Source organism: Vanellus vanellus (genome assembly GCF_965231255.1).
Source record: "Vanellus vanellus genome assembly, chromosome: 1".
NCBI classification, from domain to species: Eukaryota; Metazoa; Chordata; class Aves; order Charadriiformes; family Charadriidae; genus Vanellus; species Vanellus vanellus.
The window spans coordinates 56904137-57029700 of record NC_138905.1 but is presented as its reverse complement, the minus strand read 5'-3'; the positions used below and the strand labels follow the sequence as shown (position 1 = coordinate 57029700).

At 44.0% G+C, this 125564-nt stretch overlaps 3 protein-coding genes across 5 annotated transcripts; 2 read left to right on the top strand and 1 right to left on the bottom strand.

Annotated features, from left to right (window-relative positions):
- The first annotated feature begins 6768 nt into the window (after nt 1-6768).
- Nucleotides 6769-26712, top strand: ADSL (adenylosuccinate lyase). 3 transcript variants are annotated; one of them, XM_082494810.1, is made up of 13 exons: nt 6769-8448; nt 13360-13563; nt 14674-14718; nt 15487-15566; nt 18077-18248; nt 18541-18587; nt 18994-19084; nt 19919-19988; nt 21024-21171; nt 23172-23262; nt 23810-23899; nt 26081-26257; nt 26569-26712. In XM_082494810.1, exons 1-13 carry the CDS (start codon nt 8293-8295, stop codon nt 26653-26655), a joined length of 1458 nt encoding a protein of 485 aa, XP_082350936.1. In that variant the 5' UTR covers nt 6769-8292; the 3' UTR covers nt 26656-26712. The 3 variants fall into 3 exon arrangements, with proteins under 3 accessions (XP_082350936.1, XP_082350937.1, XP_082350938.1); XM_082494811.1 differs by lacking the exon at nt 6769-8448 and adding an exon at nt 12304-12894; XM_082494812.1 differs by lacking the exon at nt 6769-8448 and adding an exon at nt 12926-13190.
- A 2163-nt stretch (nt 26713-28875) lies between these two features.
- On the top strand, nt 28876-59639 carry SGSM3 (small G protein signaling modulator 3). The gene is made up of 23 exons (XM_082498187.1): nt 28876-28960; nt 29883-29929; nt 39329-39412; nt 40692-40777; nt 41992-42058; nt 43445-43653; nt 43808-43915; nt 44868-45011; nt 45368-45563; nt 45790-45935; nt 46870-47097; nt 48059-48113; nt 51696-51823; nt 52120-52275; nt 52817-52871; nt 53365-53414; nt 54727-54879; nt 54983-55053; nt 55404-55452; nt 55790-55875; nt 56250-56372; nt 57861-57921; nt 58295-59639. Exons 3-23 carry the CDS (start codon nt 39406-39408, stop codon nt 58376-58378), a joined length of 2262 nt encoding a protein of 753 aa, XP_082354313.1. The 5' UTR covers nt 28876-28960; nt 29883-29929; nt 39329-39405; the 3' UTR covers nt 58379-59639.
- A 604-nt stretch (nt 59640-60243) lies between these two features.
- On the bottom strand, nt 60244-109817 carry MRTFA (myocardin related transcription factor A; the record flags this gene model as incomplete). The annotated part of the gene is made up of 14 exons (XM_082488263.1): nt 60244-64485; nt 64925-64985; nt 65394-65567; nt 67759-67932; nt 69105-70220; nt 70491-70662; nt 71013-71266; nt 71799-71954; nt 72425-72600; nt 74024-74185; nt 74866-74941; nt 76498-76553; nt 91613-91678; nt 109691-109817. The coding sequence occupies 14 exons, from the start codon at nt 109815-109817 to the stop codon at nt 63986-63988; spliced, it is 3270 nt and encodes a 1089-aa protein (XP_082344389.1). The 3' UTR covers nt 60244-63985.
- Between the last annotated feature and the right edge of the window lie 15747 nt (nt 109818-125564).

Sequence of the window (125564 nt, the reverse complement as noted above, 5' to 3'; positions counted from 1 at the left end):
GTCTTGAGAGTGGGTTTTTTGTTGCTTTGGGGATTTTTGGGTGTCAGGTTTTTCCTACAAGTTTTTTATTTTGCTTCACATAAGTGGCTTGTGTAATGAGCAAGAATATTAAACTAAGTGTGGTTTTCTTCCACAACATAAACAGGATGTTTTCAACAGACTGACTGGGATAACCACCTCAAAAATTAAATAACAATTGAACCTTTATATTAAGTTGACTTTTTTTTGGCCATAAGATTTCTAAACATTTATTCCTTAGAACTTTTCCTCTATTCTTTCTTCTTTAAAATGCTGCCACATCTTCCACTGTGTCTTAGTTATGCATCCAAACAGTATTGTAGGGTTTTTTTTTTTTTGTTTGGTTGGTTTTTTTGCTTCATTCTTTATTACATTTACCTGTCAGGCTTCTAATTTTCTTTGTGCATATTGCTTTCTGTTGACTTTAAGAGGAGTACTGTTTGTGTATCTGAGATACCCAAATTCAGCTAAGTCTGGTCCAGGAAATCAGGAGTGATCTTCATGTGAATTAGTCCCACTGACCTTAAATGAGTGAATACTGCTCAGGAAAAGGCTCTTTGTGTAAGTAAACCTTACCTGGATCAGGGCCAAGGTAGCAGATGAGGACCTGTTGTAATTCCAGTGCAGCAAATACGTGTTGCATATATCACATTCACTGTAAATTATCCAGGTTTCTCAAGTGGATTGAAATGCTGGTTTTGTGGTGGATGGTTAGCATCTCAGCGTATGAGGCCTGATTGAGTAAAAGGTAGTTTTTTCTCTCTAAAGAGGTAAGGTTCCCTTAGCAGAAGCAGCTTTCTTAATTGTAAATATGCATGTGTGTATTTGTGGGCAGGGAAGTAATGCCAAGAAAACTAAGTTGAAATTAAAAAAAAAAAAATACACCAAACAAATGCTGTTGAAGTGCAACTTTGGTCCTGAGTCTGAAACAACATATGCAGAATCTGTTGGTTTGTCTAAATTGATTTTGCACAAAATACTATTTCAGTTCTCTAGTTTATTTTCTACTATTTTGTAATGTTAGGGACTGATACTGTTAGTTAGATCATATCAGTCATTCCCTCAGTAATAAAAATACAAATGTCTAAAACCTGAACTCTCTTCCTTTTCCTTCACCTTCAGTACTAGGCTTCCACCTGTGGCAGAAGGGTGTTAACAGTAATAGGGAGAAATATGTAAAGTTTCCCTATGTAGCCAGAGCCAGTTTCCCCTGATGTCCTGAATTCACATCCAAACCTAAAACACAAAGCAAAAATTATGCTGGAGCAGAGTTGCTGGTTGGGCTAAATGACAGGAGCCTAGCTGGAAATTTTTAGCAGCCTTGCTAGTTTGTGTCCCTCGCAATGTTTTGCTTAAATGTCCCATCAGTGTAAATACCAGTGTTGCTGAATTTTACCAAAGTTCCCCCGCAGTAGATAATAGGAAACAGGTCCATTTTGTAGTGACTCATCAAGCAGAGCTTTGTCTACAGTAGAATTCAAGGGTCTGTCTACATTGCTGTTAAAACTGAGTCAGGGTCCTGTTTAAAATATAGCTCTCTATTTTGTGGTGTTATGTGAGACTTTAAACTTTGTGATGTAGTAACTATAGCTTCTAATCCTTACGTGAAAAGTGATTTAAGGTTTCATCTGTGCTACAAAAAGCGCCACAGCTCCTGATGGTTTGGAGCCTATTTTTAAAACTATTGTCAGGCCAAGATAGATGCAGCTTCGTCTGTGGCACGCAGCAGACAATGTCTTTTTGCATCCACTGTTTGCGCGCGTGTTGCTTTTCATCGAGCTATGCAGGAAAGTTTTTCTCTAAAAGTCTCCCAGAACCCTGTGCTGTATAAGCAATCTTCTAATAAATCAAGTGCCCACTGCAAAGAGCCATTTTCTCCCTGTGTGTGTGACAGCTGGGATTGGTGATATTCAGCAGTGTTAGGGCTCCTGTTAACTTTGTAGTGAGAAAGGGATTTTTTTTGACTTGATTCTGACAGCCTTTCTGTAAATGAATACCGAGCACTCCAGGGAAAAAGGAAATTTAAAAAAAAAAAAAAAAAAAAAAGGAAAAGGGAAGAATGCATTGTGCCAGCCAGCGTTAAGTATTTTTGCAGCAAACATTCTTGGCTGCAGTGGGCAGAGGGGAAGAGAAGAGACTGGAGAAGTTTGCATGGGTGCACAATACAAGGAGGCAGTGCTTAGCCAGAAACGTTTCCCTGAGCAGTAAATGCCTCTTGGGTATTAGTGTGTGTTGTTGCATTCACAGAATTAACTTCCTCTTTTTTTTTTTTAAATCTGTTTGTTTTTTTTTTTAAATTGAGACAAAGTGGAAGCTTCTCCTGTTTCAGATGAAACACAACCATAAGTAAACATTTATTTTCATCATTTACTGTTGAGCAGTAAGAGCAGGTTGCACAGCTCGTTAGAATAGCTATTTTAGTGACATGGTTATGATATTATGTGCTTTCTTTCCCCTCCCTCTCCCTGCCAGATATGGCTTACCCTTTCTATATAAGGCGCTGTGTGGGGGTTTTTGTTTTGTTTTGGGGACGTGTGGACAAGAAGCAAAATGAAGTGAAAATGCAAGCCAAGATAGAACAGCCTTACTTTAGGGGGTAGCCTTACAACAGAGCTTTATAGTGAGTGTGCTGTATTCCAAAATATGTAAGCCAAAAACAAAAAAAAAAGCATTAATTTATGCAAAAAAAAAATTAAAAAGACGTGTTGGAAGACTTCTTTAATATGTACCTTCTAAAGGTAGAGTAAGGTCTCACCAAGTGATACGTTATTGTGATACTTCTTGCTGGGTCAGTAGGGATGGGTTGGGGTGTAAGCGCTTAACGTTTTCCTCCTTCTATGTTTTTACAAGCAGTAAGCTAAATGTGGTATTTATGAATGTGCCTTTGTGAGTATACTGACTGTTTAATTGAGGAGGCCGCTTGGGCTGGAGGGGAGACAATGGTCAATTAATTCTTTCAAGAGGTCAGACATAGAGATTGCAGCCCACTGGTCCCTTTTGACAAGCAGCATCTTTGGGCTGGTCTCTACACTGCACAATACGTATTCATATGTGGTAGAGATCGGGGTGGGGGGGTGCAAAGGGATGTCATGTGATGCACAGAAGCTGTTGATAGTTTTAGGTTAGTCTGCCGTTGCAGGTTGAGTTTGTATATGTATTATGTGGCTTCTCTTTATGTTTGTGTGCATGAGTGTGAGTGTGTGTGGCTTTATTTTTTGTAAGCACTGGAGAATTGAAACACAGTGATGTTTGAGACAAATTTATACACGTAGAGAAGATGATGTTTTGTAGCTTCTGTTAAATAGTGGGTGCAGGCACACTTTTACCCTCTCTGTCCGTGTCCTGATAAGAGAAACAGGAAAATTTATTTTTTTCAACCCTTCAACTTCCAGCACACTTAATGTTGCCATTTAAATGAACAGGGTATTACACAAGAAGAAAAAAAGTTTTTGAAATGGTGAGGTAGAAGTGTTTAAAAGAAAAAAAAATCTGAAGTAATTTTTTGTTTCTTCGAAGCTGTTTGTAGCTAAACATGGGAATCTGCAGTGTCTCCTTCCATTTGTTTTTTTTTTTTCCTTAATAATTCACCTCTTCGTCCCACCCAAAACATGAGGTGTACAAGATCAAGAGCTGTTGCTGTAGCCCTTTGTAATTCCCACCCTGAAAAGAAACTCCAGTGGGATCCCTCAGCTCTATTCAGGAAGACAAAGAGAGGAGAGACTCTGCAGTTTTCTTTGCTTCGCTCTCATTCCTCTCTAATGGCCTTGAAATGTATTATTATGCAAATGTGAATTTTGATACTGAACTTAAGAAGAGGTTGTTTGTTCTTTTTTCAAAAAAAAGGTCCCATATGTGGTCAGCATTGCTTCTTTATTTTGTAAGTGAATTGTAAACTATGCATTCTGCAAAGGGGGTTTAGGGGACAAAGATGCTTTGCTAAACTGTTTAGGAGTTTCTGTGTCCATGGTATATCCATTATAGTTTGGGGAGGTGGGGAGGTGATGACTTTGAAATAAAAAGGAGTTGATAAGAACCTCTCTTTTTCAGAAGTTGGCCAACAGGTAACGGGGCAGAGATTTGGAAAACTAACGTTGACTGCAAAACAAAATCAGCTCTAAACTTTGCGCAGGATTGTGAATTCTAGCCGTGCAGTGTTAACCCAGGGCCAATAGGGTGAATGAGACACCAGCTTTACCTGGGGAACTATCTACCGCCTCCTGTGTTCTGGCCCTTGTCAAGCTCAGGAAACACAGTGCCATAGGCACTGTCTTTTTTGGATTTACTACTCGTTTTCCATTACAGCAGTCCTTGCGCTCTTCCAGGAGAATCGGAACAGAGCTGATCTTTGATGTCTACACTTTCTTCTCCCTAAATTTTTCTTTGCTGCTGTTTCTGGCACAGCTTATACAGTGACAGCACAGCTATGGACAAGATGGTGGAGGTGGTACTTTCTAGGGCTGATCAAAGCACGACTGTGAGGACTGCAGGTTTTTTCAACATCAGCAGCTACCAGTGCTTTGTTGTCTTGTGTTACTGCCAGTGACTTAGCATTAATGTTGGCAGTGTGTGAAATTTTAGAGAATGTAGACTGATGTGTAGACAAGGCACTCTATTTAAGAGAAATGATCCTTTTTTACTCTAAGGTGGTATCATAATGGTCATAGAAAAGGATTCACTTCCTCACATCTCCAGATTGCAGTCATTGTGAATTATGTGTGTTCCCTCGAAGCTTGCTGAGCTTCCAGGAGCAATCTCCTCAGAAAAATGTAGATCTCACTGCCCACTTAGTCATCTTAATAGGGACCCTTTGACTTGACTTTTTCCTTTGTCCATGGTGTACCATGGTACCTGCATTATCCTTGGCATTATCTTAGATGTAATATCATAAACTGAGAGATTATCCTGCCTGTATTCAGTGTTTTCATGCAGCAGTTTTATTTTTGTTGACGTTCACAGTACTGTAATAAGTAATAGACTTGATGATCACTCTCGCATCTGTGCGTGCCTTGCAGATGTGATCTTATCAGGGTTCCACTCTGTCAGATTGCCTTTAAATAAAAAAAAAAAAAGAAAAGGAAAAAAAAAAAAAAAGAAAAATCTGAAGTTTAAACTCTCTCACAAAAATACCTCGTGGTACATTTCCCCTTCCAATGTAACCTTTTAAATCTTACCTTTTCTTCTAAACTTAATGGGCTTTTATTTCCATCTGTTGTCTCCTTTCTAAAAGGATGTTTGAACCTAGTGGTTTTGAGCACAGGACCAGAAGCCTGGAACTCCTGATTTTTAACATTGGCCCTTACTCTTCCCTTGCCTTAGGCAAGTCGTTTAATTTCTTTGCCTTTGTTTTTTCATCTGTAAAGCGGGGGTGATAATAATACATACCTACCTCACAGGGGTTTTGTGAGGATCAATTAGTAAATGTTTGTAAAGTGCTTTAAAGATAAAAAGCATGATAGAAGTATTAGGAGGTTTTTACAGGAAGGTCGCTCATTCTTTTTACATTGTTTGCTTGTGTGGAGGGAGATAACTTTTTTTTAATGATTAAAGCCATCAGACACTCAGATCCACTCAGATCCTAAATAACAGAAGTCGATGGAGATTCAGTTACTCATACTCCTCCTCTATCTTTATGCCAGTTTCCTTCTCATGCTCTTCCTTAAGAGTTATGCCAGTGTTGCTACAGGTCACATGTCTCTAGTTGTACTTTTAGATAAGCTTCAAATTTGATTGAAGTACTTCGAGCTTGCTGCTTCTTTCATCAGATCACCAAATTGGAATCAGTTTGTGTACTTTTCCCTGCCTTTAAATAGTTTTTGGTAATGTCATCCTTCAAGTGGACACATCTTTTCCTGCCATCAGGAAGGGGAGGTGGTGGTGTGTAGTTCCAGAGAGGGGACAGTAATATGAAGAACCTTGCCACTTTATGCTGCTGCTCCAGGGATGAAGGGCAGAGTAGCTTTCTGTTTCCTTCCCTGAATTAATTTGTGTGTTACCAGTGACACTTCAAATGCAGTGTCTCTTCTTGTCCACGATATACAGAAGCCATCACCTGCCAATAAAACGTAGGAACAGAGGGAATGATAGTAGATGCTGCTTGTGTATATGCCTTACAGCTCTCCCAGAATGTCTCTGGGAGGGTGGTGGGGGAAGAGGTCTTCATTGGGTAGATCCCACAGCTGTCAGGGAACCTCCACTACTTTCTCCCCTCTCCAATCGCATGGTTGCCGTTTCTTCTTTCTTGGATGTGTGTCTCAGGGATGTGCATATGAGCCCATGCCTTTTGGAATTTGGCCTTTGAAATATCAAGACAATGGTTTCTGCACCTGAAACCTTCCTATCTGACACTCCCTGGTCCTCTCTGTCCTGCATTGCTCCCCGTGGCCTTAGGAGCATCTCTCCACTGTTGCCATATGCCACCCTCTCCATCTCCGCCAGTACTCAAGGTGAAACGTATGCAGTGCTTCTGCAGAGAAAGAAGCTGATAAGGATGCATGTGCACCTGTAGGATTTACACACATACGTATCTTGGATTTCTGCCGCACCCTGTCTAAAACATGCAGAATATGCTTTTTCTTTCTCATCTAGAAAGCAGAACAAACAGCAGTATGATTCTGCTGACAGTAAATTCTGTAATGTTTACTTTGAATTAAATGCTAAGTATTTTCCCCAAAGAACCCAGAAACTCCACCTTCTAACAAAAGTAACCAAATGTAATCTTTCTGGGGGCGGGGAGGGGGGGGGGAGGAAGAGCAGTGACGGGGGAGCGTTCTGATCTATTCTAATCTCCACCACTTGGATGGAGATACGAAATGCTGCTTTGAGTTCCACAAACATAAGGGATTATGTTTACAAAGGTAAATGCCTTCTACCTGTTCAGGAAACTGGCTTATGGTGGGCATCAGATGTTTGGCAGGTTTCTCTTCGTTGCAAACAAGTAATGGGAGAAGGGTGTGTCAGAAAGAGGAATGGAGAAATAGATTCATTTCATCTGGTCTTCTTGGTAAAAATCACGTCACCTTCCTCTCTCCTTACAAAACAGAGGGAGGAGGTTGCAGAACAGAAAATCAGCGATGTCCAAAACCGGCTGGATTAGAAAAGGCAGCTTTTCTACTTTGCACATAAATAGGTAACAGGAAGGTACAGCTGAAGTCCTCTTGCCTGAAACACTGTCCCCCAGAAGCAGACATTGTAATAATAAAAATAGTGGCTGTGTGTATATTGATGCTATTTGCAAGTTACCTATAAGTGTTTATTATTTTTTTTCTTATACTTGAAATGGCTTCCTTTACTAAGCTCTTACCGTAGCTCTGGTTTCTCCCCGCCTCCTCTGGTGTGCAGTAAAGAAAAATACAGGACAAACTGGGGGGGGAGGATGTAGAGGAGATGACACAATGTCCTGCCTATCCAGGATTCATCCCCGTTTCCATCCCGTACGCACTCAGATGTTTGAACTCACTAAGGGTTTTCCATGGACACAGAAACTCGGCACTTGAGAAGGTGCTCTTGTATGGCTGGCTGCCACCCCCCCCCCCTTCTCCTCCTTTTCTATATTTTTATTTTACTTTTAGTATAGTGGTACTTAAAATCACTGGTTCACTTAAGAAAAAAACCAACAATAAAATGTTTAAACTCTACTAATGTACAAATAAGCTGAAATGTTGCATTTTATGTGTATTTTTGCCATAGCAGGTACTGTATTTCTCATGCTGGATTTAGAGAAAAAAAAAAAAAAAGAAAAAGAAAAAAAGAAAAAAAAAACAAACAAAAGGGTGATGTTTTATTGGAGTGTGACAAGTTAAGAGTAATAAGGAATTAAGTCGTCGTCATTTCATTGAAACTGAGAGATGGTGTAATACTTATATAAGTTTTCTGAAGGTTTTTTTGGGCTTTTAAACAGCTTTTTTTGTTTTTATTTTTATTTTTTGAAAGATATGATTGTATTATGTGCAACTCAGTTGCTTACATTATAACTACAAAATATTTTTGGGTTCCTGGAAAAAAAAAAAAAGAAAAAAAAAGAAAAAGACTAATAAATGTGTTTGGCTGCTAAGCATTTAACGCTCGTGTTTCCTGCACGTTTGTTCCCGCCGCTCTGCCCCAGCCGCCATCTTGGGTCCCGCCTCCCCTTGCGCGCGGCGCCGTATTCCGCGCCGGGGGGGCGGGGCCTCCTCGCGACAGCGGGGCGGGGCCGCCGCCCGCCCTTATCCCCGGGTGCCGGCGGGCGCCCTGCCCCAGGCGGACACTATCGCGCCGCCGCTTCGCCCCGCCGCTGCCATGGCGACCCCCGGCGCCGAGGAGGACGTGCTGTCGCGCTACCGCTCTCCGCTGGTGTCGCGATACGCCAGCCCCGAGATGGGCTTCAACTTCAGCGAGAGGAAGAAGTTCGGCACCTGGCGCCGCCTCTGGCTCTACCTCGCCCAGGCTGAGAAGGTAACGGCGGGACGAGGCCGCTGAGGGGAGGGCGGCCCGGAGCCGCCTCCCTGCCCTGGCGAGGGACGAGGGCTGGGCCTGGGGCAGGGGCAACTGCCGCGGCGGAGCGCCTTCACGCCCCCGTCCCGCTTCCCTTCGGTGACCCCTCGGGGCTCCGGCGGGGCAGGGCGGGTACCGGCGGGTGCCGGGGCAGCTGTTGGGTGCCTGAGGCGCGGGAACCAGCGGGAACCGCCCGCCCTGCCTTCCCGGAGCTGCCCGCGGGAAGACGGGACGGAGCAGCGGCCCGGGGCCGCCCGGGGCGAGCGGGAGAAGCTGAGCCCAGCAACCTTCAGGCGTGGTTCGGGGGCAAAGGGGAGGGGGGGAGCGTGCAAGCCCAATGTTACACAACCCTGCGTACATAATGCCCTGCGTACCTGTCATCCCCCAGCAAATCACCTCTTCTCGTCTCATACCCTCCCTCTTTGCACTTTTGTCACCTTTGTGAAATTAGTTTTGTAAAAGCTTTGCTAAGCAGTTGTGGAGTGTTTGTGGTTTTTTTTGGGGGGGTGCTGTTGCCTTCTGAGCAAACATCAGTGTCCTTCTCCTGTGCTTGGCTGTTTGCTTTGCAGGAGGTGTGACTGATGAGACGTGCTCTCTTGTTCAATCGGATTGCTGTCACTCTGTGCCAACTGGACCACCCCATGCATCTGCAGCCAGCTGTTTGTAGATAGCCCTACTCTCTGAGATAAGTTTACTTTGGGCCGAAGTGAGCAGAACAGTTACGTCAGAAAGGCTTATGACGTTTCTAACAGGCCAAGTGCCACAAAAAAAAAAAAAAACCCTGATAGCACAAAACATGGGTGTCAATTCAGCTATTAGGAAGCAGCAACTGAGAGTATGTCCATATGATTGCGAGCTGCTGTGTTGGCAGTATCTATGGAGTTAACATTTTTAAAATGTAGTTTAAGCTAAACCTTCTTACTTTAACTGTGATCCCACTTAGGGGTATGTGTACAGCCCGTTATTACTTCTTAGTTGAGAGGCAGTCAATATTTAAGATGCACTAACTTGATTCCTTATGACTGAGAGGAAGATTCGTATCAGGTTTTTGACAGTGAAAAAGCTGTAATATGTTCCCCAAAAAACTACACAAGACCACCATGCCTTCTGACAGGTTAGCTTTAGCTTTCAGACTCAATAGTTGCCCATTCATTTTGTACAGAGTCCTTCAGTTTCCATTTTTGAAGTCCTGGGCTTGTTAAGAAGCAATCCCAGCACTAGGTCTGGCTGTTACTATTAGCGTAAGGGCAGAGAAGCACCGTGCTGGACAACGAACAAGCAGCGCACGGTGTCATTAATGTGTTCCTTCTCTGTCCAGGGATCATACCACTACAGTGGCCTCATCAATAGTATGCTGCAACCAAACGTGATGTTTTAACAGCTGAAGATGTAACTGTACAGCTGTGTTAAATAGGAGTCATCTTCTGAAATACCTTGTGCTAGGTATTGTCACAGTTGAGATCTACAGCCTGCTCCCTCTAGCATCTCATCTAGTATAGGAAGTGTCATTACCAAGAACGCATGCTTAAGGAGCTTTGCATGTTCAAAGCATGATAATTTAAACACTGTCATATCAATTCCAGCAGATAATCATCACTTTTTCTTCTGTTCAAGAACAAAATACTTTACATGACTTGCCCAATAGGAGAAAGCAAGCTGCAGAAAGAACCAGTGTGAGACTTCTGTGTTTCCACTCCCAAGCCCTGAACTTGGGGTTCCCCTGTCTTTTGATCCTTCTTGCTTTCCCTCCCATTGCCTCACTAGAGTTTTGTTCCCAGAAAGCAGAGAAAGATCTTGCAGTTTCTTGAGCACCCTTTTTGTCGTGGGAAGAGGGAGACTACTATTTTTATCCATCTCCTCATTCCAGAGGAGTTTGTCTTCTGATGTCAGCTCTGGACCGAAGGAGAAAGAGTCAGCTACTCTCAGCACCTGTTAGCTCTGTCAGTGATCAGATAGATACAGAGATAAGCAGTCCCTAGACTCCTTGTATAAGATACGTAGTATTTCCTTTTGGGTACATTAAAAAAAAAGGAATAATTTTTTTTATTAGGCAATAATTTTATTAATTTTTTATTTAATTATATATATATAAATATAATATATTTATTAAATAAATAGGCGATATTTACTCCAGGAGTTATCCTCACTTTCAAGACACTTATATGTTGCTTCTCCAGTCATGCTTGTTGAAGATACATAATATTTCTTTTTGGGTACATTTTAAAAAAAGAAAAGTAATGAATGAACTATAGGCATTACATTTGTTTTGTAGTAAATCAGAATATTAGGAAGAGGTGACATGCAGTTTACTGATAAAGTTTTGGGCCAGGCAAATGGTTTCAATATTCACCCTACTTATGCGAGAAATTTTCAAGTAGTCCACTTGGAATATGTGAAATAACAACTGAAAAATTATTTAACTGAAAACTGGATTAGACAGAAAATCTTTGCAGTTGTTATTTTGTTCCTTACAGTGGACAATACCAGGGATTTGAAAGAGGAGAATCAGCAAAGTGTGTGATTAATAAGAGAGAGGTCCTTAAACTAATCTGTTCCAAACTGACAGTGGTTAAAGTTTGGGTTAAGAGCTGAAGCGTGTGAGTTTATACCCATGCCAAAAATATATGTTGTGTTTTTTTAGTGCAAATGCATTTGTATTATAATGCTTCCATCAAAACCTCATTCTATTTTTTGAATCTTGAGCTCTTGACCTAAACAATATGTTATTTGAAAGTCAAGTACACATTTCCTGGAGCTCTTCCTCCTTGTAGAAGTAGCTTTGACATCCTGCAGCATCAAACTGACTAATAAAATGTTTTGCACATGTGAAATCTGAATATTTTTTCTTATAAGAGCCTATTGTACCCCTTGATCTATTTTTTTTTTTTTTGTCCAGTATAAGTTTCACTATTTTTCTGTCACAAATTCTTAATTAGATGAGCAGCCCGGTGTTCTCTTTCTGTTTGTGGGAGATGTTCCATGTCATCTGCCTGCTCTGCTCTGCCCTGCCCTTTAAGAATAGGGACGAATGAACCATCATAGTTGTTACGGTGGCACATCAAAGCATTGGAACAGCCTCGAAGGAATGATACCTTAAAAGCACAATCCAGAGAGCACATCACTGAATCACAGAATCATAGAATGGTTTGGGTTGGAAGGGACCTTAAAGATCATCTAGTTCCAACCCCCCTGCCATGGGCAGGGACACCTCCCACTAGAGCAGGTTGCTCAAAGCCCCATCCAACCTGTTGTTAAACACTTCTAGGGATGGGGCCTCCACAACTTCCCTGGGCAATTTGTTCCAGTGCCTCACCATCCTCATAGTGAAACATTTCTTCCTAATATCTGTTCTAAGTCTCCCCTCTTCCAGTTTGAAGCCGTTCCCCCTCGTCCTATTGCTTTGGGGAAAACCCTGTGTTCTCCCTTGGGTAGTTTTCCTACTTAGTTTTCCTACTTAGTTTTCTAAGGTAGATAGGTAGGTTTGAAGGACATTTGATTGCTTTCTTCCTAAGGTACTGTCAATATTAGCAAAAACTCATAGGGAAGAGGCCTCACGTGATGTTTGTGGATGCACGAGAACAGCATTTGCCTTGGCGCTACCCTACCTTGCATGTATTCCTGTGACAAGTAGTCCCTTTTCTTGGGCATTATTTCTTTCCTCTCTGTATGGCTGTCAATGACTGCATACTGTGGTCAGCTTTTCCCACCAGATCATGGATGTGTGAACAAGGCATGAGATTTTAGTCTTGGCACAAGAGTATATTGCCTGCTGAATTGCCATGTGCTTTCAGGCAGTTACAGTCTCTATCGGTACACCTCAAAGACAGCAGTGTGGGACCAGGTACTTTTCCTCTTTTATCTCAAGACTCATGGTTGTGTATGCACTTGCAGCATCATATTTTAAGTTGTGTGGGTACTAATTATCTGATGAGGATCTTGAAGACGCATCTGCCTCACTTGCTGTCTTGTCTAGTTCCAGGTTCCACATCTGCAAAATGTTTTTTTCAGTCAGTTTGATTCTGAACAGAACCAGCTTTTGAGATGTTTTGTATCCTTGAAGCTTCCTGGCTGGTGACTTCTAATTACTAATACACAAGACAATAACATTTTAATTTGGAAAAGGCAGTAACACCAAGTTCATTGTGAGACTTCTAAACTCACAGTATCAGGAAGAGACACTTTTCTCAGCTTAGTTAGGTTGTGCAAGTATAGAGCTGTGCAAGACTTATACCAGTGTATAATTCTGTGGTTTGATATCTTACTCTGTTTTACGTCAGTTTGCTGAAAAGTTCTAGCAACTATTTTTGAACATGAACTAGGACCATTATCTCCTGCTTCCAGATCAAGTAACTGATTTTCCCAGCTTCCAGATTCAGATGGAGATGAAGTACTTTAGGACTTTGAAAGGTACAAATGTTTGTACCTTTCACTATGTTCTAAGCCTGTTGTTTACAGTTGCGTAGGTCTAGTTGTAGTCCCAAGAGTTCTCCCTGACACAAGCTTTCTTGTTACATAGTAGCTGGATTGTTCATTACCTAAAGGGTAAATTTCAATAGAAGAAATTAAAACTTTACTATTTTTATATCACTTTTGCCCATGCATCTGATTTTTGTAGTTGTCACAGGGATGTTACATGGTTGAGGAAAGTATGAAGCCCAAGAGGAACTTCTAAGCATGAACACCGTCCTATCCTATTGGAAAAGGTTGGAGAACCCTAGAATGAAAGTGCTTGCTGTTACAGCTCTTGATTATGACATATTGCTGTGCTTCCATGAGATGTCATATGGGAGTAAATTATCTAAACAGCTTCTGTCTCAATTTGGGTTGTGTCTTAAAGACAAAAATAAATAGAAAGTTCTTTCCCCCTTGCAGTCACTTGGGCTTCCTATCACAGATGAGCAGATACAGGAGATGGAAGCAAATCTGGACAACATTGACTTCAAGATGGCAGCGGAGGAAGAGAAAAAGCTGCGTCACGATGTGATGGCCCACGTTCACACCTTTGCCCACTGCTGTCCAAAAGCTGCAGCCATCATTCACCTTGGAGCAACTTCCTGTTACGTAGGGGATAATACGGTAATATAATATTTTCAGTTTCCTGCCTGCAGAGCTGGGCAAATCAGAGCTACAATTGCTTACTTGATAGCTCTTTATAAACTTTTCTCTATAAAATAATATTAAATAGATTTTTCAAACATTTTTATTAGATTTACTGTTGAAGTTAATTCCCCTTTATTGTAGCTAACCTGGGAAGGCAAGCTCCTCTTTCCTTCTTTCCTTTGATATGAAGCAAGATCTGCCTGGAAACTAACTGTTCCCTAAGCTCTGCTTGCATATTAAATATTCAAGGAGATAAGAGATTGTGAGTTGCAAACGCATGCAGAAATGTGTGAACTGTCAGTTATGCCAACAGGACAAGAGTTCACTGACTTACAAAACAAGGCCACTTTTGATATACGCAGCCCATGAGCTTTCAACTGCTGCTTGGAATTATTAATTCAGGGTAAATAAAGCTTTTCAGTGGCCAAGAGAACAGATAAGTGTGTTAAGTGAAAAAGGAAGTACCACCATTCTATAGAACTGTAAAATGTTTGTGAAAAACCTGTCTGAAACTGAGTGCAAACTAAAGCCTGATCTGCATCCAAGTCATTGCGACTTCACAACTGCTTTTGTCGTACAAGAAGCTGCTGCAGGATTATTTTTACCCTACTCCTTTGCAAGCCTGTTTGGCTTTTAGGTAATACTACCTTCCTTGTGACGCTTGCCAGCTCAGTCTCAAAAGAAGGAGTAAAGATGACTGCTGCTTGATCAGTCCACTTACTTTCCTGCTGTCTTTAACCTACAGTGTCTGCATTTTCCACTTGTGATTAATGATTTAGTCTGTCATTCCATGGGCGTCCTGAGCATCTCAAATTAATCATTCATACCCAGTCAGTGGAAATGGGTCTTCTACTGCCCAGTATGACTTTCTGTGGGTAGTATAGAAGGAGCAATGATGGATCCCACATTTTGTTACAAGCAAGTTCACTGCGAGTTCTGGTATGAGAAGGAAAGCAGAGCTTTCATTTTAAGAAGATACTTTTGAGTGGACAAAGCACGTTTTAATTATCTGTCTCCTTTCTGAGAGAAGCTGTTATGTCTGGTCCTTCATAAATGGCCCAAACTTCCTTTCTTTGCTTCTTTCAGGATCTGATTGTCCTCCGTGATGGGTTTAACCTGCTGCTACCCAAGGTGAGAAGGCGGTTGTGCACAGTGTCCCAGAAGAGGGCAGTGCTGTTGTCCTGTGAATAGGACATTAATTTGGGTTTTCCAAAGCCTTGCTGGGAAGCTAGGAGGAACTGTCTGTTTGGGTTATTCCCAAGAAACTAAACGGTTATCTTCCTTTCCTTTCTCAAGTCTTTCCCCAAAGCTTCTTTCCTCACTGCGGGAATTATAAGACACTCCTTGTTTATCTGTACCACAGGTACTAGTTTCAGAAAACAACTGTATTGCTTTCAGGGTCAGCTTAGGCATCTCCTTAATTATATTCCTAGAAGTGTGTCAGTATTCAAGGAGCTATATAATACAATTTTCTGAGATCAAATATAGTGGGATTACAGTGCAGTGTTTTGTATCTGACCTGAATGTCTTGGCACCCAATTTGCCCTGGGCTGTACATGTGTCAATTATACCCAAAGCAGCTGTATTTCTGACTAGTTCCAGGAATAAAGAAAATACCCAGGGATAAACCAACTGCAGGATTGGGTTGGGCACAAGGACTAGACTCATTTAAGCTGATTTCCAACCACTAGTGTCATCTCTTGAGTTTTCTAGCAACCAGAAATTATGCGCATGCCCTGAAAAAATGAAACACACCATATTCTTCAACGAGAGGGGGGTATTCAAGAATTGCATAGTTGTTTCCCTCCTCTTTTTCTCACAATGTTGTGGTGCTTAAGCGTGCTAGCTTCTGCTGTGGGGTGTGTTTTTTGTCTTTTCTATCCTTCCTACATCCACCAGCTCGCAAGGGTGATCAGCCGGCTGTCCGACTTTGCTGAGAAGTATGCTGACCTGCCTACTTTGGGGTTCACTCACTACCAGTAAGTAGCCATCAGCCTTTGCTTTCATTTTGTCAGCTGTGCTTTGGTTGAATTGACCTGCTACTACTTTCTTTTATCCTTCTTTTTCCAATCTGACCGGTGGCAGTTGGTACTGCTGGACATTATTAAGATGGTGGTGGTGGCTCAGAAATGGAGTATGTGCCTGACTCCAACCTTGTCTCAGGAAATTGAACTGTTGCTTTGACTGGCTGTCAGCAGTTGCATTAACACAGCTTCATAAGGAACAACTTCCTGGCGAACATAGATGTGCATGTTCTGGGCTGTTTCAAAAAGCATGACTGGGAATTGTAGTAAGCCTGTCTTGCAGACACATTTTCTTTATGTTTGTTTTTGTCAGTTAAGTTAGTTTGAACTGCAGCTTAGAAAGGTTTGTTACTGGCTACTTGTTACTACAGCTGAAGCTTTCTTCTAAAGTGATGATTCAGAATCCATCAGTTTTCATACATCACTATATGGATTCCTGGGAAGAGTCAGGAAGAATTTCTTCTGTTTAACGGGACGATACTGTTTCCTGTCTCTCGGGAAACTTATGCTTCTTGTGTAGCACTTCTGATATTGACTGTTTGTAGAGTAGAGCAGAATAGAATAGAATAGAATAGAATAGAATAGAATAGAATAGAATAGAATAGAATAGAATAGAATAGAATAGAATAGAATATTTTTAGGCAGACTACTGAGTCAAAGGACAACGAGATCCGGATAGATTAATCTGCTGCTTCATGAAAACGGTTTGCTTTCAGAGGCGTTAAACTGCACACCTTGAGGTAAGCCTGGATCTTCTGCCCCAGTGATATGAACTGGGGAAGCAGGGAAATTAAGCACAGGTTGTGTGAGACTCAGTGCCTGGCACTTTAAAATTTCTCCCAAAGGAGAGTGGGAGCATCAGGTCAGGTCTCTGATTAACTGTCTTCTTGTATATGCCATGTCAGTTCAGTCAGCTCTAGTCCTAGGTCCCTTTTCGTCTACAGCTTTTTGGAGGAGTATTCTCTGGCTCAGTTTTATCTTGGCTTTTGCAAAGAGTACAACAGAGTATTCAAGAAATGCATGCAAGATGAAGTCCTAAAATCTAAGGTGACGAAGGCATTGATACCTCGGCCTTTTCTGTGTCCTTTGTCAGCAGGGCCTCTGCCCCATCTATGAACAGGTTCATGTTTTCCCTAGCCTTCCTTTTACTCCTTATGTACTTGCAGAGGCCTTTCTTGTCACCTTTCACATCCCACATCAGATTAAACTGCCAAAGTGTGGGCTTTGGCTTTCCCAACCCCATCCCTGCAGTGTTGTACAGTTTCTTTGTATTACTCCTGGATCGCCCGTCCCTGCTTCCACATCTTCTATGCTTCCTGTTAGGTCTGAGCTTAATCAGGAGCACTTTGTTCACGTGCGCATGTTTTTTTGAAACAGTATAGAGGTTGTCTTTGGAGTTCATGTGGATAATTTGAAATATTTCAACTTCTAGGTTCTGCGTAATACCCCCATTTTCTCCTCAAAGCATTTGCAGGGGGACAGTGTGGTTGAAGCTTACAGATATTTATTTCAAGGCGGAGGTCTTACAAAAAAACGTTGACTAACAGGATTGTTAATTACTGCATGCTTGCCCGGAGACTGAGGAATGCCTTCTTATAAAGAACAAGCAACATTCCCTTAGAGGAATAACTTAAAATCACGTGTACGCAGGTGTTTCTGCAGTCAGAAATTCACACCAGTGAGCTACACGTTAGCCAGGGTGCCCTCTCTGCCCTGGGCGAGTAGAATCGGGGATGAGGCTGGTAGATGCACCCCCCGGTTTCTCCCAGCCTGTCCCGGCTTCCCTCCGCTGCGGGCACAGCCCCGGGTGCGGCCGGCAGGGGGCGCCCTCCGCCAGCGGCAGCCGCGGCGGCCGGCGCGGGGCCGGGGAGTCGCCTTAATTGCGCTGAGGGAGACAGACTTTTCCGCATGACAGAGTGCTGGGAAACCCTTTTTAGATATTCTGAACTCGTAGGCCTCCGGTCACTTTACTTTATGAAACTCTGAAAAGCTGTAGTTGTGAAACACCTTCAGATAGAATCATAGAATGGTTTAGTTTGGAAGGGACCTTGAAGATCCTCGAGTTCCAACCCTCCTGCCATAGACAGGGACACCTCCCACTAGACCAGGTTGCCCAAGGCCATGTCCAGCTTGGCCTTGAACACCTCCAAGAAAGATACCCTTTCTTGTTTATTTCTTAATCCCCTAACACACACAGAGAAACTACAATTACTGTTTTCTCTTGATGTAGTTACATCTAATTCCTGAAAAGAATGATGCTATCTTCAGTACCATTTACTGGTGATAGATGTGTGTTGTTACATCTTCCTGCGTGAGCCAGATGTTTATAATTTCTGCTCAGAAGAGCCAGAGAGACCAACCTGCAAGGAGAGCTTAACAGTAGACTCGGCAGCAAAGTGTGGTCCTTGTGGAGTTACTGTGCAAATTCTTGATGAGTTGTTGATTCTGTTCTTGGTTGTTTTCAGGCCTGCACAGCTCACCACTGTGGGGAAACGCTGCTGCTTGTGGATTCAGGACTTGTGCATGGACCTGCAGAACCTGGAGCGGGCTCGGGATGACCTGCGCTTTCGAGGTGTAAAAGGCACCACTGGCACTCAAGCCAGCTTCTTGCAGCTCTTTGAGGGGGACCACAGTAAAGTAAGTCAGACAGACTTGCAGTCTTGGCAATTTTGCCCTCTGGAATGCTGTTCTCTTTGGGGGACGTGGAGATTCTGGCATCAGATTCACAAGGGCGCTGTGATCCCTCTGGGGTCTGCTGAGAAGGCCCTGTGTGAAAGTGAGCAGAATTTGGGGAGGGGCTGCTTCCCAGCAAGTGAAACATTTGTTGGCAGTAAACTGGGAAAAGCAAATGATCCTTTTTGCTGTTGCTGACCTTCCTGAGTTGTTGCATTCTGAGCTCTGTTTGTTTTGTTTTTTTCTTCATCCTGAGGTTGAAGAGCTGGACAGATTAGTGACTGCAAAGGCAGGATTTAAGCGGTATGTAAAAAGCGTGCTTACTCACCCAAATTTGGTGTTAGCAAAGTGTGACTCCTGATGTTTGTGTTGGCCCAGATTCCCCTAGCTGCCAAACTAGCATCTGTGCTGCTGTTGACTTATCTCCCTTTGCCGTCTTCCATTCTCAGTTGCAGCTTCCCACAGGAAACTTTACCTGCTAAATAGGCCACTTCTATTTGTCTCCTTGTCAAAGCACGGCTGTCCATTTTTCCTCTGATTTTCTCTCTCCCATCTGCACACTGTCCAGAATTGACAGCCTGAATCTAAAGTTGTGCTCATCAGGGCAGAATGACATCCCTCCACTTTAAAAGCCACGTCATTCCTTGCTCAAAGTCTTGCAGTACCGTTGTATCTGTCTGGAGCACTCAACTTCTGTACTTATTTCTAGGTCCTATATGGTCACAGGGCAGACCTATAGCCGCAAAGTGGATATTGAAGTCCTGTCTGTGCTGGCCAGTCTTGGGGCATCTATACACAAGGTGAGCACACTGTTTGTATACATCGGGAAGAAGGGGGAACATTTTAGATCTTGAAGTGAAGGTGCTCATGGTGCAGAATGCCTTTCTCAAGAAATATTAATTGGTGTTCCTTGTTCAGCTGTTCTCTTTGTAATCATGTAAATTCACCGCTGGGTACATGCCTAGTAATCAAACCTCAAAGATCTTAAGACCAGTGGCAAATAAAGCAAGTTTACTGAGCAGATTCTAAGATAGGTTAACAAATCCCACACCAGATATTAGTCTACTCTATGCTAAATTGAGCCAATTATAGTAAATGTCTTTCCTAGTGGTGTACGAGTTTTTAAATTTCACCATTTACTTCTAGTTAATTGCTTCTCTGATAATGGTGTTATTTTCTCTGTCCTTGTGGATTCTTTTTATTGATTTATCTCTGTTCCCTCCCTACTCCTTCTCTTGGGCTAAAGTGATCTGTGGTATTTTTTTCTGTTTTAGTTTTGTAGGCTGTCTGGTTCAGTGAGCACACATTATCTGTGTTTGCAAATCACTCTAATTTTGTTACGCATTTTCAGTGTTCCCTCCCAGTCTGTCTTGCATTCCCTGCAAACATTGGCCCTTCTCAAAGTCCTGTTCTGTTCTAATACAGTGGACGTGCTTTTTTCCTTATGTTTTCTTGACTGAGATTTTTAGGCCAGGAAGTATGATTGCAGTGTCAATTTTTTGTCACATTTTTCACTGTTCCCCACTTTACTTCTTGGACACAGATGCAAACACATCTCCAAGAATACTAACAGGAGTATATATTGATGTGTATTTGTTTGGTTCAGTTTGTTAATTTCTTGGGCTTTTTTCTAGATTTGTACTGACATTCGTCTTTTGGCCAACCTGAAGGAGATAGAGGAGCCTTTTGAGAAAGACCAGATTGGTAAGGGATGGGAGACATTTCTTGGACCGGTGTATGCATCTTTTCATTTATGTTGGTGCAGCCTTTTAAACAAACTTAGAAATGTCACTGATAGAAGTTGCTTTAAATTAATTGGGGTTTGACGTTAGTATTTTGGCTCCTTTTTAAAGAAAAAGAAGGGGGGAGGGGAGCACTTTACCCAAAGGTTTCTGGATATTAAGTAATTAAAATGAGATTTGTATTTGTGCACTTCCTGGGTTTGTGGGGAGAGCAGCAGCAGTCATGTATGACCCATTCACCACAGAGGAAGGCTTGGCTCTGAGGAGTACTTAGTGTTTTCCATTTGTCATGAAGCTTAGTGGAGCTGCATGTTTTCAGCTTGACTCAGCATTTTGGTCTTTATAAACAGACAAATTTGGAACAATTAAATTAGGCTGGACCCTTGCCAGAAGAATACCAGTGATGTAATTCTGCCATTGGTGTAAGGGAAGAAGGAAAGTAGAGTTTTGGATCTTGGCTGGAAGAAAGTTCAGGCCCCCTAAATAGTTGCATAGGATGGAATAGTCAAATTAAGCCTTAGTCGTATCTGTTACTCAAACCATTCTACATTCTATGGACAGTTTTTATATCCATTCACCAGAGCAACAGGCAGCAGTATAATTATCTGACTCTGAAGGAGAGTGTTATTGAGCAGATGGGGTCTTGAACACTGCTAAGGTTGCCATGGGTAGCCTCAAGATGGTGCTAAATACAGCATTAAAAATTAAGTCCATTTGTTCTTTTTATGTGGTAGTACTTGTTCTATTTTGCAGAAGTGCAAAATGTCTTCTCGCTTTTTTTTCTCTTCACATTTGGATGTTTCTATTCTGAAGGGGAAGTGTGGTGGTGTCGTTTTCTTTATTCCATTTTGTCCTTAGAAAATCATCATGTTTTGAGGCTTTAGTCAAAAACATGATTCCTGACACATTTTTCTTATCTGGGGGAGGACCTTCATCTCATCTTTCTGAATGCACTATTTTTGTTGCCCTGTTTCCATCGCTTGCTCTCCTTGCACAGGTTCAAGTGCTATGCCTTACAAGAGGAATCCAATGCGTTCAGAACGCTGCTGCAGCCTGGCTCGACACCTGATGACTCTGGTGCTGGATCCCCTCCAGACAGCCTCTGTGCAGTGGTTTGAGCGAACGTTGGACGACAGTGCCAACAGGTTTGTTTAGATCGTGCAATGCAGCAATTTCAGAAGGTGTTGTGCAGGAAGGTCCTTTGATGTATTTAGAAAATACTGTTTTTAAACTAAAACCACAAGTTACCTTGATGAGAAGCAGTCTCAGTAGAATCTAGACACTACAAACTGGTTTCCTCTATAAGATCAGGTGAAAACTGTTAGGTTTTTTCAATGTCAAGATCCTCTGCAAAGTGAACCAGCAGAGAGAGGGAGGGATGCAGAAGCCATGGTAATAAATTGCTCTCATAGTCTTTCTGTTTCAACAGCATAAGTATAGCAGTTCTTACATTTCTCAAATTTTCCTCCCTGTCTGTTTTGAATGAGGTTTTTGACCCTGCTTTTCACCACTTCTCAAAGAATAATTCAACATTTTATATGTAATCCCTTAACCCTCCAAATAATCTAAAGAAACTTATTTTCATCTCTTTGTAAAGTATTGTTCTTTACGAGAGTAGTTCAGATCCTAAAGAAAGAGCGCAAACTTTTTTTTTTCTTAAGTAATGTTTCATGAAAACATGTATAGGTCTTTTAGATATTCCTCAGCAAACTTTGCTTTGTTTTCTGATTCTTCATTATGGCTATTTTGAGATGAGCAAAAGTTATCTATAATTATCAAGTAAATTATAGCAATTAAATTCAATGCTTCCATCTTCCAGTTAGTACTAAATTTGCATAAAGCTCATGTTTACCTTTGAAACATTTTAGTTTCAAAGTAGTCTTCTGTTGGAGAATTTGATCTCCTAGTATCTTAGAAATCTTTATAATTTTATATTTCTAAGATACAGGGCTTGTGGAACAATGAACAACTGCAGTTTTGGCTATAGACTAGTGTTAAGATTGTTGATGGGAATGTTATTTTAAAAATGTCTCCACAAACATAAAATTTAATGAAAGCATAGAAGATCTTTTATCAAAAGGACTTGGCTCCGCAGCTGCTAGTCTTGTTAAGAAAAGAGCTGCATAGGCAGCAGAAAACAATGTAAATTTAAGAAATTGGATACTGGTTGATATGGTGCCTTTATTTCACCAAACCTACCAAGTGTTGAGAGATGTGCGGGAGGTTTCGGATTTTATTTTCACCTCATCTAATAGAAAGGGTCATTTGTCCATAATCCAACTAAAAAATTCTGTGCCTTGGATTTTTTTTGTCAAAGCTGAAGTGTTCTGAAAGGAGAGCAAGCCAGAAAAAACGCAAACAACCTACAAAACAGCCAAGTCTTTTTGAAGACAATGTGGTAGAATTGAGGGCCTTAAATATAGCACAGGATTCAAGTACTAGTATATTTTAAAAGATCACAGTTTAGAATGGGCCAGGCACTGCTGTCACAGATGCATGATACTGTAATTGCTGCACTGTGATGCAGAGCCTTTTGCCTGATACAGCTCAGTCCCTACAACTCCTCTCCTTTCTCTCCTTTTCTTTTTGTCATTCCTTTCTGTCAGGAGCCTCTTTTGTGACCAGGAGCTGGTCTCTTGGAGGAAGCCCCCACTAAATGCATGGATCACTTTGGAAATTCCCTACTAAGCACAGCATGCGCGTGCAGCATGTCCTCATCCTGGAGGGTAGGATCAGTAGACAGGGCAACACAGAACACAGGGGAAGGTAGTCTCACGTGTTTGCTAGCCCTGTAAATTGCTGCCTTCTTTCCTGGCTGTGTAATCATTGAATTATCTTGGAGCTTTCCATGTGTGCCCTCACACTTTTTCTTCCTCTCTCCCCCTCTCGCTACTGACCAAAAAAAAACAAACCCAACCCCAAAACCCCTCCTTTCTCCTCATCTTGAGAGCTACTGCTGTAGGATGTTCTTTAGTTTTCCTGGTTGTGACATTTAAGCAACAAGAAGCACCCATAAGGAGAACAGTTCCAGGGCCACAGTAATGCTATTTACAGAATTATTAACTAAACTAAAGAGGTGGATCTGAGGTAGACTGGAACACGGCCTTTATCGCTAACTGGGGCCCTGGGTATGTGTGTTTCATAGGCGCGTGTGCCTTGCTGAGGCTTTCCTCACAGCTGACATCATTCTGACTACACTGCAGAATATCTCCGAGGGACTTGTGGTATATCCAAAGGTAAAGCAGGAGATAATGTGTGCAGTGTTGCATCCTTGATAATGCTGCAACTATGCCAAAGTGTATAAAAATCCTCTCAAAGGATTACATTTTTATCTGTTTAAACAGTTTCTGAATTTTGCTCTCCATTCTCACTATATTCTCACTGTTTGTGAGACAGACATGAAGGGTACTTGTTGAAGCCAAAAGGTAGTAAATTAAAAATTTCTCAAAAAGGATATTTTTCCCCAAACTACACGACAGATCTGTAGAACTTAGTGCCAAAAGATACTGTCAAGGAAGATCTCATACAGTCCTGTAATTTACCTAGAGGTTAAAAGAAATAATTCGTTGTGCATCTTATACACAGTAATGTCCCTTACAAGATACAGCTTCTAAGTATTATCAGCTTCAGTACCTGGATTTCTACAGCTAAGTTCAAAAAGAGAAATTATTTTTGCATCATTGTCCAGTCCTAGAGGTTCAAAGGGGAAGGAAAGCTTCACCTGGAGTCCCAGTTGTCTACAGAATTGCTATAATGCTGTTCTTTTTTTCTCTTTTGCTTAAGGTGATTGAGAGGAGAATCCGGCAGGAGCTGCCATTCATGGCCACAGAGAATATAATCATGGCAATGGTGAAAGCAGGAGGCAATCGTCAGGTACAAATGCAGTCAAAAATACCTTTGTTCACTGCTTGGCATTTGACTCCTGAGAAACAAAAGTACTTGGGCTCTTGTCCTGACCATCTCACATTTCTTTGTTCTCCACCTACTCCCACAGAGTTATTAATATTCCACTGGTGCTGCAAAGCCAGACTCTGCTCTCTGAGGAGAGAGCGTTTGTGGAGATCTGTATTTTCTGTTGGGAACACCGTGTGTTTGAGCTAATCCGGCTGTCTGTGCTGGAAAAGAGGGAGATCTATTTTTATATTAGATACTAGTAGGCGTTTTCCTTTTGTAAATGTTTGAAGGAACTTGGAACATAGGCCAGCCTTCTTTAAATGGAACATGTTGGCAGTTGGCTACCTTATAATTTGTAAGAATGAATCAGTGCTGTTAATGAAAAAGCAAGTAAGACCATTCTGAACCATTCATTCATGTGTCACTCTTCCCTAATTCAGTATAGTGCTTTTTATTATTAACTTTGTTTATGGTCCCTCATTCAGTTTTCTGTGTTCAAGCAAATTGAAATTAAATGTTTTCCTTAGTAAATAATTCCAAACACAATTCGATTACGTTTCCTTATCATTTAATTTCACAATTCAGTTTAAACTGATAATCAAATTTACATCTTAATAAACCAACTTATTTTCACTTACCTTTAGATAGTAATTTTTCCTTCTATGATTATTTCTGCATGAGGGACAGAAGTTAAACTTGCAAGATAGTAATAGCAGAAGGGCTTGTTAGAAGCTTTGAGTAGGATATGTGGTTCTAGTTCTCTGAAACACTTGTGGCAACTGACCCATGATGTTAGTCAGGAAACATCCCCGCGCTTTGTGTCTCTGATGTTTGTCACTGGGTCAGTCAGTAAGCTTCCTAACTAAACTTATTACGGGTCACATCATGTGGATAAGTTTCAATATCTTTTCAGCTGGTTCTCTTTCTAAAGTACCCCGTGCTTACTTAAATAGTCCTCTCAATTTTTATTAGATTGAAGAGTGAATTTAATTTGTGTTTGTTATTGGCCTACCTTCTGTCTGGTGCTGTTTAATTACAAATCTATAGAGTTTAGTACATTTATATAAGATGTTCATATTAGCATTCATGTGTTCTGTTTTCATGTGCTGGGAACTCTGGAACAGCATATTGTCTATGCTTTCCCACCTCATAGCAGAGAAACTCACTTCCTTTCCCCACTACTAAACAGCTCCCTCCCCTAAACATCCAGAAGACAGATCTGTTCACCTGAGGCAGGTCAGTGCTGGAGCAAGATGGTGTTTGGCTGGAGGAAACAAGGAACGGGAGATCATTTTCCTCCCAACTGAGGATAAATCAAGGATAATACATTTGAGGAGAAGATTCTTACGTGGGTCTAAATGCAACATGACTGTACTTTAGGGCCAGCGTGGCAGCACCTGATTTTGCAGGTGGTCCCTGACTACAGTTGGGTTCCCTTGATTTTACAGATTGATTCCTCAGGAAGTCAAGTTATTGAGAAGTCTTTTAGAAAAACTGTTATAAGGGTTTTGCCAGTCTTAGTGCCATGTGAGGGTTCTTTGGGTGAGAATGTCTTAAGGCCCTCAGGCTTGTGAGGTTTTTTTCCCTTCAGTCTGTCCTTATGTAAACCATGGTTTACATAGCCTCACTGCTCATTAAGTTAGACAGGTTCTTTTCCCTTTTCCAAACCTGTAGAGGTTTTACATTGTTATGCTCCCAAGACGTTCCATACAGGGGTTGACTAGTGGTGAAAAAGGAATTCCTGTATTTCAGTTCATAGAATATGTTGTGAATAACTACTATAGTCTGTCTTTGGAAAAATCACACAAGTAGGGAATAGAACAACTGAAAAAAAAATCCTCTAGTAACTCCTGAGAGTATTTGGGGAGTTTGAGGAAGTGTAAAGATTCCAGTGTTGTAAGTCTGTGGTATAACAGGGAACACGTGTGTCATTTGGACTGGTTTAGCCTCAAAGGGCAGACGTGGAAGGATGAATAAAATCTTGTTTTAATACAGTGGTATGAGACATTGCAGTCCAAACTGTGTCTCATTTGTATGCTGTCCAGTGCAGTAAGCTTTGACATTTCTCCCTCCTGTGCAAGTTAGCAGCATGAACGTGTGCCGTCCGTAGCAATGGAATGACTTTTTTCTTTTCCCCTCCTCTTCCCCCTGCTCCTGCAGGATTGCCATGAGAAGATCCGTGTTCTTTCCCAGCAAGCAGCTGCTGTTGTGAAACAGGAAGGGGGTGATAATGACTTCATTGCCCGTGTCCGCGCTGATCCTTACTTCAGCCCTATCCATAAACAACTTGAAAGCCTGTTGGATCCCTCCTCCTTCACCGGCCGTGCTCCTCAACAGGTAAAGTAGTGGAAAGAGGCTACAGGTGTTACAGGTTGTAATGCAACGTGTTGTTTAATCCTGCATCCTCTTGTGTGCCAGAGAGTGTACATATTACATACCTCTGCCAATACTAGTAAGGCAGACACATTTCTCTCTTTTGTTTTCCTTGGCTTCCTTGTCTTTCCTTGTGGGCTTCACATTTTTGATCCTGGATGTATCAGGCTGCTAGGTGTCTCTGTGAAACCCCAGTGAGACAAGCAGGTCTGAATGGGGAGGAGAAGGGAACCCTTTCTTTTGCTAATTTTCTCTTTCCCATCTTTCTTGAACAGGTGGCAAAGTTCTTGAAAGAGGAGGTTCGACCAGCACTGATTCCATACCAAAGCAAGATGGGTGGGAAAATCGAGCTGGCACTTTAGGTATATTCGGCAAAGGTGTGTGGGTACAGGAAGATAATAAAAGCCTTATTGAACCAGGTCTGTTTATTGTGTCATGTTATTTTGGTTCTCTACAGTACGTTTAACCCCCAGAGCTTACAGCCACCTTGATTCCAGATGGGCTTTTCATTCTTTGCTGTTTAATCAAGCCTCCATCTATTGTGTGCTGAGTTACTGAGAAATGGTTGATTGTGACAAGGTAACTTCATCACAGTACCTTTCATTGGCCCCTTATAGAGCACTACCACCTGTTTAAAGAGCAATGCCAGGTGCTGCCTGACACTCATGTATGACTGACTTGTTGAAGAGCAACAACTTGTTGAAGAGCTTCTCTCACTTCCATCTTATTCATCTGCTCTTAAACTTTCCCCACAAGTGTCTCAAAAGATGATAAAATGTTGTCCTGGCTTTCAGACTACTGTGATTTGGGGAGCAAATGGGCCAAAAAATTAGGAATAATGAAAGGGAGAGGCTGTGGAACTTATTGGTTCATCAAACTGGTGGTCCTTCAGTGCTCCCTTCCTGGTTTAATACTGTACCTGTAGCTCTGTAGCTTCTGAAAATCATATTTACAGGTGTGAGTTAGGAACCAGCCATTGTGATTTCCTTTTCCAGATCCTTGGCTGTAGGTGTCTTGATACTGAATGGCAGGTGGACTCTGGCATGTGAAAGTCGTTCTCTACTGCAAGTAAGTTTTGTGTGATAAGGAGAGGAAAAAGATGTTGGAATTCATTGGATACCAGAGAAGTTCAAGAGCTCTGGTCTTATTTCTGACCCTGAATGTTCCATTTTGTAATGTCTGTGCTTTATGGGACATTCAGTATTGGACCAAACTCTTCTCCCTTTGACTTAAACTGGAATGATCCCCTTACCTCTTCTTCCAGTGTTGTTACATCACAACACGTTGCTTTTGCTTCAATGCAATAAAAGGTTCCCGTCTTACCTCTGTTATTTATTCAGACTCTCAGAGATGACATGATCAGAATTATTCGATTCTTTTTGAAGTGTGGTTGCTGGAGAGAATTAAGAAAAGCAAAACTAATTGAAAGAAGCTACCTGCTCTCCTTGAGGCCACCAGTGTTTAGAGAGGATTTCAAAATAGGGTATGTTTTAACGAGGCTTGTCTATATTAAGTAGTCAGAGAAGTGAGAAGCTTCAGGCTATGATCTCCTCTCATCTAGTTGGATGGCTCTGGCTTTACCTTGCCTCTAGACTGTGGCATTCAAAATGTCACAAATGTTTGTGAGTTTTTTGGTGTTTAAAACATTTTGCCTGCTCGTGCTATTAATGTTTAATTAGCCATTTGTTTGAAAAGGAAAACTCTAATTGAACACTGGTAATTTTCAAACTATTACTCAAATGGATAGCCAAGGAAGAAGACAGATAGACGTGGAAGTCCTCTTCTTTTGGTCCTCTTTCCTCCTTTGTGGATTAAAAAAAAACAACCAACCCTGTGCAGAGAAGAGGAACAGATAATATATCTTTCCTCATCATCTGGAAGTAAGTCTTCGTGCTAGGTAGAGGCTGCCAGCTGTGAGGCATTGGCCTTGTTTTCCCGGAAAGTTTAAAAAGAATAACAATGACACAGGGAAAACGTCACCCTTCTAGAAAACTGTGGCGTGATACACACAAATCCCTTGGGAGGGAGGCTCCTACTCCTCGTTAGAAGAGCTCAGCTTGGGACCTCGCTTCCTGTTTCCCAGCAGAGGTGGCAGAGGCACCAGCCAGAGACGGAGTTCCCCCCTCGCCTTGGTTGTTGGGAGTCGGTCACCAAGATGTGACCCTGGCTAATTAACCAGGCCAGATCACTCTGACAGTTGACACTGGTACCTGTAGCGTCTGTGAGACATGCCACCAGTAAAGCGGCAGTGGGTCCGTGCCCTGCTCGGAGGAGAAATTAATCTAGACCTGAACGATGGAGAAGCACCGAGCAGCTTCTCCCACCGCCGCTGGTACGGGGGCTCAGTGCCGCCTTGCCCAGCGCTTGCTCCCTGCCACCCCGCAGCTTCGCGCCGCTGGAGGAGCCACTGATACCGCTCAGCGCGTTGTCGCCGTGGCCGAGCGACCCCCTTTACGGGGGTCCCCGTGCTCTCTCTTGGGTGTACCCTCTGCCAGCGGCGCCGCGGCCTACAGCCCCCACAGCGCCCCGCGCCGCCGCCCGGATGCCGCGCATGCGCGCCGCGCCGCCCTCCGGAGCGGCGTGTGGGGCCGCCGGGTCGGGGTCGGGCGCCCGCCTTCTGGGGACAGCGCGGCGGGCGGGCGGTGGAGGCGACGCCGCTGAGGAGAGGTGAGTGCCGGCGGGGCTGCCGCGGCCGAGCCGGGGGGCGGCGGGCAGCGCTGGGCGGGGGAACTGGAGTGGGGGGGGGGGTCCTGCCCTCGGCCGCCGGGGGCTGTCAGCCCTGCTCTCCCGGTAACGGTCGCGCCACCTGTGAGGCGCCCCCACACAGAGCTCACACACACCACCGTCACCCCCAATCCCTTCCCGGCCCCCCTGCGGTGCCCCTCGACTAAAGCCGCTGGGGCGGCCCTGCTGATGGGGCTGGGGGGGGCCGTATCTCCGCTTCCCGGCCCCTTCCCGGGCAGGGCCGGGGCGGGTGGTGTGGGGGGGGGTGGAATGGAGGAAGCCCCCCCGGCCCGGCCCGGCCCAGCCCCCGGGCAGGCTGCCGCTCACCTGCTGCGCTGACGCAGGGTTTGGGCTCCGGCGAGTGACTCATGTCGTGCACGGCTTCATCGCCGGGCTCCCCCCGGGTTGGTTGGGGCACGGTTCGCCCCGTGGGCGGGCTCTGCCTGCTCCCCGCTTCCCCAGGCTTTGCTTCCCCCGCCATCCCTCCGTCCCTGTTCTCTGGGATATGCCTCTCCCGTAACCTGCCTCTTCTCTCCGTGGCTGTGACTCTCGGGTGGTCTCGTCCCTCCAGCTCTGCCATCCTCGTTTGCCCTCCACGCCTGCATCTTTTCGGAGGTGCCCCGGAGGAAAGACAGCCTGTCTCCTGTCTGGCTGGGGGGAGGGAGGAATAATCACGAAACAGAGATGGAAATATGGCAGTATCCTCTAGGCAGTGGGCATAAATAGACACGCTGCGGGCCCTGTGATCGTCAGCTGTAATAAATGTTAGAAGGAAGTCAGGAGACACGCGTAATTCCTCGTACCTGCTGATGTAAATTCAAGGGAGTGAAGAACCGCCGTGACACGGTTTTAAATCTCTTTGCAGGCAGTGGCTGTGGGCTCCGGGACAGCTGGTGTCTCCTCACAGCGCTGGTAAGGGTGGGACAGGAAAAATTTATTCTCAGTGTCTGCTTTGCTTCCCTCCTAATTTTTTGAGACATTTCTGAATTTAAGCAGGTACTTTCCTTCTAAATGAGTAGATTTCAGTGTTGGTGTGTGGGGTTTTTATGTGATGTCATAGCTTCCTACTTCACAATGTCCCAGCTTTGCTCTGCCTGGCTTGCTATGATGTTGGGGTAGGGGGAGTGGTGGGAATAAAATAGTAAAAGTGCCTTGAGGAAATGGAGGATCCCTTAGTGCCAATAGATGGGAGAGAGAAGCAGTCTGGCTGAACTTACGAATAGTAGATGTTCAGTGGTGAGAGGCTGAATCTTAAAACCGCTCAAGAAGGAACTACCAGCCTAGCAGGAGTGGGGCACTGCTGTGCTTTTGCCAAGATATTGATCGGAATACAGTTGCTTGCTGGATAATCTGAATTCTAGAGTAGTTTTAAAGCTGCTACAAAGTCTGGAGTGGTGTCCTGGAAAAAAACAGTCACTGGAACAAAGATCTTTATGTATTTCTGGATCCATATGTTCTGTGTGTGGCTTTCCCTATGCAGAAACAAAGGTTGGATTCCTACCCTGGAGAATTCACGAAGGAAGGATGTGAGAAGAGGCATGACATGTAAAGAGGTCAGGGTGGGGACTGGTTGTGTCATGCTAACATAAAGTTATGTTAATTTTGTATTTAACAGATTAAAATGACAGGTGCCACCTTTCTTAATTCCTGTTTAGGGTGGTGTTTTGATAATGTGTCTTGGTAATTTCAGGGAGATGTCATTTATAGTGACACTTCCTTGGAAGAAGGACCAAGGGAATCCATGAGGGGCAGCAGAGAGGAGGGGCATATTTCTGGAGGAAGTGCCCTAGTCAGAGGATGGTAGAGTTAACAGCAGCTAATGAGGTGATGGAAGTACTGCACACTTGCTCAGGACTGAAATGGTTCTCCAATTTTGGGGACTCTGATTAATGTCATTTAGGTTTTTCTTCTTTGCTGTGCTTTTAACCTGTTGCTTGCTTTCCTGCAAGATAGTATCTTTTGCAAATATCAGTGTTTGAAAGGACCTTGGCAATCTTAAAAGATAGGCAATGATCAAAATATTTAGCTTTTCAAAATCAATGTCTCTTACCTGAGCTGGCATGGTAACAGTAGAGATTATTGGTTAAGGGTTCTGTATGAAATGAGCTGCCAGCCTTAGTCCCATTCTTAGTGAATTGGTTTGTGTGTTGCAAAATTGCTTACCGTGTTTGGTATTTGGGATGCTTTAACAAAGGAATCAGTGAGTTCGTCCCTTCCAAGTGATACCACATTTGAGATTGTAACTTTTTTGGAAATGATTGGGATGATGTCTGTCTTCCCGGCTGTTATTTGCAAACTTCTCACCAAAACATGAGAAGGAATAAAGCTTAAACAAAATAAATCCTAAGGCGTATTGCAACTTTATCTTCAGTGATAGAGGTAAGATGCCTTATATTTTGGTCTATGTGGTCCTATGGGTCTTTTAGCTAAATCAGTGGTGATCCTAGTTGGTGATCTGTATCACACTGGTTATCCTAGATCCTGTCCTAGGTCAAATGGATAGGATGTAGAGATTTTGTAATCGTCAAGTAGGATGACATAGACAAAATAGGTTCATTGTATATCATAAGTGCAGTGTCCCAAATATCCCTCAAAAGATGGAGAGGTGTTGGTACTTCAGGTTTGTATCCTCAGCAATACAAAAGACTTGTTTAAACTTCTTTCTATGCTGCCTTTCATCACACAGTTGGGATTTTAGATACAGAAAGCTTACACAGGGTATCTGGGAGCATTGGGGAAAATCTCACTTGTCAGCTGTGTTACTGTTGTCACCAGGTAGGGAAGAGGAGGATGTTGTCCTGCCACATCTGTTTTGTCTCTGAGGAAGTCTCAGCTTTTTTTAAACTTGAGTGCAACAAGTTACATTGGTAACAGAACAACTCTGTTTCTGGCTTCAGAAAAAAAAAAAAACAAACTTAGGAGAAATGAAAACACGCTTGTTTTATGAGATAAGAGAAAAGAAGATAGTATATTAGTATTAGTATGACTACGAGAACTGTTGTCGCTGCCCAGTCAGTGCAGTAGTTCTTGGCTGGGAAGTACCTGATGATTCAGACATGAGAGAAAATGTCCATAACCCAACAGCCCTTTTGTTCTGGAGAAGAAATTTTCCTGATCCTCAGAAACAGGAAATATTGGGGGGCTTGTCTTGTTTTGCTATAAATGTTAATGATCATTGTATGTTTTGCCTTTTTTCTGAGTTATGTGTGCCTATAAATTTCTTCAGGAGCAAGATCTAAGTAGTCTAACGTTACATGCTAGATGAGAGCTTTGCAAACAGTCCTGAGAGGTGTTTTGGGTGTTACTAGCCTCTTCAGAAAGTTGGGTTCTGGAAAGACAGAGCCCCGAAGGAGAAAAATCTTGAGTGCTGTTGGATATACTTTCCTTAAAAAGCCATTTTCTGGAGCCAAATGAAGTGAGACCTGCTTAGAGTCCTGCTAGGTGAATCTGATGGTTTTTTTTCGCTAATACTAGAGCAAATAGTAATACAACAGAGCCACAGGAGTCTGACCTGAACCTTACCTTTCTTGCACCTCACCAAGAGAATGGCAAACCCTGACAGCTAAAGCTTTGCAGATCTGACAGAGGCCATATCAAGGAAGAGCCATTCTTCAGGCTGTTATTCCTTTGTCACTGGAAACAGTAGGATAAGACCAGCTTGAGAATCAAACTTTCACCTGGAGCGTACCTGCAGGGCTGGCGCTGGTGGTGATGGAGAGAGCCTCGGATGGCACTGCCTGTCACTGCTCAGTGTAGGAGTGTCATATAAAAGATGGTGTAATATCTGTCTTTAAATAACTGTCAGTAGTGTCTTTCAACCTTTCTTTGGTTGGTATAACCCTGAATCTCTAACAGAAATATTTCCTTTCAAACTTCTGTATAGTAGATGAAACTGGACGGTTGCCATTGTCTTCCACAGACATCTTATAAATAGTTTGCAGACTTGCAGAAGTTCATGGACCAGAAGGTAAAAATCACTTCTGGACAGTTTTTTGGAAAATGAGTTTATGCAGAGTTCTGCAGAAGTGCCCTGGTCCTGCACCATGCTTATTTGGGTGACAGTATCCATTTATTGTGCAGAAATTGATGGCCACGGAAAGAGATGTTTTGGGGCCCACATAGAAGTCAGAAACCTTTGGATTATATTTGCATAGCAGTATTTAATGTGGAATCACCTGTACCCTAAGCCTTGAAGACTAGGGCGATTGCAGACCTACTTTTTGGCATGCATGGGTTTTCTTCCCTCTGTGTTGGAAGCAAGGAGAATTTTGCTGTGCAGTGAGAGTGGACACCTTGCTAGTTTGTGTCCTGGCCTTTTTTTTACCATCCTCATTCAATGCAGATTAAAGAAAACAACAACTGTTGTTCCATTGCTCCATCTATTGTAATCCGCTTGTGTGACATGGCAGGAGCACTCTATATTCCCATCACATATCCTCTCACCGGTCAAATAATGGGAGCACCGGGAAAGGGGAAACCTCTGATCCCAAGGGTCTAGGCAAACAAGAGGTTCTCTACAGCAGTCCAGTTCACACTTAGCACCAAGTGTCTGCTGTGCAAGGATAGACACCCTGTGCTTTCCAGGGCTAAAAGTGTGGTAGCTTGTGCTAGCAACACAGGGAATCAGCAGAGCCATAAGAAAATTTGGTTCTGGTTTTTGTTTTTTTGGTTTTTTTTTTTTTTTTGTCGTGAGCCACGTGGGGGAATGGGGGAAGCCTTTATCTCCTCCAGATTTTAGAAGTAAGAGCTTCAGCCTTTTTCTGCGTAAAGCATCAGCTGTCTGCTTTGGAGCCAGATAAATAAAGGGCAGTTCTGCTCTGAAAAGAAAATACATGTTGATATGTAGGATATCTGCATGTATATAAGTAGGTGTTATGTAGGTTTTTTTTGAGAGGCAAGCTTGACATGTTGAACTTCGATCAGGAAGTTCAGCTGTGGTTTGTCTGTCCAATGTGTAAGTGGTAGGAACCAAGATTCTGCTTTTTCACATGTTTATTTTCAAAATGGAGATGAAATGGATATGAAACTGGAAATTACTTGTTCTGTTCCTTTTGTATAAACTGGAAATGGCTCAGCACCTTCAGCTGCAGTGGGCCTTCTCTGTCATTACAGCAGGCAGACTTGCTGGACACCAATCAGTGTAGGCAGCAGATCTGTTGCATGGAAGTACCTTTTATGAAGGCTACCGCCTCAGCACCTCCCTCCTGCATTTGTAGTGTGTTGGTCAACACCCAAAGCTGTGTGAGGCTGGTTGTAGTTTGTAAGCCTTAAACAGATAGTTCTTGGAGTGACCCAGGTTCCCCAATGCCATATTGACTCCTTAACCACGAGCTGGTGTGTGTCGGTGCGTGTGTGGGATTCTGCATCGCTTAAAAAGCCAGGATGTCAGGGTGCGAGGGACAGTAATTACTTGCATTTTGTCTGCCCCATGGTCAGGTGTGTGGCTGTGCTTTGTTCACTTATGTACTTGTTTGTGAAGCTGAAGTTTTCTTCTGACTGTATACCTGCAAAGCAAATATTGACTCGTGGGACTAATGGCATTTGCAGCTCCAGGATATGCCTTTGCCTGACCTGAAGGAGAAACCTATGGGGGAAGGGAAGGCAAAGGGCTTCCTGATGAGAGCTCCCCTTAAGCATTTCATCGGGCAAGTCAGGATTTTAATTAGGAAAACAAAGCTTTCCAGGTGTGAGAGGACAGAAATGAACTGGCTGATTCAGTGCCGGGTTTGATTTTTGTCTGATTTCTGTGAGAGGAAGAGTTGGTCTAAATGTTAAATTGGATGCAATCTGCATGGGATTTTAAAAGCTGAGCTGGAAGAGACTTCTAGAACTACACCTAAGCGCGTGGCCTCTGGATGAGTACTGTGGCTTTGCAATCACTTTTCTCTCTTCCAAAATATTTTATTTTTCCAATAAAGGATGGGAATAGAGAGCAGTGGAAACCAGCTGACAGTTCAGAGGTGGCAGTAGGATTTACTGCATGCAGTGTTGTTTTACTTTCAAATTAAGCAATATGGAAAGCAGAGGTTAGCTGCTAGCTTACTGTCAGAGGAAGTGTTGTATATGCTGTTCCTATGACAGTGGATGAAAATCATGCTAGAAAGAATTGTTATGCTTGTTCTGGTCCTTCTGATGATGCTCACTGACAGTTCCTGCATCATAGTTACTAGTTGTAATATTTTCAGCATACAAAAACATTGCTTTGTAAAAGGTTTGTCTTTTGCAGAGTCTGTCTGCTAGAGGTGTGTTGGTTTTTTGGTGGCTTTTTGGTGGATTCTTTTTTGTTGTTGTTGCTAAAATCGGCAGGGGAACAACACTCCTGGGAAGGTGTTTCTGTCCCAAAATAAAGATCCTACTGAAAGGCTCCTGACAGTGTCATTTCATGCCTAGCGCATCCAGGCACTACCACAGCAGGCTTAAGTGGAGATCACGTGGCAAAAGAGGCCAAACAAGTAAAACATAGGCAGCAGGAGATTGTTATCTGGTGTTTGCAGGAAGGCAGGTAATTGAAATCTCTCATATCACAGCTGTGTGGGAGAGCAGGTGTGTCCAGAGGAGGCTCGATATTGCCAAGTGGAAGTAAATTTGCAGGTCTCCTTTGCAAACATCATTTTCGAAAAGACACCTACACTGGAAAAGAAACTAATTGGATATATTCCTGTGTGGGGTGGATTTGCACCTCTGACAAAGGTGTTGCATCTGGGTTGCTTCAAACAGCTGTACCTGATGCTGTGTGCTTCCCTTGCAGCCTTCTTTTTCAGGTACACATGCTGTCATTATAGCTGTCTTCTAGCAGGCTGGAATCAGTGGTGGTGTGATGTGTTTTACAGTCTGAACTCAAAAAGTAAAGCTGCAAATGACAGGCACCATTTGCATTTTAACAAAAAATACATTTCTTTCAAAGTGGGAAGACTACCAGTTGTGTGACCAAAATTGCTTTGTATAGGAAACTTAAATTGCCTTTAAACATGGGAGATGTCCCTTAATGCATGGATGAAAACTAGTTTTAATTATAGAGTCCTGAGGATTTGTGAGTTGCCGTTAATATTTGTTGGATCTGATGTGCTTTTTGCTTTGTATACCTTACTGTTTCTTGTTTTCAAAAGTATGTACTGTGCAAGTAACAGCTAAGTTAGCTGTAGCAATTTTGTGTATGCAATTTCACGGGCTTCATGGGAGCCCCTTTTGTTACTTGCTGTCTCCTGGCTAGGGGAGTTTGAGAGTTGCTTTAGGTTTATATCCCTCAGCCAAAGGAAAGAACTTACTATACCAATCCCACATGCCAGATACCATCCTCCTCCTCCTGGCTTGCACTGGGTGGTACCTGGCTGTGTTAGGGAACCTTCCTCCCAATTCCTGTGATGCTTTACTGGAGGCAGAGTGGGAGGGGGCAGAAAGCAGGGTGGTGAAGACCTACAGGACTGACATAGTAGCCTTAGCACCTTCTCTTGGAGACACCTGGCTCTGTGTGCCCCCTTGTGCCACAGCAGGAGCCATCTCTTGGTGTGATTTACACTCCCCATCCTGCCCTTCTGCACACCCTGGTGCCAGCAGCAAGGTGAGCTTCTGGTGCTCTCTCTGGGCTCTGTCCCAGATGAGTGCTTGCAGGAAGGTTTCTATTGGAACCAGGGGCAGGAAAAACCTGCCCACCAAGTTCAGTGCTCTAGTGTCAGGGACAAGAGGGCAGGCAGGGGAGCTATCTCTGGCAAGGCGCAGGCCAGCGTGCGATGACGTGGACAAGGGAAGGTGTTCCCCTCTGCTACATCTGTACGAGGAGGGACTTTCTGCCTCAGCGCTCTCCTGCCCAGCTTCTAGAGCACTGTGGTTAATTCCCTTGTTACGGGGTGTTTTCTCATCTATGTGCTTAACACGCTGGCCCAGCTCCTCTGTAGCAGTGTGGTTCAGCAGTGATTGTGCATGCAATGAAGGTCAATAATGACCAAGAGGGATCCCTACTCACAGGCTTGCACTGAGCACGGGTTCAGGGCACAGGTAATGAGAAGCATGGCAGATGTGTCACGTGGCTGAAACAGTGACTGCATTCCTAATAAAAGACACTGGAAACAGGGTTAACTGGGCTGAGAGAAGGCAGGGGAGAAGGACATATTGCAGGCTCAGGAGCAGAGCAGCTGCGGTCACAGGGCAGTGATAAGCCTGAAAAAAAAAGCATCAAAATACATTCACCATGATGTTGAAAGGGGAATTAGTATTGTCAGCAAATTTACCTGCATGTTGTGCATGCTGTGTGTGTTCCCATGTAAAATGAGCATGCAGGTGCTTATTTTGTAATTCTTGTTATAACATCTTCAGCTGCTGAGAAAAAAGTTGGTGCTAAGAGAACAGGTGGGGCTAGAGTGATGGGAAGGGTAGGAGAGCATTTACAGAACTCATGGGTAAGTGACTGGCCATTGTGTAGACAATGTTACTTCTCAGAAACAAAAGCTGAATTTTTTCTTGCGTTTTGTTTTGTTTTTCTTTTTGCCCTGAGAGTTGGTGTCAGAAGATCAGAGTGTCTGTTCATCCGTGCCAGCTTTTCTCATGCAGAGAACTGTTTAAGTCTGGGAGGAAGAAGCCTTATCATTTGTGTTCTCAGACACAGATGCTTTTTATGCTTTTGCTGTGTTTTACAGCTGCCTATTTTTGAGTGCTGTAGCAAGCCACTTCCAGGCTGCAAGTGCTCACTGGAAAGCTCACTGAGATGAGCACTATAAACATCTTGGGCAGGGCCTGCTGGATGAATCCCTGGGGTTCCTTCTTTTAGCAGTTTGCAGTCATAAGTAGCTTTACTGAAAAGGGGAAGCTGGAAAGCCCATCCCAGATGTGCAAATGTTAGTTTCTCCCAGGTTCTTTCCCAAGTAAGTGCAAGTGACTGATATATCCTAGTACTGGCTTTATCTGCTTGGTACAAGTGGCCCTTGCTGCCTCCCACACACAGTTAAGGTTGATCTTAAAGTCCAAAATATCTCTCTGTGATTACTGAACTATTCCATTGTTGTCCTCGAAAACCCCTACAAAAATCTGCTGTGAGCTGGTATCAGGAAAATAAGCTCTCTTGTAGGCCCCCTTTAGATACTGGAAGGCTGCTATAATGTGTACCCAGAGCCTTCTCTTTGCCAGGGTGAACAACCCCAACTCTCTCAGCCTGTCCTCATAGCAGAGGTGCTCCACTCTTCATGGCCCTCCTCTGGACCTGCTCTAACAGGTCCATGTCCTACTTGTGCTGAGAAATCCAGAGCTGGATGCAATACTCAAGGTGGGATCTCACCAGAGTGGAGTAGAGGGGTAGAATCACCTCCCTTGACCTGCTGGCCACGTTTCTTTTGATGCAGCCCAGGATGCAGTTTGCTTTCTGGACTGCGAGTGCACATTGCCAGCTCATATTGAGCTTCTCATCCACCAAACCCGCCAAGTCCTTCTCCTCACAGCTGTTCTCAATCCATTCTCCACCGAGCCTATATTTGTGCTTGGGATTGCCACAACCCAGGTGCAGGACTTTGCATTTGGCCTGGTTGAACCTCATGAGATTTGCATGAGCCTACCTCTCAAGCCTGTTCAGGTCCCTCTGGATGGCATCTCTTCCCTCCAGCCTGTCAACCGCGTCACACAGCTTGGTGTCATCAGCAAACTTGCTGAGGGTGCACTCAATCCTACTGTCCATGTCACCAACAAAGATGTTAAACAGCACCGGTCCCGGTACTGGCCCCTGAGGAATGATGATGTATGGTGTTGTTCTTTTAGTATTCATAATTAAACATAGGAACATAGGAAGTTCCATCTAAACATGAGGAGGAACTTCTTTACTTTGAGGGTGGCAGAGCACTGGAACAGGCTGCCCAGAGAGGTTGTGGAGTCTCCCACTCTGGGAGACATTCAAAACCCATCTGGACACTATCCTGTGCAATGTGCTCTAGGTGAACCTGCTCTGGCAGGGGGGTTGGACTATATAATCTTCAGAGGTCCCTTCCAACCCTGACCATTCTGTGATTCTGTAAATACAGGACTCACAATATGTGATGGAGAAAATGATGAAAGTTGACTTGATTTTTGACATTTTTTCAATCAGCAATGCTGTTGCTGTCACAAGGAATTTGGTAAATGACAGTGTGCTCTTTCTAGCTGATGGGTAGGTATGAAACCAAGAGGAAATTCCAGTCTCTGGAATTTAGTTTTCCTATGGGGAATTTAAATACTAAGGGAGTTAAATACTACGGGAAGTTGTGCATGAGGGGTCTGTTTGTCCCCCAACGTGTTCTTAGATGCTAATTGAATTATCTCATCACCATTTTTTTTTTTTTTTCCTTTTTGTAACAGGATAGTGATTTCTCACCTCTGAGAATAGCATTTCTGGACCTGCTGACAGCCTCTGCTACTCGGCCTTACCTAGCACAATGTCAGGTGAGCACACAATAATGGACACAGTATCTTCTTGTTTGGTTGCTTGTTCTTTCTTCAGCTGCAACTTAGTAAAATAAAGTTACTGGTTCCAAGAGCCATTCTTTACATTAACATACTGTCTGGTCAAACGGGGGGAGAGGAAACCGCCGTAGTCTTTGTGACCCAAATGCCTTTTCACTCAGAGTGGACTCAGTTCCTTCTTTTACCCTGTGCTGAAGCCTGCAGAAGCTGCTTCAGCCATTGAACACAGAGGAGGAAGGAGGTTGAAATGTAGTCTGCCTTCCCCATTTTTCATAAGATTTGCTTGGTTCTGTTTTCCCAAGTTTTGCCCCAAAGTGTGTGGCTCACTTTATGATCTGAGAGATTTTTGCTGTACAATGGTATCTCTAGGGCAGGAAGAAGGCTGAAGAATTACTGGAGTTCAGCTGTGGACCACTGAGATACAGGCTTTACTGAAACTAGATCTCCTTCTTCTAACAGTGGCCAACTCTCCCATCCCTTATTTTTGTGTAAACCTTTCTTCCTGATCCAGCTCGTTATTTGAGGCCATATAACCCTTAGGGAGACTATATTTCAAAGCCAAGTTGACCTTTTTCTTGGTGATGTGTACAGTGGAAGACCTGGGACATGCTTATCTGCTTCAAATGTAAAACTTGATGTCTGCTTTTATTCCAGGAGAAGCTGTTCAGTGGGGCACTGCCCGAGACGGGAAAGGTGTTTATCTTGAACACAAAAGACCAAGATGATAGGCATACTTTCATTGCTACAGCTTTTTATACGTGGCCTGGCAATATCCCAGCTCTGGAGCAAAGGGAGCAGTTGAGCATCTTGCTGAGGGCTCTGATTTCCCAAATTGGTGCCTGGGTGACAAAGTTTCAGGGAACTCTTGGGTGGTCAGTGCCTCCGTAGGAGGCATTTACTTCTCCATAATAATTTTTTTTTGGTAATTGTTCCCCTGGCTTGGCAATGACTGCACAGCTTTTCCAAGCAGAAGAAAGATCATATGATGCTATGGAACTATTTCTCTTCCCAGAAGTTTCTTTCTTACAGGGAACTCTGTTTTGTCTTTCTGCTTCTTTTGCTTGATGATAGGAAAAAAAACTATCTGAAATAACCTGCTTCCTTGCTGAAGTGGGAGCTGTCTCAACGTCTAGAGTGGCAATAGTGACAAACTGTTGAGAGAGTCCTTCTCTTGGTGAAACAACCTGTATCAAGTGTGTGCCTTCTAAGGGGGTCCTTCCAGGTTTTCACTGCTGTGTGTTGATCTCTTTCTGTGTAGGCCATCACACTCCCTCTGCTGGGGGTCCCTTCTCAGCACTCACTCCCAGCATTTGGCCTCAGGAGATCCTGGCAAAATACACACAGGTACGGTGTGGGGCAGGGAGAGGGTGTTCTCTGGCTCTGCACAGAAGTAAAGGGAGCCTGGTGATTTCCGGTGGTCTCTGAAAGCTATAGGGCAAAGGAGGGAGCAATGCACTTGTCCTCCAGTAGTTTGGTTGGGGATGCTTGTTTGCGACTTAAATTTTATGTATTTTGCGGCTGCATGCTGGCTCTTGCAAGACGATCTTGCAGAGCACAGAGAAACTTGTGGGAATTATTGCCCTGCTGTTTTGCAACTATTGCTCCACTGTGAAAATGTTGACACCCTCAAAGGCATCTCTGTCACCATCAGGCTACTCTGGATTGCTTGTGCATGGCAGGAAATGCTAGCCTCAAGACTTGTCACCAGGTGGGGAGAGCAGGAAGGAAGGAAGCAGCCACGGAATTTTGTAACTTGCACTCAGTGTTTGCTGAAGGCAGCCGAGCCCAGTGAAGCAGGCTGAAACTTATTGTGGAGCTATGCTAGAAGCACGCTTCTTGGGCACTGCCTGGGTGCAGTGCTTGCGAGACCCCACAGGAAGGGCAGGCAGGCTTGCAGGAAAGGGGAGGTATCCATAGGCTTGCACTCCTTAAAAAAGCTTGAATGCAACCTCCAGTGCATACACCCCAGTGCCAACCACGAGTACAGATGAGGAAAGTTGAGATTTGGGTCATGGACCTTAATTTCCTTTGGCTTATGATTTGGGTCTGCTTCATAGGTGCAAATCCCAGTTTTGCCTGCTGTCTTTCAGAGAAATGTGAAAGCAACAGGCAGGAGATGGAGCACTGTAGGGACCTGAATTTGCAGTGTGTGTGCAGAGGTAACAGGGGACTGCTGTGTTAGACGCAGACAGTAGAGACCACTTTAGCTGGTGTCCGTGGATTCCTCGGTCTGTGAGGAGGGCTGTCTGCCCCTCCAGGTGGGAAGTTCTGATGTTGATATGATGCTGTGCTGGAAAAAGGATCACTGGAAAAATCTGTGCAGGTGTGAAGGCAGAGCTTCACAACTCCTATGGAGAAGTCAAAATGGGAATGGGATGCAACACCTCCCCACCTGGGAATTGTTGTGTGAGGAATTGAAAATAAAAGGGCAAGGAGTCTAGTTGCTCAGAGGGCGCAGTGCGGATGGTGGTGGGATGGGGCAATAGCCATATGTCTCTGTTCAGTTGTTCAGTGCTAAACTGGTGAAAGTGTCTGTTCTCCTTCCTCACATCTCCCAGAAAGAAGAATCCATTGAGCAGCCAGAGTTCCACTATGATGAATTCGGTTTCCGAGTTGATAAGGAAGGTAAAGCCAGTCCCATCCCTCCCCCTTCCATTGTGTCCTGCATCCAGCCCTTCCCGTGCCTCCAAGTACGGCAGGGTGATTTTGCAGACAGTCTGTGCTAGGTCTTGTCTACCCACCTTCATCATCTTTCTGTATGCTGCCATTGTAATCAAGTGCATTAGATGTGCTGGCCTTGTGGGAGTCTGGAGCATAGACTATGCAGCAGGGTCACTTCCATCCCCTTATACTTGTGCCATGGGTAAGAGAGAGAAAAGTTAAGAGGAACTTACCATTTCCATTAGCAGCTGAATGCTGGGGAAGGGCAACTTTCCCAGTTCACAGTGGGGTCTCTGTCATGTTCAGTGGCACTGTAAGCACTGATAGCAGGCACAGTGACGTGCTCTCTGTTGAAAAACTCGTGGCCAAGGTGAGTGGCAGCAGTATGTGTTCTACCCATCCCAGCAGCTTGGCAAATTGTAGGGGCAAAACCCACATCCTATTTTTCCTGCAAGATATAGAGGCAGGTGACCAAACAGAAGGAGGTGTGGAGAACTATTGCAGCTGGGCATTGAACTACAACTGGCTGCCTTTGCAAAGAGGAACAGAAGGGAGTGGGGGACATAGAAATTGATTTATGTGCTCTGAGAGGATGTTTCCAGGGCTCAGGCCATACAGTGCAAGGGCAGAAGTTGTTTGCATGTGTACCCTGAGGTACCTTGAGTCATAGAGGATCCTCTTTGAAGCAATGACCCAGAGATGAGGACAGGACACAGTGATTTTCTTCAGCCAGAACATTTGACAGACTTGTATATTATAAAATCAGCAGAAAGGTTTGGACTGCATTGTTGAGAAGTGTTATATGATGAAGGACGGAGTGCATTACGTCAAACCTGTACTTGTGCCTGTCTATTTTAGAAAGCCAGCCTCAGGTTAAGGTGTTCTCTCACTGTGAATTTGGAAGTGTTCTTATAAAGCTTTTTGGTGATTAAATATCCCCATAATGTTTTGCACCTCATTACTTGCATGAGCATATAGCTTCTGCTTGCTACCTCTGAGGCTTGCTATGCTTTTGTCAGCCTGATTTACAGATCCTTACAAACCCAGCAGGATAACTGCTGCCGGGGTCTTGTTTAATTCCAGCCACACTCTGCTCTAAATCATGAGTAAGTAGAGACTAGAAGCCTGCCGACAGCTCCTTAGTTCTCAAGGCCCCAGTGCCTTTTGTTTATGACTGTAAAATTTGCTGCATGGAGAAGACAATTAAAAACCAAGCTTTGCTCTGATTGGAAGACGTGAATGTTTTTAATGTGCTTTCTTCAGACGGCCTTCCCATTCCCCCCATGTTTGTTTCCTCTCCTGTTCTCTTTCCCTTGTCTGCATTTCATTCTTCTCCCTTTGCTGAGGCAGATGGTGCTGAGCCAAACTCCAGCAAGCTTCTGGGGGTCCCACTGACAGAGGAACCACAGCAGAGGCTCAAGTGGCAGGCTCATCTGGAATTCACACACAACCATGACGTGGGCGACCTCACCTGGGACAAAATTGAGGTCACCCTACCTCATTCAGACAAGCTGCGCTCCCTGGTGCTAGCTGGCATCCCACACAGCATGAGGCCACAGGTAAGAGTGCTGCCTGTTCTGGGCAGGCTCTTGTACCTAGAGTAAGAGACAGTGGAGCAAAACTACTTTCTCTTGATTGAGAGGGTACCAGATTATGGCATTCTGTAGCTGTCTTAGTGACGCTTCCTGTCTCTGTTCGCCCTGTCCCCCCTAGCTGTGGATGCGCCTGTCGGGGGCCTTGCAGAAGAAGAGGAATTCAGAGATGTCATATCGGGATATCGTGAAAAACAGCTCTAATGATGAAACCATTGCTGCCAAACAGGTGGGAGATACTGCCTAGTGCTGACTGGGCATAAGGGAGTGAGGACAAAGGGCAAGATTTGCTGCGTGACGAGGAAGGGGTGTCTGCCTAACACCTGCAGCAGGGACAGTTGAGAGTACATATGTGGTTGAATCCTGTTGGGCATAATTTCTGCTTTGTTTTGTTGGAATAGCAACTGCACAGCTCCCCTCCGTCCTAGGACAGCAGGGAAGCAGTTGGACCTGTGCTACCTGCAGGCTAGAAAACAGTGTTGCAGTTGCATCTCAGCAGACATCCTGATACTCATTGAGGGAGGTGAAGAGCAAAAGGCTGACAGATGCACCTCTGTTGAGGTAGTGGCAGCTGCTTCCAGGGACTGTCTTTGTTCTCTCAAATACAAAGTCTCTGAACACCAACAAGACTGTTACAGGGTGTTTTCCCTCTTCCTCTGATCTCTCCTTTTGTGGAGGAGACAAAGGCCATGGCAAAAGAAACTGCACATGTTCACCTCTCACTTAGAAGCTAGGCTCAAAATGGTTGGAAGGAGGAACAACACTGCCCAAGGGAGATCTGTGGGCTGTTCACCTCCAAGTCCCCTGTCACAGATGTGGCCAGGTTGTTGGTTTCTTTCTGGGATAGGTTTGTTGGGAAGCCTTGCTTGAAATCCAAGCAGATGAAATTCCCAGGCAGTATGCCTACTATTCTCAGTGGTGAAGCTAGGGGCTGAGTTTAGGCAAGTATTTCTTGGGAGACACCAAGTCACCGTGCGCACTGGCATTTTCCTGCATGTCAGTGAAGGCTGTTAAACTGACCTGAGGTGCTTGGACAGGGCCATCTGTGGTGCCTGACTTATGCGTGAGTGTGGGGAAGCAGAGTTCCCTTAAGCAAGAGGTCATGGGGAAGTGCAGAGAGCAGAAAGCAATTGTTCAAGTGCTGCTAGCTGACCCTGTCCTTGCTTATGGCTGTCTCGCAGATTGAAAAGGACTTGCTCCGCACGATGCCCAGCAACGCCTGCTTCTCCAACATGAACAGTATCGGGGTGCCACGGCTACGCAGGATACTACGGGGACTTGCCTGGCTCTACCCCGACATTGGATATTGCCAAGGCACTGGCATGGTAACCTGCTTTTAGAGTGTCTTTATCATAGGGACTGTTTTTTCTGTGGTGGCTATGCGGGGGCAAGGGATTTGAGGCAGTGCTGTCAGACACTGGCCTCCAAAAGAGCTGAAGGGAAATACCTTCCATGTGGAATGTTTTTAGTGGGGAAGGGAGAGCAGAGTAGCACAACATGTCCAAAGATGTGGAAGAATTCAGTCCATCTGTTGGGGAGGGACAGGCATTACACTGAGTAGAGCTGCTGCAGAGCAAGGAAGATGTTGATCACCTAGATACTGGTCCATCTCTCCATGTGAGGAAGTGGGGAAAGAGTTCTGCTTCTCTTAGGACATGCAGTTCTTCCTTCAAAATCCTAGGTGGCTGCCTCTTTGCTGCTCTTCTTGGAGGAGGAAGATGCCTTCTGGATGATGTGTGCTATCATCGAGGAACTGGTTCCTGCCTCCTACTTCAGCACCACCCTGATGGGCGTGCAGACTGACCAGCGTGTCCTGCGGCAGCTCATCGTGCAGTACTTGCCCCGCCTGGACAAGCTGCTCCAGGAGCACGACATTGGTAAAAGTGTGCCCTAGAAATCATAGCTTTTCTTGCCAGGGTGACACACACACAAAAATTGTTCTTGTTTCACAAATGGAGAGCAGCAGGGCTAGGAGCAGACATCCTGGCCCTGGAGGCAGTGCATGGTCATCCTTGAGCTGGGAGGAGAGCACTTAGGAGAGTCCATCTTCGCTGGCTGGCTGACTTCTCTTGTCATGTTTCTTTTCTGTATATTTATTCACAGAGCTCTCCTTGATCACCTTGCACTGGTTCCTGACCTCTTTCGCTAGTGTTGTCCACATCAAGCTGCTGCTACGTATTTGGGACCTCTTCTTCTATCAGGGCTCTCTGGTGCTGTTCCAGCTCACTTTGGGCATGCTCAGTATGAAGGTAATTCCCACCTCCTCTTTGTCCTTTATAGTACTTGGTGTTTAATTCTGACTTTTAGGGGCAGAAGGTTTTGTATCCACTTCCTGTGCATGGTTTGGGAATGTGCTCTGGAAGATGACTTCCTGCCTTCCTCAGAACTGGGGGCTGTGAAGAACTTCCAAGGCACTTCATAGGATTCAGGGATTGCTGTTTCCCCTGTCTACCTTATTTGTTCCCCGATAATTAAACCCCATCAGCTGCCCCCTCTATTCAGTCTAGGTCCATCTTACCTAAACCAAGATACTTCTTGATTTTGCACCATCTCTGAGGAGAGATATAAAGCTGAAGATGGGGTCATCTGGGAAGCTTTTGATGGCATTGTTGAATGCTCCGAGAGATTAGCGTTATCCTGACTACATTTGGTTTGGCTGGCTTACATTTAACCACCTGATCTTTTCCTTTTTATGCGAAAAATAATTTTGTGGTTCAGCTTGCTGTGTGAAGGGCCAGGGTGGGCCTGCTGGGAGGTAAGGGGAAGGTGGAGCACTGTTTGACATGGTAGACACTCTATAGTGGGTGGGACTCGGCAGTTTCCATTCCCTTGTCCCCAGCAAGATCCCTGCTGTGCCCTGTCTTGGCGGTAAGTGCAGAATAGCTTCTGTTTTGTCTTTCCTTGCTGATTTGACTTCATTTCAGTGATGGATGCTGTGATTCAGAAACGTGTCAGCTAGAATTTTGGGGGCAGATCTCAGTGCAGTAGAGTAGTAAAAGATGTTGTTCCCCTCTCATAGGTAGCTTGAACTCTTCCTACTGAAGTTTTTATGGAATTATCTAGTTGTACCTGCATTGTTTCTGGCTCAGACTGTACACTGAATGGGAAATTGCATCTAGAAGCCCCAAGAGCATAGCTGTCATGCTCACTGTTTTGTGTGGCAAAATGATTGCGTCATTGCAGGAGGATGAGCTAATCCAGTCTGAGAACTCTGCCTCAATCTTCAACACACTCTCGGACATCCCAAGTCAGATTGAAGATGCAGATGTGTTGCTGCGGGAGGCCATGCGCGTGGCTGGCTCGCTGACAGATGTGGCCGTGGAGACCCAGCGTCGCAAACACTTGGCCTACCTCATTGCTGACCAAGGGCAGCTGCTCAACTCCAGCACCACTGTCAACAATTTATCCAAAGTGAGTGCACAGAGACCCATCTGCCTCTGCTGCTCCGTTTTTGCCATTCCCTTACATGTTTCCTCCCAACTGCTGTTTGTGAGCAGATCCTTCTGTCTGAGAGGATTTGGGCTCCAGGGTGACTCTGTCATCCAGTGGAGAAAAGGTATTGGGAAGTGAGGGGGAGGTCTGTACTAATGAAATGCTGGCAGATCTGTCCTGGTTGATAAATCCCCAGGTGAAAGGGATGTTGACATTGATTGTAATTATCATTAATGAGACTTATGATAGAAAGGGATGCATTTTATTAATGGAAACTAAAAGAAACGACATATGCTTTTGGCAGAATTTGCTTGCTGCATGCAGAGTAGGAACTGGAGTTAATCCATTAGTAAGAAGCTGATACACTAAAATAACTCTGGAAGGTAACATCAGAAAACAGTAGCAGCCTTTGGGAAGCTGAATCAAAACTGCACCTGTGTTTAATCTTGGACTACAGTCTGCAGTTGCAGATGTAGTAGCTCTTGTTTGTCAAGACTATGTGGAAGATATGTTCTTTATCTTCAAGGTCCTTTCCAACTCTAAACCATTCTATGATTCTATGACACTCCTCCAATTCTAAAATGTAATAGGCATCTACTTAGAAATCTATATATATTTACGTGTAGAACTGCTTTTGGCAACAAGTAGAATTAGAACTAAAATTATTCACTCAAATTCATGGTTGGTTCTTGAACTTCAATTATGTTTTTGTAATAATTGAGCTATAAATAACCTGTTGCACATGGAGCAGATCAAGCAGTAGAGCTGATTCATTGTGTTAGAACTAGAACAACTCCTCTCCAAAATCGCCAGTTCACTTCCCTGCCCCTTCCAGTGGTAGCTATCAGGATCCCTTGCCTAGAGCTGACCTGTGTGGAGGATTGCTTTATTTTATTTCTGAAATCTGTCCTAATACTTGCACTTTGTTCCCTCTCTTCAGATTGTGCGGCGCAGGACTCAGCGCAGGAAATCTGGCATCACCTCTCTGCTTTTTGGTAAGGACAAGCCCATGCCTTTCATGTGGTGCTGATGGATATAGCAGCCTAGGAGGGAGGGGACTGAGCAAAGCAGGGAAACACTGGGACAGAGGAAGAGAAGGGAGCCAGAACTGAAGGAAGAGAGGGAAGAACTGCAGTTTTCTACTTGCTTGCTTTGGTCTGAACTCAGAAAGTGAATTTTAGGTTAGATGGTTAGTCCTTAAATGGTGACTGACAGCGGGCTGTAGCTCAGTCTACCTGTAACGTCCTTCTTGCACTGACCAACAGATCAAACACATTTTCTGGCAGTCAACAGGCTGGATATTGTACTCTCCTGATATTACTCTGCTCAGTTCAGGAACATCTCTGAAGATCTGAGACGGGGCAGGATGGTCCAATGTGTCACTCATCAAAATTTCTAAATACAAACATCACTGATATTCTCCCTTACTTACTCTGAGAGTTTGATGTTGTGAACCCTTTTGAGTTTTCATTTTCTTTGTTTATGATCTAAGCCAGCATATGTCCAGAAAGCACAGGGCCAAAATAGGTTTTGCATGGGTTTAACAATAACTTGCTTCTGTGACTCCATAATAGCCCTTTCTATTATAAGCTTCACTGTCATCACCTTCCTTGCAAATGGTTAGCTTTCTTGAAATTACCACGTCTCACCACAGAAATAGTTTTTCCAGAGGAAGACAACATACTGAATTTACAGGGTTCAGATAGTGTTCCTGCTGTGGTTGAAATGGCCTGAATAAATCTAAAACTGGGTTTTAATGGTCTTTTCAGAAGAGAGCTTTTCTGATGTTCTCCAGGAAGCTGATATGTTGTCACAGGCTTGTGACAAGCGCATACAGCATTACATATAAAAGTTATGGTAGAAGACCAATGAAACTGGAAAGTCAAGCATGCAGAAGTGAAGAAATGCAGGAAAGTTGCTTGTGCAACCTAAACTCAGAGCTCTTGTATGTGATGTTATACAGTCAGTGCACGCTGAACCTGCAGAGAACATAGCTGCCAAATGCATCTTTCTTGTGTCTCAAATAGTCTCCTTGACCAAGTTTGAGAAGCTTTATGAAAGTGATAGCAAGTTATACCCACACATAAAGATAAACTTCAAGTTCAAGCTTCAAAATGTATCAATGGTAGAACCGAGATGATCGATAGTGTTTTCTCATTTTAGTGGGGTTTCTGTACAGTGGCTGTCATGGTTTTACCTAATTTACTTAGTAATTAAAACATTGGTTAAAATAAAGAAGTTATCATCCTGCAGCAGATGACTAGAATGGAAAACTTCAGCCCAAGCGAGGGGACGGAAAGCTTGGATGTGATAAATTCACCTTATACCGGGAACTGTCAAGCAACATTAACTGTAAAGTCTGCTGTCTGTGATAATTACTGTGTAAAGCTGGTACATAGCCCTTGTCGGGGTGGGAGTAAGAACTTACCGAGAACTTAATTCTTCTTCCTTAGAGTGAATGCAGATTTAGTTGTGACTTAGACAGGAGTTATAGAATCCCAGGAGCACTGTTTGGAAGGAACCTCTAGATGTCTGTACTCCAGCCTCTCCTGCTCAAAGCCAGGCTCCTGCTTATGCTAGATCAGGTTGTCCAGGGCTTTCTGTAGCTGAGATTCAGGGAGTTGGACCAGATTTCTAATGAAGGAATAGAAAGAAGAAATGGCAAAAAGTAGTTTGGCAGAGAACAAGATGTGCACTTTGCCCTTTTCCTGTTGGATGGACATTGCAACAAGGAAATGCAGGAGAGCTAGTCCTCCGCTGCACAACTGCGTGGCTAGTCAGCCTTTGCAGGCTCAAAATAGAGCCTCCTCACATGTGGCTGATCCTGCACTGGTTTCCTGTTTTGGAAATGTACATGCAGACATATTGGGTGCAGTGAGGTGAATCTGGTGGAAACCCCAGTTGCTTTCTTCTGTATTGTGTGTATTCTAAGGTGGGAGGGTGTGGAACTTTCTTCCCATATCTCCTGCTTGTGTTTGAGTGGGGTGGATCTGAGTACAGAGGGAGGAGCACAGTATTTCAGCCAGAAGTGACTGAATGATGACAGAAGGAATCAGTGATCTATGTAAAGGAGGGCAGCCCTCGGAGCTAGTGTGGCTGTGGTTGAGTAGTTTCTTCTTTAGTCACATTCTGTTTTAGCAACATGAATTTTCTGGGAATCCCCGCCATCTGCATGATCACCTCTCTATTTACAATCTTTGTATCTCTGAATTTGTAGTGAGAGTTTTTACATTCTCTATTTCCTACCCCTGGCCACTGAGGAGGAGGTTTTGTTAATTGTCATGACTTGGCCTGGGAGTAAGTATGCCCTACAATTTTTCTAGTCCAGAAGCAAAGTTCACTTTTCTCTTGTGTGTCTGATTCTCTAATAATTTAATTTAGCAAATAGAAAACAATTATAAAAGGAATTTTAAATCTATCTTTGTGCTTCTATTTATGTTATTTAAGTTTTAGTATTTTAATTATGATCACTTGTGATTAAAAGATACTGTTAATTACTTTCAATAAGCAGAAGCTTCATGTGTACATAGCTGTTGCAGCAGCTGTGTAGGTCGGGCCACACTTTATTCATATTGGTTTCTATAATGCTGTTAGAAGATAAGCAGAGTACTAATTTGCTAGCCATGATTTACTTGGGTCTTGTATAAAAGCTGTGTGTATAAAAATTGGAGTTCGGTGAAAAATGCACTGGTTTAAATGTTGATTTTGTTAATCAAGCTGCCTCATCTTCAGCAAAAACAGATGTATGAAAATACACTTTGAATTTAAAGCAAGCTAATTTTTTTTTAGGAAAAGCAGCAAATGGTTTATTGTTTCCAAACATCATGTACCAGATTTTTAAGGCTTTCAGATACATTAACTGCTTAAAGAATCCATCCCATTAGGTGTCTTTCTGTATAAATTGAGATAGGCTGTCAAAACTCCTGGGGGAATTAGTGACAGTTGAAAGATGTTTTGTACTTATGACCATTTCTATACACTCAAAATGTTTGAAATCTGGCTCTTAGGGAGATAGAGTCTTAAGTAGGTGGTGGCTTTTTTCTCATGGCTCTGACTTCTAGACTGACACAGGAACATGAGTTGTCTTGGTTTTTCAAATCTTTTTCAAGACTCAGTGAAGAATATGCTCTCAGCTTGTGAGGTATGCAAAAATCAGAAGTAGTTCAAGCAAAAGCTGTTTCAGTTTCAAGAGAATTTCAGTTGAAGAGAATTTTTGAAAGTTCCCTAATTTTGTGTCCCACCATTCAGCCATCTCTATACTGCGTAGATACTTCTCTAAAGCAGTACGCAGTACCTTGGTATACTGAGGTGCCCTGACAGATCAAAGATGACATCTTTCAGTTCCATATGTGGTTTGAAATACCAGCTCCTTAACATTTGAGACAGTCAAATTGGTATTGGTCATTTACATTATTGAATAGATTCGCAGTAATACCTGTCTTAGCGTAGGCAGTTCTAATGTCAGGCTCTTTTTTTATTTCTGTAGAACTGATGATTTCTAACATTAACAAAAAAATAAATACCTCATGCTTGTTTTCTTTTCCTTGCCTTCCCTCTGGCTGTGTGGGCTCCCCCAGGGGATGATGATCTGGAGGCACTGAAAGCCAAGAACATCAAGCAGACGGAGCTGGTGGCCGACCTGCGTGAGGCCATTCTCCAGGTGGCACGGCACTTCCAGTGTGTGGATCCCAAGAACTGCAGCATTGTGAGTGGGAATAGCTGGATTTGCGCTGCCGTGTGCTCGAAGCATGAGTGTTGAGTGTCCACCACAGGACAGGGCTGTTCAAATGTTCCTGGACCATGGGCTCAAGGAAGAACATACCAGGTGTAATGGGTGGAGGGTGAGGGCTGTGCTGAGAGGTTGTCTACCTGCTAGAAGGAAAAGGTTTGGGAAGGTGAAGGAAAAGGTTTGGGAACAGGGGCCTGCAAGCTTTGGCCGATCAGTTGGGAGTCAGCTGTTGCTTTTCATTCCTCTTTGTTCTTCATCCACATGCATGCTAGGATCTGACTCCAGACTACAGCATGGAGAGCCACCAGCGGGACCACGAGAACTATGTGGCCTGTTCCCGCAACCGACGACGAAGAGCCAAGGCACTACTGGACTTTGAGCGCCACGATGACGATGAGCTGGGATTCCGCAAGAATGACATCATTACGGTGCGTCAGTCTGAGACAGGGGCCAGGGCAGGACTGCGCAGACCCAACTTACTTGGGATGCTGCACTGCCTCTTCTGCAGGGAAAGAAGGGAGGAGATCAGCTCAGAGCCCAGTTAGGAGTCCAAGGGAAGCAGATGGTGTTTCTGGGGGCTGCCTGGGGATGAGGCAGTATGTTCCTGTCTGTGTTGTCTTGTGGGCCATTCTCAATGCAACCACAAAGTCCCTTTCCTGGCTGCCATACAGCTGAGCAAAAGACTGATTTGGTCCAACCTGAGTCCTGGTTTAACATTGCGCACTAAGCTGTGGTAAGACTGTAAAAGCATCCGTTTGCATTTTAGCTGTGGGTGTCCCATCGGAAATTGGGGAAAACAGGGATAGTGTTGTGTTTGCAGTAGATTTTTTTTTTGCCCTTGAAGGCCCTGGGCCACATGAGAAGAGAACGTTAGCCAAACAGTTCAGAAGAAAGCAGTTCCTCATTGTGCACACACAGCCAGGCAGCTGCACTCTCTTCAACCAGTGTTTTCTACTGCCTGTTTTTCAGATAATTTCCCAGAAGGATGAGCACTGTTGGGTGGGAGAGCTGAATGGACTGAGAGGTAAGAGCAGGATGGGTTGCACTGGGGAGAGTGGGGCCAGGTGCAGAGCATCCATTCATCCACAGCAAAGGCTCTGCCACGTTTGCGGCAAAGGCTCTGCCACGTTTGCGGCAAAGGCTCTGCCACGTTTGCGGCAAAGGCTCTGCCAGTTACCCAGAGCATCTGCCAGGGACAAGGGGAATGTTAAAGCAGGGTCTGAGAGCAGTGGTACAGTTACCTGGTTACTTCTTGGAAACAGCAACTTTAGGCTCCATCCTCCTGGCACAGGGTGGTTGGGTGCATGTCATCTCTGCTGCTTGTGGGCAGTGTCCTGTAATTTGCTTCCTCTTGCAGTTGCCTTAATTCTTGTGATTTTGAGGCTGCTCGCCTCCTTCTTTGGGGTTGCACCCTATGAACTCTCATTTATTCTCAGCTTCCACTGAGCTCTGGTCTTGTCTGTGTAGAGGTTTCTCAGAGTCTATGTCAGACTCACCTCTTTGTCCACTCTTTGTAGGTTGGTTTCCTGCAAAATTTGTGGAGATCTTGGATGAGCGGAGTAAAGAGGTAATTGAAAAAAAAAAAAAACCACAACAACGACAAAAAAAAAAGGAGTCATGTCATAACTGAAAAAACATAGTTGAAAAGAGCCATGGTTTTCCCTCCTTGAGTCTGTTTGCTCTCTTTGGTTATTGAACGCTTAGTGATGTGATCAAGCGGCTTATCTTCCTAAGCCTGTTTGCTCAACTTTCTGATGCTGAGCGAGTGGAGAATGAAGGCCCCAGAGGGCTGCAGGGGGGAACTGAGTGTGATGACTGGGCTTGCAAGGCCCCTGGAGTTGAGCTTTGGGAAAGCTGAGAAAGAACCAGGCAGGTATGAAGCAGGATCCCGTGGGCAGCGTTTCTGCCTTCTCCCCTGCTGACTGTGCTCTCTTCCTCCTTTGAGGCTATGTCTGTGGGTCCTGCTCGTGCTTTGTGGTCACCACAGTGGATTCTCCCCAGGCAGTGTGCCTGAGGGGGCACTCTGTCTCAGTTCCTCTCGCAGCTGGCAGTGGTGAGATGCCACCTATCTAGAGCAGATACCTAAATATGGCTCCAAGGTTGGGGTAGGGGATAGGAGACAAACGTCATCAGCTGTTGGCCTAGCCAATTTTCAGAGGAAGTGGAGAAGGCCCTGTTCTCCCTCTTGTCAGCATTTGGAGAGTGAGGAAGGGCTCAAAGGCAGACCTGAGACCCCCCAAGAGAAGCCCCTAGAGAGATGTCATTATTGACATCTCACTTGCTTCCTTACCCCCTTCTCAGGGGTGGTTCCTTAGATGCAGATGACCTCTCCGTGTATAAACACACCCAGTACTGCTGAGCAGTTCTCCTCCCAACTGTGGAAACAGAGAGAATCCGACTCATCCTGATTTTGGAATATCCTTCATGCTAACAGCGTGTCAGGGTGGTACCTTGGAGTGGTGTACCACCTGACCTCAGAGTTCCCATCTACCCCCATTTGTCTTGACTTTTAGCAGCTTACAGAGTCCCAGAGACCCACAGTGCAAGTCCTTCTCCTTACCTTAGCTCAGTCAGCATCACACCAAACTGCAGCAGTTCCTACATGCTGAATGCTGCCAGGATGGTGCTGGGTCATCTGTGTGATGTCCTGGGCAGTACCTGGGCATGAAGGTCCTGGTGTCCCAGCAAATCCCAGGGGAGTAGCACTGAACTGAGGAAGACTTGCAAGAGTCAGCAAGAGCATAAGGGGTTAAGAGAGGGGGTCTGATGGGTGCTTGGGAGTGGAAGAGGTGTGTGCAGAGAAGCTCTAGGTGAGCGGACCACCTCCATGCTCTGCCCCCTTGCCAGTATGCTAAGAGCTGGCTCTTCATGTTCCTCAGTACTCCATCGCGGGAGATGACTCAGTCACAGAAGGGGTGACGGACTTGGTGCGAGGGACGCTGTGTCCAGCCTTGAAGTCCATATTTGAACATGGATTGAAGAAGCCGTCTCTGCTGGGGGGGCCCTGCCATCCCTGGCTGTTCATTGAAGAGGTGAGATGCCTCAGTTCCCTTCCTGGGGCAGTGTTGCCAGAGGGCTGGGGTGATGGGGGGCACTGTAGGGCAGAGTGTACTGACTGTCCCTTTGCCTCACTAGGCTGCAAGCCGGGAGGTGGAACGGGACTTTGACTCCGTATATTCTCGCCTTGTGCTCTGCAAGACTTACAGGTAAGGCCACTTTATTGACACCAAGTGGCTGGGTCTGTGCCTTGCTCCCACATGCTCACCAAACTGCTGCTGCTCTCCACCTTGGGAAGGGTCATGGTCTGCCCTATCCTCCTGTGGGCGTGGTGTCAGCAGGTTCCTGTGCACGTGCTGACATGGGGCTGGCAGTGGCTTTTCCCCATTCCTCGCACTCCTGTGTTTGCTTCTGGGGCTGTATCTTGCTCTCTCATGGCTGCAGGATCACCTGTGGGCTCAGCAGTTGCAAGAGACCTGTTGGGGCATGGAGTGGGAAAGGCCTGCTTGTGCCTGGGGTGGCTCTGGAGCTAGCTAGCTCTCTGCTGTGATCTTTGCAGGCTTGATGAAGATGGCAAAGTCCTCACTCCAGAGGAGCTGCTTTACCGGGTGAGTGCTGCCCCCAGCCCAGCCAGAGCCCAGCTCCTGGTGTGGGGAAGTTTCCTGTGGAGGCTCCTGAAGGGCAATGCCCTTCTCTAGGGAGGTGCTCAAGAGTCTCCCAGACCCTTCCCTCTTGGGAAGCAGTAAAGACACTAGATGCCTGGGGAAAGGCAGAAGGGGAAGCCATCAGGAAGGCTTGGACCCTCTGATGCTGCAGGTGGCACTGGGTGAGGATGGGGAGCTCTGGGGAGGGCAGCGTTTGGCTGTGTTACTGAAATGGCTGCCCAGCCCAGCCCAGCCTGAGGCTAAGCTGAGAAGGTGGTAACCACATCTTCCCACCCTACAGGCAGTTCAGGCTGTGAACATGACACATGATGCTGCACATGCACAGATGGACGTGAAGCTTCGTTCCCTCATCTGCGTTGGACTCAAGTGAGTCATTTGCTCCTGATACCCCTGGGTGGAGGGAAGGGTGTGCAGGGAGCTTGGGAGGGGGCAGAGCAGGCTCAAGGGCAGCAGTTGTTTCAGTTTACCTTAGGCCCCAGAGTCTTTTTCTCCCTCTCACTGCAGCCACTGAATGGGACCTGTTCCTTTCTTGTTCATGGTGCTGCCCTGGCTCCTGGCTGGACGAAGTAGCTTTCATTGTGTGAAGTGGCTCACACAAGTTAACTGGGTTATCCTGTTCCCACTGGGAACAGGACTGTGAGCTGGGGTCAACGCTTGGGCTGAGAATAGACTATCCCAAAGGGATGGGGCTTCTTTCCCTGGCTTCAGCCAAGTAACATGCCTCCACCCCATCGCTGCAGCGAGCAGGTGCTCCATCTGTGGCTGGAGGTGCTGTGCTCAAGCCTGCAGACTGTGGAGAAGTGGTTCCATCCCTGGTCGTTCCTGCGCAGTCCCGGTTGGGTGCAGATCAAATGTGAGCTGAGGTGAGTCTGTCCCCATGGGCTTTGCCAGGGTCTGGAGTGGATTTCCTCCTCCCCTGCAGTAGGTGGCCCTCACTATGACTGGCTTTGGACCCTCTCCAGCAAGTAGTAGTGTGGGCTGCCCAGACATCCCTGCTGCAGTGATTTCCTTCTGTGTGCTGAGGCAGCAGCAACTGTCTAGACAGTTTAACATGATGCACTGTGCCTGCCTGATCAAGAGCAGAGCTTGGCTCCTGGGGAGCTGTCGTGACAAGCGGCAGCCTCTGCCTACCAGAAACCTCCTGCTGTGGCCTGCACCTACTCTGATGGAGAGAGACTGCCTTTTCCACCCCTCTGCTCTCCAGGTCCTCTGCCAGCCACCCTGAGTCCAAGCAGGGAACAGGGAATGCGCTAGGGAGACAGTCTGGCTCTCGCTGGCCAGGAAGGAATCACTCACAGCTGACTCTTGGTTGAGCAAGGGAGTGGTGTCAGGGGCTGAACGCGGCTGACCTCGCACAAAGCACGTTGCTTGGAGCCCAGGGCACACATCCACACTGTGTGCTGCAAAGCCACAGAGCAAACACCACCACCACTACTCCAGCCCTGCTGCTGCTGCCGTCCTGCGGGAACTGGCTTTTTGTCCGCACCACCTGGCTGTCTCTGGCCCAAGTGAGAGCATCTGTAGCGGGAAGCAGACCTGTGTGTACACGGCTGGGGGTGCCCTGTTCTCCTTGTGCTGCTGCTGAATGGGAGTGAGTCCCCTCCACCTCTGTGCTGCGGTGTCCCATGCACAGGGGCAGTGCTAGTTCAGCACAGCCGAAGGACCAAGTGGGACTGGTTCCCAGGTTTGTGGGGAGCAGGAGCGGAGGCTTATGCCATGTTTCTCCCAGCCAGCTTCCTGTGGAGGGGCCTTGGCTCCCTCCCTGCTGCAGGAGAGCCCCACTCAGGAGTTTACCCTGAGCCTGAAGGATTGATGAGATTGTTGCCAGGAGGTCTGAGCGCTGCATCCCTGTCTTAGGGAGAGGGTTGCGGCTGTGGCTGCAGCCTCTGTTCAGAGCCAGGTCCAGCGAGGGACCTCCGTGTGTTATCCCTGTGCGGCACTTGTGCATGGGCGTCAGGACACTTCTCTCTACTCCAGGGGGAGAGAGAGGGGTGCGGAAGATCTGAGGTGCTACTGGCAGGAGTCTGCTTTCCAGAGAGGAAACTGCAATCCCCCATTGGCAGCTGCATGCAGTCCTCAGCCACGTCTGTCCGCCGTCCAGCAGAGCCGGGGGCTGCCTGTGCCTCCCTGCGCTGCTGCGTCAGGCTCTGTAGGGGCTGCACTTGAGTCACAGCTTCAAGCTTCTCTTTCCAGCCTGGACCTGCCGGGATGGTGAAGCCCAAAGAGGACGGGGAAACAGGGGGATGAGTAGCTGGTGCTGCCCTTTCAACACCAGGACAGCAGCACAGGCTGGGGGTGTGATCTGGGTGGGTGTGCCGCGTGTGTGTTACCATCGCTCTCTTCCGTTGCAGAGTCCTCTGCAAATTTGCCTTCAGCCTCTCTCAGGACTGGGAGCTGCCAATAAAGAGGGAGGTGAGTAGGTGGCATCTCTCATTCTCTATCTCGGCCGCCAGCTTGGCTTACTGCCTCCCTCTCCCAGCCTTGTGCTCCCGCCCATCTTCTGCCTCCCCCGGGAGCCAGCACCAGAGGCTGTGGATGGGGCCGCTTTCTCTGCCCAGGCAGGCTCTGCCCGGGCGCCGTGTTGCAGTGCTGGCAGAGGGTGCTGCCTGCCCCTGCCCCGCTCCCTGCTGCCCTCCAAACCGCAGGGCCTCTCCCCGTTTCAGCTGCGGGGAGGTGGGAAGCGCAGAAGGCTGGAGACCTTGGCGTGCGTGGGCTCTGCCTGCAGACACAATCTCCCCTTTTCTGGGCACAGTGCACTGACCCAGGCCTCTGTGTCGTCCTGCAGGAGAAGGAGAAGAAGCCACTGAAGGAGGGGGTGCAGGACATGCTCGTGAAGCACCATCTCTTCAGCTGGGACATAGATGGGTGACCCCCACCCCGCCCCATCCTGGGGAACCTTTTCAATGGCGCACACTCCTCTCCCCCACCCCCATTGTGTCTCACCCCCTGCCCTCCCCCACCCCACCCACTTGTATCTGTGACAAAATCCCCCTCGGGGGAGGCTGCTAGGCCACCTGGGACAGACAGTGAGAGGGGCCGAGCTGCAGACCTGAGGGAGGTGACGGTCGACGGCGATGCTGCAAAGGGACAAGTGTGTTCTGGCCACAAAAAACAAGTGCACCTCTCCAAGCCTTCCCCATCTCTGCCACTCCCATCTTCTGCTCGCCTCAGCCCTGCCTCCCCCTGTGCCTGGGGGAGCAGCCTGGCCCGCAGCCCCTCATGCGTTGCCCTGTGGGCCAGCAGCTGCGTGGGTGTGTGAGCATGTCTGCTGCCGTAGCTGTGAGCTAGAGGCAGCCCTCATGGGGTGGCTTTGGTCTGTGAGAGCTGGTGTGTTTGTTGGCAGGTGGCACTGCGGGTGCAGGTGCAATCGGGCTGGTAAGGCACTCACCACTATATGGGAGCAGGGATAGCACATCCCCTCTCCCCATGCCAGCCAAGGGCTCACCTCTGGCAGGGAGAGGGATGGCAAACCCTGAAGTGCTTGGACAAGTTCCTCTGACCTGGAGCCAGGGCTGAGATGGGGAACCGGCATCAGCCTTATCCCACCTCCCTGGCACCGGCATGTGGGGTATTGACAAGAGGTGCCCAACTGCAATGGCCTGTTACCACTGTAACAGCCTGAGGGGATGGGCCTTGGCTCCTCTGGGAGCAGACAAAAACCGCCTCTCCTTTAAACAAGAGTGTTTCATGCTGTCATTTTAGTCTCTAGATGATTTTTACTGTTAACCAAAAAGCTGTAAATTAACATGTATATTTTGGCACCATTGTAGCTCAGGACGGGGTTCAGGTTGGAGCTGGCTCAGGGAGACTAACTCGTCCTCCTCGCCCTGCGGTGTCAGCAGGGACGCAGGTCAGGAGTGGAGAATTGCTGCTTTGTGGTGGTGGCTCTGGATATGGAGTCTGTGACTTTCTACTGAAAGCGCTTGTCTGTGAGCACAAACTACTCATTAAATGACACTAGATTCTTACTTTCCTTTATTCGGTGGGTTTGTAAATAAACTGCATCTTGGGAGAGTGCTGGGCTTTGGCTTTGTTTTTTTTTAACAGGGCCAGGACTAGATTTAACTTCTGCCAATTGATAATTATGAGCCCATTTCTGCACTGGCTCCTGCTTAGCATCAAGCTCAGGTCTCTGCTCAGCCTGCTCTGGCACTGTGGGTGCTCCTCACGCCGGCATTGTCTCAGAGTAGCCCAGGAGGGCAGGCAGCAGCCGGGGGCAGGAGCAGTTGTGCTGCCGGTGGTGGCAGTCCTGCCTGGCCCCTCTGCCACCAGCCCTGCCTGAAGCGCGGCCCTGCAGCAGAGCCCCGGGAGGCCCTGACAAGCAAGAACTACTCCAAAGGCAGGGATGTAGGGACCCTGCAAGGGAAGGGCCCCTGGCAAAGGCAGAGGGGCTGGCACAAAACAGGGCTGAGTGGTGCTGGACAGCAGCGTTGTCTGCACATTAACAATCTTCTCCAGAAAAAGCAGGTGCTCTCTCTTCTGCAAAGTAGGACAGTAACAGGGCACAGGCCCCAAGAGAACCATGTTCAGAAGCCCAAGCTCACGGGAGGGTGGAAGTTGCGGCATACTTACTGAAAATTAGTGTTTTCAGTCAAAGTAATTCCAGTTTGGCATCTGGCTGAGGAAGGCTGCACTGTCACCTCACCACCGTAATAGCTGTGGTCCAGATCAGCCTACTGGGCTGGGGGAGGCTGTAAAAGCTGCCAGGGCTTCTCCTACCGCAAGACCTACTTCTGGTTACAGGGTAGGTAATTTCCATACCCAGAGGGAATCTCCCTGCATCGGAGAAAGGGTGAGGCACCACCACTCAAGCTTCTTTTTTTCAGGTTTGAGAAAGACCCAGAGGGATCACCCACCCTTAGCTGGAAAAAGCAGAGTGGCCCCAAGCCCTCCCACCAGCATAGCAGAGAAGTTTTTTGAGCACGTGGTTGTTTGGAATTTTTTTAATAAAATGGATTTTTTTTCAAATATTTGTAACTGAAAAAATAATTCAATTTAAAGATCCATTCTCTCCCCCATTAACTTGTCACTTTTATCCTTTTCCAGTTGAATACTCGCTCTGGATCCGATGCCCCAACACCATCTGTTTGAGACGGTGCTGATCACCCCTCGCCGTTTGCTGCATAGTGGAAGGGAGAGTGCGTGCTAGTCAAATACACGTTACAAACAAGTAGTGGTTACAGCAGAAAGATTCAGGATTACATTCAAGGTAGAGGCAGAACATCAGACTTGTTTTTTCCCAATGGGTGCAAAAAATGTATGTCCAGGGGAATACCTCTTCCGACAAAGAACTATTGAACTATTATTCAAACAAATAATAGTAAGAAAGCAGAGAACTGGGTTACCCTCCTCTGGGCACTGCTTGGGGAAAAGACTTTGTAATATTTCCTGGGATGAGGCACCATCTTCCCCTCTGCCCATGGGCACGGGGTTCTCACTCGCTCTCCTGGCACAAGCCCCTTGTGCAGAGGGACTCTGGCAGGTCAGCTGGGTTTCCTCGGAAGGTGAGGCTCATGGTTCTGTATCATCTGGGCTCCTTGAGGGCTCTTAAGCCCATCAGCCAATTTCAAGTACATTGGGCAAATTCAATGTAATTAAATTCGTACAAAGTTTCACAGATGAAGGTGGGAGGTTAAAGGTGAAAGGGAGCAGCTGTGAGCTCAGCCTTTCACCATCAGCCCCAGGGAAGGACTAAACTGGTAACAAACATTGGCATTTCTCTGCCAACAAAGACCGGGGTGCCTGGCCTAGTGCAAGGAACCATGGCTGGGTCAGGTCAGGACTGCAAGTGGAGTGCTCCCACCTTCCTCTAAGAGCTCATTGCACTTCGATAATTTCTCTCTTTATTTACTGGTTGCAGCCTTGTAACTATTTGTACAAAAGAAATCACACAGCTGGTTTTGGTGGGGGGGCTACTGCCCACTGTGGGCTTAAAAGCAGCTGATTTTTTTGCTTTTTTTTCCCTTAGCATTTGAAAGATCCTCCCCTGCCCCCCAGTACTTTCCTCCTAAGAAACCACTTGCCTCCTGTGCTCACCTGGTCCCACAGCTGGGCAGCTGCCCTGGAGGGGCTCTGGAAGGTGATTGCTAATGCACTCACTGCTCCCAGTACACTCAGCACAACCACCAAAATGGAGCAGGGCTGCATCAGGAGGGAAGTGAGGGAGAGCTCAGGGGCATAAAGGGGGTGTCCACCAGTCCCAGCTATTCTGATTTTTAGGACATGACACTGTAGCTTGAGTAAAAAGAAAGCAGGCGGGGGGTGGGGGGAAGGGGGTGCCCTCTCCGACCCGGACACTGAGGGAGGCAGATAAGAGGGTCTGACTTGCTTACAACTGGGGAGGGGGGAGAAGGAGGCAGAAAGGAAGGAAGCTGCCAGCAGGCTCCCCCTGCAAATGATTAAGTGGCTCCCCATGCAGTTAACAAGCAAATAGGGCTCAGGAAAGCAGGAGTTTCTCCCAGCTGCAAAACAGGCATGACCCCACCTGGCTACAGGTTTAGTGGCTGACAGCACGTCATGCAGGGCTGGCGCTCCCCTGCCCCACCATAGAACAGAGGTACCCACACCCCTGCAGCAAGGCCTCCTCCTGAGACGCACACCAGGTACCAAAGGGGCAGGGGAGCAGAGCAGCATGCGCCCACCCACCTTCCCCCACCCCTCTCCAGCAGGCAGCACTGCAGCCTGGCACAGGGGAAAAAGAGGGGACAATCCTCAAGGAGATACTAACAGGATGGCGTTTTCTCCTTCCATTGCCTGAGCAGGGTCAGCACCTTAGTTCATACAATTTCAAAAGCCACTGCTTCCCCCACCGCCCTCAGCCCGAGCAGCCCAGACACAGCTCAGGGCCAAAGCAGGGGTAGCCATGTGGCGAGGTGGCCGCCTGGGTCCCAGCTGTGCTATGGCTCACCTGGTAAATATGGTGGTGAGTTACTACTAACAAACACAGGAATTTAAGTGACAGGAGTAACAGCACGAGAGCGCTACAGGCCTGGGTCTCCAACACAAACCCCTGCACAAGGAATAGCATTGTCATGGCTCTGGGGGCTTGGGGTGCTCATCTGCCCCCTCATCAGTCAGCACCTCCCCAGAGGCACCAGCCCAGGGCCCTACCTGGCAGCAGCTGGCTGGACACAGGGCAGCAGATCGCAGCAAGCAGCCATTTGTTTTTTTGCCTTTTACCCCGTGGGCCTGGAGGGAAGGAAGAACAGAGGTTTCACTGCAGCAGCGCAGAGGACAGGTGCCCATTACTCGCTTTCAGGCTCCCATTTCTCCCCAGAACGGGGCCCTCACAGTCCCACCACTGAGCTAGGACCTGTGTTTGCCGTGCCGCTTCCCCTTCCTTGCCTGTTGGGTCTGACTTCCCCCCAGCTGCTTCTTTCCATTGGGGCATCTGCTACAGGGAGGCAACAGCACAGCTGAAGGCAGGAGACAGATTGCACATGGCCCCTAATGATATGTTGCTCATTGCGAGCTGTGCCCCTCACAAGCTCCCCAGGACAGCCCAAAAGGCTGTGTCCTGCTCACCTGGGGGTGTCATAGGTACTGTGGAAGGTGGGGCGAAGCAGAGTGTGTGCCTGAAGGCTGGACACCAGGCCCAGCCAGAGGTCTGGGGCAGTGAAGGACAGATTTAACATACAAGGACTTGGCTTTTAGCACCTTAAAAATCTGTTTTGCAGCCCAAAACGAGTGAAGCAAGCAGACGGGCTTCTGCCAAGCTCAGCAATATTTGGGAAACCAGCTTAGACATTACCGGGTTGGTGGGGAACCCTGGTTCCCTTTGGCTAGACTTGGGAAAAGTGCCTGTTCTGCCCAGCTCCTTGCAGCCCTGCGGCAGACCAGACCCTCCCCTAAGAGGATGCAGCCGGGGCAGAGGGCAGCAGTTCCGGCCCCGAGCCAGCACCCCCGCCTTTGCATCCTGCTCTGGAGGTAGAATCCCCTTTGCCAACCGTTAAACCCACCATACTGGGGGAGCACAACTGCCTTTATTTGCAAATCCCAGCAAAGTATGGGGTGCTGCTTCTGGCAACGGCTCAGGCCCAGTCATGCTATATCCTGCTGCGAGAGGCATGAGGGAACTCATGCCTGGCAGCGTTGTGTCCCATGTGCTGCCATCGCTGCTCCTGCCTGGAGGCAGAGGGGCTGCCGGCTCCGTTCTCACCCGAGCTGGGTCAGGTGGCACTGAGGGGGGGTAGGAGGCCACCAGCCCCAGAGCTCCTGCAGCCTCCTCTTCCCCCCCCAGCAGCCCTTCTCCCTGCCCCGGCCTGGTCCGCTGCCCAGGCAGCAGCAACGTGAGCAGCAGGTCTGCCTTTGCCACCACTGCTGGCTTCATGCAGGAAGGACACTGTTGGGGGAGGAGTACAAATACTAAGAGCTCGTTTCCTTTTTTTTTTTTTTTTTTTTTTTGGTTGACTGGCCTCTTCCCCCTGGATGCCCGTGCCCTCCCACTCCCGTTCCCTTCTGTCTCTGCTCACAAGAGTTACAAGCAAGAATCCCAGTGCAGCTGCAGATCGTGTCCATCAAGGAAGTCTGTGGAAAAGAGGCTGGGAGCTGCAGTGCTAAGGGGAGCCAGGCTCATGACAGGCCCCCCTGGCAGCTCCAGCCAGTCCATGCTGTCCAAGTTAGCCTCAGCCAGGTCCAGGGCTATGCCCCCAGACGGCTCGTGAGCAAAGTGCAATTCCGAGGTGTCCATAGGTGAAGGCGGGTGGTCCAGGATGGCCGAGCTGCTCAGCATCTCACTGTGGAGGTCATCAATCAGAGACAGGGGCTCCGGCCCATCATGGCCTGCTGTCAGCAGTGGGAGGCCAGTGCTGCTCTCCAGGAAGTCCTCCAATCGGCCGACGAGCACCGGCTGCCCCAAGGATACTGGCACCACCAGCTCTGAGGATTGGTGGCTGCTGGGCGGTGGGGAGCAGGCTGGGGCCACAGGTGGTTCCTTCCCAGCTGGGGATGACTGATCCTTGAAGTCAGCAGAAATTTCTGTATGGAAAACAAACAGGCAGGCCAGGGTGAGGAAAAGCTTGGCTGAACACCAGAAGGATCCCTCCCACCCACCAGGGCAACAGGGATCCCCCAGACTGAGCCATCACTGACCCCCTGGGATAAGGAAACCCATCCTGTGCCCATGCTTGGCTCACTATGGGGAGTTTTCAGCCCGCCTCTGGGGAATTCAAGCTCTCTCCAGTATCGCAGAAGAGATGGGCCCAGATCTGATGCAGCAGAGCCAACAAGAAGCTTTGTATCATCCTAATGCCTGACTGACATCTCCCTCAGTGCCTCAATGACTACTGCCAATGCTAAAGGCACTGGCAGTGATGTAGGAGCAAAGACCTATGCCATGACAGACTCTCCCCCAGTGCTCCATAATCCCCAGGCTCAAACCCAAAGACTATGGGAAATGCTGCCTTTGTCTCCTTACCTCCACTTTCGATGAGAATATCAAACAGGTCGTCCATCTGCTGGCTGGAACAGCCGTTCTCCTGCGGGGAGCAAGTGCTGGATTAGCTTCCTATTTGCCAGGGGAGCTTCCACCTCCAGCAACACCCTTGGCTGATGGCTCTCCTCCCTCACCCCAAGGATGGGGCTGTTATCTAGCAAGAATGAGCACACGGAGGCATGGCACCAGAATCCTCCGTAACCCCAGGCTGTTACTGGAGGGGAAGGCATAGTCTGCAACTGCTGTACTAACACTCACCAGGCAGTGAGTGGTTTGGAATCTCTACTTGTGTTTTAGGGTCTGCCCCAACCCCTCCATAGGGAATTCAGCTTGGAAGGCGCAGCTGTGTCTCCATTCTCTATTACTGGCCCAGATCAGGAATCTAAGCAGATTCACAATGGTAACTTTTCACCTGCTTTCCAAGGAAACCAGGGAGAAGAACTGCTCTCACCTGGGCCTTTGGCTGTTGCTTCATGGCCTCTTCATAGCCTGGTGGCTCTTTCACTGGGACCGAGGGAACAGGGAGAGGAGTTGGAGGAGTTCCAAAAAGCGACGTGTGCTGTTGCTGTTCCAGGTCCATCTGGGCTGGGGAAGGGGCAGCAGGAGAGCCGGGCTGCGATGAGGGCTGTTTAGAATGAAGGCAGAAGGGGTGATCAGGGGAGAGTCCACATCAACTCCTGTCTCACAGCTGCTTTGAGAGACCATCACCCCCTCTCTTGGGGACTGCTGCACAGACATCTGCAGTGCTCTGCTCCCAGCAGCCTGACTTCTTCCATGCACTCTGTGCACTATGCCCTGGCTGCAGGGGAGAAAGACAGATTTCCCCTCCAACTCACAGCTGGAAATCTTTTGCTGATTTTTCTAATGCTAAAGCAACCACACCACAAACCACCCCCGGGCTGCTCCTGGATGGGGAGAGCCTCATCTGTCCAAGTGGGGGATTCCTCTAGCACTTTGGAGAGAGAGGGCACTTCCCTTGTTATGTTCAGCCTACTCTCTGCAATTTATCCAGGACCTATCTTTTTACCCACCTCCCTCTGCAGTGCCTGCTTTGGGGACATAATCAAGCTTCACCAGCAGCAAGTTTCACAGCCTGATGGTGGGCGGAGAGCACCAGAGCACTCAGCAGCACCAGAGACCTCCAAAGGAAACCCCAAATGTTGCAGGAAGTGGTGCTCATGACTCAGCTTTACCAGATGAATCAGCACACAACTGCCCATAAGAAAAATTAAGATATGGATGAGGTCCTTGCCTCTACAGCAGTTATGCATGATCCACACTGAAGCTGCTACCCTGGAGCAGTGATCCCCAGGCAGTAGCTGAATGCCAGTTCTAACGCTTGCACTTGTTGATGCTCTTCCCCATCCTGTTTTCCCTGAAAAGCTGTTCATCTGTTCTGTGACCTGCAGGTAGAGGAGCGATCCCAGGCCCCGGCTGGCAGAGCTGCTCTGGGGTCCACTCTCTTCCTGACAGGGGCTGGAAACTGGCATTGAGGCACAGGCCACTGGGATGTACTGGGAGGGTACTTTTTTTGACACAGTGGGTGGGCCAGCTTTGCCAGGAGCACCAATTTTCAGAGATCATTTGTGGAAACCATTGGGGAAGAAGGGCTACAGGTTTGGAGGTGCTAAGAAAAGACAATATGGTGTAGGGCAGCTGCCCCATGACCACCTGCAGACCTGGCTTCTGACTTTACAGGGTGGCAAAAGGATTAGGAGAGTCACCATAGATGCCTCCATGGCACCCTCAGGGAGTCTGAGGGAAAAGGTGCCTGTGTTGTTTTACCTTCTGCGTTTCCTCAAAGGTCTCAAAGCAAATCAAGGCACCGACCCTTTGCAAAGTGGACAGCCCACTCTGACTACACTAGAAACAATTCCTGTCTTCATATTCTTTCCAGGATCTGACTCAGAAGTGATCCTCCACACTCTAAAACCTCTTCATAATCCTTCTGTATCTTATCTTAATTACATGTTAGAGAGAGAGCTAAGTCATCCCTGATGTGGGCTAGAAAGGGAGGAGATGCACAGCAGAGCCTCTTTACAGCCATCACCTGGAGAAGCGGTAAAGCCAGAGGTACCCTCTTTCTTGATCCTGCACTGCACATCACACAGAGATGGTTATCCCTGCTATGCTCAAGGCACAGGAATAGAAATCACAGCATGTTCACTGGAGAGCAAAAGGTCACATCCTTTTGCCCCTCTCAGAGCTCATACGCCACATTCAGTAGCAGACATGCTGCCCACAGCACCGTGCAGTAACACTCTCCATGCAGTAACCACCACCTCAGTTTAGCAGCACTCCTTCAAGAACTGGGGACACCACTGTGAACCAAGCCTGCTCACTCTGGCCTCTCATCATTTTTAATTGATAGACAATGCTTGCTTAAAACACCAGCTGGTATTCTGCCCAGATGTGGGCCCAAAGGGCAGAAGCTAGTAAATTGTCAGGATTTAGCCCAGAGCTCTTTGCTGTAAAGCCTCCACATCACTTCCAAGCATGCCTGTACGGGAAGACCTCATAAACACTTAGTGCTCCTGAAACCTCATGCCTGATGGGCTCTCTCCATCGCAACTAGTTGAGCAGGAGGCAGGGGAATGGAGAGGCTATGCCAGGCACCCCTTCTGCTGACACGTTCAAGCAGAAAACCAAACACTCCCCACAGCTGCAAGCTGTAGCAGAAGCTGCTGTGAGATTTCAGTTGCTGTGATGATAGTCTCTGACCAGGATTGTGCCTGTGTGTCCCCTTCCCACTGCTGCTACAAATCCCGGCAGCAGGCAAATAAAAACAAGGAAGAAGTGAGCAGGCAATGAGCTACCTTTCTGACAGATTGGTTTAGTCCTCTGGGCTGCTGCTGCTGCAGGGGCTGCTGCTGCTGCTTCTGCTGCTGCGTGGGCTGCTGCTTCTGCTGCTGCGTGGGCTGCTGAGGGGTGCTTGCAGGTAGCTGACAAGGCGGTTGGCTAGAAGTTTTAGCGGGTGATGATTGTACTCTCTGGAAAGAAAAGGGTATCCATGAGAAGTTATTCCCCAGACATAACATGGAGCAAGGCTTCTGTTTCTTAAAGGATTTATGGAGTTTGTTCTTCCCCACTCTTTAGGAAACTCAGTCAATCATTCTGTTTCATCAAGCAGAGAAATCGGATTGGGGTGGGATTCAGAGTCCTAAAAGAGGAGGTCATACCAGTCTAAATGCCAGGGCTATCCGTGACATCCCTTGAGGGCTGGCAGACCTGACACAGGACCTGAGCCATGCTGGAGCAGCAGCTGGAGTTCAGGTGAGATATCCTGGGGCATCAAGGGTGACACCAGATGCTGATATTTAGACAGCAGACTGTCATCTCATCTGCTAGACAGCAAATACAGCCTGCTCAGTGCCTGTCCCTGATGGTAGACACTGCCACTTGCTCTGCAGAAGGTGCAAAAAATGTAGCAGCAGAGAATGAAAATCATCTCTGATGCCATGGAAGATGCTGGGGTTTGACTTATGCCATAAAACCTGTGCATATTTATCCCTTCCTGGAAGAAACACTTGGAACACTTCTGTTAAGTGCTGAGCTCATGCCAACAGAGGAATAGTAGATCATGTCTGATGAAAGACTCTGTTAACACTGAAATACTGACACGCATTAAAACAAAGAGCAGTCAAAAAGCAAAAAGTCTGCTCCCAGGGTCTGACTGCAGCTCTCGGTAGACAACGTGACCTATCTATCACTCCAACTACAATCTCTCTAATAAAGGACAAGAGGTGAAATACACCCTGCTTTTTTTTAATACCACAGGCATAGTTGTTCTTTCAAAAAGTAGTGAAATGTGGCAGCAAACCCTTGTCCTCCAAGCCTGAGATCCTGCCTGACAAAAGGCAGAAGCATGTGTTTGGAAGAATGCTGAACAGCCTGTGATGCACACAGTCAATCGTGCATTACTGTACGCAGTTCCTCATTGTCAAATTCCAGTCTTTTTGCTGAAGATCTGCTTACACTGCTTTGTTTTACAAAGCCATGATCTACCAGCCATCGTAGCAAGCAACTCAGCCATTTTAGTATTTACTGCATTGAATTTCCACCACGTTAAGTCATCCTATGGTAACCTGAACCGTAAAGAGCGGGAAGAGGGAGAGAGGAACCCAACTGCTTGCAGCAGGGCTGTGATCTAACCCTTGCCTACCTGCAAGGCCGGGCAGCTACTCCCTGCCTTCCCGTGGGGTGAGAGGCCCTGCCTCTCGGCGCTCTGCTTGGTCACGGTGAGGACGATGTGGGTCCCTGTGGAGTCGGTGATGAGGGTGGGGGGAGGGGTGCCCTTGATGAGGTCGCTCAGGGCGCTCCCTTGCTGGCCAAGGAAAAGCCGCGGGCTGTGGGACTGGCACAGCGGCTCTGCTTCCGCGGCTGGCACCTCCTGCTTCACCATCACGGCTTTCTTTGGCACTGGGCTTGGATTCAAAGTGTCCATTTGGCTAGCTGTTGGTGCAGGGCTGAATTGGTCTTTTTGGCCACTGGATTGATTTGCAAACTGGCAACTCAGGAAACCGTTTTCACTTTTGACCTGGGTGCCAAACGCTACTGGGTTGGAGGCAAGGGCTGTTCCTTCTCCCGCAGCCACCGGGGCCGGTAGTGACTGCTGAGAACGCTTCTCCTGCTCTAGCTGTAGTCTAAGCATCTCAACCAGCTGCTGCTTCTGCTTCAGCATGCGAGTGAGTTCCTCGATCTGCTTGTCCTTCTCCTGCAGCATCTGGTCTTTGTCCTTAACTTCTGTATCTCTGCTGTTACCAGTGCTGCACCGCTCTGACCTGGGTGCCGCATTTACACTGCAGGAGGCAGACTTGGAGCTTTCTTCTTTCACCAGGAACTGCACTGGAGACGCCTGCAAGGTGAGCTGGGTCAGGGGTGAAGTCACCATCTCTCCAAAGGTGTCTCCGGTGGCTGAGTTCTCGTCCCCTGTGCTCATTTGTGAGCGCTCAGAAGGAGTTGGAGAAACAGGAGGAGTCGAGCCTGTGCTGCCAAACTTCATCACGCTGCCACCAGTGACTGTGGCCACAACTACTTCTGCTGGTGCAATGCCAGTGGTGACCAGGGCTGGCCCAGTGCTCAGCCTGGCAGCTGGGAAGGCTACCACCACTTCGGCAGCTTTTGGGATGACGGCTGCTGTGTTGGGCTTGGGAGTTTGGGTTGTTTGGCTGGCTGCACCGTTCTGCTCTTGATAAGCTCTAAGACGCTCAATCAGACCCGTCTTTGTGCCCGAGACAGGCAAGGCCCTCAACTTCAGCTCTTGCTTCAGCTCTGCTACCTGATACAGGGGAAAAAAAGCAGGCAACATTAAGAGAACATACTCTTTATTAACAGCTACAATAAACATGGAGCAAAGGACTAAACAGACCCTCCTGCAGGCCAACAAATCTCTACCTCAGGTACAAACTGCAGGGTAGCAATGCCAGCTGTTATGACTAACTCCTATCAGTGCACCTCAGCCCTGCTCTGGGGCAACAACATCGTTCAGTACTGCCCTCTCCATTGACAATGGCAAAAAAAGGACTTGGCAGCTCCACAAGACATTTACCTTCATCTCATCTAGGTTGGCAGGGAGAGGGCCAGGCTTCCCCCCTGCAGCATTACTGTTTTGTCGCATCAGCCCACTGGAACTCGAGGATACTGAAGACGTGCTGCTGACTGTGGCAGAGAGATTGCGTACAGCAGGGGCACTGGCACCACTCTGCTGCTCTCCTGGAGGCCTGCAGGGAAAGAAAAAACACAGGCATCAAAACCAAAGTGGAAAGGCACTGGAGGCCCTCAGTCTCAACAGTCATCTTCAGAAACATCTGGGTCACTAGTGCCACCCTAGTCACTAAAGCACTCCAGTGCCTTCGACTATATCCATGCCCCTTACTCTGCCAACCAACTCACTTCTGCTGCTTTTGTCTGATTCATCTGACACTGGCCCTTTTGTGGCTTGCTGTAACTTAACGAGATTGAGTGTGTTACACTCAACCGCCACACCTCACACCCAGAACACAATGTCTCTAATAACAGTACTGGGGAAGCAAGTGCTTCCTAAGAGAGAGCTGCCATTTAGGACCCATACTTTGGTGGAGCTGGCAGGATCGTCTGATAGTTGTAGTGCTGCTGCTGCTGCTGGCTGAGGATCTGAAGCTGGAGAAAGAGCTGCTGCTGCTGCAGTATTTTGGCATAGGATGAATCCATGGGAGGAGCTCCCTTGTCCTGCTTTTGGTCCGGGGGAATATACTGATGATATTTAAGCTTCTTGACTTTCGGCTTCAACTCCTTGGCTTTTTTACTGCGCTGAGACTTCTCACTAGCAGACTTGGGCTGGCTTTGCTATTTCGAAGAAAAGGAGGAAGCAAATAAGAATGGAAACACTGAAATAACATAACACTCCATGTAAACCAGAATGCACGGTGGGATTTTCATTTCAAAATTCTCCAGATTTGACCTCAGGGTCTTTCCATGCTTCTCTAACTCGGGCAACAGTATAGTCACCCGCAGCAGCTTACACTGCACCGTAACGAGGGTCATCTTTCTCAGCACACCAGACCACTTGCTCATCCAGTGCAGACACACTGACTCTAGTTATGGATAACGCTGATTGTTTCAAAACATTTTGAAGAAAAAACACAGGCATCAAACATGCAAAACATTTTGCATTCAGGACCCATTTTACAGAAGGTGAATACATCATGGAACAGAAAAACCTATTAAATATGTTACAACTAGTGTCAAAGACACTAGTGAGAAATAAGCTTTCCTTCCTTTGCATCTCTTAACATGATACTTTCAACTCCAAACCTTCAGAGTAACGATCTTATCTTCCATCAGACTACAACAATGAAGAGACCAGCCAAAATAGTACCTTAATGAGTGTTGGTGGGGGCTTGGCAGCAGTAAGAGCTGCTCCATTGGTAAGACTAGGAGGCAGAAGAGGTGGAGGTGGCAGAGGCGGGGGTGGCTGTTCAGGTAGGAAAAGTGTTTCACTGGAGTCTGCACTAATCTGCAATTGGGATGTACCCTGCAGGGACAGAAAACAACGTAATAAATACACATACAAGGACAGAAATGGTTTAAGAGAGTGCAGTAAGTTGACACTACCAGGGAAGCAGCAAAAGTTTCAAGTCATTAAGTAGACTCTTCTAACCCCCTGCTTCAGTTGTCCCTGAGAAACAGCACAACTTCTTAGGGCAGAAAAGGAATCAAAATCCCACACCTGTATCTCCCAGCTTTGCTGCCAGGATCAGTTGCACACCAACACAGGCTGTCTCACCAAGTAACGATTGCCCCCCTTCCCTATATGGCACCACTGCAGGAGCTTCTGAATAAACAGAGGACTTCACCAACAACACACGGAGCTAAGACCCCTTGTGAAATCTCATGCACTATACCTTTTAAGGATCCCTCAATCTCACTTTTTAGGATCCTCTGCCACAAATCAGCAGTAGCTCTGAAGCTCCAAGGCACTGCAGGAGGCTACCACATTCTCACCTGAGCTAGTGATGTGCCAGTGGTGCTAGGGAGAGGCTCACAAATCCGGGAGTCCATCGGCGATGGGACAGACCCCTGAGACTCATGGCTGGCTGGCTGTTCTGGGGAGAGGGCATCACTGCTGTCCTCATCAAAGGAGGAATTGTCTGCAACCTTTGGGTAGTTCACCTGTCCAACTAGAAACACAAACACCAACTGTGGTCTTTAAAGTGGAATAAGAAATCATTTCACTCGACACTAGATGTTTCACAAAGATAATGAAGGCATGGAGAGTATGTCTGAGTTGTGCTTAAAGCACCAACTAAAAATGAGAAAACAGAGGCCCAACTGGATCAGTTTTGAGTGTTCACATTGACCTCTGCTATCAGTAGAATAAAATGATGCAGACTGGAGTGAACCAAACAAGATCAGGAAGTATAACAAGAGCTATTTAACTCTGCCCAAACCAGGATCTGTGGCATGGCTTATTTGATTAGCATTTGGCACCAAAGAAGAAGGTTAGACAGTGTAAGGTTGGGTCATGGTTTATTTGGTATTCTTCCTATGCTGTGGAAGGTAGAATCCCTCTTCAAGACAGAATCCCAAATTGTCCTCTTGTCATATAAGCAACAAGGGCTCTGGATTAAGTGGTGGCCCTGAGTGCTATTAGCATTTCTGTCTATCTGCATGTCCAGTAGATAAATTCACTTGAGTGTACATTTGTAATGAACTAATGTTTTTTAGATTACATTGTCTCAAATTAATCCTGCTAAGCAGGAAAATAACATAATTTGCACCTAACATAAAAGCAACAGAAATCCAGAGAGATGTCAAAGTCAGAAGGAAGCCACTTCTCTAATGTCCCAGTTCACAAGTTCACTTTTTCTCTCCCTCAACCACTTCTTGTGCAATAGTGAAGGCAGGCTCTCCCACAACACTGTCCTTTTCCCTTTTCATGAAAAGTATTCCATCTTGCTCACAGTTGTCTCATTTGTCTTTAAAGTAGTTGTGCATGTTTGAGGGGATGAATAACCACAGACACACACAGACTGTTCAGTCTGGGGAGATGGGCAACAGCACTGCTGAGGCAGTGGGAAGGCTATTCCTCAGCATTCCTTTCAGCCCTTGGAATGGCACTGGCATGATTTACATCTGTTCTGGTTTATTTTTAAAGGAGTTGAATCCTCTGAAGTTTTTAAGTTCACAGACAGCTTTTGTTTCATCACACCTGTTTATATTCTGTCTCCTCTCCCTGATCTGAGTAAGTCAGTGGGTTCTCCCTGACTAAGGCTGCTGACATGTTATAATGGGAGAGGGATTTTTAAGGAGAGAATCTAGGGAATGCAATCTTCAACAGTCTTTCAAGTCTTTAGGGTATGCAATTGCTTTCACATTATTCTGGGGTGTCCATACTCCCTATAATTTAATGTCTCTGTAGCACTGTCTGGGCCAGAGGGAGTTCTGCTTTTTAGAATCCTTGGGGCTGAAAGGCCGTGATTCTGAGGCAGGAAAACAAGACCAACCATGGGACTGTACTCCCTTAGACAGGCAGCTGAATTGATAGGAAATCACAGCCACCTCTGGGAAAAGCCCTCAACACAGATCCTCCTCTGGCCTTACCTATAATGGCTTCCTTCAGGCTCGATTCCACAGGCAAGATGTTCTTCTCCACCAGCTCCATAGGACCTGGCCTCTGCGCTATCTTCTCATTGAGGTCATCTGCCAGCCTGGCTCTCTTTAGCTTCAGCTGCTTAGCCTGCAAGGAGGGTTCAGCTGAGGTCTCTGTTCAGGGGAGAGTAAATAAAATGGCATCAATCCAGCAATGGTCAACCTATGCACTTTAGCAGTATCTTACTTCTAGTCAGAAAGGTAACTGTAGATAACAGTAGATAACTGTACAGAAAAATAGTTGCAGATAACAACAGATAACTATGCACTATAAAGATATTATAGATATTATGTATACTTAAGTTATAAAGATAATTACAGTAGCCTTTGTGACTCTAGAATAGGACAAATTCACTGTTCTCAAACCTGATGTCACCCAATTCTCATTCATCTTTTCCCTTTCAGTTGTGTCCAAAGACGTGGTACTCAGCAGCAGCATAGCACTCCCCTCTCTGAAACTGAGGTGCTTACTGATTAGATTAAATCTGCCTTGGTCCCTTTTGGATATTTTACAGTGTCTTCCCTTAGCAGAAGAGCAATCCACAGTCATTCCATTTCATTGTTGCTCAGCTACACAAAACTGCACAATTTTGAGTTCACATAACGGATTCTTCTGAGAATCTCCATGCAAGCAGAGTTGAATCCCTCCCAATAAATCATGCAATAGGCAGGATGGTCTGCCTGCTTCCAACTGAAAGAAAGACTTGGGGGTCAGAGGCGATATAGAAAGCAGTTAACTAAGTAGTTACAATAAAGTTTATTGTTGAAGTTTTCCTGTTCAGCACATGGCATACCTTCCAGAATGTGCATCCTAACCAGCTCTGATCTCTCTGGCCGGGACCGGATTTTCCGTTTCAGATAGTCCTCTGTCTGCAGCAAAAACAGACAAGCAAGAACCAATTTCAGTTGGTCAGACAGAGGAGTGAGGTAACCTTGGACAGCACAAACAAGAGAAACAACCATCTTCAGTTGTTACTGAGATCTAGATAAACACGGAACAGAGAAGGGGTATATCTTCTGTCCCAGAGCACCCAGAGAATGAGCTTAATCTAAAGATGACCTTCGACTGTACATCGCCTCAGTGTAAAGGTGCACTGCTGCCTCGCAGAACAGAAACTGGAAAGGACTTCCTCAAGAGCTAAAGCCCTGTCTTCCCCTTTTATGCAACACCATTAACTTGTGTCAGAGTGAAATTCAAGACATTGCTTTTTACATTAAAGATATATGCACTGGTTCCATTTTTCACAGCAAATACTTTCATATACTGATGACATTCGGGGCTGACTTGTGGTTTGGGCATCCTCTTTTATTTGTTTAAAGATATGTTATTTGTTAAGCTAAAGACCCCATGCACTCCCTTGGCAGGCAGAATCTAAATGCTATGACAAGACCCATTTAATTTCCAGAACCGCTTTCAGGTCTGTCTTTGGAGAATGCACTACAGAGCAATGTACAGAGATGACCCTCTCCAGGCTGAGCACACTACCCTTTACACAGCCCAGAAATGGGAGCAGTGGGTAACAGACTGGTATGTATTGGCCCTCAGAATGGGGCTTCAGAGAAAATAAATATTAAAGTCAATCAGACAACTGCCCCATACTTTCTCAGTTGCCCACACCAAAATATTAACTTAATAAGAAGGTTTTAGGAAATAAGAGGGGGAAGAAGCAAAAGCCTTTTGGATGTTGGTCCACTGTTCCAATCCTTCCACAGAGTTTAAAGTCCTAACACTCTCTTACAGGTTTTAATCACAGCTGTTATTTTTTTACTTATGTTGCTTTCACTTTTAAAACAAAACTTAAGCCAGCAGTCATAACAGATTTGCTAATCAGAAAAAAACTATCCCCAGAGGCCTTTTGAGGAAGAGAAATCATCAAGAAACCCCCTGGTTAGCAGAGGTGCTGGATGAAGTGTGACGCCTGGCTTCCTCTTTCTATAGAGCCAGAAGTCTGTGTGATTTCAGTGTTACAAGATTTTGTGGGGGATCCTCTTTACTAAATTTTCAATTTTTAGTGTCCTAGATAAACATGTGCAGGTAACAGAGAACCATATACTTTCCTCAAAGGTGGAACTGAGCTTCACAGATAGCAGCATTTAAGGGCAAAACAGACACCATAAAAATAAAAAAATATGGACAGTGGGGAAGAAGAATATCAGTGACTTCCAGAAAAAAGAGTCCAGGAGAAATACAGGCATCATATTCACTATTTTTTAGGCATTGTTTTTTAGTTCACTGAGGGTTAACCACCACCACATACAAGCTAAAGAAGACCCCATCCAATAAATGTCTGACTGCATAGCGCTGTATTACATCCAGAATATAAACGATTTCCTTCTGCATCTCACTAACAGCTTCAGGATGCTCAAAACACAAGATATACTACTCCTGACTTCCTCAAAACATTAAAGAGCATATTGCATCTTACCCTGGCCCGCTCCAAACTCCTTCTTTGCTCATGAAATGCAGCTGGACTTTTCAGAGCTGTTGAGAGAAAAACATTTAGAGAATGAATTAGAATGATGAAAGTTCTCTCACTGCACGTCCCTTCACGCCAACTAAGTTAAGAAATACACCGCAGCAACTGCCTCCTGCATCTTTCAACACACTGGACCAGATCTCCAGCTGGTATAAAGCGATGTGAACTGACGTCTTCCATTTGACAGCACAGGAGCTACAGGAGCTGACTGTATCTTTTTGTGGGCTACTGAAGAAACATGGGCTACGCTTCTAGTTGAACTAACCACTGTTCACAAAGTTGGGTCCAAGAACATGAGTCAAAACCAGCCCCCCAATAAATGCCTTTTACAAGTTTCAACATAGAGTAAGATATCCAGGACCCTTAAGTAAGGGAACGGCACTGAAACATTGAAGAGGTACATGAAAGGTTTGGATGAATGGAGGAGGATCCTAATGAACTGTAAATCCTCTTTACTACTTTTTAATGTCAAAGGAAGCCACAAGTCTTTCCTTAATCTGCACCTGTGTTTTGTGTACATGCAAGGGCTGGTTGCAAATTCTGCAGGTCCATAGGAAATATATATTGCTTCATATAAGAGAAACTATCATGAGAACAGGAACACTTGGACAGGAAAGTACATCTGTTTGCTGACAGAAAACCAAGACTTGAGGAATTAACAGCAGCTCTCCACATAACAGACCTCCTCACCCCATCAGGTCCACTATAAAACCAGAGCCAAAATGGATTATGTTTTAAGAAACGGATCCTCTGCTGTCCAGGACTGTACTAACCCTGGAGGAATCTCTCACTCTGCCTGGCTCCTTTGGAGCACACAAAGCTCACGTCCCACAGTAAAACTGGAGAAAGAGGGTGACGTTAGTTCTAACTCAGCAATGGTAAAGTGTCACTAGCTCCTCATGGTTTTCCGAAATTCACAAGTAGCTTGTTTTTCAAAACAATCACATTGTGGCTTGTAATCAGAACTAGCTGAAGGGAACATAATAATTTAGTATTTCTGAAATACACATGTTTAAAACTGCCTGGTGGAGTTTCTAAATTACCATCAAGCTAAACAGCAAAGTTAAAAAAACTTCAGCTTTAAAGATAAGTTGCAAGTCTTGAAGACAGAAATGTAAACTTTTACAGTTAGTAACTCCAATGTATTGCATCTAATCCTATGAAATACAGTCTACTCGTATTATTTTTCACTTAAGACCAATGATTAAATATTTCTCAAATGTAACTTCATAATGAAATCTCGAAAGACTATTAAAAAATAAAAGCCTTTGCGTAAACGCAATGTAAGAAGCTACTTCTAATGAATGTGTAGACTTCTAAACTCTTTCCTATAGAATAAAATGGACTAGACAAAGTGTTAAGACAGACATACGTTCTGCAAAATACAGACCTAGAGTCCCTCTGGGTTCACATCAACAGGGTAAAAAGTAGAATTTAGTCCGTATGCCAGGAATTCTGAACACACCAGGGCATCATAGATGGGATTCAGACTACAGAATTGAATGAATAATAATTTGTAGAATAAATTAACAATAACTGAAAACTAACCATAGCAAGTGAGTACACAGATCCCTACAACGATGAGGCAAAAGTTCCTGTTCACATTAAAGCTTGTTTTGTACAATCTGGTTATGGAGAGAAATCACTGAAGAAAGTTATGCAAGCTATGAAAAGGGAGCATACCGATTGCACTTTGGGAGAAACCAAAGTAAGGGCAGAGATACGATTTTGCAATAACTGCAAAAATAATACAAAAAACTTCACTGGTTGGCTGAGACATGGCAGTCTGACCATCACACTTCAATGAAGGGCAAGCACCAAATAACACTGAGAAATACTCTTTTCAAGCCACATGAACTGCTTGTGAATATGCACATGCTTGAACGTAAACATGCACTTCTTTCACTGTATGCATATTGCAGAAAAGTGAAATAGAAGTTCAGGTACACTTGGGCAAAGACACTATGCAATATATAAATTGGTACAAAAATCTACCCTGGAGACAAGCGAAGCATGTCTCCTCTCGAGTCTTCAAAAGCTCTCTACCACCGGAATGTGCAGGCACAGCAATAATTCTTTACTCTCCCCTTCCTGCCTACCTCTGCCATCAGTAAGAGGCAGCACATGAACTTTAAATGACATTTCCCTGACCATAGCAAATGGTCAGGAAAGTCAACTGCAGTTCAGCTGATGTCACAGGTAGTCCAAGAAAACTCTTGCATACAGAAGAACAAAGCAAGAAGAAAAGAATCCCCGAGCAAAAAAAAAAAAAAAAACAAACAACACTCTCCCCCAGAACACATGCACATTAAATAGTAAGTAATGCAAAACTGCTACGGGAAGAATCTTGTAAAGAACAATTTCAGTCTCTCGTGACTAGTCCAGTCACAAACAAGCACTGGGTTGTAGCTCTCTGGGCTGGCAACATGACAGAGGACTTCATATTTAACCTCTGAAAATGTCAAGAGGGCACAAATCCTTTACTGCTTCCCTCAGCAATCTAGGATGAGGCTGACATGTCAGAAGAGGGTGCCTATTGTAGAATCATACTCCACTCAAAGTTAACTAAGCCTTGCATGTTTTTCTGGCTTTGAAATGGCCACATATCCCAGAGCTGTGGAGCAACTCTGTTAACTTTATTATAGCAAATGGAAAAAAAAAAATCCGATGAAGAACCTTGAAGAAGTAAGGCTCTGGGTAAGCTCTACAGGAGACCCACAATGCAGATATGCACCTTTTCCAGCTCCTACCACTGCCCTTCCCAGCCTCTTGGTACTGATCCCTGCAAAACTATTCCTGCCCCCTCTATCCTTCTTGCTTGCTCACCTGAGTACTGTCTTATTCATTTCACTCAAAATTACCCATACTGACAAAGCTCTACTGTTCTCAGCTGTATCAGCTATTCTGGCTCATTCTCACGGTGTACGCAAATGAGTGGCTTAGCTGATGGAGTAGAGGCAGTGGTAACCAGGTAGGCATGGGGCAGCACCTCTGTCACTGACACGTGCTTCATGTCCACAGCCCTCGGTACCTGAAGCAGCAGATATAACCACAGAAAACAGGAATGAAGAAACAGGAATGAAGTCAGCTTTCTGACTGCTCAGGCTGGATAAAATATACTAAACTATTCCTTACAGTACTTTGTCTAACCTGTTCTTGAAGACGTCTCATGAAGAAATGCAATATTATTGCAGAGAAATTATCCCAGTCCATAGATGTCCTTACTATTTAAAAACCTTTCTGAATGTCTAACCTACATTTCCTTTCCTACAATTTATACTCTTTATTCCCTGCCTTACCCGCAATTGTTGCAGAGAACAACTTATTCTGTTCCTCTTCGCATCTATATCTATACATTTGAAAACTTTGGTTTTCCTACAGTCTTCTGTTATATAAAATGACAAAGCCAGTTGTTTCAACCTCCCTTACAGATAACATTTCCCAGACTTTTGCTTGTGTACTCTTTTTTGGACTCCTTTCATTTGATTTGCATTTTTCTTGAAGTATAGTGTCCAAGATTGGGTACATATTCCAGCCTAGGCTTTATCAGCTTTTGTAGAGCTAAATTATTATTTAATAACACTTTTCAGTAGTGTTTGCCTTCTTTGTGTACACAACATGCATAACACGTTCACCTGCGCTTGGCTCATAAACCAGGAAAGGTCTCCAATCCTCTTCAGCAGAACTGCTATCTAGCCAGCCATTCTCCATCCTCAATTCATGCCACTGACTAGACACACCAAAATGTAGACACTCTGCATTTTCCTTTGGTTTTGTCCCATACTTCTCAGCTTCTCCAAATACTGTGAGCCCCAGTCATGTCCTCCTCCCAGCCTACTAAACTGCAAGCTTAATAAACATGCACATGCTATCCCTTCATTTACATCAAATTACTGAAAATACTGAATAGTATCAGACATGGAGCTTCTCCCTCCCCACCCAAAAGCCCTGCTCAACACATCCTCCCAGTCTGACACCAAACTTTTATTCCAGTACTGTTCTCTCACCACTTGCACATACAGCTTTGAGTAGTCCCAGCTTACTTACAAAAACGTCAAGCCTGTGTCAAGCACCTTACTAAACCCAAGAAGTGCAAAAAGACATTTAACACCAACTTGTTCAGGAGGCAGTTCAACAAATATTTAGTCTGGTGGTAGGTCCAGCTTAAGTAATGATCTCTTCTGCCCCCTCCCCCATGTCCCATGCGTTTCTGCCTCACCATTGATGCCCTAATTGTACCTGTACTGCACAGGGAGCTGTACTAGGGAACTGTCACCATAAAGTAACTCCAACACCTCCCCATAGCACTTGCCCCTCCCCCAAAAGAGGTACAAGTTAACTCAGTTTGAATCCTTGATCTAGCTAACTGGGTGGCCAGCTTCGCTAGCTTTGCCAGCAAAACTTTGGGTGAGCCCCTGATGAGAACAGAGTGCTGCCAGAGGGAAAAAAAAAAATGCCAAACTGCAACAGTAGTATTAGCTCTTGAGAGTTTTCATTTTTCACTGTATGCAGAAAAAAAACAACTTTATCTTTCTCTGCCACTGAGATATTTGAGAACACAGAAGTAACTTCTGCAATGCCCAATTTCAGTTACGTATACCTTTTGCCTGCCTGATTTTGTTTCTTCATGATATGTGCATGGTATTTTCATCATCAATAAACTGCGGTTACACTTTTTGCCCTCGTTCCTGTACCTAGGCCTGGGACAAAGCATGTTAGCCCTCAGTTATGCTGACAAAGCTGTTTGTGGACTCAGATCACAGTTGTTTTGAAAGAGTTATTTTAACCTGGATTGGTATGCTGGTTTATAGCACAGCTCCACGAATAATAGTGTCAGCAAAACTGAACAAAAGCTGCCCTGCCAGACAAAGTCAGAAACAAGAGGCTGGGTTTAAAGCCAGCACTACAGCAGGAGCCCCCGCGCTGCTGAACCACGGCTCCCGCATCTCAGATTGCCCCATCCACCTTAGGTAAACAGCCTGGTGTTACAAATGGCCAAACAAGCACTAAAAATGGCTTAGTTATAGAAGGGACAATAGCATCACCGACAGTGTTGGAGACAGCACAGTCTAGCAGGTGCCCTTCACTGAGTTATATGTACTTCTGTCCCACTCAGACAACCATCTGGCAATTTGCAACATCTGCTGTTAGGAGGATGAGCTTTATCCCTCACCTTTAGATGACTGCCAGCAGAATATGATTTTCCTACCACAGATGGGCTGGCTAACAAGGATCTCATGAAACTCCTACCACATACATCCTAGTTTTTTAGTCTCTCTGCTACTTATTGTGGAGCATTTTGATGCTTCATCACCAGAATTCCTGAAGCATTAGTATCTTTGTGGTCACACGCTTAGCTACCATGAGAAATCTCCCTGGAGATCAATGATGCAACTGTTTTGTGCCTCCACCCTGCTTCAAAAATGTTTGCAGCTATACATTGTCCTTCCATCTGACCCCCCTAAAGCTAAGCAGCAGCACACAGGATTGTCTACAATGATGCAGACCTTTCCATACAAAGCACAGAGATGGAAGTTGCTAATCTATGCTTCAATGCAATGTATGAGTTCCTATGAAACAGGGTCCAAAACTGCAATGCGTGAGTTCAGTGTTCCCTCAGTCCAAGCCACATTTTGAAGATGGCAACGTGTGAGTGAAGGGAGATACTGCTGCAAAGCATCAAACTGGTGCTGCTATAAACAGACTGAATCAAGGCCCATGAATCAACCCCAAATCTCCAATATAACAGCAGAGACAAAAAGCCAGACAAAATGGTTCAAACATTTCTGTTCAGTGTACAAAAGCAAATTGTAGCCTTGCAAAGCTTTCAAAGATAGTCATATGCAGATCTTCAAGTTCCTGTTATCTAGTGTGAGAAATAAGTGGAATCAGAACCAATTTCAGTCACTCTAAGAATGAAACATAGCAGGGAAAGGGGACTGACCCAACTGCTGAGAAAAATAGGTCAAAATATCTGTACACTCTGCATTTGCTTATGCAGCTGACAGAAGACACTAAGGTTTGCAAGGAACTAATTAAAGGGAAGAAACAAAGGCAAAAAGGTCTTCGCAGGCCCTCATGAACTCAAGTGTCTAGGGGGAAGGAGAGGCTGCAAAACCTTCTGCAATTGGTAAGATCACTACTGGAGGGTACCAGATGTGTAGGCTGATAGGGGGAGACAGCATATGAGCTTTCCTTCACCATAGTCTCTAGCTCATCATAGACAACAAGGTGTTATTTGAACTGCTAAATCAGTTGGTCAGACAACATGCAATTTTTGTAGAAAGGCTACTGAATCAAGTATTTTGCTGTTCAGTTAGATCAGTTCCTGAAAGAAAGGTAATTTTTTCCTATGCTATGACAAAGAGAAGTTCGTGTCATGTCCAAACCCAACCTCAGACGCGCTGACTTAATTCAGAAAGGCAGAAGGCCTGCTGCTGCAGCTGTTCACCTCTGCTCTCAACCAAATTCTAGTTTCTCTCGTTTAATATGCTTTCGTAAAAAGATGAGATAAAGTGCTGCAAACAGACTCGATGACTTCCTCTGTCGGTTCAGGGTGGGGCTCCCACCCAACAGCATTTGGTGTGTAGCATCTGGTAAGAGGCACAAAACCTGAACCACAGATTAAGGCAGTTGGCACTTTCTTCCTCCCTTCATCTTCAACCCACATCCAAAAATCATTTCTCATAGGATGGAAGAAAAAAGTTTTCAAAAACTGGGTCACATGCACAGAAGGAGCCATCATCTTGCTAGCGGGGCAGTATCAAAGAGCAGTATGCTGTAGAAATCATAGAATCATAGAATCGCTTAGGTTGGAAAGGACCTTGAAGATCATCGAGTTCCAAATATGAAAAGGGGGTGGGGAACACACAGGTGATAGAAGAGAGCTCTCCATCAGCACCCTTTTCTTCTTATGCAGCTCCAGGGAGTTTCACATCCGGTGCACAGACCTGATCACACTTGAGAATTCTTGCTGATTTCATACTTGTGGCATTGGTAAGGGCCTTTGGATTAAGGCTAAGATCTGAGTATCAAGTTAAGGATAAGAAAAGAAGCCACAACTGGTAAGTTGTGATTATGCAAACCCCAAAATATATAAAATTAGAAAATTCAAAATTAAGATTGACCTAAAAAACCCAATCCAAATATTTTTATGAAGGTGAGAAACACATCTCTGGCACCCAAACAAATGCAACTTTGCCCTTCAGTGACACCTCTCAAGCACAATTTTTAAAGAATTACAAGTGTTTCTTGTCTCAAACTGAAGAAAGGCTGTAGAAAGGTTCTTTCCCACATTGTTACTGTTGCCAGCACTACCAAAGCATGGCATTCCAGGTGTAGCGTAGGGCTTTACAGAGCCTTCCCTGTTACTGAGCTATTCCAATCAATAGAGATATGGCACAGAAGACAGCAGCCAAATAAAGGCCATGTTAGCTAGATTGTTTGGTGAGTCTCGGGCTGTTATGAAAGCCAGAGCTGAAGAAGCCCTGCCTCCCTGACACCCCACCTCAAAGAGCTACCCCTTCTCCTGCATCAACACTCATGAGCCTGCACAACAAGCTGTTCCTCCCCAGAATAGCCACTTTCCAGCTCCCTGAACTGGGCTTGCCCTGGTTGGATGAGCATCTCTACAAGTGGGACTGTGGTACCCTGCCTCAGCCCAGCTCACCATGGAGCCACACACCAGCTGAGCTGCTTCCAACACCTGAATGAAGCACCTCTCCAGAGCCCACGTTCACAACTCAGCAAAACTGTCAGTAACTTTATTACAGCAATATCTCCTTTATGATACAGCTGAAGCACAAGATTTTCATTAGTTTTACCCATGTGAAAAGCCTGAAGTATGGGTTTGTCACAGTGAACATGCAAAATTACTGACAGAAAGGGCTAAGATTTTTCAAGGCCCAACACTAAGTTAATTTAAATTCTAAGATAGGTGTAATTTCTCAGAAAGTTTACCCTATTTAGAAGCAAAATGGAAATTGTCACCCATGGTAACAGTTATCAGATCTATGGGTGACTATGGCTACAGATTTGTGTCAAAGAACATTTACAGCAAATATAGATAGTATAACCCGCTCTGTCCATCCCCATTAACTCTTGGCATTCAAAACAAATTACCTAAATCCTGAACTGAAAAATAAAAAAAAGAAAGCTTCTTACAGTTAGGATTATGCAACCTCCAAACTGAAAAGGGAGAGAAGGAACATCTAGTGCGAACCCTTTGATCCATGCATTCCTAGACCAGACTTCATGCCTGCTTCTTGGATGGATAATCATCCTTTGCAAACTCTTCTGACAACTTTACTGAGTGTCCAGACTAGGGGAGGTGTGGGGCCATGAGAAGAAAAAGGAGATACCATTCCCACCCAACCAGTAAGAATGAACCCAAGACGACTATGGGAACATGAAGGGGAAAAAGCTGTATCGCATATCAGATTTTACTCCCCTGAATTATTACGCTTCTCTTGCAACCAGCAGAGTTAAATCTTTTATCATTGCAGGGATCAAGGACTAAACACAGCCAATCAACCCCCTAAGCATGGCCTTGTCTTTCTACAACTTCAGAAAGGGCAAACAGCACAGTTCCGTTACAAACAATGAACTTTCCTACTCCAACCATGTCTCATTAATCACAGAAGATATAAACACATGGCAAACACACACAGACAGCTATCTAAAAATATAAACAAACCAGGTGCAGTTATTAGGCCCCTGACAATGAGGCTCTCAGCTTAAATGCACGGACACCTTCTCCACACAAAGCCTCAAGGCTTTGAAACTGTGCTTCAAGAGAAGAGATCAAAGTCAAAGAACCAGCAAATAATTCCTGGGAGACAAGTTACAGGTAGATGATCAAATTAAAATAAAACCAGTTACAGTTTCTGTGCTACATGCCACAAACAGAAGTACAGCTGCAAATGCCCTCTACAGTTTTTGTTTGTTTTACGATACCTGCTTAGTGTTCCAGCCTTAACTCTCAGAGCACATTGTAAATCAAAAGTCTCACTGCAGCCTCTATTTTTGAGGTCCCATTCTGTACACAACGAACCAGGAAATAGCAAGGTTTCAGAGGTTAAATAGAGTATTAAAAAAGGTCATTATTATTTCTAGATCTTAAAGACTTGACAGGACTGGGTATTTTTATTAAACGAGTCTGGGAATAATAATATTTACAGTCCATATGTTTGGTTTTAACTCCTTATCCTAAATGAAAGTACAGTTTCAGCTTGTTTTGTGGAAGAAAGGTATGAAAGTGAAGAAGTCATCAATGGGCAGAATAGCAGACACTAGATGGCAGGGAAGTAAAAATTTGTAATTTTGTTTTGTTACTATAAATACATTCAAAAAACTATAGGGAACGTCACTACAAAGACCTGATATGTAAAGCAGCAAGAGAATGATGGGAACATGTTATGCAGTAGAGATAGGTAAAGCAGGAAGAGCTCTTTCAGGGTGTTAATGCAATTGGTTTATCTGCAGTTCAAAGATAACACACAATAGTCTCGAAATGTCGACTGTGTAGCTACACTGCGACACTTCCGAATCAGTAAAACTTCACATAGGCACACCAGTTCATCTTCTATCCTAGCCTTTATGTAGAAGATAAAATATTGTTGAGACATTAAGAATTGCACCTGAAGTCATCAGCATAACTGCAGAATGGTTCCTGCCATGAAAAATACTACACGTGTAGATAACTATGTACGTTCCAACAGCTTACCACCTCTCCTTTCCTTGACATACAACAAAAGACGCTCCTATTTCACAATTAACAGTTAAGAAAGCTAGGGTTTTTTTTTGTTTCTTTTGTTTCTGACAACGTTTAATACGTTCTACTGTAGCTAATGTTTGTAACAGGATCCAGGAGTCAACCATATCCTCAAAGGACAGGTCTCCTTCAACTACCGCCCCATATACTGTATTGACAAGTTTCAGGTTTAAAACTGGCAGCTTAATAAGAAAATATAAATATGAATAAAATATAAACATAGAGCTATGCAATGAAGTTGTAAGTGCATAGTTTTCATCAACAACATTACTTCTTTAAAATTGAGACGCAGTTAGACTATCAGGTGAAAGCTAAAGCAGCAATATCATTTTTAGCAACCCTACACAAACACAAGTGTGGATGTATGGCCAAATTTGGGGGTTGAGGTGTTAAAGTCTGGAGATATGGTTTAACTTTAGAAGCTCACAGGTGGCAAGCATTTTACTTCCTGAAATCAATATCTCAAAGATGCTTGTTTTCTTGTGATGCAGCTGTGCTGGATGCAGAAGACCACTTACAAGCTTTGCCTAGATGATGATCAACAATGATATGCCAAAGCACAACTTGTGTTCTGTATCCTCAAATCACTAAGTGTCCCCAGTAAATGGCAATTCCTTTAGAATTAATTCTAAGCAACGTCACACACCACCTCCCAAAAGCAAATACTGTGCTTTGGTTTTATAATAAATATTACGTTTTCTCCATTAAACTTGTGGCTACAAAAAAAAAAAAAAATGAAGCTAGTGATATGAAAGGCCTAATGAGATTATAATCATTAGACTGCCTGCTGTATTACAATCATTCCTAATTGCGTGACATGTTGCAACTGAACTACAGCACACTCCCCTCGTGTAGTCCAGAGATAAAATACACTCTCTTCAGCAGAGTCTGAAACCCGGCAGCACCAGATTCACAAATCTCGTATTCCAAAATATGTTCAAGCAATGCCCATGGCTGCATGTCCAAGCAGAAAACTGCATCGGAGTGTTGGTAACGCAGACCTACAACATGGAAACACCTCAGCGCCTGTAAAAGCAGTCACATTAAAAAAACAGCACAAACTCCATCCTGTTTGGATTCTACATCCATTCATGCATTCTGCATATATTGCATCCTGGAATGCTAACATGCAGTCAGAGTAGTTGGATGTGGACACAAAACTGGCAAACATCCAATACACTGAAGCGACAAAGAAGCTCCTGGAAATTCTCTGGTGTACTGCAGCCACCCTCCTTCTAGTTTTCAGTCCAGACGATGCCCTTTTCAAAGGCTGCCTGTGTCACCTTTCAGATATTCACAAAGCAGTGCTATAGAGCAACAGAGAAATTATCTACTTCTGTTTTGCCTGCTTAGGTGAATCTGATGGTCACAGCAGCAGCTTTCCTGCAGGATTCTGCCACATGTCAATCCTGCATGCTTGCCTGTATTTTGCATTTGCAGTCAGAAGCCAAAGACCCTAATTCCGATGGATAAAACAATGGGCATGTGAAACTTTAAACCTTGCAAAACAGAAAAAGCACAACATATTTTGCAAAGCGGAGTATTGCTACATTTGCCAAATGTCTTTCCCCTAAAAATTTTTGCTGTTTTAGTTGAAGATACTTTCCACATGTCTTTCTACTCAGATGTACATTAGCTACTGTTTTAAACATTCTTTTCAAGGGTAGAAAATTGGGTCTTTAATACTACCCAAGAAAACCTTATGATAGCTGTAACCTTTAAATCTGACACTGTAAAATCTGCCAGAATCTGACTGTTCTTCTACAGCCTCGCAGAATTCAGAGTTGGGCACAGACAGCAGTTTTTGTTTAGCTTGCATTTTATGAGGATGAGAAGATGAAAATCACCTCTGCATAGCTACAAAAAATTGCAAACAGCAAAAAAGCTCTTCTATTTGCACTGCCAGAAAATAGGCCAAACCTGAATAAATAGGAAAAGTCATCTCTCCTTGTTTCTAAATACAATCCTTCTAGCTCAAATCACAGGTATGTCAGATGCAGATGAAGACTTGCTTCCCACCTCTTTTCTATGGGCAACTGAGAATTTTAATCTTCAACTAATGAATCCTGCTACTAGTATAAGTTTACACAAAATGATAACAGAAAAGCAAGAAGAATTAATGAAGCATAAAACCCAATTATTTTGACTCCTCTGTCACTGCTTATAATTGCTTTATTTCTTACAACAATACGCTAATCTTTTAGTGAAGCATAGCCCTGTAGGTGGCTGGTGGGTTGGAATCATTATTCAAGCAAGATTAAGTGTACTTGGTAAAAAAATGTTGAAACATTTGCCTTTCCTCTCTACTGTATAAACAAAATTCCACATAGGAACAAAGTAAGCAATTCCCAGCTCTGTTCTGAACAAGCAAAGCAGGAGTGGTGTGACTCTCACTCTCACTTTGATGGGACACCAACGCCTCTTCTCCCACTCCTCAGGTTTACAGCGTCTAAAAACCTTGACTTGATGGAAGCCTGAAATACAGTTTCTGATTTAGGGCACCAAGCTGAATCTAAACACCACGTAAGACTTACACTGCAGTCAGGAGAACCAAAGGTACCAAAGTGAGTTTGCACACTAGCTAGCTTTTAATGTAAAACAAAACTTTTACTTCACAGACTTTTGCACACCTGTTTTGCTACAAGATCCAGGAACTGCTCTGTAATAAAGGCTAATCTAAATTAACATGTAGGATAGCACAGTAAGACCAAATTTGCACAGAGTAACAGCTGATGCTAAGCACCTGACATCCACACTCTATACGTGAAGGTGAAATGGGAGGTGGCATGCCAGACAAGGTGTAGTCTGCTTCCATGGACTGAATGCATATTAGCTGTAGGTAGAATATTTTCCAGTTTACTTTCATCCCAATTTAATCCAACTCTCAAACTTCATTTCATGGTGCAAAGCAAGGTACAGTAGGCAATTGCAATCAGGAGCTTTGCTTCAAAAGCACCTCCCTGATGCAAGCTATAATGCTAACGTAGATACAACCACAACTACCACAATTCTTTCAAGAGTGTTAGGGCTCTCCAGATGGAAAATAAAGGCTAGAAGCCAACCTGCAGTTCACATGGGAAAAGTGCTCCAGCTCATTTCATTCAGCACGAGACCATCCCCTGGATTCCCACTTTTATATTTCCATTAAATCATCATAAAGGGCTGTGTGGGGCTTGGTTCCTGACTAACAAACTCAAGAGGGAGACTTGGGGCCCAGTATAGCCATGTTTAGTAGTAGATGACAGAGGAACAAGATCAAGTACCTCGGTGTTTTCACAGACAGGGGGTAACAGGGCAGAGAGATGAAAGAATACAGGATACCTGTATCTTCCCAGTAGTAAGTAAAAATGTCTGTTGTGAACTGCTCAAAGTAGAAGCAAAGCTGTCATGGCTCTGAGATTCCTTAAGGAGGAACATGGCCTCTAGTCATCCTCTGTACTTCTCAGGTTGAAAATGGGACTTTTCTTTTAAGTGTCACAACTTAACTCTCATCTGATCTTCTCATTAAAAACAGCCCAGGAAAATAATGTTTTAAACATTACTCTATGTGTGGTTATTTCCAGTTGGCAGGTACGGCTAAATGATACCATGATTTGGAGAGAACCAATTTCAAATCATGTTTAAAACAGATCTGCTAAAGTGGTTTTTCACCACTGCAGAAAGGACCTTTTCATGTGTTGCCAATATTTTCACAATGATATTTCACTAAGCATTCTTATTTGGTCTGTCATAAAACTCACATGTAAGAGACATAAATGAAGCAATGAAGGGCACAAGTCTGCAAAGACTAGTTATTTAGGCTATATTTTAAGCAAATTTAAGACTGACTAATTACTCTGGGTATCTTATTTGAATTACTTGCAAGAGCCTCATTTTCAAAGGTCTCATAAAACAGACCCCTCTCAGGAATCACAAGTTTGGCCAGCCACACTTTGAAGAAAGCCAGTACTGAACATAACTTAACACAGTATTTGCATAGTTATCCACCTAAAGCAGGAGACGACAAAGAAGTCAGGAACATTTTCTTCTGGGAAGCATTAGTAAAAGCACACAGTCACTGGGACACTAGTCTTTCATCAAAAAGCAAGTAAGTGTATTCTGTAGAAGCAGGTATATGAGTTCCCCAGGTAAAAATAAGAGGATGGGCATGATGTACTATATCCAGACAGGACAATCTTTCCATTTTGTTTTGGTAACAGAATTTTAAGTAGGGGTCCCAGAAACATCTTGAGCATGTCACTACCTTCCAGAGAGCCACTTCAGCTGACAGAGTGCTGCTGACGGATTCTCTTCATTTAGAGAGAGAGCTGACAGCCTAACCTTATGCCTTTAGCAAAGTCTAAGTCACATCTCTGTGTCATATTACAGTGAGCACCCCAGAAATAGAAGGAATGAGAAACTCCTCATTACTACACTGACTTCAAATAAGGTTTGTGAAATGGGGGAGGGGAAAGTTTTTGACAGAAGAAAAATATACCTGATCCATTGCCTTTTACTAAAGCTGTTAAGTGAAACTGAGACAGCCTCAAAAATAAACACTTGCTCTTTGGTTTTGCTTCGAGTTGTTACCTATAAGTCATCTAGTTCGGAGGTATCAAACCACGACAAAACTATTTGTCAGATATCTTTTTTGCATTTTGGGGGGAAGTAGGGGAACAAAACAAAGATTACCTTCTCCAACACTAACCTGACAGTGACTTTATTAAAGCTTGGCATTAGGGTATATCCTATGTGTCCACCCAGACAAGTATAAGTTCTCTGGCTCCCATAGGGCTCTTCCTAGCTATGTTTTCTAGCTACAAATATAAAATATGGCCCCTTGTTAGTTAACATCTTGTACACACTGCTTGTTTTCACTCAGTTTATGGAATATATACATACAAAGTTACAACTGCCTCAGAGGTCTGGGGAGCTGACAAACAAGAACAGAAACTGCAGAGGCAGGAAGCCTGTTAAAAGATTGATTACCAGTATGGGTGAAGTATATAAGGCACGTCTAACACAGCATGTTCTCCAGAAGACTCTTCTCCACCATGATCAAATAAAAACATTGTTTTGGAGTGCAGTTATGCTTGGAGCTGTTAAGTCTCTTCCTCAGTATCAGAGGTAGCCCCATACCTAGAGTATCAATACTTCAGGAGGACCAAATTGGGTAGGACAGGGTGGGGCTCTTATATATGATGTTTTTCTCCCAGAAACAGAGAATCTTACCTTTCAAATCATATGTGAAACCACTCTCCACTCAAAACCATGCATAAAAACATGAAGACAAAGAGTTTAAGTGATACTTACGCGGCATGATCCCTTGGCTCACCAGCTCCTCCCGTGTGCGTCGCTGCTGGAGCTTCAACTGCAGCACTGCACAAGAGCAGAGAGAGGGAAGAAAAGGAAACCCATCAGTGCAAGAAACAACTGAGGAGACATTCTCAAACGCATCTAGTTTTCTTCTTTGGATGCCAAGGCACTAGCAAACAGCAGAACGAAAAGACACCCCCCTCCCACCCAGCTCTCCTTCAACACTGCAATTGCAGAAGTAGCCTTCAGCAGTCAGGTTTCCGTATTCTGCTGCGGGCAACAGGCAGAGGAAGTTGCGCAGGGTCTTGGCAGGGTGATAAAAATCCGCAAAGCCAGGCTTGTTTCTCAATTTTTTCTAGAGCACCGACTTCTTTCCAAACCATTAATATTAAAAAACAAACAAAGAGAAACACCGGCTGACAGTCCTCCAATAAACACAGAGTGACACCCCAGCTGCTAATGACTCCTGAAAACTCTAATTACCATGTGTAGATTAAATTGATATGACAAAATTATTGGTCATTACTCTAAATTACAAGGCTGATTTTCTTCCTCAACTCAGAAATTCACCTTCAGAAACACCTCATGAAAGTGAAATATCATGGAATATATCTAGAAGTGTCTTTGTTCCACAGCAAAAGGAATCCCTTATCGCTAATTTTTTTCCTATTTATTTTAGACTAATAGACCATATACATTACCTGTATGAAATACAATTATATATTTTTTCTAATGTAAATCTCTTGAATAGTCATAATTTCCACATTTAGATTATAACATCATTTTCCCTTTAAACTACATAATCAAAGCAACGTTCTAGAGATTGGTCTTACAGTCAAAGACAACTTCCATACAAAAGGGACCTTACAAAACTGAAGAAAAAAATCACATGCATGTGTGCACACACACGCACGCACACACATCAATTCAGGACAACCTGAATGAACATCAATAGATACTGAATCCAGCCTGCAATCAAGTCCAAGCCCCTAAGTATACTCAACATAAAATATTATAGAATGAATGACATGGCATCTTCCCTGTTTTCATTTCAATTTCTCTGTCAATCTTATATTCAATGTATAGTCCACATAGAACAGGCCCACACAAATGCAGTGGAACCACCAGACAGCAAAACTACTCCTTGTACAGTCCAACTATACAATCTCATTATAACGTTTATGCCTCCTTTCTTAAGGACTTTTCTTGTCCAATACATTCAATTTCATACATTATATCCAAATTTATACTGTACACTCCCTAAAGCAGGGATCAAAAAATGTAAGGAGAAGATGCCTCGTCATCTACTTACACACATTATCACATTTTACCTGTTTCTTTCAATCTCCTATTCGCAGTTTGCATTTGACTAAGACACATCTTCCAGTAAGGCATCTGGTCTTCATATGAAGTTAACAAGAGATCCATCTCTTCCTTGATTGCACAGCGGCTAATCACCGCCATTTAAATGCACACTTAAATTTTCATTTGGATTTGTCTAGCTTCCACTTCCCTTGGCTCCTGATGTACCTTTCTTTGAAAGGTTTATGACAGTGAGAATATGTTTCCTCCCTGTGCAGGTACTTCTGTACACAGTGTGCAACCAAGTTACCTCTTCTCTTTCTTAAGCCAAATTAGGATTTCTTAATATATGCACCCTGAGCAGGAAACTACTTCCTTTAGTACAGGGGAGGGAAAGAGAGAGGGAGGCTGTACAGAGCGCCATGCTAATTCTGTGTGGGATCAGCCAAGAGCCAGAGCAAGGAGGAGGGAATGCAGAGGGGAAGGAACAGGCCCTTCATTTGGCCATGAAACTGCAAAGAGGAGTGGTAATGCCAGACTCTTCCTCCCACCCAGCACACGATCGCGCTTCTACTTTTGTGCTAGTATGAGGGCTAATACATTAAATCTCTCATCGTGTGGCATTATTTCCCCTAGTGAGCAATTTCAGGGACTCATTTCCATACCCTAATTTAGCACATCTCACTAAATGTATACAGGCAAGGCACAGACCTATAGCATCAGGTCCATCTCCCCAGCTTTAAGTGCAGATAATCTCATTATTACTCATGTCTTCCCACTTACACATCTAGCAATGTACGTTACTGCTTTTTGTCACTTTACTATTTATTTGCTAGTACTGTCTACTTTCCCTCCCACTTCCAGCTACACCTACTATTTACCTTTCACCTCCTGGAGTCAGGGATTTTAAGTGAAAAACTCTCCCACGCAGGTGTGGCTGGCAGTTTTTGCTCCTTGGTGCCCTCACCTGTATTTATGCACATTTTGCCCAGTTGTCTCAGTTTGCCTAAATGATCCAAACCATTTTTTTAATGTCATTATTTATGCCTCCACTGATCTTTGTGCCATCCACACCATTACCATCTTGCATTTGTTTCCAGACCGCCAGGCTGATCCTAACTAGAAACGCTTTTCTGCTGTCTTTGATTAGTCAGTTCTTAATCAACTTAAACGGTACTTCATTTAATTCAAAGATACATTTTAAAACCAAAATACACCACACTACTAAGTTAAAGACCTTATAAAAGTCTATTACACCCCGACAAAACCCGTAGCAACAAAATTTCACGTGTCCAAACAACAAAATCTCATTTGAGCAGACCTGTTTTCACAAATTGAAAAGTTGGATAGCATGATTATACTGCTATTCTTATACCATCTAAATCCTCTATCAAATTTTCCATAGTTTTTTCCTGGAACTGATACCAGATTAGCCACTCTTTACTCACTTACCCTTTTTCAGTAGTGATGCAAAATGTTACTGGTCTTTCATTCTTCTGAAGTCTCCCTGTTGTTCCCAGATTTATTAGAAATCAGTCTCAGACAGACAGCCAGAGACTTCATCAAGTGACTTAAAATTCCCTTACTGACTTCAACTTCCCTTATGAATTTTCTAAATATATCTTATTTCTATATCAGTTACCATCTACTAACCTTTTTCTCTACCCATTATATGCACCTTTTATTTTTAAACAGTACGTCCCTTCACAGCAAGAAACTAGCAACTGTCAAGAGGACTAAACTGCAGAATAGGAAAAAAGGTCATTTTCAGGATACTTTTAATAGGCACTAAGCAATTCCTGGGATTTATGAATGTATATAGATACATATTAAGCACAAGTTATAATCAGCATATAATGCACTTTTTTCCCAATGCAGCTTATTTTTGTGGCAGGGAGGAGGGCAAAAAAGATTACTTCAGTTCACTCCTGAATTCATTTTGGCTTAAATAAGTACTCGGAGTTCCCAATACCATTTCATATATTTAGGAGATCACCTGTTTACGTGTGCAAGTGTGTGAATCCTATATATAGATTAACAGATGTCCCAAGAGCCAATCCAAGGCTGTTGTACATGGAGCTCAGCCAAAGTTCTAGAATGACCAGAGAAATTCAAAGTTACTCAAAGACAGATTGGAGTGTAAGTTTTTAAATCACAAACCAACAATCTTCTGTTTCCTTTATCCCTCTAAATTAATCTTTAAATTAATTTTCAAATTAGAAATAAATTGGGTCATATAAAAGGAGATATATCTCTGCTGGCTAGAAAATAAGTTCCATAATGCTACCCTTCTACCCACCTCTCTCATTCAACTTGTGTCACAGTCTATGCAACATTTTGCGGGTTTTGTATGCTTGTCTGATTTTCCCACCCAAAAATGGGCATAATTTATTTCACAAATATGAAAAATTCTGAAATATGAACTTTGAACAAGGTTTTTATATCTCTAATGAACTGTTCCAGGAATTAGTAAAACATTCCAGAGAAGTCTGGGAGCTGGCATAGACGACTGCTGCCAGCAGTTTATGAGGAGGGGTAGAGAAGAATTGTGGGGGGCGGGGTGTACTAAGAGACAAGTAACATTGCAATACAGCTACTATCAACAGAGTTACACTGTTAGTGAAATACAGCAAGTCATGATTACTTTTTGTTGCCTTAACAGGGAACCCACATGCATATTCCAAGACCAGAGCTTACTCCTGCCTACTCATGGCAGGTACCAGCTCAGAGCAGTATATGCCTAATATGCAGAGACTACACCCATATGGACACTTTCAGGACACTTAGAACTCTAGTTATGGTACAAGGGGTGCATTAGTAGTAAGCAGAAACAAGAACAAATATTTACGATGAGCTGAAGTGTTTTTTGTAGCTCATCATCTAAATCTGCAACAGCATGCCTGCCCTTACACATACATACCTGAAAGCTCTTCGATTTCAAACCACACTTTGTGTTTAACAGCGTGACTAGAACTATTACAGAAACTAGACTGCACCCTCTGCATCTCAGCATCTCAAGAGAAAAAAAAAAAATCTTATCTTAGAGACTATTTCACATACCAGGACAAGTTCATAACAACAAATTAAAAAAATATTCTGCATTTCCTGTTGTTTTGAGAACTAGTGAAGAGAAGCACACAGCTCTGAACTGCAGCTTGTGGTGCGTCCCTATGCCTTTTTGTGTTGAATACAGACTTACTGCCAAAGAGACTCTGGGTTCACATTTCTACAAATCCTTTTCTTCCAAGAAATCCCAAGTGATACTCAAGGTCGCGCAAGCAAGGTAATGATTAAGCACAGCCATATGGTGGATTACAACAGACAGCATGAGCAGTAGCACAGAACAGGAAGGGAGGAAGGCTGCTATAGCCAAACAACACCCTATAGAGGGGCTCAGGGAGGCAGAACTCCCCAGAATTCAGGCTAGGATACCCGTGCAAAAAGGGAGAGTGGAAGATATAAATCGCATATTAACTAGATAGCTGTATGCTCACAGATGTGATTCATTGATTTTGTAAATTCAGTGAAAGCAGTCTGCCTGATAGAAAAATTCATCCTTGCAACCCAATCAATAAGCCATGCGATTAGAAAGAGAAACTACCAAAGAAAAGTGAAATTAGCCTAACTTCATTATCTAAGCTGAGGAAAGTGCAAGCGTAAGTAAAAGCAGTAAAAAGCAAACTATGCACTTTAATGCTCATAAGGGTTCATGGTCATGTATTTGTATGCCGTTCAGCACCTCCACACAGCCTGTTTGAAAGCCGTGTGCTACAGCATCCGCTTAACTCACAAGAAAGCATTAATACTGCACAAGCTGGGATGGAAACCTGCCAGTTAATTCATCAACTCCTCTACCTTTCAGTAGCGATGAGATTTTTTTAGGAGAATTTTCACTGGCCTAGCACTGAGTAGGTCTGACTGGGTTTACTTTGTGAGGGTCAGAGAACACGGCCTAAGGAAACATGGCACTAGGCCACCATTTGCAGCCCACACATATATTTCAACTTTTCAGTACAATCTGTATAACACTGTTAAGACTAAACCACCAGCCTATATGCAACCAACTTAATTATAATATGCAACCAACTTGTGCAACCATAAAATACAACTTTGATGACACGGGATATTTTCTGAACAAAATCATCACAGCTGTCTGTGCAACACTGGGGCCTCTAACTTAAATACCACAGTGCCATGTAACTACTGCTGTGAAGGGTGAAGCCACCTTTCCATTTACCACTCGGCCAGCAACAGCCATTCTAATCACATTGAGAAGAGAACTTTTTTTCCTAGGTTCTGATTAAATAGTCAGATTTGACCAGTAGCCAATGCCAAATTCAGCTTTGGAACATGCAGCGCATCAGCCATTGTTTTCAGTGAAGGTTATATCCTACATTTATGACTGAATTCAGTCCCTTGGAGATGTAGTGAGAAAACCTTTCTCTCACACCGAAAGTGGCCTCTGAGCATTTTTCAGCTGTGCCTTCTCACAAAACAAATGTTGACTTGCATTAGCCCTTTCATGCTTCAAGGGGAAGCCAGATTAGATTTGGTTCATACATCAGCAAGAGCAGCATCTGCTAAACTCCAGTTGCAACACATTTCTGTACAGAAGCAGCAAAGTGTGGTTAGTATTACCAAATTTTTTGTAATGGCCACAAGAAGCTATAAGAAAGATTCAGCTATGATAGTTTGTGATCAATGAGTGAGTATACAGTGGTCAAAATGAATTTTGAAAATAACTCAAATTGCTGAGGTGGATGACTTTTTTTTTTCCCCTCAGAGCTGCGTTTTTCTGGTGCTGTTGACACCACCACCACACATACACACACCATCACACAGAATGTACTAGAATGGAGGTTACCAACAAAGAAAAGCCAACTTTTCGGGCCTTTTTTAAAGGCAATTTTCTGAGCCTAACAGCACTTTAATCCACTAACTGCTGATGGGGAATACCCGCTGGCTTTCCATTTAGGCAGACTATGCAGTTAACAGAGACGCATTTAAGTGAAGCAGACTGTAAATGACACCCAAACTGCAGGGATTATATGACAGTTTGCTACTCTGGGAAGGGGATGCCAAAAATTCACATTGCTCTGTGGGGTGAAGGAGAAGCAGCAGGTACACCGTTGATCCTCACAATTTGCAAGCATCCACTGTTATTAGGAATAGCAGCCATACAATTCTATTCATCTCGATGCATTTTAAAGAATAGCTTGGAGCAAGCCTGTGCACAGGACAGTTAAGCAGAAGTTTATTTCTTTACCATTTGAGACTATCTTACATTCCACTACCTCTTTTCTCTACTGCAGCAACAACGCCTGCTATTAAAATGCGAGCAGTTTCCTCATCTCTTCCTTAGCAACCATACTACAGAGAAAATGGAGTTTGGGAGGGTAAATAATAGAAAGAGAATTTGTTTTGGTCTCTTAAACTGTTACAAGAACCTTTCACACTAGAGGCAATAGCCACTTATTTATATTCATGCTGTGGTCCTCTCTTTGTAAGAAGTAGGATTGTGATCACTCTCCCTACACCCAAAGAGGAGGTCTGTGAAGGAGATCCTGAACAGGAAACAAAACCAGGATCAGGAGCGGTTCCCTATCATGGGTCATATCAATGATGAAAATGGGTTTCTTAGCAGCACCGCAGAAATCAGCACATTCTGCCACAATAAGCTTAGACGGACAGGTGTCTCATATCAGTTTGGGGAACACTGATAAAACTCCTTACCCAGCTGTGCTTGTCAGAGACGATAGTAGGCACAAAGCCAAACAGGAGGTTCAACCAAGAAAGCCATACAGCTGCGTCCAAGGCAGATCTAATATAGAGGACTTGAATTTTTTTTCACAACCACCTTTTCTTTCTTATCCTCTTAGTAAGCTTTTGAGAGCACTGAAAGTTTGTGCAGGTGAGAACAGGAGTACAATTCTGCCTGATGTAGACTTAAAACCTCTATCAAGAGATTCTTAAAAAAAAGAACAGATCCTTCACCTCCAAAGCAACAACTTTCAAGATATTTCACAGTAGATGTGCTAGTAATAATCCAAGGATGTAATGTGGGTCACATAACACCAGGGTTGTTTTTTTTACATCCAGCACTTCCAAAAGCCTTCAGGCTCTCAAATGCCCAGAAGCTTTTAAAAGCAGCAGCAAAGTACAGAAAAAGGAGCAACCGGTCATTTAAGAACACAAAAAGAGGAGGAAGAGAGAAAATGAACTGACTCTCACCCTCAGGACAAGAGCTTCTTTCTTGATAAAATCACACTCTTCAAAGCTTCTACAGCTCACAATGTTCTTGGGTCATATAAAATCATTGACATGACATGCAGCTTACACGTGACTGCTGACATAATAGATGCATTGTCTATATGACCATGTTCCAGAAGACTAGTTTTGGCTACTAGAAACAAAAAAACAGGTACAGGGCAATAGTCCCTTTTTGTTGGGAGGATGCTGTTGGAAGAGAAATATGAAATAGGAATAATTTAAAAAAAAGGTTTTCAAAGGATTATGAAATACTTGCATGTATGATCTTTTAATGAGTCAATGTTATGAGGCATTAAATAGCTCTCTTAGTGGAGACAAACAAATACAGATTCTTTGATATGGTTAATTTAGCAGAATCAAAGATCTCAACCTACAGAAGAAACTGGTCCCCAAAGAATATGGAATCAGAAGCAAATACACAATCAAAAGCAAAAGGATCTGTTTCATTCCTCACATATTGCCACACGGTAGCTGGCTTACACTGTGCGCACACAACAAGAAGCTACCTCAGCAGGTAATTTTTGAGGCTTTGTATCAACTTTGATACAATGTGAAAATCAAAGTAATGTTAATTAAAAACTGTATTTAGAAGATAAAGCCACAATTTACAGCAATTTTAGTTTTGTTTGGACATAGAATTACAAGACAAACAAAAGCAGGAGCGTGGTCCAAGGATCACGACATAATATGATCTAATTCCCAGACGGGACAGAATAGTTACTCCTGTCGGTGGTTCCCAAAGGCTCGTGTCAGCATTGGTGTTCTGGGGTGGTAAAATGTGCAGGCAGAAAAGGATGAACAAGTTCATAGTCTTCGAAGTTTAGAATCTCAGTCCTCAATACTGCACACAATTGAACGTGTTTATTTCATGGGTGCTACTCATGTATATGACTCTAAATACATGCAAACTTGATTATTACTACAAAAGCTGTGCTGAATTTTGCAGGGTTCTTCTTATGTTTGTTTAAAATAAAGACGAGCAGTTGCTGTGCATTTTCCAGCATTTCCCTTTACGTTTTTCCTTCATGATTTAACTCCTGCTATTTCCATTAAACATTAGGGGGGTTTAATGCCATTTTAATCATTGCTACTTTTTAATGCAATGCCAGCTTTGCCTTCTTTAATACTAAAATATTAAAATCAGATAAATGTATTACTGTTAGTACGTAAGTCTTTCTATTGAACACGTAGAAGCCTACTCTTATAAAATCTTGGTACACCTAATAGTCCATTTCAGCACTCACTGAAACTGTTAAAATAGAATAGGCCTTTAAGAAATTAACCTGAAATACACGTGAACTGGTATATTTAGTAAGATATGCAAAACGTAAAGATGTGCAACAAGCTGGACAACAGGAAAAGTTGGTTTGCTTTCTGTGCAGGGTACAGATTCTTATAAAATAATTTCATCCCAGTAATACTGGTTAGGTGAAAACTAAGGGTGTGAATAACTAGGCACATATCCATATCTATGGAATCTGGCTACCATGCATGATTCAACAAGATGACCTGTAACAAAATACCTAGGTGGAAAGGTCTACCTAAAATTGACACACCAGTATCATAAGACAGTAAATATTATCTGTAATTAGTGCTTGTTGATGCCATCTATATATCCATTGTTACTATCTATAGCTGGAAGAGAAGCCTGGAGGGGGGAAAAACCAGAGAGAATTTCCCAACTCCCTGTGTAAACTTGAGTCACAGTCTATACTGATTTATATGTTTCCATGAAGAAGGAGGAACTAACATTGCCCTTAACCACCTTGGCAAAGAAGACCCTAGAAAGAAATACTCCCAGATAATTTAATATGATATGGCAGGTGGGGAGTAATGAAGGAAAAAGGAGGAATGGGTAGATATATCCTGACAATCAGATCTACAGCTGTCTACTAATGTGACACTACAAAAGGCAAGGTACACAAGGGGAAAAAACATGTCTGAACCCTTTTAATTTTTTTTCATGTAAAGATAGAGGTATCTCCACCTATAAGAAGAAAGAGCTCCAACCTTCTTTTTTTTTCCTTAAAGATAAGACATGAGAGTTGTTCATATTTTTCTGAAAAATTATACAGAAGAAAAAACAAAAAATACGTTTGGAGATACATCAGAATCTGAACAATTTTTCATTTTATTTAAAACTCTGGGTTCAAGGGATGATAGATTTTTGCATGCAGAAAAAAATCAAGTCTTGAGACAGTGCCAAGACACATTCATAAAACACATGATTGATTAGACATGTTTATAATACTAAAATTGATGAGGAAATCCTTCCATGCCTCTTTCAGCAATGAGAGACATAGTCTCTCGTTTTTCCTTCATAGCTCATCTCCCATACTGCAATTTCTGCTACAGCACAGCACAGCACTCCAGTGTACTAACAGCCTCTAAGATCACAGTCAAAAACTTCCTCAAACATTTCTCAGAGACTGTGGTGTTAACCCAATGATTCAGCCTTCCTTCTGCCACAGGGCACCCTCTACAGATAGAAGTTAAAAGCTCCCTTTACAGAAATCTAATGGTCAAGATACCACAGAACTTCCGTGGCAACTTCCTGCGCCACCTCGACATATGAGCTGTGTTTTGGGGTTTTCCACTTAAACGTGGAATAATTCTGTATCTCCAAGACCATTTCAGATTCTTAACCGCCTAAAGATGTTCGGTTTAGTGAAACCAAATGCAAATAAGAGCAAATGTGTTTTTCCATGAGTGGTAGAAAAAAGGACTTTGCAGTATGCAAATTTAAATACAAAACCACCAGTTCTTTAGACAAAGTAATTAACCACTTATATAGGGAACTTGGAAAGCCAGCCATTATAATTTTAAATTAGCTAGCTTGAGCATCTCTCAGCTTCAGTTGGTTGATTGTGCTGACAGTTATTTCATGGGACATGGAACAAAAGTGGGTTTGCCCAACATGCATATTACATGCAAAATAAAGACTCAGAGCATTCCCTATCTGGTTAGCATTCCTGCCACCAGCTTTTGTCCAAGCCCCAGCATCATCTCTTAGCAAGAATTTCAGGTGGATGCTACAAGGAATTACCGTATTTCTTTAATCCATGGTAGTGAGAAACATCTTCACTGTTTCCTCAAAGACTGCAAAGAACACATGCCACAATCATGGCATCTGAGGTTCAAATAAAGATCCTGGCCTTTGTACTGCAACAGTCTGACAACTTCTTTACAGTTTAAGTACAAATTCTCTTATAATTCTGTTTCTACTTGTAAAAAAGTTACAAGATTCAGCCATAGCCATCATATCCCTCTACATCAGAAATCAGTTCCTTCACAGCAGCTGATCCCCAGAATTTGCATTACACAAAAAGCACACCAAATTCCCTCAAACTCTTTAAACTGTGATCATGCAACATCTATCTACTACTTTTTACTTCCTTTCTCTTTGGATATTTACTTTCTTTCAAAACTCTGGATTACAGATCTCCAGGACCGACTTCCTTCTTTTTTTTCCACGAGAGAAGATCCACAGCTTCAAAACTAAATCTGGCTATGAGGCTTAATGTGGTTCTGAAGTGCTATCATATCTATAAATATCTAAATAATATAATTCTGTGTAACAGTCTGCAAACTAAAAAAACCCAGCAGTCCAGAATGGCCTGCATGACCACTGACTTCAGACTGGTGGACAAATTCTGCAGATGTTTAAAATGTTACTGCTGGCTCAGTCCTCTACTGAAGGGCACAGAGGAGACTGCCAGCAGCAGCAGATACTCCCACACTCATTACACACAGTGGAAGATTCTCTCCAACTGCTAATAGAGGTGGACTTTCACTAATAAACTGAACAAAAGCAAGCGAAGGACGGACACATTTCCTTTCTGTTGCTCCCTCCAGCAAAGAAGCAGGGGAGATAGCTCCGTGGTGACAGTGTTTGCAACCGCTGTAGTTAGACTCACAGTCACGTCAGTCCTGAAGACACAATCCTCCTTCTAAACTGCCTGCAGTCAATGTGACAGCTATTATTAGCAGCAGTAAAACAGTCCCAGTGAAGCTCAAAGGTACTACTAGTTTAGCATCAACTTCAAAAATGTCATCTTCCACTCCTGAAAAAGGGGAATTTGACATTGGAGCATGGAAAAGGGTGTGAGCTGCAAGCAGGCTTAGATGGACTTTCACACCTAAGTATAACAAAGAAAGAGGCCTGAAACCTTAGGAAAGTGAAAGTGAAGAAAAAGAGCATCACAAAGAGCATTCACCGAAATAAGAAAGAAAACCCACAACTGTTTGCAGCAACAGGTTACATGCTGCTTGTAATACCAACCAAATTACACAAAGGGAGTTTGTACATCCTGGCCTCCAGCACTGCTGTGAAATTTGCAGAAACGAGTAACCAAAGAACAGAGTTACTGCCACATTCAGTTCCTACAAAAAACACAGTTAGAGTCCACATGCATTTAATACTAGAGAAACAAGTCGCACCATGAAGCTGGGGAAGGTCTACACAGAGAAAGTCAAAAGTGGATCTCTTCCTTCTGTTGGCCAGAGGGCATCACTCAGTTCCCCCCAACAATCCAGCTGGGCAGCCCAATGATTGTGCCCTGACAAGTGTTTCAGTGAGGAAGGTCACCAAAAAGATGTTAAATGTGTCAGCTGGTAGGGTGCAGCAGAGATGATACAGGAAATACCCTGAGAATGGTGACAGGACCTCAGACTCCAGTCTGTGCTTCAGCTCCATGAGCTGCCTCTGGAGATGGAAACCACAAAATGAGGTTTTTATAAGCATGGCTGCAACAGATTACTCCTGTCCCTACCATGGAGAAAAATTCATTATGGACACTTCTGTTGAAAACTTTCGAATATCTATTTTTAAAAAAAATGATTTTCTTTACAGCTGCTTACTTCTGAAAGACTGTATTAAAATGTGACTGTCTAGAAAGCCTGGATTTCACCAATTTTCACTGTTGATTCTGTAAAGAATCCATGTCCCAAAGCAATATACCTTCTTCCTTATTAATGAGCTTCTTACACATTTCTTGTTAGCTTCACCAGGCTTAGTCTAACTTTAGATGGCAGAACTGCAGACTAGAAAGTTCAAATCTCTGTTTTCTTGGAAGAATGCTTACTATATTATATACACAATAACCTTTGACAGTAGGTCACCTGCACAGTTCTTCTACCCATCTCATTGAACACCAGGAAAAATCCTGAATACACTGATAAGCAAAAAAAACATTTTGTAGTTCTTATTAGTAATCACCATATTGCAATGTACTTCAGCTACTGCAGGTCTGCTCTTAGTTTGGAGAGATACCAGGTTAGTAAATTTTACATACCACCAGGGAAAAACATTGTATCTACTTCCACTAGCCCAAGGAAAAGAAAGAAAACCATGAGTTCTGCTTCATATTAATGCCATTCAGCAGATTATGCATCCACTTACAGGCCTCCTGCAAGAAAAAGGAACAAAATTTGCCCCATGGCTCACTGCACATTTTTGTTTGATAAACCTAAGCTATGTCAGGAGCCATATCCCGTTTTCTACCATAGGCTGCAGAGGTTCTTGCCAAGAAATGTGGTCCTTTAACATTTTGGATCGAAATTTATTGATGCAGCAGGTGACAAGATCAGTAACTCAATGCTCAGAAAAGACTGGATAGATGGGAGTTGAGGCACGAAAGGAAAGACCTAAGCAGGCACTTAATTTTGGTATAGATATTCGTTAAGTTGTTGATCACACTCGCAGATGTGACAGAATGCTGAAAAATCTGAGGTGACTAGCGACAGATCTTATAGGTGATAAAAGTACCGAGATAAGATTTATACAGGCAGCCTGACATGGATCCAAAAACACAAGCAGAAACCAGGACTGTCACTGGAGAGTCACAGTGACATCTGTCTGGCAAGGACTTTTAACAAGCATATTAACTGCAGAAGTTGTTTCTGGATGCAAAGGAGCAATGTGAGCTTAAGTATCATGGTTCTGTTTTCAAAAAAACATCTGCTTTTCAATACCTCCCAGGAAGTCTAAGCATCAGTCATTTGCTGTTTAAGTATATAAACAGATATTTTCTATAAAAAATAAACAACAAATAATTATCAAATAATGAATAATTTGAAAGCCACACAATTTTTTTTCAAGCTTTATTAACGTGTTTCCCAGTTGCTGGGATTATCAATACCCCAGCATCACTGCCATTGAACATGAAGCCCAGTTTAACTGTGAAGAAAATTAAGTTGATAGGGCAGGAAAGTACTTAGAGCAAATTTACTTGGTATCATTACTAGTTCAAAGCATTGTCTGCATAAATGCTACTGACAGCTGCACTCATTGCACCACACCCAGTTTCTATTCTTTTTGTTTTCTGCCTGTGTTGAGTCCTTACATCTCTTTGCTCTTGCAGGTCTGAGTCTACAACTCTCCTTTTAGTACTCTGTGCTAAAGAAAGTATTATGGTAGCCATTTTTTGACAAATGAAGTAGATCACAGTGTGGTAAACAAGCTAGCCTCTGTTCCTCTCCTCCTCCTCCTCCTATTCCCAGCATGAAAATAGCTAAGGCTAAAGCAACAGCTGGGGATCATTACACTGACAGGAATAGTTCAGTAAACTCCAAGAGGGGAAAACATGTCATATCCAAAAAAACCAAAAACACATTAGGGCAGCAGGACCGAAAAAATATGTGAATTCAACTCCAGGGATAATGCTGGCCCTCCTTCCACTGATAACGACTGACTTATAAAAACCCTGGCCATTCAGTGTTAACCCTTTCCCTAAGCTTCCCACTCGTGTTATAAACTTAACAAATACCCTGAAACACCTCTAAGTCTTCACAGTCAAATGAGGCACACGGAATTATTCAAAAATAAATTTAAATTTTCATCTGACTGCCAGCTTTGAGCCACCTCACATTAATATACCATTATCTTACCTTCACTGCACCTCTCACCTTTCAAGCATAATCACAGTCACTGTGCTACCCATTCACAAAAAGTGGTTGCAGCAGACTACAGGGAGTCTAACTACATACATTTGATGTGCCTCTGGATTTGCCATAAGAAATGACAGCAGGTTATCTCCCCATATATTCAACACATTTTCTAAGTTTTTTCTGTGTCAGAGCACTATTTGCATAAATAATTCTGAATTGTGGGATGTATCTGGCCATAATTCAGAGATGCGCCTGTTGCATATTGTGACTGATTTCTGATGTTCCTTACCCATGCGTTTGCATGAGCCATTGCTTTCACATCTCCCACAGCATCTCCAGGTCCACTCTGAACTAGGAAAATGGAGATCAACCTTTACAGAAAAATGTCACCCTGCATTCCTGTGAGATGCCTCAGATGCATTGGCTGCCCTCTTGCTGGGGATCTCCTTGGTGTTGATAGCTTCCAAGTCTACACGTGCAGGTTCTTCTGCCCTCTACTGGAATGAGGTACAGCCACTGACCAGCTTTACCTTCAAGTGCCAGGAGATGTTATGACAATAAGGTCTAGATCACTCCTGAAGAAAGCCATATGTTAACAAGTACTTGCATGACTCCTGATCTCTTCAAAGTACTGAACAGATATTAATAGTTTAATCAAAGGCTAAGCTAACTCAAATTACCTCACATTTGCTGTGGACCAAGAATGTGCACACAGTTACCGCAGATCAGATGGCATGCAGAAACTTGTTCGTGTGTCTGGGCTCTGAGACACAAATCTTGGAAAAAGACAGGTGAGTTTCACTGTCAGCTCCCGAGTCCCACTGAACATTTTTGAAGGGAGGACTTGCCATAAAAAGTATTTAGTTTAAGAGCAACGAATGAAAGACATTGCACAGAAGTGGAAAAGTTGGGATTGACTTTTGGAAGTACTTAATTCTAAGCCAGACTCACATGAATGCTAACCGGTTTTTGAGTAGCTTTCTAAAATTTTCTAAAGCTTGCAATTCCCTCTTCATATCTTTCATGAGGGGCTACCGTACTGTTGCATTAACTAGTCTAGGAACTTCAAACTGGGCTCTGGTATTTGAAAACTAAATCATTCCAAGGCATTCTTGAATAGAAAACATGTTTATGGATTCCCAAATTCTAGGAATTTTACAAATAACTTCCCCAACATATACTTTGAAAAATACAAGCATATGTTCTTTGACTTCCCCATGTCAAATCCATTTCTGTGTGGAAAGGATCAGCAGTTCCCAAACTTCAATGTCAAGTCCCAATTCAAAAAAATAAATAAATCAGATTTAGGAGACCATCTGTTTTCCAGAGGCAAGGAAACAAGATGAAGTCTATTCCAGATAGCCGCTTCTCATGAGATTCATTAAGAGAACAGGTATAAGCATTGTCAGTATAATACAGACACCTCTCATTTGCCCAGCTTTATGAAGAGAACAAAGCAGACTGGCATCCATTCATCTGTGTGTGGTAAAGACTGAGGAAGAAAAATGCATGAATTTTCTGTCCTGGGTGATAACAAAACTAAGCTGTCCCATTTTTAGGGGACCAAAACTGAGGTACAACAGTCGTTATAGTTTCAGCTCAATGCTAATTCTGGACTCCCAGAGCTTCAATAAGGGTTTACATGTGAGTGCATCTGCTTCTCCACTGCCTGTACGATTTGGTTCTGCAAAATACAGTGCAGGCTACAGCATAAATACAACAGGCATCCCAACACTGCAGGTGACTTGAATGGAGCAGCAACAAAGCTAAAGGGTTATTCCTTTCTCTTCTGACACAAAAGAAGTTGGAAGCATCTATTTCTCTTCCCTACCCTTCCTGTTTGGTAGCTGGTAGAAAGTAGCTTTCCTCATCACATATGATATTTGAGTATCGTGAATTAGATATGGGGTAGGCTGATGATATTGCTAGATTTCGCAGAGTCAACAGAGCTTTTTCAATAATCAGAATTACGCAAGAATTCAATTACCTTAATTCACTTCAACTTGAGAGCAGCAAACATTTTTATATTGATTAAAGTACTACGGAATTGCATTTTCCTCATTCTACATGTTATCCTACTGTAGAGCTTGTGATATTTAGTGACTGGATGAAAGATGTATCCTGGCACATCCAAATGCAGAGTGCTCACCTTCTGTAAAAATCAACACCTTGCAAATACCAGACAGCTGCAAGTTCTAGCTTTTTTTATTTTGGTTTGGTTTTTTGCTCCGAAGATTGATGTGCTGCAGTTCTTTGCCTCCAGAGCAGACAAAGTAATCTGGGAATATTGCCTATACTAATGGATTTATGACTCCCAAACTTGAATTTGAGGACTGTGACTTCAGTTTTCTTTTTGTTCTCCATATTTGTTTGACAAAGAGTATTCCAATGAAAACAAGCAACAGAAATGGTAATATTTTTAAAACCTAATAACAAGATAACTCTTGATATCTGTTAAAGAGGCTTGGTAAGGGGAGTGACAGTAGGAAGTAGAAACTTAACAGTTTGGTTTGGCAGACTCAGGAGGCCTAGAGCTGTGTGTGAGAGAAAAAGCCTCTAAATGCAACTGCTAAAATCGTCTTCCACACACTGGCCATCTTTCCACAACAAACATGGCCTTATGCTAGCTGGATTTTTGTCCTCAACTCCTACCACCCTTTCCTTTACTTTTGTGTCCAAAATGTCACTGAAAATAATTTTCTGCTCCTCTCAGATCACATTACTTGCTCTCAAAATCAGTCATCACCTTATTTCTGAGGCCACTGTGCTCAAGATCTTTGTTCACTCCTGCAAGTTCCTATTACAATTTCACCTGCAGCCAGATGGTATTTCTGATAAAACACAAATCTTGGTATGTTTGCCACTGGCATTTTGTTATGTTCTGCCATTCTTCCCTGTAATCTTTTCCTGGTTCCTGTTTGTTGCTATTTATTATGCTGCACACTATGAATGGAACACTGCCTCCTTTCATCTTCTCAGTCTTTTCTCAATCCCTGCAGATCTTCTTGTTTCCTCGCAGATATCACTCCCTGAAATTTGACCTCCACCTGTCTACATAACCTTTCAGAATTGTCAACCCCCCCTAAAAAATCAGATATATTTGCAGGAGAATACCGTTATCTAAACCAGAATCACATTTAGATATACAGACCCCACTCCTTCCACACTCTCCAAACAGCAACATACTGAAACTTAAAATGTGATACTTTATCTCTTTCAAAGCAGAGTTGCCACTCCAGAACAAGCCTTTACACCTTTAATAAAACAGCCTTAAAACATTGCTCACAAGAGCCCCATAGAGAAAAATTTAAACTCTGAAATTAAAACTTCCAAATGCAAGTGAAATTGTCCCAAGGTCCAGGAGCTGCAAGTCACTACATACAGAGCTCCAACCTTGTCCTGTGACATGCTTATGAGTGCCCTCAGGGACAACAGGTCACAGGAGTCAGTGGGAAACACAAAATCTGGACTACTGCCCAGAAAAGAAAAAGCAGGCAGATTCAATATGCAAGAGGAAAAAAAAAAAAAAGAAAAAAAAAAGAAAGGAAGGAAAAAAACCCCAACCCACAAACCAATTATACAGTGCCTACAACAAAGAAAGCAGAGCCTGCTAACCTTCTCGTAAGCTGTAGTATGAATCCTGATATGTGCTTGAACAGCTCTTCCCTTGCTTTGACACAGTCTCTGCAAGCGGCACAATCCCAACATAGGCAGGCTGGAGTGTCTTGGCTTTATCCAACATATTAGAGGAAATCCCTGGACCTGAAGGCAGATTCTGTAACAGAGGAGGCGTCCCAGGCTAGTGGAAGGGGTGCTTAATCCTCACAAGAGACCCAACTGCAGTCCCTCTCTACCAGGTTTCAGTCACTGCACCAAAGTGGGACAGTGGAAAAAAAATTAGTTTACTGCTAGATTCCAAGGCTGTGCTTGCATAGGAAGAGAGGTACTCGAGGCACAGAGAAATCCTGACAGCCAACATCTAAAGATTAAAATCAGCAAGGCTCTTGGCAAAACTTTTCTTCCCACTATCTCAAAGCTCAGACAGAAACTTCAGTGTTTCAGCAAGCAGCTATAAGCATTCAGGATCCCAGTAGGCAGAGCAGTGCTTATCAACAGATGCGTGGACTTCTCCGTGGGGCCACTTGCAGTAACAGCAACCTCATTCACCCAAAATAGTGAACAGTTGGTTTCTCTACTCACACTACAGACACCTGCCAGACAGGCAATATCATGTGATTGAGCACTACCCTCTCTCCCCCTGCCACCTCCCGACTGTAAGCATACCCTGCACACAGCTAGGAGAACACCACCACTCTGAGTGCAGAAGCCACACTGCCTTTTGTCCCCTCCTGTTTAAACTATTAGAAATGGAATTTTAGTTGTGGGAAAGTTAAACTGATAATTCAGCAAACACAGTTCTTACATGCATTTACTCTGAGACCACTTATCAGTAACAGCAGGCTACTTCTGTACAAGCACACATTCTTGTCTCTTCTTCCTTTAAATCCTTTCTCCCAGCCTAGTAGAAACACCTACCTGAAGATAATTAGCAGCCCCAAATCAATGACTCTCTACTGCATGCACTAAAACTTCAGAATCTGTGCTTGTATGGAAGCAGTCATCTCACCTGGAGCTTATTTAATGTGCGTCATGAACAGATGCCATATGATTGACTAACTTTGGTTATACGTACTACCCAGTATGGTACTGCAATTGGAAGTGGCCAGGGAAAAGCACGCTCCATCTGAGCAACAGCCAGGAGGTACTCTTACCAGTACAGATCATGGCTTTGTTGGTTTGTAATCTCACTAAGCATGCATCATAAAAGGTGCAATGAAGTCTGAGGAAAAAAATAAAAATAAAAAGAGTTGCCCAATGAATACACATACCTGAAAAAAAGTATTCTGGTATTTTTCCAGGGGAAAAAAAAAAAAAAAAAGATGAATAGCAATTGGTGTCATCCTGTCATCCTACAAGCCTGAAACAAAGACAGCCACATAGACATTACAAAAATAAGAAGGTGAATACTCTAAACACTATTGGAACAGTGTCCGTTGCATATTCTGCTCCCCCAAGACAAAAATTTCTCATCTCTAATTAGTTTGAGAGGTATCCATGCCATTTGATAAAGCAAGGCAGGAATAACAACCACAGGGAAAAAGTCTCTAATAATGAAGCTAATATCTCTAGAAAAGTGGTGTTCAACCAAATTTAAAAAGCATGACTAACTCTGCCATAAGCTGCATGAGAGGAACAAAACAATCTATCATATTTTTAAGTTACAAACTGAAAACTAATATACACAATTTCACATTTACTAAATAGTGATGCAAGATGGCATCAGTAACATTTCTGACTGCCCTGAACAGTACTCTCCTTACTTTGAAATGTTCAGCCTTCACTCAGAAAAGAATCAAACTCTAAAGCTTCTGTGGGTAACAAAAATACCTCTGGTGATAATATAAAGCTCTGCAATCACATTATTCCTAAATTACCGATGTATACAGAACACAAACTCTCATCTTAAATTTAGGATTTGTAAAAGTCAGGTAAAGGGTTCAGTTTCACAATGAACTTTGGCCAATAAGGTCAAATTACTGCATAAATAGATGAGTCTGCTTTTACGTGAGCATAAGCAGTTGTGACACTGCAGAGAGCTGCCTCAGGAAGCTGACCTGGCAGACCACAAGAGTGCTAAAGCCAGGACGAAGGAGGGGAGAAAGAAACACACCGTCCAGACCTCTCCTCTCAGCAGCAACACACAACGGCACATTGAATCAGGCCTGACACTCTGTGCAGATGAGTCCCATAATTACTGTAATAACTAAAGAACAACTATCCGTGCCAGACTGAGTCCTACTTCTTCTGGCAAGCAATACACCATCTGGATGGTTGAAATGACAAGATTCAGCTACACAGGTCAAAGACTGCTATTACTTTGCCAACCAGGACCTCTGAGCTAGCAGCTCACTAGTGTAGGAGACCTGGGAAATGAGAGCTGGTTGCTCTATCCAGCTGACTCACCAAGACCCAAGTATTGCCAAAACAGCCCTAAGATGTTGCTTGAGTTCTGATGAAGAAAACTTTAAGAACTGAAAAAACAGAGGCACTGAACAGCTGAAATACATGAAATATATTAGCAGTTTTGGCAGTCTGATGATATAACCAATCCTCTGCTGTTATAATTGACAACTCCAACTTGATGGACATTTGATCCTCCTAATGTATTATTGCAGAGCTGCAGACATGTATACAGATATACCTTTCTTCCTATGTGAACAGCTTGGAAAGAAAACCACCTGATTGGCTCAATGGTAGGTAGATAAATCTTTTCTTTGCTGAGCAAGATATTCTAAAATTTTGTCTACAGCATCAAATTTATCCTACAGAGCTATTTAGTGCTCTGAAAGAAGGAGCAATTATCCAAAACAGAAAAAGATGGGCCAGAATATTCCAAAAAGGACTCGGAGAATGCCCTACATGCTGTAAGATGACAAACTCCAAGGGGCCCACGTTGGAGGGTATCTTCAACACACAAGCAAGCACTTGTGGAGTACCTCTTTGCAAAATAGGGATCCTGATAGAAGAGTAAAGACCAAGAGCAACCTGTCTTGTATGAAACACTGACACTACTGCCAGATGTTTACAAGCATCAAAAAGTTAAACAAAAGTTTAATTTGTTTCATTGGATCCTGATGTACTGGTAAGAGATCTGAAAGTCTGATCAATGATCACATGGACAGAAATGTCAATGCACTGTAAGAACAAGTAAGGCCTGATGAGTAACTTGGACAGTTACTTTGGAAATCAGCAGAGTAGAAGAGAAGGTCCGTTTCACGGCAGAGGTAGGATTTCCAACAACAGTTTCAGTTGCTTGACCACTCCAGAAAAGTAGGATCAACCCACACCAACTCAGGTCCAACATTCAGTGTTATGCACAACCATTACCCTGGAATTTGCAGGAGTGCTGTTGATAAAGGTCATCTTTCTGCCAACAGGACCTAGGTATTTGCCACAGATTTCTGGTTTGGAAAACACCAGGCCAAATTTTCAGAATCTGTCCATGACACACCTATTGAGCCTTACATCCTTTGACTCTCAAGTGTGAAATAAGACACAAACAGTGAGAATGTATTCTTCCTCAAGATGCTGCATTAACATTGTAACCCTCACATAGAAATAAAAAGTAACATCAGGTGCACATATGGCTTGCACAGATATTGCTGCTAGTTCTGAGGCCTGGTGGGCAGAGAATGCAATACTTGTATTTGAATGCCAGTTATCATTACTTACTATTTTGAACAAATTCATTAACTTTCTCTTCTTTTATTTTTCTATTCTCAAAAGCCGAGACAGCATATAAGCAGCAGCTTTTTCAAATTCCTATTCTGTGCTAGAAGCGAAATCAGAAGAGTGAACCACTCTCAAGCTAAATTCTAATCCTGCCACAGATTACATTTGACATTTAAATTCCAGGAGCACACCAAATTTTGCCTGTGCAAAGTTAGTATCAGACCTGTACGGTTCTAGAGCTTAAAGCTTGCTACCACCAAAAGGATCTCTCCCAGTTCACCTTCTCTTGTCCTTCTCCCAGCTACGCATGCTCTCAGCCTCCTTAAAACCAGTTCTGACATTCATCTGGTATCTTAGTGACCCGATTCAGTGTACTATACAGCATTACCAACAGGTGGGATGAGCATCAGAGCTCGTGGCTGGTGAACACAGCTGGGAAGAGAAAGAGAGAGAGAGACTACACCAATCTTGACAAAGGCTAAGCTTTGGATCAGCTTAACCGTAACACAAAACTGCATCCTTAGATTTATCTCCAAAAATGAATGCACTCTTTAAATTCAAATTCATGAGCAGATAGAAAATTTGCTGACAACCCATTCACACCAACTTAAAATGTGATATTTTTTCTCCCTTTCACCTCCAGTCCTCCCTGCAGCAGGTTCTTAGTTTTCCCTCCCCCAGCAATAACATTCTCAGACAACACAATGCCTGTAAGGATCTGCATTACACACAATTTAGTGATGTACTAACAATGTACTGCTAAAAACTAGCAAACAGCTGCAATATATGCACACTCAAGCAACATGAGAAAGACCAAAGTCAAGGTCTAAGCCAGATGAACCCCTTAGAAAGAAGTATAAGCCCACTATAATTGAAGATCTGTCTCTGATATTTCTAGCAAGCAGACAAAAGCTAGAAAAGTAATAGAAAGCTGCACCTACATCACTGTAAAGCTTTGATGTCTTACAACTCTATTCATTTTATACTTCAAACTGAATACAGACTTCACATTGACACTTGTGTCGCTTACTTTTTCTCAACTAAGGATCACATTCATGTAATGTGAGTTTGCTTTGGATGTTCCCAGGATCCTGCCTCCCACCAACAGTGACCTTCAGGAAGAGGTAGAAACACCAAGCTAGGAGCACTGTACATTCTTGCTTCTCCAGTTCTCAGGAAGAGCCTGAAGTTTACACACCCTGATCTTTTCAACTAGCTGGTGACAGCTAGTGCTGTCAGTTAGCATTCAGAAAACTCCTAGACGTGACAGGTAGCCCAAGGTAACCACCATGCAGATGTAAAAGAAGGCAACAGCAGCAGGCATGCCTGGGAACCTGGACCTTTGCCGTAGCTTTTGAGTGGCTCTTCAGTCCCCCAACCCACCCTGGGATATACCACCACCCCCACTTTTGGCAAGTTGGCTGTCATTGAGCTGTAAATACTGTGAGTTGAAAGCATAAAAATAGCTGCTGCACAGGCTGGAAAACCTATCAGATGATGTCAAGGCATGTTTTGAGCCCTCCCCTCCCCCCCCCCCACTTCCTTTCCTATGTCACTTTCTCATTACCTCACTGTCTCTAATTCTGAAAGTGCTTCTCTGTGCATCTTTCAGCTGCCAAAGTGAACTTTACACAGCAGCTAGAGCCAAATCAACCCCCCAGCACATATATAAACTCTGCCACCCACCCCATTCCTTGGGATTCAGCCAAGATGTCCGTTTGCCTTCCCCTGAAAACACACACATGAAATCCGTGATCCCTATCTGTAATGCAGGAGCAAGAATCAGTGCAGCCTAAGGAATGCAACGCTGATCTGCATTTGATTAACTCCGTAGATAAGCAGTTTCCAACCAGCAAGGCAAGTCAACATTGTAAGTGAGGTGAGGAGAGACAGCAGCAGCGATGCCCCATCCCCCTCTCAGCCCTGCCCCTCTCCCAGGCTCTGCAGACCTGAGGAGGAAGGAGAGGCAGAAGAAGGAAGCCAAAACTTTTGCTTTTCCCACTCCTCCCCTCCCCAAACCAAGAACTCACTTGGTCAGTGCTGCTGACCAAAAGTAATCTGCAAAGAGACTGCAGCAATAGTGCTGCAAGGGCAGAAAAGAGGGGAAGGAGAGAGAGGAAGGGAAGCAGAGACGTTGGTTCACTTATGGTCCATGCTCTCCTCTTTCCACCCTCTCTCCAGGGCCTGTTGTACTGAGGATGCCAGAGGGTGATGAAGAGAAGGAAACGGTTCAGAAATCTACCCTACTCTAGCACCTATCAAAACAAAAGCATTAGGCAGCACATGCTCCTAATCTTACTACATAGGAGTGGTACACTCAGAACATGTTGTCTACACAGCCAAAGTGGTGCGAGTTGGTTAAATTAACAACTTTTTTCTTTTTAATTGGATTTTCTTTTGAAAATGACTGGCAACAATTCTGTCAATGTCGTCTTCTATAAAACTGCAGATACACTCCTTGACTACAAAATGGTGTTGCCTATGTAGAGATTTCTATCCAAGAGAAGAAATGCAACTAGTAGGTGGGTTTCTCTGGCTAACGTAGTGGAAGAACTTTGTTGACAACAGAAAATTTCCCAGTAAAGGGCAGGGGGCAAGCGGAGGGATTAAGAGAAAGAAGTTTTATAGCTAGTTCCCAAACAACTGCAGTCCACTGTGCATATGACCCTAACAAAAACAAGCAAGTAAATTAAAAATACACATCCAAATACATTTTGTTATTTTTACCATTTTGGTTGATAAATTCTGGTTAGATGCAAACACTGTCGCATACCTTTTTATAGTTCAAAGTTACTAGCCCTTCTTCAAGTTACCACCCCTTGCTGAGCCCCCAGAACTAGTTGTATGAATGCTCTCACTCTGTTCCAGTGCAAAGTTAGAAAGATTAGCTCAAATTACCTTTGCTAAGCCAAACAGCTTCACAGTGAGAGCTCACACATCAAGTACGGCATCTCAAATGGGGCGGGGGGGGGGGGGGGGGGTACCTCCAGTGGAGGGCCTTAACTTCAAGCTGCTCCAGCTGAAACCACAACGGAATTCCCATATATTCTTTTAGTTCAGTTATAAACCGCCTTGGTCTAAAATAATTACTTCAGAACACAGGAAGTTAGAGTAATAGTTCCCTGTTCTTCCCTAGGAGCAATAGTTTACCTGTTATAAAAGAGACAAAGGTTTCAAGCCAGAAACAGTCACCAAAGATTCAACAGTTACATTTGTTCTTAACAGCCTTCCCACCTACAGTTGGGTCTACTAATTCACCTGCATGCAGCCCAAATAACTTTAACCTCTCCAGGAGTAGGCAATGTGCTCACACACATGCAGATATGCATTTCCGCACTACCATGACCGCGCATAGGCAGGAACATCCAGAGATTGCAGGAAGACTGACATGTGAATAAGTATATACTGTGCCCTGTGAAGAACACTGAGCACAAGAGACCAGACTTTTCAAAACATTTCCTCTTGCAGATATTCCAGGCATCAATTTGAACCACTATGAACAAGTGAAAACAGAAAAAAAAAAAAATTGTTTTGCTCTCAAGAGAAGAAAAAAAAGTAGTAGTTCTGGTTGCCAGACCCAGGGGTTTAGTGAGCAGGACAGAGCAGAAAAGGAGGCAAATAGGGTTTGTCTTAAAACAGCATTTTCTTTTTAGGAGTGAATAACTGGCAAAGGACAAGAGAAAGACATCCTTCCCCTCATGTTAAGGCATGTCTAAGAGTTTGAGAAGTTATGTCACTAATTCCTGTGGTTGTTGAGCAGAAGATATCCTGCACTTCTCCCTCCCACAACCTTTCAGCTTCTGGCAATAAAGGATTTCTTCTCTGTCAAACCCTCCTGCTGCACAAAAGGGCTACCTGCAAACACTCGGAAAACGCAGTCTATTTTTAAACTACATAAGCAAGAGAGGAAACAGCCAGGCTGCACTCAATGTTCATGCACTACTTGCGAGAGGATTAGCAAACCCTTCATTTGCTTCGCAGTTTGTACTAGCAATATAGCTACTAGGTAAACTCTCACTTCAGGATTGTGACTTTTGCCCAGAAAGCTACTACTGTTCCTTCTCCAAACACATCAGTTACATGGGCAATAACAACATTGTTGAGGCTCAATATGACAATTATCCTTGGTTAATCTAATACAGAATTGCAATCCCAGAATCTAGATTTTTATTAAAACGTCTATTTACCCTTTATGGTTGCAGAAGACGGCTTCCCAGCTTGAAACAACTACACACTAATTGGAGGTATAAACTATCCCGTTCATGTAATATGTTAGTAGCCAATGTTAATAATTTTAGATGTGGAGTTTCTTCCGCTGGTAACTTTTTATCTAAAAATGGTTTGAATGCTTTGTCACAGTCAGGTAGTAGTGGAGGCTTGGATAAGGTAAAGCAGGAGAGGAAGTTTTATACTTCTAAGCCAATTCAGTGCTTAGCTGCCACTGAAAGTGCTGCTCTCCTTTTCCATTGTCACAGATGCTCATCTCACCCCACAGTAAAAAACAGCTACTGTCAGGATTATTTGAAACAGGAAATAATTTTGTCCTTCAAATGTAAAATTCAGTTCTTGCATTGCCAGAGATCTATAGATCACCTCCATCGTCAAATGCTCAAACTCCTCCTTTAATGCCAAAACACTCAGCTATCCCCTGGATAAATGCCAATTGCAAGCTTTCATGGCAGCTTCGACAACTGAATTGTTTCAGATATAAAAATGTATAGCACATTCCAGTTTTAATCTTTAGCTACAGCATAAAATAGGTCTGAGACGATGTCAAGGCACACAACCATTTAATTTCATGGAATGGACTGCACTGATACAGAAGGAGAGGGCTCCCAGGATCTAGTATGGACTCATCCCCCTCTCATGTGTGCAGACATTTCAGACCTTAAGTGCAACATAAAGCATGAATCTCTAGAGGGAGACAGAGTGAGACTGGATTTGGGACAGTTTTTACCTGCGTGCCACTAAATTATTCAGCTTTTGATTAGCAGGAAAAATATCCTGGTTGTGCTACAGTGGAAGGAGGCCTTTAATGCCTCATGGCATTCACTTGCCTATCACTTCAGGAAGATGTGATTTTGACAGTACTACCATTCCTTCTCCAAAGACTACATTTTTAAGTAAATCGCATTCTGCATTAATCAAACCACAGGATTATTTTCCTTCAAGCTGTAACAGAAGACAGACTCTTAGTACGAAATGTACATCTTCTTCCAGTTAATATATCATTTGTACCTCTCCCCAATGATTTGGTCACAACACTCACAGGTACCACACCAAAACCACCTGACTGACCTAAAATATTCACGCGGTTCATGAAAAATCCCATTTTCCAAGCATTTGAAAAGAACCATGTCTGTATGGAAAAAAGCTCACCAAACACCAGGCTCAAGCAAGAAACAGTAATTTTGCACAGACAGAGCCATGAAGACGAGTTCCTTCCAGTGAAAACCAGGGTGAGCTACCTTGCTTTTACTGCTTGGTACCTCAGTGTAAGTTCACGTGCACAGTGAATTGCCACAAAACGTAATACTGTAGCTTTACATCCTAAACTTAACCTGCACATATCCATATTCCAAACCTCTGCCCCAAAGACCTTTCCACATATGTGAGACTGCAATTTTTAGGCACCCATGATACTACCATCACTGGCAAAAGATTAAGGCTGCAAAGGTTTTACAGACATAGGGAAAGTACAACGAAATACTGCACATGGTTTGATCTGACCTACGTGGTTACCCAAAAGAAATGGGAAGGGGGAGAGAAGCAAAGATACAGGCCTCCTTTGCAAGGAGCATGATTACTTTTAAAACAATTTTTTTCTCATATCCAAGAGTTCTGATAATACTCGCCATGAAAGCAAAGAGAAAAGGCAAGGAACCCTGAGGGTGTATCCTCTTCTGTTGCCCCAGCAAAACTTGCCAAGTCTTATGAATTTTAATCCCCAACTAGCTTAAAAGCATTGAAAGACACATAGCCTAACTGCTTATAACTGTAAAGATAACTGAGGCTTGAAACATTATGTTCTGATTCAAGCCTCAACTTTTTGTTCTGCTTCCCTCCTCCTAAATCTGTGAGCTCACCTGAAACAATATGCAGAGAAGCCTCTTTGGTCGCTATCTTTCATCAGCTGTCTGGCAGCCCTTTAAGAAATTCTTTTGTCTCTTTGCTATGAGTTACCAGAACTCATCAGTCAGAACCTCATATTTATCGATTCTAGACAACTCAATTCTATGAAAAACCCTTGGGTATGATAAACTGGGCTGAAACAAGTAGTGAGATTTACAGGTAACACAAAGTCTGTGTGTCAGAACTGCAATTAGAAATCCTAGCATCCTTCCTTGGCTACTAAATCTATTTCATGAATCCAGACACAAGACAGGGCCAACTGAGATGGGGACTGCGTAAAAGGTTGGTGATCTAATTTAACAGATAAACATGCAACTGAAAAAGATACGGTTTTTATATGCCTGCCAGTTCTTATGATCTGACAGGACTTGGCTGCTCACTCCCAATACGTCTAACAGCCGGCTTAACAGAAGTCACTTACAAACAAACTCTTTAGAACAAAAACAATTTTAACAGTATAGACATTGCCATATGCTTACTTTTGGCAACCATGCTATACTAAGTCCAGAATTTACTATAAACTCACAGCGCTCTCCTATCCGATAATATTTACGCCGGAACAGGACAGCTATTGGGCAAAACTGTCTTTAGGTTTGAGCTATGATGTGAGAGACAGATGGGGTAGATGAGGGGAGAGCAGTCAATATGGTAGACCATGACTTCAGGCTCCTGTAAGATCCTCACAGAGGAGCTGATGGAAGTAAGGGCTGGAGTCAGTGAGGTGGATTGAAAACTGGCTGAATGGCTGGGCCCAGAGGGTACACCATGTCACAAAAGACACATGGACATGCTGGAAAAAGTCCAGCAAAGGGCCATGAAGATGATGAAGGGACTGGAGCATCTCTCCTATAATAGAAGGTTGAGAGAGCAGGGACTCTTCAGCTTGGAGAAGAGAAGGCTCAGGAGGATCTTATCAATATATACAAAAACCTGAAGGGAGGGTGCAAAAAAGACAGAGCCAGGCTCTTCTCAGTGGAAACCAGTAACAGGATTGGAGGCAATGGGTACAAACTGAAACACAGGATGTTCCCTCCGAACATCAGGAAACACTCTTTTACTGTGACGGGTGACAGAGCACTGGCACAGGCTGCCCAGAGAGTTTGTGGAGTCTCCATCCTTGGAGATATTCAAAACCCATCTGGACATAGTCCTAGGCAACTGGCTGTAGGTGGCCATGATCGAGCAGAGGTGTTGGACAAGATGACCTCCAGAGGTCCCTTCCAACCTCAACCATTCTGTGATAGACATGTAACCACCCTTTTTCCAGAGGCTTGCTTGTCCATTCATAGATACATAACAACCTCAGAGTAAAAACAAAACAAAAAATTTCTAACATGACAAACCTCATACTGGGGAAATGCACATATTTTTAATATTCTCCAGAGTGATGTGTACTCTGGACCCTAAGAAACTACCCACTTCTAATTTCATATTTCTTAATTATTTGAGCCTGTCATGCACTATATATATTCTTCCTTGCTGTCTGATCTTTTCTCTATCCTAGAATTACTGCTCAGCCACTGCCAGTCTTCACTGGTTCCATGATCTGGTGTTCAGCAGTTTTCTCATCCTGCTGATGACTTCAGAGTTGAAATTGGTTCTCTTCCATCTTATTCAGTTTCACTATTCAGTACAGACAGTTTGAGAGATGGTTACCAAGCCAGATGAAATAATCTACCAACTTCCTCCACTTCTCATCATTCCCTCTTTTTGATGGTTCTATGTTTCATAAAAAGATTCAGTGAGTTAACTCATCTCACTGATCCAGCTGCAAAGTGGGTTTTTTTAAAGGCTTTGTTTTCCAAAGTGTTCACAAAAGAGTCCAATCGTCCAATTTACATCCAAGCTAACTGGGGCTAAGCAGCAGGTGCTAATGATGAAAAACAGAGGAGTGAAGTACAGCCCTTTCCCTACCCTTCCATTGGTCATGACAAATCACTGGGTCAGTTCAAATCGGTTCCTATAATTTCACCCTTGAATCAAGCTTCTTCATTTTAGTTTCAATCTCTTTACCATAAAGAGATTTGACCCTGAGAGACAGAGCTGCCACATTTCTGTTTGGAATATGCTGAAGATAAATATACAAGCCCGTGCCACATAGATTGCCAGAGCACGTACAATAAATCCAACACTCTGTGGACATGCCAGAAATACTCTTTGTACCACAAGCACACTATATACTTAATTTGCAAAAGCACAACATTTTCAAGATATGTCAGATTTATTATACTTATGCTGCAGAAATGTCTGGGATTTCTGAATGTCTTCTGCTGTCTCAGTTACTGGGGTGTAGTTCCAGCAGGGCAGCCAGACATCTGGAAATTCTGCACAAGTCCTAGAAGAATCCCTGTAGTCCAGATGGAGGGGGTTGGGGGAGGAAAAAATTGGACAGTCTGGGGAAATCAGACATATAGTAGTCATACCAAACTTTACAGGGAGAGGCAGTGTCTGTTATTAGGTCAAACCTCTGTAAATAAGAGCTCCTACCACAATTTAGACCCTTAGCTTTCCACAACCCACTCATGCTTCAAGGTTAAGTCTGAAAACTCCTGTTCCACAATGCTTTTTCAAGATGTGCTTCTGCTATCAGCATCTTGAAACCATCGTGTTATATGAATAAAGTTACACACAGCCAGCCTCCTTATACAAATTGGGGAGAACTACTTAAGCATTTGACAATGCCAGAATTATGATCTTAGGACAGCCTTTCCCCACACAGTCCTCCCACACTTTCCGTCTTCTGCCCCTAACTCTTCTCTCCTCCTCCTCTAAATCAGTTAGTCACCATTCTTCACTGAAGAACTAATTTTTCCCTCCTGCTCACTCTCCAAATTATTAGCTACTCAAAACTCTAAATCAAGCTCTGCAATCTCCTGTCCTAATTAAATCAAAGGAAAGAGTAGTTCACATAAATAACATTTTCAAGATCTAGTTTTAGCTTGTAGATTTTGCAGCAAAGTTTCCAGTCCCGCTTCAGGGCCAGAAGGTTAAACATTTCTCAATGACGCAGGCTCCCTTAGCGAGTGAGTGACGAGGAAGTGGTCCAAAAAAACCTCATTCTTCCCAGGCACTAAATCAAAACCAGCAAGTGCCTCTCTCCAAGGAAAACTGGGAGGAGTGGAGCAGTGTCTCATAATAAGCAGTCCCTTAGTCTACCACCATAATGCAAAACCCCAGTACAAGGAAGAGGAGAAACAAAGCATACCAAAAGAAAAGAAAAAAAAAAAAAAAAAAAAAAAAAAAAACAACCACCATAGGAATGAGATTGAGAGTAGTACATTTAAACTTACATGGAAATCAAAATAAAATTAAAAGGGAAAAAAAACCAACCCAAACACAAAACCCAGTAACTTGAGCTTCTGTGGAATACTGCATTTCTGTTTAAAATCACTATTCTTTCCTGGTCCATTTAGGTTCCTATCAACTTTCTGGCTTAAAATGAAACATGTTTTGACCTTTAAATGGGCTGAAATATTCCTCCCTGAGAGACCACTTTTCATATACTACACTGTTCCAGACACATATTAGTCTCTGGATTTTCAAGACAAGATTAGTAAGAGGTTTCTCCATAAGGAGCCTACTAATCTGGATCTTGTTCTTGCTTAGTTTGAGGTAACATGGGGTCAGCAAAGGCATACTGCAAAGCGTTTTCTGTTTATTTCAGCTTTCAGTGAAAGAACGTTGAAGGTTCTAAGCCTTGGGAGCGTTTTGCAATAAGTCAAGCTCAAGGTACTTTCTGAAGAGCTTAACCAAAAGTTTTGGGAGTTCTAATTTTTAACTGGTAGTATCTCAGTGTCAGATAGTAACTTTAATAAACCCAAACTACTCAATTTATTTTTAAAAGGTGTATATTTAATTTGAGTTTACATCAGTGAATGCAAAACCCAAATCTCAAATATTGAGAGACATAGACAAGGAAAACCAGCTTCAATCAGAGTATCTCCTGCAGGAAAAAAAAAAAAAAAGGGGTGGGCCGGGGGGGGGGGGGGGGGGAGGAGATCTCAGTGTCATTATTTCAGGCTGATCAAGCCAGCTTGTGCTTCACTGGAAGCTGCAACTTCTTTATTTGTGATACACTTGTTTCTGGCAAAAAAAAAAAACCAACAAACAATCAGGGCAAAGAAAATGAAAAAGACTACAAAGAACCATAAATACATTTCTCAATCTACTTCTCACACTAGATAAAGAGGTTCCTAACCTGCTGGGATTCCAATGCTGTGCATAATGCTAGGAAGTATCATTAACATTACTTAGAGTATCTGATTTAAAATAAGGATCACAATAGAAAGACAAAAAAAATATTCAGCAGGTCATGTTTGCAGACACTCCTTTAGCACTTGCCTACTTCAGGATATTGTAAGTGGATGCAGCTTCTTCTAATGAAAATATTTTGCCTGCATTAAGCTTTGGATCAATTTAACTACAAAAAGTTATTTGGACTAAGAGACACCAACACACATGCTCATTTAATATAGAAAACCAGAAGTTTTTTAACCAAAGAGAGAAATTCTAGGACAGTTTTCCTGTATAAATTGCTGGCGAGTGAGAGAAATCTAACACTTTTTAAAATGGTGCTTGATAAAATTATGAAGGGGAGTGTATGACCCGATTACTTGCAACAGCAGGGGAGTGGGCTCTGCAACCCTGAAGGATAATTCCAGTTCCGTTTCTTTATGACTTCTTACCTACCTAAACTATTGCTAAATTATACAACATTCTTAAACGACACTAAAGTTAATCAGAAAAGGGAGCTGTGCCAATGTAATTAAACCACTTTCCTATATTGATTCTATTAGTAAAATTCTCTTGACAAAGAAATTGAGGGGAGAGGGGGCAATATTTCTTCCATTAAGATAAAGATTCTAGTTTCACCTCCGCAAAGCAGGGATCATGTTTTCTTGGTCATAAATGAAAAAAAAAAAAAAAAAAAATAAAGGTCAGATCGCCTCTGGGTACTTCAAGGTAACCAGCTGAGGTTTCTCCATTTGAAAAGACAATTTGAAACAAGTGTCAGTCTCTTCTTGGAAGAGCCCTAAGGTCAGAACAGCAGAGGGTGCTGCAAGTCTGAACTGAGATGCATCAGCTCAGCAACAAGGAGCATCCAGATGCTACACGAAGCTGAAGGTTACCTCAGGTTTTGGGGGTTGATTTTTTGTGTGTTTTTTTTTTTTTTTTAATTTGGGTTTTGTTCGGGCTTTGGGGCAGTTTTTTTTGTGCTACGGGAGTCATTTGAGGCTGGTAAAAGCAGATGGCAAACAGTTAAATATTAAAATTCATCTATGTCAGTTTCCACAGAACATCAAACAACTTTGGACATATTCCCAAAACCTTAACGGTTACCTATAATCCCCTGCACTGATCTATACAGCTCTGGGCATACATCAGAGACTGATTCATATTGAAGCTTAGATATAAATAATTCAAATTTTTAATACCTATAATCAAAATGTTGACTGGACATGGATCCCATTATTAAAAAAAAAAAAATTATCCTGAATCTAAACCCTAATGTAAATTTCTGCTATAACACAGGAATGGAAACTTGAGCACTTTGTTAAACATTAGTCATCTCTTAAATCTGGCAAACACTGGATAGCAAGGAGTAACCAGGTAACTAGAAGACAGAATGGATATGTGTCAGCACTGTATCCCTTTAGGCAAAGCATGCATGGTATAATCATCATACCATGGTATAACCATCATACCAGTTTAGAGAGACTCAGCATAACACACATTCAGATATTAATCCAGAACCTAAATTAGTGGCAGGACACAAAGATGACTCTGATCAGTCCAAGCCTATTTAAATAATCATTAAGTCATTTTTATATGATTGTTCCGAAGGACCCCAAATAAGAAGCTGATTTAAATAATTCTTTTTTACTTCATTTTGCTCATGCACTTGAACTATGTTCTTAAAGAAAGGCTGATTCACATTCATCATGTAAATGAACAGGCAACTTACAGAATACGATGACAGCAATTAAATAGAGCCCATTATACATAATGCATTAATTTCCCAGCAAGGAAGACTCTGCTTTGATTAAAGTTACAGCATATAAAA

What these genes read in the sequence shown, in the direction of transcription:
- SGSM3 (XM_082498187.1), top strand. An exon ending in TCCTGGCAAAATACACACAG is followed by an intron (nt 40,778 to 41,991) that starts GTACGGTGTGGG and finishes CACATCTCCCAG; the next exon opens with AAAGAAGAATCCATTGAGCA. An exon ending in CAGAGGAGCTGCTTTACCGG is followed by an intron (nt 55,453 to 55,789) that starts GTGAGTGCTGCC and finishes CCCACCCTACAG; the next exon opens with GCAGTTCAGGCTGTGAACAT.
- ADSL (XM_082494810.1), top strand. Translation starts at nt 8,293, where the DNA reads ATGGCGACCCCCGGCGCCGAGGAGGACGTGCTGTCGCGCTACCGCTCT. An exon ending in TTGGACGACAGTGCCAACAG is followed by an intron (nt 21,172 to 23,171) that starts GTTTGTTTAGAT and finishes TGTGTTTCATAG; the next exon opens with GCGCGTGTGCCTTGCTGAGG. An exon ending in GACTTGTGGTATATCCAAAG is followed by an intron (nt 23,263 to 23,809) that starts GTAAAGCAGGAG and finishes CTTTTGCTTAAG; the next exon opens with GTGATTGAGAGGAGAATCCG.